This window comes from Scleropages formosus, chromosome 1 (genome assembly GCF_900964775.1).
Source record: "Scleropages formosus chromosome 1, fSclFor1.1, whole genome shotgun sequence".
In the NCBI taxonomy this organism is placed as follows: domain Eukaryota; kingdom Metazoa; phylum Chordata; class Actinopteri; order Osteoglossiformes; family Osteoglossidae; genus Scleropages; species Scleropages formosus.
In genome coordinates this window covers 32,359,162-32,484,536 of record NC_041806.1, presented here as the reverse complement: position 1 = coordinate 32,484,536, position 125,375 = coordinate 32,359,162, and the positions used below count along the sequence as shown (strand labels likewise).

At 42.4% G+C, this 125,375-nt stretch overlaps 5 protein-coding genes across 12 annotated transcripts; 3 read left to right on the top strand and 2 right to left on the bottom strand.

Annotated features, from left to right (window-relative positions):
• Window positions 1-63,602: 63,602 nt before the first annotated feature.
• On the top strand, window positions 63,603-69,551 carry stmn4 (stathmin-like 4). The gene is made up of 6 exons (XM_018735053.2): window positions 63,603-63,681; window positions 66,956-67,024; window positions 67,187-67,282; window positions 67,887-68,092; window positions 68,965-69,156; window positions 69,315-69,551. The coding sequence occupies exons 2-6, from the start codon at window positions 67,012-67,014 to the stop codon at window positions 69,372-69,374; spliced, it is 567 nt and encodes a 188-aa protein (XP_018590569.1). The 5' UTR covers window positions 63,603-63,681; window positions 66,956-67,011; the 3' UTR covers window positions 69,375-69,551.
• Window positions 69,552-79,377: 9,826 nt separating this feature from the next.
• On the bottom strand, window positions 79,378-81,868 carry il17a/f3 (interleukin 17a/f3). The gene is made up of 3 exons (XM_018735189.1): window positions 81,812-81,868; window positions 80,345-80,574; window positions 79,378-79,810 (listed from the first exon to the last, which is right to left on the bottom strand). The coding sequence occupies exons 1-3, from the start codon at window positions 81,854-81,856 to the stop codon at window positions 79,567-79,569; spliced, it is 519 nt and encodes a 172-aa protein (XP_018590705.1). The 5' UTR covers window positions 81,857-81,868; the 3' UTR covers window positions 79,378-79,566.
• Window positions 81,869-100,201: 18,333 nt separating this feature from the next.
• Window positions 100,202-107,747, bottom strand: mcm3 (minichromosome maintenance complex component 3). 2 transcript variants are annotated; one of them, XM_018735072.2, is made up of 17 exons: window positions 107,427-107,747; window positions 107,184-107,296; window positions 106,366-106,574; window positions 106,071-106,201; window positions 105,530-105,768; window positions 105,211-105,319; window positions 104,706-104,859; window positions 104,479-104,610; window positions 104,122-104,330; window positions 103,722-103,896; window positions 103,481-103,607; window positions 102,811-102,961; window positions 101,844-101,984; window positions 101,574-101,668; window positions 101,048-101,127; window positions 100,862-100,943; window positions 100,202-100,759 (listed from the first exon to the last, which is right to left on the bottom strand). In XM_018735072.2, exons 1-17 carry the CDS (start codon window positions 107,499-107,501, stop codon window positions 100,561-100,563), a joined length of 2,421 nt encoding a protein of 806 aa, XP_018590588.2. In that variant the 5' UTR covers window positions 107,502-107,747; the 3' UTR covers window positions 100,202-100,560. The 2 variants fall into 2 exon arrangements, with proteins under 2 accessions (XP_018590588.2, XP_018590589.2); XM_018735073.2 differs by having other exon boundaries at window positions 104,706-104,844.
• A 1,064-nt stretch (window positions 107,748-108,811) lies between these two features.
• On the top strand, window positions 108,812-111,455 carry paqr8 (progestin and adipoQ receptor family member VIII). Its single transcript, XM_029256686.1, has 2 exons — window positions 108,812-108,912; window positions 110,139-111,455. Exon 2 carries the CDS (start codon window positions 110,157-110,159, stop codon window positions 111,216-111,218), a length of 1,062 nt encoding a protein of 353 aa, XP_029112519.1. The 5' UTR covers window positions 108,812-108,912; window positions 110,139-110,156; the 3' UTR covers window positions 111,219-111,455.
• A 2,722-nt stretch (window positions 111,456-114,177) lies between these two features.
• On the top strand, window positions 114,178-124,793 carry LOC108924043 (uncharacterized). Of its 7 annotated transcripts, none has more exons than XM_018735152.2 (9): window positions 114,178-114,226; window positions 114,400-114,486; window positions 114,602-114,740; window positions 118,155-118,301; window positions 118,715-118,860; window positions 121,033-121,093; window positions 122,396-122,465; window positions 123,167-123,271; window positions 124,012-124,793. In XM_018735152.2, exons 5-9 carry the CDS (start codon window positions 118,730-118,732, stop codon window positions 124,707-124,709), a joined length of 1,065 nt encoding a protein of 354 aa, XP_018590668.2. In that variant the 5' UTR covers window positions 114,178-114,226; window positions 114,400-114,486; window positions 114,602-114,740; window positions 118,155-118,301; window positions 118,715-118,729; the 3' UTR covers window positions 124,710-124,793. The 7 variants fall into 7 exon arrangements, with proteins under 7 accessions (XP_018590668.2, XP_018590669.2, XP_018590667.2 ...); XM_018735153.2 differs by having other exon boundaries at window positions 114,181-114,226; window positions 114,351-114,486; window positions 114,614-114,740; XM_018735151.2 differs by having other exon boundaries at window positions 114,181-114,226; window positions 114,351-114,486.
• Window positions 124,794-125,375: the final 582 nt, after the last annotated feature.

Sequence of the window (125,375 nt, the reverse complement as noted above, 5' to 3'; positions counted from 1 at the left end):
GGAGAAATGCATCAGCTATATTTAAATTAATTTTATAAAGTCTACATGCTTAGCGAACTGAAATGATGTTCCACATCATGACAAATAAGAATGTCTTAAACTGATTGTATAGTCTTAATGTAATGATAAATAATCCATCTTGCCAGTTTTTTTTCCACTAAGCTAGAACACATTTGATGGCCATAACAATAATGACCAAGTGCATCTGAATTAACCATAAAATGTAAAAAGCGAGGTCTTCCTTTAGACACGTTATCCTTTGTCTAGGCGGAGTCTCTATTCCCTGGTCAACACCTTGCTATTTCTCTGTTCTTTTTTTGCAATTGCTACTATCTGCAGTCCTGTCTGAATCAAAAATTAAGAAAGAAAACTGAAAAAAGTTTCAGTTCGGTGCTGTTTGTTGTTGATTTTGCAAAAGCACTGGGACCACACACACTGCATTTATAGTAACTGTTGGTTTACAGGCCGCTCTTAAAAAGTTACGTGGTTCACAGTAGGTGCCGTTTCCACATGTAGTGAGCTGTGGGACATTGCGTGCATGCAACTCATAGAAAAGCCCAGAAGTCAGGGGTGGTTTGCTAGGGGTGATTCATTTAAGAAGGGATGCCTTGTGAAATCACAATCATCAGGCTGACTAACACAATAAAAATAATTCCTAAACTCAAACAGATATTTCTGTTTATACTAAACTGTTTACACACTGAACCTATGTCAGTATACAAGCATTTCCTTTGATATTTGGGATGTGTAGTATCACAAGATCTAGTTTTTCCAGTCTTTTTCCGGTAAGCTGTGCCTAATTGGAGGGACAGGTCATTTGTTTCGATTGTTGTAAGTGAAATGTGCAGCATTTGTAATTTTCTCACTGTTGCGAACTCTCCAAGAGATGTATTCCAACTCACCTTGTGTTTAAGCACAGTGCTCTGCAACTGCAGTGAGGTTCAGTCAGCACCTTGGACCCAAGGAACTTAATGTCTACAAGGGACACTCATTTTTAACTCTTGAAAAAAATGGCATTCCTCTTTGTCCTGAAAATTTGAAAATGAAAATCATGTCACAATATTGGACGTCATGAACACAGTCACTCACTGTTGATGACTGCTAGTCAATTTGAGGGTTGTGGTGGTTCAGAGCCTATCACAAAAGCATAGGGCACTATGCTAGATAGTGTACTCTGCTCCAGTACTTCATACTCAGTTCTCTGAAAAGCTTAGAATATTTTTCAGAAGATTTTGCACATTAGATTAATTTACCGTGCAAAAGAACCAACAGTTCTGTTTTTTTTTTTTTTTTTTTGAGTTTTCATTCATTAATGGTAAAAAGTGAATTTTTTCCTTGTTCTCTTCTGTTGTGCAGGTGCTGTATTCATGAAAATTGCTTTCCCTAAGCATATTAAACCTGTTCAAGGAATTACTGAGGATTACTTATTAACAGGGGGTGCGGTAGCGCAGTGGGTTGGACTGGGTCCTGCTCTTCAGTGGGTCTGGGGTTCAAGTCCTGCTTGGGGTGCCTTGTGATGGACAGGTGTCCTGTCCTGGGTGTGCCCCTCCAGCCTTACACCCTGTGTTGCCAGGTAGGCTCTGTAACCCTGTATGGCACAAGTGGTTCTGAAAGTGTGTGTGTGTGTGTGTGTGTGTGTGTGTGTATGTGTACTTATTAACAATAATAGCATGGAGTATAGTGCTGTATGATGGCTAAGATTATCAATTGTTCAAAGAATTTCTGCTGCATCCTATGACACTGTCATTCATCATTTCCCAGATGTAAGCAGCAAAAATACCATTACTTGACAAGAAATTTGATGTATGCCTGGAGTAGTCTGATGAAGAACAGATTATTCATTAAAACAGCACGTGCTTCATTTTTTTTTTTTTTTTTGATTGATGCTGCAGCTTCATGAATTGGCCTGGAATGCTGAGGCAGGCAAATGACTTCTGTTTTTGTGATGCTTGTAGCTCCCTTCATTTTTAGACCTAAAAAACATAAAGACAGCATGTGTCTGCAGAGTGCTTTTCTAAGACATGGTGCGAGACAAACGTAAACAAGTTTCTAGCAGAAACCGATGGCAGCTCTCTTGTATGGTCCCATAGCCCTTCATACTGGCTGGCTGGACATTAAGGGCAACATTCAATTCTGAACTATAAATGTATTACTGTATCTAAAGACGTTGCTACATGTTTTTGTTTTAAGATCAAGACGGGTCACTCGCATTCCAACAACTAAAATAAATATATTTAATCAAACCAATATGACAGTTGAAAAGTATAATCAAAACATAGCTGCATTATCTATGGTTTATGGGACTGAGGTCAAAATTTGTCTGGCCTGTATTTATGAAGTCGACTGTTGTACTGTGCAGGACTATAAAAGGGCTATTAAGCATAGTTATGGTACCATTAATGTTAATCCCCTGATGCTTTCTACGTAATGTGTTGAAAAATTACACTGGCCAATTTTTTCTTATTTGGGATCTGGCATGTTTCCACAGAACATCGCTGCTTATACTGTATATTTACAGTTACTGCACTTTTTTGTGAAAAATTAAGGAATAATTTCTTGTGTGTTCATGTATCACATTTGAAAGTGTATAATGCAAAAATACCCTTGCAAATAATACTTCTGAACATGTGTCTTAATCTTCAAAGTCAAAGTCAGCTTTCTTGTTATTCCACAATATGTCTAGGAAATGGATAGGTGTGAAATAGCATTTTGGAACATAGAGAACAACATACATGGAGGAAAATGTAGAGGATAAGATATATATATATATATATAAACTGCAGTTTAGTCTAATAAATAAATAAATAAATAAATAGATTAATTAATTAATTAATAACTAAATAATAAAAGGAGGTAGTGCAAAAAAAAGTAATTTTTTTTAAGAATATAGAATATAGATAATATTAAATAAGCTTTCAACAGGACAGTCAGTGGCATAAAAAAAGGCATTCTGTACAGTCCATATTAAAGTGGCTGGTGTCATTCTGGATGGGAGTTGTGGGGGCTGGGGTCAGAGTTCAAAGTCAGGTATGTTAGAGATGGCAGAGAGAATTCAGAATCCTCACAGCTTGAGGGAAAAAGCTGTTGCACAGTCTGGTGAAGTTGTCTCGTAAACTCCTGTATCTCTTCCCAGACGGTAGAAGGGTGAAAAGGCTGTGGGAGGGGTACTGGAGGCTTTGCGGGCTCAACAGGCATGGTAGATGTCCTGTAGGGAGAGGAGTGGGGTACCAATGATCTTCCCAGCTGTAGTCACTTTACGTTGTAGGGTTTTTCGGTCGGACACATCGTAATTCCCATACCATGCAGTGATACAGCTGATCAGGATGCTCTGAGTAGTGCCCCTGTAGAAGGGGTGCATGATGTGCGCTGGCACACTTGCCTTACTCAGATTCCACGGGAAGTAAAAGCGCCGTTGGGCTTTCATTGCCAATGATGCAGTGTTGGGTGTCCAGGAGAAGTCATCAGTGAGGTGTTCCCCCAGGAATTTGGTGAACCGTTGATGGTCAGTAGGGGGTAATAAGCATAGGCTCTACTCAAGTCATTGACAATGTCTTTTGTTTTCCTCGTATTGAAGATGAGATTGTTGTTCCTGCACCACACAACCAGCTGGTCTACCTCCTCTGGATGATGTTTTATCATTGTTGCTTTTGAGACCCACTACAGTTGTGTTGTCAGCGAGCATAATGATGTGGTTGGAGCTGGATCATGCAGTACAGTCATGAATCAGAAGGGTGAAGAGCCCTGTGTTCAGTATGGTGGTGCTTGGGGTCCTGCTGCCAATCCAAACTGACTGAGGTCTTCCAGTGAGGAAATCCAAAATCCAGTTACAGAGGGAGGTGTTCAGGCCGCGCCGGTCTAGTTTGCCCACGAATTGCTGAGGGATGATGGTATTGAATGCTGAGGTGAAGTCAAAGAGCAGCATTCTGACGTAGCTGTTCTTGTTGTCTAGCTGCGACAGGGCCAGGCGGATGTCAGAGGATACAGCATCATTCGTGCACTGGATGGCCCAATATGCAAATTGCAGTGGGTCAAGAGTGGAAGAAGGATGGATTTTATGTGTTGCATGACTAACCTTTCGAAGTACTTCATGGTGATGGTGTTAGTGTGATGAGACGACAGTCAATCAGACATGATGCAGATGATTTCTTTGGCACTGGTGTTATGGTGGTCAGTTTGAAGCATGTGAGAACAACAGCCTGACCCAGTGAAATGCTGAAGATGCTTATGAAGACATCTTTGAGCCATACTGACCTTTACAACACAGCCAGGGATGTTGTCTGGGCCAACAGCCTTGCAGGAGTTGATCGTGATTAGAGATCTTCTCACGCTGGCTGAAGATAGACATAGAACCTGGTCAACGGCTGTTGGTGGTGTTTTTAGTGCAGGCGTATTGTGCAGTGTTTCAAAGTGTGCATAAAAGTCATTGAGTTGATCGGGCAGAGAGGTGTTGTTGTCATAGTCCTATGGTGGGGGTTGTAATTCCTAATGGTCTGGATTCCCTGCCATAGACTCCGCTGTTTTTCGTGTGTTCAGAAACATAGATTCATGCAGGCCCCACAAATACAAGAATTTAAATAAAAACTGAAATCTAGTATTTATTACATATGAAAAGTAATCTTCCTGCACTCCTTTCATGTGTGATGTTAAGTATTTTTACTAAATTTAATACGGCATCATGAGGACCACTTTAACACAAAAAAATCTTTCAATCAAGTTTTAAAAAATGTTTTTAATGGTCTTGTTATTGTCACTTTCTTTGCTTGTGATGTCCGTTGTCTTGAAGACCATCAAAAAAGAATTACAGTTAAAAAAGGCAATAATGCACATCATATGAGGACAGTATGAGAAGGTTTAATTTTGAAGTCATAAAAAGAAGCATTTTGCCCTACAATTCCAAACTGTAGTAGCAGTTTGGCCTCCATGCTTTAGCCGCCGTAAGCACATGGACTGTAATCCTCCAAGCCGGAAAACAAGGCTCCACTCAGAACAAAGATCAATGTATTTATTCATTGGCTAAATATAGCTTTAGATTAATATCTCTGTTTAGGAAAATAGATGTAGTGATGTAGATTAGTGTGGAGGCCCTCTCTCAGATCAGTTTTCAGGTCTTAGTCAAGAAATTTTGAGGGGACATCATTGTGGTGGTGCAGGTGGGTGATTATGGCGTTGGCCGCTGTTTTAACCGTTACACATTGCAGGGGTAACAGCTTGTATGACTGGCTACAGAGTGCAATTTTTTTTAAAACAGAAAACATCAACAATAACATTACATGAGTAGAACCATCTAGAATTGATGGGTAATACAAAGGTAATTTTGAGAGAATATGTAATGCAAATTTATGGAGTAGATAGGCGATTGGGAGAGAAGTGAACAAGATGTGTTTTGAGATTGGAGGAGGGAACCATCCAGAGGGGTTAGGCATACAAAAAATATATACACTATTTTCATAGCATTTTTTTCCCTACAGGACTGTGCTATTTGAATCCTGAATTTAAATCACATCTAGTTTTGTCATCTATTCTATTTCCTTTATTCCTTTATCATTCCTAGAATTTACCTGTCCAAGCCACACACTTCCTGTACCTGACTTGTAATAAACTGTCATTGTGACACAGTGTAAGGCAAAAATACATCTCACTCACACACACACACACACACACACGCACACCATCATCTGAAACCACTTGTCCCATACAGGGTCACAGGGAGCCAGAGCCTAACCCAGCAATACAGGGCAACAGGCTGGAGGGGGAGGGGACATACCCAGGACAGGACACCAGTCCATCACAAAGCACCCCAAGCAGGACTCAAACCCCAGACCCACTGGAGAGCAGGACCCAGGCCAACCCACCGTGCCACTGCACCCCCCAAGGCAAAAATAGCAGTGTGTTAAATGGTATAAAAGTGCAGTTTAAGTTTATAATGATAGAATATCACACTTCAGGCACACTTATCTAAACTGAAATAAACCACATTTGATATTAACATTGATGCAACTTTTATATGAAATATTACATCATAAACCCCAATGAGGGTTTATTTCAATTGGCACAGGCTTCAACTGGTGTTATCAAAAGTATATGTAAGTTTTTTAAGTTTTCATATGACACTTCTGTAGATGTTATGTTGGATGCATGAACACCATTACAAATAAACTGTTACCATGTTCTCAAGGATTAAATGCAGCTGTCTTCAGCATCAGTTTTACAGCCCACATAGAACTAAGTGGTCCATGGCTTTAAATTCTGGTTTGTGAAAATCCCTTGTGGTGAAACATTTCCAGCCACAGACAACAAAATAAATTACTCCCACAAGTAAACAAGTAATAACCAGCTGACCAGGAAGATAATAACACAGAATACCTGTAATTATCAACTCCTCAAAAATGCAACATATTCATAGGAAAAAATAAAACTCATTATACAGACTCATTCAAATAATTTTGTTTTGAGAGTAAAAGTATATCAAAATAAATAAGTTAAATCAAAGTATATACATATTACATACACACTACAGTTTATAGTACAGTCAAATAAACTTGAAAAATCCGTCTCTAGTGTTGCGTTTACAGTATTATTAATGTGCGTGGGAGACAACAGCTGAACTAAATCAAATCTTAATTATTTGCTTATTTAATTATTCATTCTAATTTCAGGAGGGAATGACATATGATCTGTGTGATGACATTTATCTATACCTATGGCTGCAGGACATTATGTCTGAAAACAGGCATCCTCTTAGCTCCCCAGGCAGAAAACGCCAGGGAGACACACACGGGATGGAGATACAAGACAAACAAAGAGAAGCGGTGACCGCTCACATGGCCTTGCCCTGTCAGACCGGGGTTGCTTCCTGCCACGTGTGTGGTTTCTGAAACGGACTTGCAGTCATGCTGTCAGGTCAAAGGAACAAGCCCGTTTCTGGAAGAAATGATATAGAATGGTTCTGACAGAGAATGTGTGGACATCAGGCACATCTCAACCACATGGCAGCCTCTCAGAACCAAAGCAAGACTCAACTCTTTTCATCCATGTATTTTTTATGCACAGGTTGCCTTGGAGTCAGCAAAACTAGTGCATAGTTAAACAGTACTGCTGTCATACATTTCACAATATAGATAGAAGTTTCAGATGAATCGTCAAGCTGGGCAAAGTCCCTTTATTTACATGCATTCCTTGAAAACTAAGATTTATTTTAAGAAGACAAAATACCCCTCTTTGCTTCTTGTTCCATTGTTGTTACTGTTACATAAAATAAAATAAAATAAAATAAAAAACTGTCATTACTGTTCTTTTAAAACCAGTAGAACACCGTGGACATGTTCGAATCTGGCATAAATTCTTGTTTCCTGAGATAAACATGTAAAAACTATCAAGAGATCTGGCAAGACTGAGCTGGGTGGAGAATGTCTCTTGTTGCCGTCATTATCAATATTATAGCCTTTATCTGTTCTTCACTTCAAAGATGTTTACTTACAAATGCATTCACTGAAGGTTTCAGTTTTTGGCCGATTCATTTTGCTTGCAGAACCAGCTGGTAAATCTATATGTCTCAGCTGCAACCACTTCTCTCTTGTAACACTGACACTTATCCACTCCTTTCAAACTTGGTTCATGAAGCTGTTAAATGCAGTGCTACTCTCATTTTCCCCGTTCACTCGAGTGTAATCAAACGGTATATCAGTCTGCAACATCTTAATTTCCAAACAGTGAGATTAATGAGATTAGGACGGAAGAAAATCAAGGAAAAGGAAGCAACATTTTCTCTCCTAAACCACCTGAGTAGTGCCCTCAAGCTCCCCACCCCTATTTCACCCCCAGCAGGACTGCTCTTGATCACAGTGTCCACTGTGAAGAAAGTATTTATCTGTTTTTGTTGCAACCCAATTGCCACTTCTACCCGCCATCTCAAACAGGTCCCTTCTGGTCAATGTGCTTTGTGCACCTAAATCTGTCTATGATTAATACATTTCTTAAAGAAATGAGCCCCAATTGGTCTTATGAGAGTGACAATCTAGTCACCCACACAAAACTGTCTGAAACCACCTGTCTCAAGCAGAGTTGCAGCAAGCCAGAGCCTAACCCAGCAACACAGGGCACAAAGCTGGAGGGTGAGAGATACACCAAAGACAGCACGCCAGTCCATTGCAAGGCACCCCAAGCAGGACTTGAACCCCAGATCAATCAGAGAGCAAGCACAGGCCAAACCTGCTGCCCCACCACACCCCCTGAGAGCTAGTCTTTATTATTATTTTTTTATTTTACCAAAATTATTTTTTTTCCAGAACAATTTAGAAGCGCTACAATTTAGAAGCTGTGCAACTTTTACTAGAACAATTCAGGGTGGGTACCTTCCACAGAAGCAGGGATTTGAACCTGAGCCCTTAAAGTGCCATGCCGCCTCCCCCCCACCGATATTTCTATCCCAGCAGAAACAAATGACTTGCGTAAGGCAAATGAAGAAGCAGGCAACTGTTTTTTCACTAACCACTTCATCCGTGCTGCCCCACATCTTGCAGGGAGGGGTTCCAAAAACAGAACTACCCCAGGGTTTCTCCCGCTTCCACCCTGATGAGAAGCTCAGTGAGCTGCAGCAGGCATGCTGTAGGAACAATGTCCAGCATTCATGCTCCCTCTGCAGCTCCTGTGACGTGTGGAAATTCCATGGGAGGAGACATGAGCACCTTCCTTACTCTTAAAGAAAAGGTCACTGCAACAGCTCCTGTTTACATTATATTATATAATTAGTGTATATTATTACATCACATAACAAAGATAAAGTCACGTACAGTGAGAAGCAGGATGGCATGGAGTCACTTTTTCTCTGTGTAAGAGTATCAACAGTCGTTTCTTGTTGACATTTGTCTTTATACTCTTATGAATCTGGTAAGACATTAGCACATTAAGATCAATACATAACACACTGTTGCACATAAGATCAAACATGTCTACCATGAATAAATAAGGAAAATGAGACATATAATTGCAAACATCTGTGAAAGAGGGATGTTCATGTCCATGGTTGTGTCAAGGTTCAGCCCAGCTCTACAACATCACCAAAGTATGCCTCTGTATGGATATAATCAGTTAAGAATTGAATGTCGCGTTTTAAGAAACCATTTTTCAAGGTGCTGTAATCCTATTTTAACAGACAGTGAAAATCACTTTCCTTCATAGTACTACTTACATTTACATTTATTCATTTAGCAGATGATTTTCTCCAAAACGACATACATCTCAGAGGATACAATGTGTGAATTACATTAGCAGAAAGAGAGACATAGTATCAGACGTGTGATTCTTAAGTGCAGTTATTTTGTTTCTTTCCACCACACACACCGATGTTCATCATCACAAGAGTAGCTACCTAAAACTCAAACATAAAGAAAGAATATCGACGACTCCCGATCACTTTCCGACTAATTTTTTTTTTTTTTTTGAGATACACAAACATTTACATACACTACTGGAATAGCTGTGCAAAGGCTTATCTGGGCATGATCTTAAAGTTATAGTGCATGAATGTTTACACCATACATGAACTTAAGAAATCATGGGCGAAGTGAGTCCAGAAGAGATGAGTTTTAAGACCCTTTTTAAATGTGGACAAAGATTCAGCAGTTCTGAGTGAGAGGGGGAGGTCGTTCCACAAAAGAGACAGAACCGAGAACCTCCGTGCTTTACCTTTCGTGCGTGGGAGCACCAGGCGGGCGGATGTGGAAGAGCGTAGCAGTCTGGTTGTGGTGATGCGGTTGATCAAGTCTTGTAGATAGTTGGGAACAGTTCTATTGATGCATGTGTATTGTATTCACACTTTTAATAAAAAAACTGTTAAAATTCACATTCCAGTATGTAACTTATGACAGCCATAGACAGATCATTTTAATGCACATGTTTAATACTGTGGTGTGCAGTGCCGTGGGTTTGGATGGGGCAAAGAAGGACGCAGAGGCAGCGTTCATTACGAACGATTTATTAGAACACCGGCACTAGGGAAATAATGCTCTCGGTCCGAGGACCCCGTTTCCTCCAGAACCTGTGCCTGCAGTCAGCCTTCCCAGCCTGCTTAGCGCCCCCAGGCTCTCTCCCCTTTCACCTCAGGCAGACGCAAACACCCCCTTATATTCCCCGTGCGTCACCGAACGCTAATCAATAAACAATTAACACATTTCCCGCTAAAACTCAGTAACGCGGGTCGCTACAATACATAGGATCAGCAACATAGAAACTTGCCTTATTTTTGGGAGATTAAAAAACTATTAGCAATAATATTCACACACACACACACACACACACACACACACACACACACACACACACACACACACACACACACATTTTCAGAACCGCTTGTCCCTTACGGGGTCACGGGGAACCGGAGCCTACCCGGCAACACAGGGCGTAAGGCCGGAGGGGGAAGGGGACACACCCAGGACGGGACGCCAGTCCGCCGCAAGGCACCCCAAGCGGGACTTGAACCCCAGACCCACCGGAGAGCAGGACTGCGGTCCAACCCACTGCGCCACCGCATCCCCATCAATAATATTCAATACACAAATATTTCCCAGGACATTTTAGGCTTGCATGAATGGTGGAGGGACAAAGTTACCTCATGCTATGTGCATGCATAGGATCATACAGTACAGTCACATGCCATCTGATCTCACTGGTCACACACTGGAATCAGACTTTATTCCAAGACTTGTTTGTGTGTCTCTCTGATTTGCGGCCACTTTGTGGTAATAATCATACATTCTATGCAATAGTGACATTCCCTTTCTCAAACCCAAATGTTAGGTTTATGCACTTGAGTATATTATTAAAATCATGTGAATTTGAGATAATTATGTTCCTCCTCTGACTGGAGTCTCTGACAGTGAAAAGTTGCTGAAGGTCTTCAGTGTGGAGAGACTAGTGAGTGCCTGTCTCAAAGTGACAAAGCACACCACAGATGTGGTTGGAATCAAGATTATACTGAGCATCAGGGGTTTATGGCTAAATACTGCAGGCTTCTGAAACAATTCAAAAAAGCTTCAATAAAAATATAAGCAGACTGTAAGAGTTGTCATTAAAAACAAAAGCTAAGTCAAAGTTGGCAGACTATCCACCTTCAGTGTTGGTCTGTTCACTTTTAAACTGGAGTTAATAAGTGTCTCAAGACAAATAAAGGACCTCCTCACATACATACTGGAGTGCAGTTTAGGCTGATTCCAAACCCATAGTCCTGGTTTTGGCATTTGCAAGACAGAAAGTTCACCATGAAAGCATTTCCTGGTTGAATGGCCAGTTATATTGCCTGTTGTTCAAGCAAAATCATAAATGAAAACAACTAAAGGAAGGTGATGGAGGAAAAGATGGAGGATGAAGGTGTGACTTTTCCAAGCTAATGGACATGGGCTTATGGATCTCAGTCTAAGGTTTTGTTAATGGTGAACTCCTCTAACTGTCACAATGAGTAATCTCAGTAGAGGAATCATTAATCTTCAAAAAACCTAATAATATCCCACCCTCCAGCCTCAAAAACTGAGTTAAATAAACATGGACGGACAGATATTTAGATCAATTAAAACTATACTAGAGTTACAGAGGTTTGTTCATCAACAGCATGAGCCCCAACTTTCCAAACACAAGGGCTGCTGGTTCAAAAAGCAACCTTGCTGTTATAGGCCTGAGAAACATGCTTAACTGAAAAACCTGTAAAGGTCTAAAGCTTTTGATATAAAGGCTGTATTAAAGTGTTAAAAGTTGCAGAGGTTGCTGAGAGCTGAATTTAACATGAACCCATTACCGATACTGCATTCTTTTTATACATTGTGTCTTCCATGATGTAATGCTGGAGAGTAAATTTGCCACAAGAAGCATCCTCCTTAGAAGATATGCACTGAAAATTTCTTTTTTCCATTTCTACTGTATATTTTTCTTCAATGGTCAGCACTGTATCAGGTGTCTGCAAGTTCCGCATGGAAACACACAATCCATGTGTAAGGATTCAGTTATGCCAAAAGAAAAAAAAACTTCAATGGAACTCCTTGAAAACATTCTTGGAGTATAAGTGTTGAAGTCTCCAATTTGTGGACTCTGAATTGCCAAGTTTCCCCCACGCCCTGTCATTTAGTACATTAAGTCACTGAATCTTAAACGGAAATTTACAGTCGGCTTTAATGCTGGATGGTTTTCTTGGGAAAGCCCAAAATGTCAAAGCAGGAGCTCAGTAGGAGACGGCAACAGGAGTGTGTGTCTGGAGAAGGCAGGGAAACCTACAAATGTTTGCTACATCTTAACTGTTTAAATCAAGTTTTGTTTCTAAAGCATCAGAATATCAAAAAAGCACAAGTGAAATAACAATCCAGTATGTGAACAAAACTGTACTGAGGAATTTTAGATAAAGAAAATCAATATTGAACATAGATCACCTGTATAAACAAACCTTTAACATATACTGTATGTCCTGTGGTACAATACTGAAGGCATACTGTGAATTGCTATCTAGTCCATTACAGTCAGGCATTCTGGTAAATTTTAGACAAGAACATTTTTGCAAATAACTTTTAAAAATTTACTGAAATATTCTATGCATAGTAATATGAGTATTTATTATTCTAATAGTCCCAAAATGCCACTGTGGGAAGTGCGTTGGTATAGAAAATGTTAGCTTAGACTATTGGGTATTCTCAGCTGTTGAGAAACTTTAAATTTGCACATCCTGCCCCTTCATAACTTTGAAATATTTGAATTGACTGTTTTTTAATTATTCTGTTACACACTCAGACCTTTTCAGAGAATATGTGTATCTGTTCCACATGAATACAGTGTTATTTATAAACACTTATTATTGCTTAGCTGAATATATCTGAAATACTCAAAGCAGTTTTAAGCGTTCTTACCATGAGAAAGCATTCTGTTGAACTGTGAAATTTTATTATTTATGGCAAATAAAAGGCAACAGCTAGTAACAAATCAGTTGTGGCTGAACCCAACCAAACTATCTGCAGAAGTATGTGTGGACAGTAAAAGACAATGAACAGGACAATAGTAAAAATGGGGGTTTGGGGGGGTACCGTATGAGTAAATGGTACTCAGTCTCCATTAACTTGACAGATAATCTTGTTACGAATGTCAATATCATGAAAAGGAGAAACCTGCAAGGAAAACATACAGGAGTTGAAGTTTTCTAGAGTTTGTCCCTCTGTCTGTCTGTCTTTGGCAACATTGAAAGCAACCAAGTAAATACTGGAAGAAAACACACAGACGCAATTATTGAAATTTGTCTAAAGCAAGATCAATTAAGGAACAAAGACTGCAGATCAAATGAATAAAAAATACAAATAATACACATAAATCTCCCAGTATCACTAGATAAGACTAAACCAGTCCATTGACCTACACGCCATGGTGACAATCTATTTTTTGTACTGTAGATCTCTGTCAATATTTTTAAAAGGCTTAATTAAAGTCCTAATACTGGCTATTGCTAAGAGAATGCCAGAGAATTTCATACAATGGTAGCCAAAAGTCCTGCTAAATATCTACACTGAGATATTTCCAATTCTGAGGGATTATAAAATGAAAGAAATCCATGAAAATTTTAATATATAAGTAAGACGATTATGATGGCTAACCGTTTCATCTTACTAACAATAAAGAAACTATTTTTTTTTTTAAATTCAGTACATGTTTGCTTGACATTGCCTTTTGTCTCTTTGCTGTGCAATGCTGTCTGACACATGGGTCTGTACTTATTGCCACAGTAATATTGAGTGTGATTTAGAACAATGAAAAGTGCATGGGTGCTGGATTTCAGGATGGAGAAGAAAGGCCAGGGGTGCAGAAGGTCATGGGCTGTGCTGAGGATCCGTCGCCTGTAATTCACTCCAAACCACATCCATCTGGTAAGTAAACACTGCGCACAGCAGCTGGACCAAGGAAAATAAACGGCTCCTCTCCAGGCATAATGAAAGTGATGAGGCTCGCCAGTCAGGAGGGGGCCATGCAGTCTACATTACTGGACATCCACACTTCAGGTGGCACTCATGTTCCCCCGGAGTAATAACAAAATATAGGGATTAGCTCACTCTCTCTTCCCGTGTGCAAAACATATGCCCTACCTGAACAGTAATGCAACAGACCAAATGAAAAGCAAACAAAAACAAAATGCCACTCGTCTGGCTATGTGTAGCAAGGATGTAGAAACTAGGGCTTGGAAGTTTTCTGCAGGCACCATGTCTCCATAATCACTTCTTCCATTTGAAAAAACCTCCACTGACTGATCTCAGGCCAGATGTTTTTGATCCGTCTCTCATAACAGCCCCGCAAATATTTTATTGTACCATGATAAGGAGCTGGCGGTGTCTTTCAGACATTTCGTTGCAAGACATCAGCTAGAGACACAGCCTTTGTCAGGTTTATTTAAATTTTAAAGAAATTTTGCACAATGCCAGAGAATTCTTTGCATGCAGATGATCATTGTCAGTAGTTATTATTTTTATAATAAATACTTTCCGACAGAAAATGTTTATCATATTGAAGATTGGTCTGTTTTTTGGTGCAAATCACTATTTAGTCTTTGTCTTCTGATTATAAAGCAAAATTTGCCTCATAATATCATTCCCAGAGTATTTTCATTTACAGCACACAAATATTTATCCAGGTGCTAATATGCATTGACAGATCAACAACAAAACAAAAGAAAAACCGGAGGAAGGGGGGTTTGCTTTTCTTGGAGAGGGTCTTCTCAGAACCCTGTAATGATGCTCAGTGTGTGGAGCTTTCTTCTTGCTTTTCCACTTGTCTCATTTCACGTTTGTATAAAAACTCAGATTTATTGGGTTTGGCAAGGATTAAAAGTTCACCTGAAGTTGGGCATGATCAAGAGAGGACAGCCTTGGCTGAGCTTCTTCAGCAAATCCCAGGTCTCCATGGTTCATCCCCATCTCTGTAGCAAATCATGCCATTAAATCTTTACGTGTTTTCAATTTTTTTCAGGCAGTGCTTGCATCTGCTCTGTTTTAATGCATTATTTCTGACTTACTAGAGACAGCGGGACTAGGTCATCCCCGCAGTTTAGACTCAGGTGTGCTCCTGTTGTGGGTGAACTCAGCCAGGGTCTGGGGCCCTGGACCCCACCTTGCCAGGCTGCCAAACTTCTGCTGGCACTTTCCCCCAACACAAATTCATGATGGTTCCAGGTGCTTTATGGCCTTCTCAGATCTCACGTTTACCCGCTACAGACTTTTAACCAGACGCCCGTGTCAAGAATGCTATTACAGTCTACAGGGCAATCTGCCCTAAGCCATTATGATAACATGAAGCCGTACTGAGCCTTAAAATAAAGCCGGTTTGACTGGGCAGGCTTTTAATAGAGAGATGTAAGCCAGAGCCAAAACAAACACCTTCAGTTATGTTGCTTTTCTGGTGGTTAACGGGAGTGGTGAGATCCAAGGCAAGAGAACTAAAGTACCCTGTGTTCTCTAAGTAGTTGCTTGTAACTCTGAGTGAAACTCACCAAACCAGAGAGACAGAGAACATACAGAAATGTGTTCATCCTGAAATCTTTAAACATTTTTAGTAAAAATGGCAAATAACACTCATGAAGTCCTCTTATTTTTCGCCAATCTCTTACTATAAAAATGTGATCCCAAGAAAATCTCAGTATATTTCACATAGCTATATCAAATCCAGCTGTCTGAACTTGCCTAAAAGTTAACATAAATGTAAAAATGATTTATAGTGTATTATCTTATTATTGATTATATGAATAATAAAGATGAAGGTCCACAAAATGAAGAACTTTGTACAGGCTTATGAAATGAATCTGTTAAACAGTCAAGAATGAATTGGGCCTTGTGGAGATATTTGTCTACAGTCATTTTAAATTAGATTGAATTTCAACGCTGTTGAAAGTTTTTTTTTTTAATTATTTATTTATTTATTATATAAAGTATTAGAAAGCTTATCTTACTAACAGGGGGTGTGGTGGTGCAGTGGGTTTAGCCGGGTCCTGCTCTCTGGTGGGTCTAGGGTTCGAGTCCCGCTTGGGGTGCCTCGCGACGGACTGGCTTCCCGTCCCCCTCCAGCCTTGAACTCTGCGGTCATTGGAACACCGGCACACAGCGAGAGGCCACTCCCACGACGACCACTGTCGCAACTAGCGCGACGACTACTGTGGCGGCTATTGCGCAATTGTTGCGACTATCGCGATAGCCGCGACGAAAGTTTAATGATTAACTTGTGTCAGTATTGACAGTGAAGCAACTGAAGTAATCTAGCTATGGACAGGGTAGGTGTAGCTGTACACAATGGAAGCTCTTGTGCTCATTACTGACAGAGATTATGTGGAAACGTGCGGTGCAATTATAAATGAGCTGTTTTACCCATATCATTACCTACATTGTTCCTATAATAAAATGTTAAACCTTGCTGGTTTGGTAGCGCATAGCACAGGCCAACAAAAAAAAGAGAAAAGTTTTATGAAGGGAAGTGCCACTTGAAGTGGTCTTCATTCATATATATCAAGAGCTTCTGACATTTTCACCAGAACATGATCTTAATACCGCTCTCATAAATTTTTAGATTCGCTTTGAATATTTTAATAAACCACGACTCGTACAATGTAATGTTTATCTCAGTAATATTCCCGCGTTCGCAATAGGTATTACATAACAAGCTAGCCTAGATAGATAAGTCAGGCGACAACACTCGCCCCGAAACTAGTCTATAGGCCTGTTAACAGCTGTCGACATGATTTTTAAAAAAAAAAAAAAAAAAAGTGTAGGGTTTTCTTAAAACACAATTTCTTGTATTTAACGTTAGGTGGACAGCTGTTATCAGAATGCTATAAAATTTTTCTTGCAATTCTTACATTCTACTGAATTTCCAGGTCCCCTCAGGTGTCGCTCTCCAAACCAACGGTCGTGCTTTACAAAGCGCACGCGCGCTCGCTCACTTCGAAGTTGCTCCCGCGCAAATCGGGGGGAAAAAAAAAACTCGCAGAAGGCAGAGACAAAAATATGTGAAGAATAAACTTGATATTTCTTGAATACAAGCTAAATACACGGGCAGCGTTTTAACAGAAGTCCATCTAAATTTTTTCCCCAAATGAAGCTGTGATAAACCTTAGTGGAAACACACATTCGCAAACAGTTCAGACTCGGAGCATACTGAAGCCAACGTTTTCTGTCCTGTTTTTTCATCTCGAAAAGAAGCTTGAGGTTTTCTCCTTTTTTCGAGAAAACAAGACGGAAAAAAAACATGTATCCCAATGTCATCTGCATATCATTATTAATTATATTTATCATTAGTTACGTGTCATTTATACATATGTAATGAAGTGATAGAATCTTAAACTATAAATTAAAACTATATATAATACAATATACTATATATATATATATTTCTTTTTCAGCTCAGTTTCAGCAATACACTGAGTGACGCAACAAATATTATTCACATATTCCCAGCACAACTGGATTAAGTAAACGCATATGCATTGTACACAGTGAAATTATGTTGAGACAAAATGCGAAAGAATTCTGTTGCATTAACTAATTTTAATTAAGTAAATTGAACAAGCAGTAAAAATCATGTTGAGCGAACACCGCCTGTTAGTCTAAATAGATTGGAACATTTTATTGCAGCGTCATCATGTCACTTTTTGATGACTGTGTTGAATTTCACTTGGACTGTATGCAATATAATTATGTTCTCATCTCAAACATACATGTATTAAGTTGATTGTAAATGTATTGTTTTAGTATTTTCAGTAGAGCTACTTTCCATTTTTTGCAGTGTGTGTTGCCGGGTTTGGCTCCGGTTCGCCATGACCCCACTTGGGACAAGCGGATTCAGGCAACGTGTGTGTGTGTGTCTGTATGTGTGTGTGTGTATACATACTACAGCTTTAGTTGAGGTTTTCACAGAACCTAAGTTGTGAATGAATACACACACATATTGTCTACAAGCGCTTGTCCCGAACTGGCTTGCGGCAAACCAAAGCCTTACCCAGAAACACAGGGGGGGAGCAAGACTGAAGGGGGAGGGGACACACACTGAACGGGTGTGAATGAACAGGACATCATTATTATTAAACTATTATTGACAGGCATAATGACATAATGGTGAATGTGATTTACTCTGGATTTATTACACTAGTTTTACAACAAAAATATGATGATGGAGATTTTTATACATTTTTCTATTTATAAAATATGAGAAAAATTAAGTTGAAGTCCGCCACAAGGCACCCCAAGCAGAACTCGAACCCCAGACCTGCCAGAGAGCAAACCCAGGCCAAAGTTAAGATTTATAAAAAAAATTCAACTAATGGAGTCAAGCAGACCAGTATTTTGCACTCATTTGACAAAAATGCACCTGAACCTGTCAGCAATCAAAACTGAACTGGAGTTTATGGAGACAAAGGCATATTTAATTTCATTTGTATTAATTTATTTTTAATGTATCTTAGACACACACACACACACACACACACACACACACAGTCTGAAAGCGCTTGTCCCAAGCGGGATCGCGGAGAACTGGAGTCTAACCCAGCAACACAGGGCACAAGTTTATGAAAATATTAAAATAAAAAGTCTTACAAACTATTTTTTTTAATTATAGCTATATCAAAGATTTTTGATAACCAGCGAATAAAAAGAGAAATTGTCATTATTCAGTCACCCAATTTGGTTAACACTTTGTCCTCGTCAAGGTCTTGGTAGTCCTAATCTTATCCGAGAAACACTGGGCGCAAGGCTTAGAGGACAGTTCACCCTGGATGGAACAGCAGTCTGTTGTATGGTAGCTGTATATACACACATTCAAGCACAAAGACACACAGTACAGGAAATGTAGAGTCACAGTTTCACTTGAACTGTGCGTCTTTGGACTTTGGGAAGAAACCAGAGCACCTAGAGAAAACCAATGTAGGCACGGGGCGAACACAAACCCAGCACACATAGAGCTGGATATGAACCAATGCCCAAACAATCCAGATGCTGTGAGGTGGCTGTGCTACCAGCTGTGCCACCGTACCACCCAAATTCTGAATTATTTATCTTTGATAATGACAAAGTGACTATGGAATTACGTACAAATCGAGTTAGAAACAGACTACCAGTTCCAGTTGTGGCTCCAAGGTGAAAAGCCAGTGTACAAATATCCAGCTGGATTCTGCTTACTCCAAGCAACAGTATAATTTAGCTGATCATTTTTTCAGAGAATTTAGCTGTCACTGTTAAGGCAAAGGTTAATTGTAGCTGTACTGTTTTTACTTGCAACTGAGAAAAATAAACCCAATACCCTTGTTTTTTTTTTAAAAAAAAATCATCTTAAAAATTAAGAAATGTGATACGTTAAAGTGAAAGGCAAATAATTCTTATTTTAAATGCTCAAATCAAAAAACATGCTGTCCATCATTACAAACATGAAAGATAAAGTGAAATCAAATTCAAAACACAAGCAAATGCTTGTTGATTAAATCATATTTATCTAGCTATTGCAAAATTAGGTTGAAAGTGTTTGGTCCATAAAATATGTGCTGAGGAATCATGGTAAAAATGGAACAAATGAATAATGTTCGCTATAAATCAGGTGTAGAAAACATTTGAATTGATTGAGTGCTTTGGATAAAATCAGCTCTGGCATTATTGCTGCATAACCATGCACTATGTGATTTTTAACTGCAAAGCTAAACATTGGATGCAGTGAATTTATTTCACACCCAAGGTCTCAAAGGTTGCTTCTCCACCCTCATCGTGCTACTGGCAGACGAGTACCAGATTGTTTGTGCAGGAGACCGCAGGCCAACTCCAACAATCCCATTCATGTACTTAATGTTCAGCTCTAAAAATTTCAGGATTACGTTCAGGTTCATCACGTATATATTCAAACAACTTACTGAAAATGGACAGTTTTTCAAGATTTTACTGTACAGAGAATGTTCAGAAGATGTTTTTCTTTGTTTTGTTTTGGTTGTTTCTGCTGTAGCTGTCATCAGAGTTCACAGAAACATTTTCACTTTCTTTCTGACAAGACATTCTTGGCAGCTCGGAAGGTTTTTTCCTCCTTCAACAGTCTGGGCTTCAAATGGTTGTGCAGAACAAGCTGTCTTCAGCCATTTTTTTCTAATCATTCTAGGCTACATGTAATATGCTTTTTTGTATTATATCACATCTGTGTTTAACCAGGAGTTGGATGTCCTGTGTGAATCGTGAATCTTGAATAAATGAAAAAACAAAGATCAAAGAGGTGAACTAGCTAATTTTATATATTTGAATTTTACAACTTCAGAGCTTAGAACAGATGAGTTTGAATTCATTTGATTTGTTATCCACAAATAGCAAGGAATGACACTGGCAACAAAGTGGAAGAGTTAAAAATAAAAACAACACACCAAAATAAGGTTAATACCAGAAAATGTACTGGTAATGTAAACAGGAATGATATTATGGGAATACAGTGAAACAGTTGCAAGATGTTTTAACAAGTTTTGTGCGCGCACTAGGAAAACTTACAGGACCTTTTTCAAGATCAGTCCCAGAATTTGACTAAATTTTACTTTGGTCCCCATCAGATTCAATATCTTAAAGAAAAGCCACTTTGGTTAGCTATTTATTTTGTTTAGCTATTCATTCATTTATTAGATTTATCCATTTAGTGACTCATTCATTGCCTAGGTGTATCGGTTTAGTTACTCATTTATTGGCTTGGTGTTTCGGTTTAGTTACTTATTCTACTCATGGGGCAGCACAGTGGCACAGTGAGTACCGCTGTTGTCTCACAGTGCCTGGGTGGTGCGGAAGGACGTGGGTTCCATCCGCACTCTGTCTGCGTGGAGTTTGCATCTTCTCCCCGTGTCTGCATGGGTTTCCTTCAGGTACTCTGGTTTCCTCCCACAGTCCAAAAATGTACTGTTCAGGTTGACCCATTATAAGTAGTGTATCTAGCAGTGTAAGTGACCTTGGTGAATAAGGTGTGTGGGGTGATAACATAGTATCTATTAGAAGTCGCTTTGGAGAAAAGCGTCTGCTAAATAAGTAAATGTAAACATTCATTGGGTAAGTGTATCTTCTTTGAACTCCCTTGATAGTTTCACCTTCATTGCAGTTGAAGACACAGCAGCTTGGGAAAGATAGAGAATTGTAAATGTCAGGTTTTGGCACAGAAACATTGATTTTAAATGAACATTTATTCATTTATCTGACATGTTTTTCCAAACTGACTTACAATGTTATGTGTAATGATGTTTTATGTATCATGAATATAACAATTTTATGTAAATTTCTTTTTCGGCCTGAGAGGGGCGTGGTGGCGCAGCCGGTTTGGCCTTTGCCCACTCTTTGGCAGGTCTGGGGTTCGAGCCCTGCTTGGGGTGCCTTGCGATGGAGTAGCATCCCGTCCAGAGTGTATCCCCTCCCACCTCAGCCTTGCACCCTGTGTTGTCGGGTCAGGCTCCGGCTTGCCGCGACCCCACTTGGAACAAGTGGTTGTTGCAAATGACATGACTACTGCCTGACAGAACAGTTGCTAAAGAATTTCTGCTTGCAAATCATTCAGCTATTATCTCTTTTCAATTACTATAATCTTCAGAGTGGAATATTACTATGAAAACGACACATTCTGCAAATATTGCGAAATCTAATTTGATATTTGTATGGGCCCAGGTGAGGCGACACAGTAAACAAGTTTCTCCTTAAATGGTTCTCTCTTTTAAAATTAGTTCAAATTCATTAATAGTGACGCAAGAAACTAGACGTTTTACACTCCACTATACATTTTGAAATTTTGCAGTTACTCTACCCAGTTTAGCTTTGTTTACTCCATTATTTTGCTTCTCTAAGAGCCTCCAGAAATGCTACCCTTGGCAATGGTGTCTCCCCTCATTCAGCATCCAAGGATGTGAGTAATTGCAGGAGAATGAAAAGTACAGGGCTGTCATTTGCACCTGCAGACTAGTTGGAATCTGTCTCTGACAAAGGACTGACAAAATGACAGCCAGGAATGTAAATAAAAGAATAAATTGCCACAGTATGACTGCATGTAAACTATAAGCAGTTTGTTACCAGGTATTCCATATAGTGGTGAAGGTAAACAAGAATTTCCCCAAGCTTTCATAGATTTGTTGCTAAGTTGACCAAAAATGAGACATACAACTGTACTGAAATATGTGTTTCTTAGCTGAGGCCCTGTTCCTGTAATTACATTTAATTATTTAGCTGACACTTTTCTCCAAAGCAACTTACAATGATTTACCCGTTTATACAGCTGTGCAGGTTTGCTGGAGCAATTTAAGGTAAGTACCACACTCAAGGGTACCACAGCTGGAGGTGGGATTTGAAAGTGCACCCTTTGGGTCCAAAGGCAGCAACACTAACCACTTCTATTAAATGACAGGACAGTAAAGTAAAATACCTCTTATAACAAGTAGAAGGTGTAAAGGGTGACCAGATCAATAAGTCTATGATTCTCAGCACTATTTGATGAAGATTTTTGAAAGGATATTAAATGCTATCAATAGCTTTATACTGAATGTTACAGTTGGCTTTTTGAAAGGATCACTGGTTTTACTTCTTTTGAAATGCTCACCACTTAGGCAGTCATTTTAGTGGCAGATGTGGCAGTGGTGATACTTTACAACCTGTCAGTGGGCATGTTACAGAGATAACAGTGGGAGAATATAGGATGGGAGGTTTCCACGGAGTGAAACATTGGTTGTGTATGCACTTGCAGCAACTGTGATAATTATAACCTTCTTGACCAATATTTGAGCTACAGCCAGTAAAATGCATGTTGATTAAATTAATCAATAAAGAATCCCACATGTACAGTGGAAATAAAAGAAAATGAGAGGGTTGGACTGTGTAGCCAACCTCCCATTGGATGCACTCCTTCAGAATGTTTAATATTTACTTAATTCTAGAAAAAGAAATGAGGAACAACCTTACTGAGCTTTAACATCTTATAATGAATTTTTGGACTTGTATCACAGGAAACTAGATCTGGTATAGAGTGCAATGCACTGATATGATAGGGACAAAAGACTAGTGATGGTGTAAAGGATATCCTTGAAGAGGTGTTATATTTTATTCTTCATGTTATCCTATTCATTTCTGGGACAGTGTTCCATTTTTTTTAAAAAAAAGCCAATAAATGTAAAAGTAGAGTCAAGATAAAAAGATGTGGTGCTGGGGAGGGGAGCAGTCAGGATGAATAGGAAATAATGAATTTATGGTGTATTCCTGGGCAGTATTCCCACTGACTGGGAATGGGAGTGACTCATTGTAAGGCTCATGTTTGTGGAGAAACAATTTACATTTATGTACTCTTGTTTTAAACTTGCCATACAGCCACACCAGTGGTTGGATGGCTTTTAATAGGATTCCTATTTTAACTGTGTTCATGTGGAAGCAGTAGTTTGTTTCATTGGCCTTTAGTGAAAGTGGTGGAGAATCCAAAGTCCTTACTAGTCTAAAATGCTTGGAAATATATCTTGCTTCTTCAGCCTGGCAGGAGAAGAGACCTAGTAAAATAAATGTTTCAGCTTCTGTGTTTTGATTTTCATTTTTTACTTTCTATATATGCACATCTAAGTGGCATAGTTTCAACCAGTCACTGACCTCGCTGATGTGATTATTTTCTCCAGTATGGGAACCAAGAGAGACTCTGTTAGTGTGAGATAGGCACAACAGAAGAAATCACGCAAACAGTTTGGGGGTTACAGCACAGTTTGATGTCAAGACCTCTTCTTTTTACTCCATACCAGCTACATTCCAGAAGTTTCCAGGAAAGCTTCTTCTCCATTCCGCATATTTCCTATGTGCTGGCAATATGAAAAAACACAAGGTTCTGTTTTCCTACCCCATTTTGATACCTCATTCCAGGTAAGACATTCACTTCATGACTTTCAATGTACAAACTCAAGAAGAGGCATTTCAATGTCCAAAGTCAAGAACTCATTTCACACAGAACTTAACTCAATTTCAGTACACCCATACTTTAACACAAAAATTCAACGTGAAAAACTAAATAATCAAAAAGGTACAATTTCATGAAGGTATATTTGCTGCTCTTTACTGCTACAGTTTTCACAAATGAAGTCCAGATTGTGGTTCCTGGGTAGTACACCTAAAACAACTTCTCTGGTTCACTACACCAGAAGTGCCAACTGCCAGAAGAGTTCAGTTAAAGACACGAGATACTATGCAGTCATTCCTCACACAAACAGAGAGCGCTCAGCCCTTTCATACTGAAAAACATGGTTCTTGTAGCATTGCTATAGAGCAACCATTGCTTTTTCTGTAATGGACCCCATTTAAGGCATTAAGGTAGAGATTTTACAGAAACTCTCTGAACAGGAAGTTTTAAGTTAGCTTTTGACACTTGTTCTTACACTGACATTATTCCACATGCTCAAACATAAATATTATGTTTGTTTTTTGTAGTGACTCTAATGATGTTTTTTTACATAACCAAACATTTATATGTTATGGCATCACTGCAAGTACTCCACCAAACATGCCCTAAAACATATTTAAAATGTGCCACCCCTTATAGATTTGCATTTGATTAGTTTTTACCCATTAGTTACACACAAATGAATCTGTGCATGCTGGAGCACAAGTATGACTGTTAAAAGATAATGTCGTCCATTTCAATTTTCAGATAAATAGCTAACAATATGAATGCAAAAATGTGCATTTGGGGACAGAGGTGGATTATTTTCTTTAGGAACCCAGTAAGTACAATTATCAAGGCAAGAAAATATTAAACAGAATCTTACGAATAGAAGTATGAAAAAATGGCAGAAACCCCAGCCAGAAAAATAATATAAGTCTCAGTTGACCAGTGCCTAAATTACTCTGGCATCCATCCAGGACTTCACTTGAAGGAGGCGAAAAGAGGACAAAGAGCAAATACGAATGAGATCGCCTGGGGGATGAACATTGACCAAGCTTCCTCCTGGGTTCTATTAGGTTCTTAGGAAAGACGTGTTAACTGGGGGCTGGTTAATGAGCCTCAGAAGGGAAAAAACAGACATACTGTCCCTCTGAAATCACAGAGCATGCAATGACTGGCACCACAATAACACTTCCTAAGTTTGACCAGCAGGATGTTTTATGTTTCCCAGTTGCTTGCAGGAGTTTTCCAATATGGACAAGAGCAGGTCATGCAGAGGAACACAGATCTGCAAGAGGTATTACGGAGTGCAGAGGAGGCCTCTTGCAGAAGCTCGGAGCAAAGAAACATTCCAGAACAAACTGGGTCATTTTCAGGTCATCTCTTGTCCTCCTCAAGCTGTCTTAAATCACCCAGTTACACTCCCCCCCTGTTCTGTCCTTTCCTACACACCAGAGCACAACCTAAATTTAATTTATGAGTACAGTGAACCTGACTTGTTTCCTAATTGGTTGGGCTTTCTGAAGGGTACTGTAGGCCACACAGTCCCTAGCACACACATCCCTACACACATACACTCATATCTACACTCGTTCAAAATGGCATACTCTGAAATCAATTTTCATTTTACTGTGCAGCACTGGAAATCTACACCACCCAGTCAAAAGCATATTGTGGCATACAGCACCGTGGGTTTGGATGGGGCAAAGAAGGACCCAGAGGCAGCGTTCATAACGAATGATTTTATTGGAACACCAGCACAAGGGAAATAATGCTCTCAGTCCAAGGACCCCTTTTCCTCCAGGACCAGCACTTACAGCCAGCCTTCCTACCCTGCCTTAGTACTCCTAGGCTCTCCCTCTACACAGTGGCAGACACAGTCAACCCACCATTTCCCTCCGAAGGTGCCCCAGCGGTTACAGACATTATTTACAGATTTCCCATAATGCAACTATTTACATTAAATCAGTAACGTGGGTCGTTACAATATTTTTCCACAAATTATATTACAGCAAGAATGAGGTCTTCATTCAATAAATTCCAATAGCCCAGTTCTCAACTCGCCATGATCACATTTAATGTTTAAAACTACAATCTATTTTTCTTTCTGCTGTACATAACATATTTAAAAATGCATTTATATTTAAGTTTGATATTAATAGATACTGCCACTTATTGTTCCCCACTTGAATACTTTTTGAATCCCTCGGCAACTGGATTGTTCTTTACAAATTGTTTTTGTTTTCATGTACATTGACACTTTTTTTTCTTACAAATGCTAAAAGTTTATTTAAAATGAATACATTGTCAACAATGTGGTGCTTGCAGCCAAAAGCATTGCTCAAGCAGCAGGCAATTTTTCAAAACTTTACTGGCCACTGTTCAGTTCCTGCAAACAACCTACTTCAATAATTGCTCTTGGAAATACTTTAAAATCCTTAAAACGTGGACACAACTAAACCCTCTGATGTTTGTGTTTTGTACTTTCCCCCAGAGACCAAGAGGCACAGCAATTAATAAATGATCTGAAGGACAAACTTTCAGTAACTCTGACTTGGATTTTATATTTAGGAAAGAAAACATAAGAACTTACCCATACATTGTTCATTTGCTCTCTAAAGTTCTTTAAAACGCAGTTCACTACTAAATTCAGGATGTATATTGCTGCAGTAATGATTAAAATTTTGACATGCTTTAACATTCATCATTCTGGAAAATCTCAGTGAAAAAAGATACCTATCTATAATGTGTATTGCACAAAGACAAAAAAGTAAAGTACATTTATACAGTACAATAAGTAATAAATAGATATTCGTATTCAAGACAACAATAACAGTTACCAAAGATTTATATTTAGCACTGTACACACACCATAAGGCATGATGTCATGGACTCAAAGTTTACCTTCTGACAAAGTTTCCTAGTACATGTCTCATGTTTACGTTTGATCGGATGGCCAGAAAAGCAAATCGTAAGCTTGGGGAGAAGCATCTGAACAACATCCCTTGAGCGCTGGATGGGGGTGGGTTTGAACGTCATCACCATGGGATGGTTTCCTTTCAGATCCACTTTGACTGGAGGTTGCTTCAGCTCATAGCCCTCCGCAGCGACTGCGCAAACAATAGCTGCATTGTCTCTTAATACCAGGGTAAATGGTGGAAAGTTTCCCAGTGTCCCAGACTCAATGATGCTCCTTACTGCAAGGCTGTTGTGAAAGTGGGGGAAAGAGGATGAGCTCATTGAAATCTTCTGCTGTTTCTAGTACACCTGGGTCCACATGTGGTTCTTCCACAACTGAAACCTAAAAAAGGAGAGACTAGTCCACTGGGAATTGCACTCCCTTGTTTCTGACAACCATTTTGACAATAACCAGGTCTTGCTCTGCCTCCACCTCCTCCACTGTGTACTCCTGAGGCTCCCTCTGCAATTGCGGTTAATCATGCCCAAATAAAACACAACATGGAACCAAAGAGCAGCACCAGGGAGAAGCGGGTTGACCTCAGGAAAGCTATAGCTATTAAATGTTCTTGGATGGAGGAAAGGAAACAGGAAAAAAGCATTTGTAGGGGCAAAGAGTGCCTGTTGTAGACTTCACAAAAGGAGGTTTGAAACCACATTCTTGGAAATCATCTTTGATTGCTGATTTCACCTTTTCACTTAAAGTAGATTATTTTACCCTTTTTAAACCAGCCCCACTCCAAGGAATATACACACAGTTAAGCCGGCACTTTAAACCTGTATATTGTCCCTCAATTTGACATTACTCTCACTTTATGATAGTGACTGAGAATGGGTTATTTTATGATGTTGGTAAGGTATTATTTTACTGAGCAAAAGTTAGAACAGCACTCAATGTGACAAACAAGTGGGTTACTGATTCTAACACCAGGAGGGGTCTTGGTGTTGTGCCAGGCAATAAGTACTTCAGATGAGTTGCTGCAGCAAAATAGCTGGTTGTATAACTGTAACAAATGGTTGAATGCTCTGGATGACATCAGTGCCTAAATAACAAAGTACACACACACACACACACACACACACACACACACACACACACACACACTATCCAAAGATGCTTGTCTCAAGCAAGGTTGCGGCAAGCTGGAGCCTCACCCGGCAACACAGGGTGCAGGGCTGGAGGGGACACACCCAGGACAGGATGCCAGTCTGTCACAAGGCACCCCAAGCAGGACGCGAACCCCAGACCCACCAAAGAGCAGCTCCCAGCCAAACCCACTGTGCCACTGCACCCCCTGATAATAACAAAGTAGCAACTGAGTTTTCCACCCTAAAGGGTAAACTATTTATTCATCCACCCTAACAAACACCAGGACCAGACATTTACCCTAACCCTAACAGCTATACTGACTACATGTCCACCTATACTTCAGACATTCTGTTATCCTTATTTTCCAAACAATGTCTTGCTCAGTGTGTATAAAATCCGTGGTGCAAATGCTTACCTCCTGCGATATTACCATTGAGCAAAGCACACTCCCTGACTTGCTCCAGTAAAAATTTCCCGGCTATACAAATGGGTAAATAATTGTTAGTAGCTTAACATTGTAAGTTGCTTTGGAGGAAAGTGTCAGTTAAATGAATAAACAATAATAATTCCACATTCACTTTAAAAAATGCTACAGGAAGTTGCACCTCCTGTTGTGTAGCTAGCTTGCTAACCCTTCACTAGTAAATTAAGTTCCTTGTGGTGTAATTTATTTGAAAGTAATGCAGAAATATATTTTTCCATTAGACAAAACTATTTTTAAAACTGCTAGAATTGTTACTGGTTCAGCAAAATTTAAAACAAAGTAACTTAATATTGTAGTATAGTTTTTGTCAAGATACTTTTGTCATTTTACTCAAGCATTTTTGAACAAGTACTTTTACCTGAGTATTTGACTACAATACTAAACTCTGCTTAAAAAAATCATAGCTACATGTGTTAAAAGGCGACTGTGTAGCTGTTAGAGCTGCTGCGTTTGGATCCAAATGTTGCCAGTTTGAGTCTCACCTACTGCTGTAGTACCCTTGATCAAGGTACTTACTCTGAATTGCTACATTAAAAAATTATCTGGACAAATAATTGTAGGTATCTTAACACTGTAAGCTGCTTTGAAGAAAAATGTCAGCTAAATTAGTAAATGGAATATTTCATTAGAGAATGCCTCCACTGGCTTTTAATACTTCTTCATATCTTCTGTTTCCTCATTTCCCACAGCAGTGATCTTTACATTTTACATTTACATTTATTCACTTCGCAGACGCTTTTCTCCAAAGCAACTTACAATGGATACTACAATATGTAGGGTTACTAGCCCAAACACCTTATTCACCAAGGTGACTTACACTGCTAGAGACACTGCTTACAATGGGTCACTCATTCATACATCAGTGAAACACACTCACTCTGTGTCATTCACACACTTTGGGGTAACCTGAACAGCATGTCTTTGGACTGATTGATCTTATTTTCTTCCTACAGAGATCATGGGCTGTCAGTAATTGTACTCAACAAACCTTAGTAAATCATCAGAGTTTTTTTTCAGTGGATTTGGTTGCCCATCATTTCTAAAATTCAGCTATTGCTGACAGATGCACCAAAAGTGATGGTGACAAAGTAAATTATTCCACATAAATGAACTCTAAGCCTTTCATAAAAGTTAAATCAGTCAAGAATCTTACTAGCATGCTTTATAAACTAAGTATAAGAAACACAAAATAGGAAATTGGTTAATGCACCAATATATGCATTAATATGGATATCCAAATTAGTTGTAGCAGCATTGTTAATAGAGTTGAACATACCATCAGTTGTAATAGCTGCACAGAATATCTTGCGTGATGCAAAAGTAAACAATTTCTTAGAGTGTACCAATATTCCAACCAGTGATTCAAGCAAAAAGATGTGTGTTGTAGTTGTGTAGCCTCTTAATATGTAAGTTAACATTCACACAGTATTGCACTGACTGAACTAAGACAGAAGTTCATTAAATGATAGCAAGAAGAAGAACTGTCTATGAATAAGACAAAAGGCAGCAGTCATGAACAACTTTATATAGAATTTTTAGGACATGGACAGTTAAATCAATTTAAGATGCACCTACAACAATGTAATGTAAACTCAACCCAATAATAGAATTGCTTAAACTCTTAGGTGAAGATAGCCTCCACTCTCTCTTGTTCTTCCTCAGGGACTGAGATGTGAAACATCTGTAAACTTGACCCTCAGTAAAGTTGCATGAGCTAAGCATCCAGATGGGTAGAAATATAATAATGCTTTATTTATTTAATAACAACATAAGGTATTGTTTTCTGACAAAACAAATGATTTTTTGCCAGATCCTTTACTGATAATGTAGTATCTTCTTAGAGATACATTCTGTTAAACTTCTGGACTGGTCACGTTTCAAAATATCCTGAATTACCCATTGGCTCAGGCACTGCATTGTTAAAGGGTTCTGTACAGCTCAACATCACCCATGGCCAGGAAAATAAAAGGACATCTCCAGTGCTGAGGTCTGTCTCACAGGTCTTGCTTATGAATTCTTCTTTGGCAGAAGAAGAGGGGAATCTTTTTCAGAGAAGACAAAAGCGAGCAGCAAAAAAAAGCAGCAAGAGCAGAGAGAAAGGAGGATGGGCTGTATGGAAGAGAACAAGCTATTGCATCATATCATAAAAACTGCAAAAGAACCAAATAGGTTACAATGCAGCTTCTGGTATGACCTCAGAAAAAATTCAGGCTTAAGCAGTGAAGAAAGAAGGCCGCTGACTAAAACAAGTCCAGAATTCAAGAAACTCAGAAAACAAAGCAAAATTTTAAATTGACAGTAAATGCACAAGTGTTGTGGACAAGGAGATGTTTAACAGCGATGTATGCCCAGCTGGAAAGCGTATCTGGCTTAGAGAAAAAGAAGATTCAAAAGAGATCTCAAATCCCAAGACTCAGACAAACCCATTTCCTCTCTTCCTCTGCAGTCAGGCTGTCTTCAGCTGTTTCTCTCACTGACATCCACATTCCTGATTGACATCTACCCTCAATGGCCATGTTTTTTAGATATGTCAATGTACAGGGATTAATCAGAAAGTATCAGTCTGTATTCAAATGAATGTAGATTATTGCAGATACTTTATCACTTACCGTTGTAGTGCTCAGTAGCCCCCCCTTTAACCTCCTGAACCAGCTGATTGCTTTGAGGCATAGATTCAACTAAACATTTCTCATGGATTTTGGCTTATGCTGATTTGAATGTAATGAAGCAGTTCCTGGAAATTTTACAGCCCCAAATTTGCTGCAAACCTCCTGTGCCACCTCACCTCAAAGGTGCTCGACTGGGCTGGGATCTGGGGACTGTGTGAGCCTCTGGCGTAAACTGAAATAATCCTCATGTTCCTGGAACCACCTTGAGACGACGCATCCTTTGTGATGTAGTGCATTATCCTGCTATGAGTATTCATTTAAAAAAGACTCACCATGAAAGATGTACCTTTTCCATAATGTTTAAATGCACTGTGGCATTCAAATAATACTCACTTTATAATAAAGGGTCTAATGTGTGTCAAGAAAGCATTCCCACCTTTAATACCACCACCAGCAGACACCTTAAACCCAAGTCAGAATGAATCTAGCCAGATTAATTCATTTACTAGGTCCCTTTCTCTAAGGCAAATACAACTGAAAGTAAATCTATCACTCATTTTTATTAACTGCTTGTCCTGATCAGGGTCACAGTGGTCGAGAGCCTATCCTGGCTCTGGGCACAGGGCTGCGGGGGTACACCTTGGATGGGAAACCAGTCCATCACATGACAGTTCAGAGTAAACAAAAGTGCATTTCATCAGAGGATGGAGAGATACAAATGCAGGCATGATCCTCAAAGTACAGTCTAATGTCATAATTTAAACCAGTATACATTAGATGTGTATCTGCATACAGAAGCACATAGCAAACACTTTGTGGATATTAGTCTCTGGTGTCACGCCCCCAGGAACGAGCCAGGCAGTCGCACCTGCGCCCACTCAAGACGATCGGGCATAAAAGGGCTCCGCGTCCACACTCGGGTGCGGATTCTTCTAATTGCCGCTTGCTTTGCAGTCTCAGCGTTCTTGCCATTAGTGCCTTGCCTGTTTTCTGTTCCTGACCTTTGCCTGTTCTCCTCGACCACGACTTGGATTAACCGGTTTATGACGTTCACGCCTCTCAGACCTTCGCCTGTCCCTGACCTTGATTTCACCTTGTCCCTGGAACCTGGTTGTTTCAATAAAGCTCACCCGCACTTGAGTCCTCCGTTTACCTGTCTCCAGTATTCGTCCCTGACAACCGGAATGTATTTTCAGCTACAGTATGGTAGTAGTTTCAGTTTTCCTTGGGTGTGCATTTATTCATATTTGATATTTATCAGAATGATGACATATTTGCTACGATTTTGGGTGTACAGGACGTAGCGAAAGGCTCAAATTAAACTAGTGCTTCTGTAATATGGGACCTCTTATGTGAAACAAGAGAGCTAATGCATCCTGGAATCCCATTAAAGATATAAAAAGTATCCCAGCAAATTATGATGAGTTGTCTCATGTTACCAAGGTAACTATGTGTGATTCTGATTCAAAGAGAGAAGAAGAGAACATCTTTTTAAAAAACATATGTATAGGAGACATCAGTTGATCAGATGGGCAACAATGAGAAAAAGTGCACAGGGTTCTATGTCATAGTTCGAATTTTAACTATATTCATCAACAAAAGTTAAAAATAATAGCTTTTATGAAATATTACACAGCAAGAAGTCATACCAAAGAAGACATGGAATCGGGCAGGAGGAGGAGAGGGGTCAGGAACAGGAACAGTAGCAGGTAAGGACTGCAAAACAGGACTGGAGAGCATTGAAGGGCCTGTTGTTTCAGATAAGATTCCACAAGTGGAAAGTGGTATAGTGGTCCTCTTTATACCTGGTGCTCTAGTTACAGCCAGGTGCTTCTGGTTGAGATGTGGGTGTGGTCATGACAGCATGAATATTATGAAGTTAGCAAAAATGGAAGATGGGACATTGGCACAGAAGTGACTTGTACGCACCAGAAACAGCTAGCTTCCATAGAAATTCTATGAATATTTTTTTATACAATAAAGCTTGTACAATGAAACAAATTTTCCAAGTGGATTCCTTTTTCCTGCAATGCTGAGAAAGAGAGGACATTTGTCTTCCTAATTATATGCTCTCGGTGTATTTTTAGACAGATCCAAAGAAACACCAAAAACGGAGGCCAAACTGAGTATATGTCATCTGAGGACGTGGAAAGAAATTTGGTTTTGTGGTCCAATCTGTGGACCTCAGTCGTCTGCCCCATTTCCAAGTTGGTATGTAAATTGCTGTTTCTCATTCTCTATTTGTTGTTTTGAACCCGTGTCCCTCCCGCAGCTCTCTTGGATTGCATCCCTCAGAGGTTCCAACCATGTTGTCCCCATGGCCACATGAAAGATTCCTCTTCAAAAATGTTGTTCCAGCTTACGCACAAACAATCCGCTGACTGCTCATACAGCTGAATATTGTTCAGGTTTCATTAAAGGCAGTGGAATGTTCATGCAATATGACATGCCATATTCCTCCCATGAGGATGCCATCATTTCCTAAAAATGGTATCTTAAGGGCAATGTTATGAGGTCTCTGGAGTCCACAGATTGCTGGTACAAGTGGTAATTCACAGGCTTCTCAGTGAGAAAATCTGGAGACCACAGTCATTTGCTCACTTGTGTGTTTTGTTGTTTTGTACGTAGAGCAATTTCACAGTCAATATACCTTTGTTGCTGTTCCTGTGTATATAAATATAAAACTGCACTTTTGCAGGTTGTTTCTCTGGAGGTGTTAGGAGTGTGTAATAGATTGTGTTAATAGATTTCCACACAGCTTCAGATGAAGGTTGACTGGAAGTGCACTGGGTAGCTTTGAGGTTTACAGCAATAACAAACTCTTTCAACATCAGTCACTTCTTAGGGATATTCACAAATGTTCATGCTCATCTGGTACTCATATCATTTGAACAAACTAACTGTCTTACTACTCAGTCTTTACACACATAGTTAAGGTTACTTATCTTTCATGACCCTGACACAACCCAGAAAAAGCTGTTGTGTCTGTAAGTAATGTGAGGGTAACATGATTACAGCAACATGATTTAGACACCCCTTCCTGATTCGGGACCTTGTCGTGGCAGAAGGGCTTGCGTGATCTAGGGATCTCCAGAGCTATATTGTCGGGTGCAGTATGCTTCTGGTAGAGCCTCCCATGGTGACTAGGTCTAGAGTGAAAATCCAGACTAACACGATCTGAAAAACCCCTATGGCAAACGTAAACAAGTCAACACTTACCTTGCCCGGAATAGGGATACCGGGACCTACCCCTGAAGCCAGGCCTGGGTGTAGTGTTCCTAGGCAAATGACTGGTGACCAGGCAGCCCACATAATCCACTCAGCTTGAAAAGGCAACATGGGGGGCCACGTGGGCCCACCACCCACAAGATACAGCATGGGGGTCGGGTGCAATGCCTTTCAGGCAGCAGGAGGGAGCAGGGTGGCGCATTGCATCATGGACCCTCATGGCAGAAACTGTCTCTTGTCATATAGAATGTAATTTCACTGGAGGGTAAAGGAGCTGGAACTAGTACAGGACTTTGAGGGATACCAAATACACATAGTTGGGCTCACCTCCACTCACAGTGTTGGTTCTGGAACCAAACTCCTCAATAGGGGGTGGTCCCTCTCCTACTCAGGAGTTGCACAGGGTGAGAGGTGCCAGGCGGGTGTGGGGATACTTACAAGCCCCGGGCTGGCTGCCACACAGTTGGAGTTTCTCCCAGTAGACGAGAGGGTCGCCTCAATGCAACTTTAGGTCACAGAGAGGAAAATTCTGACTTTTGTGTGCCCTTATGCACCAAACAGCAGTTCAGAATATCCAACCTTCTTGGAGAGAGTGGGTGGGGTTCTGGACAAGGTCCCACCTACAGACTCCAAAGTCCTGCTGGGGGACTTCAATGCTCACATTGGCAATGACTGGGAAATCTGGAGTGGGGTGATTGGGAGAAATGACTTGCCCGATCTAAACCTGAATAGTGAAATGTTATTGGACTTCTGTGCTAGTCATAGTTTGTCCATATCAAACACCATATTCGAGCACAAGGATGCTCATAAGTGTATTTGGTACCAGAGCTCCTTGGGCCAAAGGTCAATGATTGACTTTGTATTCGTTTCATCTGACTTAAGGCCACATGTTCTGGACACTCGGGTGAAGACAGGTGCTGAGCTGTCAACCAATCATCATCTGGTGGTGAACTGGATCAGATGGCAGGGAAAACTGACAGACAGACCCGGTGGACCTAAGCACATAGTGAGGAGATGCTGGGAACGACTGTTGGAGGACCCTGTCCAGAATGATTTTAACTCCCACCTCCGTGAGAACTTCTCCTATGTCCTGGAGGAGGACGGGAACATGGAGTCTGAATGGACCCTGTTTAAAACCTTCATTATGGAAGCAGCCAGGCACAGCTGTGGCCAAAACCTTGTTGGTGCCAGTCACAGCGGCAACCTAAGAACCTGCTGGTGGACACCGGTGGTGAGGTAAGCCATCAAGCTGAAGAAGAAGGCCTTTAGGATCTGGTTGGCTCTTGAGACTTCTGACTCAGCAGATAGGTACTGGCAGGCGAAAAAGAAAGCAGCAGCTGTGGTTGCAGAAGCAAAAACCCGGGCCATGGCAGGAGTTTGGAGAGGCTATGGAACATGAGTTTCGGTCAGCCTCAAAGAGGTTCTGGAGAACCATCCGGCAGCTCAGGAGGGGTCGGAGGAGCTTCGCCTAAGCTGTGCTCAGTAAAGGTGGAGAAACTCTGACCTCAAATGAGGACATTGTTGGGGGGTGGAAGGAGCAATTTGAGGAACTCCTAAACCCGAGAGATATGACTCCCTTACAGAAGTCAGGGCCAGAGGCTTCCGGGGAATCAGAGTCCATTTCCCTGGTGGAAGTCACTGAGGTTGTTGGAAAGCTCCACAGTGGCAAAGCACCGGGGGCAGATGAGATTTGCCTGGAACTGCTTAAGGCCCTGGATGCTGTAGGGCTGTCATGGCTGACACACCTCTGCAATGTTGCATGGACCTCAGGGACGGTGCCTTTGGATTGGCAAACTGGGGTGGTGGTTCCTATCTTTAAGAAATGGGACTGGAGAGCATGTACCAACTATCGGGGTATCACACTTCTCAGCATCCCTGGGAAAGTCTATGTCAGGGTTGCTGGAAAGGAGGCTCCAGCTGATAGTTGAACCTCGAATTGAAGAGGAACAATTCAGATTCCATCCTGGCCATGAAACAGTGGACCAGCTTTTTACCCTCTCACAGATCATTGAGGGGGCATGGGAGTTCACTAATCCAGTCTACATGTGTTTTGTGGACTTGGAGAAGGCCTACAACCATGTTCCCTGAGAAATTTTGTGGGAAGTGCTTTGGGAGTTTGGGGCGCTAGGATCACCACGGGGGGCCATTCAGTCTCTGTACACATGGAGCAAGAGCTGTGTCTGCACACTCGGCATTAAGTCAAGCCCGATCAGTGTAGATGTTGGACTCCGTCAAGGCTGTGCTTTGTCCCCACTCCTGTTTGTGGTCTTCATGGACAGGATATCAAGGCACAGCCGAAGTCAGGAGGGCCGGAATGTGATGTTTCTGCTTTTTGTGGATGATTTTGTCCTTTTTGGCTCCGTCACATGGTTGCCTCCAGCACGCACTGGAACGGCTTTCAGCCAAGTGTGAAGCGGTTGGTATGAGGATCAGCACTTCCAAGTCTGAGTCTATGGTGCTCTCACGGAAATCGGTGGCATGTCCCCTTCAGGTAAGGGAAGAGAATTTGCCCTAGGTGGAGGAGTTTAAGTATCTTGGGGTCTTTTTCACAAGTGAGGGGAGAAGGGAACTTGAGATCGGCTGCAGACTGGGAGCAGGGGCAGCAGTAATGGGATCGCTGTACCGGACTGTAGTCGTGAAGGGGGAGCTGAGCCATAAGGCAAAGCTCTCTATTTACTGGCCGGTCTACATCCGTAGCCTAAAATATTAAAGCTTTGCAAATTATTTTTAATTTATTACAGCTATGTGAGATTTATATGGAGCCAAAGTTGTAAATAAATTGCAACATCTGTATTCCCCGCGACCCCGTATGGGACAAGCGGTTCTGAAAATGTGTGTGTGTATTATAAATCTGTTTTATTGATTGTGACTTTGTAATCAAACTGACTTTGAAGAAGTGAAATTTGTTGGAAAATAAACAAATTACAAACAATATTGTGGTTGTAACTTCAGTTTCAATATGTCAAAAGTCACAGGTTTCTATCCCACCTTCTCTTGCACTGTAATGCCCTCCAGCAAGGTAGCTGTCCTTAAAAGATGTTCCAGAGGAAATTCCTCAGTTGTGTAAACGGGTGAGTCACTGCAAGCTGCTATGCAAAAAAAGCATCAGTTAAATGAATGAATGCAAACAAGGGCATCTTGTAGCATCACCACACTTCAGCAGAGTGAAAACAGACAAGAATGAACTATGAAATATAAACAGAGACTGTATCTTTCTTCTGCCATCAAAACTGAAAATATTGTGCTCTATCCATGTCCATAGATTAAAGCATATTGTAACAAACAGAATTCAGTCAGCTTTCATGAAGAATCAGACATTCTAAACAGAGTTCTGCTATTGTGCACGGGCTCCTGACTGTACTATAACAAATGTTTTCGCCTTTGCACTGGACCTTTGCATAATTTGGAGCATGAGTTTTAAAGCAAATAATTTTGAAGCAGATGTGCTTTATAACATTACCATTTGCTTGCTGATGGTGGATGGGCTCTAAACCATTTCTCAAGGTAAACCAGGTTCAAAACAGGTGTTTTAACATGATTTGATGCTGACTGGCTCAATTACAACTTGTATTTGACTTGTATTTTTTTGCTTCTCCATTTTGGGCATCTTTAATTTCCACTATGAAATGGTGGATGGTGGAGAGCAAGGATTATGATTACTCATCTGGGAAGCTACACGCAACAGTACAGTTTCGATAAAACAGTTTGTAAAATGCAAATTATGTGTGTTTTTTTTATTGCTGTCTCAAATTAATTTTAGTGAATTTTACTTTTCCTTTTTCAATAACTGGAGAATTTCTCTCATTATGCACATTTCTAAAAGCGCAAAATCCACTTATGGCGTAGATGAACGTCATGGCTGGCTCCGGAAGGAAGTGGTGGACCCAAGTGCAGAGCGGAATTCGTGGTTTGTTTCAAGGAAATCCAAGAGCGGAGGTCAAGGGACAGGCAATCGGTCTTCGAGGCGCGAATGTCGTTGAAGGGACAATCTAAAAGGCAAGGTTGGTACACAGGCAAGAGTTTGATGATCATAGAAAGGTACAGGATCGAGGGAACAAGCGATGGGATCGGGGAAGGCGTCAGGGAACAGGAGGGAGTAAAGCAGGAGATATAGGAGATTGCTGACAACAAGGCTGAACAAGGTTTCGCATCAGCTGCTGATTTACCGCAACCTTTTATGTCCCAGTCTGCACCGCGTCCCAGGTGTTCTACATCGGCTTGATGGTGTGGGCGTGGCAGAACATCCCCTAGCATCCCCGATGGTTTTACAGAGCTTCATAAAGCATGGCCCATTGTTACGTGATGAATAATTGTGTTTACTCTCATAACGACAAACAAGTCTATAACCCAAATGCAGGAAGGCCCACTTCATGTTAAGTGATGTTTTTTCCCAAACCCTTGTTTATGTAAAAACACTGCAGGGGAGGACCAATGCAATAACCTGGCTACAGCCAGTGCCGGCTTCTCCGGGAGTGGAGCCTTAGTTGACTTCACCCCCTTCTGCAGAATTTCTAGACAGAAGCCCAGTTTGGGAGTGCTGGGGGTCAGGAAGAGAAAACAGGCTCCTTGGTCCAAAGGCTGAGCTCATGCACATTCAGGATCCTGCTTCATGAGCATAAAAGGAGTGAGTGACCGCAGCTGGATTTGAACAGTGCTGCTGGCTGAACCCTCTGAATTGTGCAGCAGACCTTGCTGTTACACTAGAGACCTGGGGAGCATCAAGGCACACTGCACAGTCTGTTGGGATAGCTTAAAGATAAACCATTTTAAATTCAGTAAACGCAGGATAACATGTAAAGTGCTACTTCACTGTACCTTTCAGACAGTTTACATTCTTTCTTCTACATCACTGAACCTTCTTTCTTCAGGTGAATTCAATAACAAGTGACTTTTCAACATTTCAGATACCTGTCTGTTCCTACAGGCAGGATATTAAATAGTTTGAATATCTGTAGGTATGTACTGTCTGTGATATATAGATATAACTTCATCTGTTGCATCGATTAATAAACAAATTGTGAAAAAATATTATGATTAATTATTATTGAAAATTTGTCATTCTAGAAACTTTAGGCAAAGCAGTGCTGAACAAAAGTCTCTAGTCTGCTAAACACAGACTCTTGAAGTAAGTTCCCAGATTTTTATCATGTACAGTTTCAAATCCGTAAGAACTATGATCATACCTGTGATAAATTGTAACCTTTTTACCTTGAGCACTCACTTTATGTATGTGTACATATTTGCTTTTTCTTGGTATACTGTCCATCTGTATGATATTTTAACAATGTGTCGTGCATAAAACCAATTTAAAAAAAAAAACTTTAATAACCTTAAAACCCTCGAGGCAAGGATATGTTATAGGATATCTCTTAAACATTCCCAGAAATGCACAAAAGAGATGTCAAGGAGCACTTTGCGAAGCATGGTGTGGTTTCTGTTTTCTCACTGATTTGTACTGGCTTTGATTTGACATGGGGCTTTTTCACACCCAGCTTTTTGAAAAATGGAATTTTGTGAGAGCACTATCACACACAAGACTGCAAAAGCCACCACTCTTCACCTCTCTAATCCAGCGGACTGTTATCAGCACAATTTGCAGATTATTGAGGACCAGGAATTGCTCAATGACCAGACCTCCACAGGGTACTGGGTCATCCATAATGTACAAAACCCACATGCCTGGATGGCTTTTATTAATGTGCACTTTACTATGCATCCTGGGTGTGTCCCCTCCCCTTCCAGCCTTACACCCTGTGTTGCCAGGTTAGGCTCTGGTTCTCCGCAACCTCGGTTGGGATGAGTGCTTTCAATGTGTGTGTGTGTGTGTGTGTGTGTGTGTGTGAACTTCATTAAAGAAAGCATTTGCTCGCAGTGCAGGACAGCTCATGCTGTATAAGGTGGCTGAATATGAGAAGAAGTTTAACTTCATTTTGTAGCATGAAAATACTTGTGCTGTGACTAAAGAAGCATCGCCATAAATGTGTGGATTATGACACTGTCAGTAGAATGGATAAAAAAGCAAACATGTAAAAACATCTTACCGCACATCTACAGTATGTTCAACACATTATTCATCAGGAAAATAACATGTATTCAGTAAGGAGTTGCACAAAAACAGTGACTCACCGATCTGCACCAGTCAAAATGACTGCTTCAAGTAAGCAAATGCTGCACACTATACAGTATATGGCAATTTGTTTTTGTCAGCTATTGATGGATGCAGCATATAACTGAAAAATTTCACTGTATAATTTTATTTAGTTGTGTATGTGCTTTGGTCCAGATGTAGGACAAAGCAGATTAAATTTCCATGTTTCAGAAAACTTGCAGACAGTTATGTCTAGGAAATTGGGAAAACACATGTTTCACACTGGAAACCTTAAATGTAAGCAACTTTAGGCACAAAGCCAAAGTACAGAAACACGTGTGTGTTTTACGGGTGCATCTTCTTATTAGTTTCATCACTTGCCTGTGAAAAACCAGAAATTGTGTGTACCAAGTTGTTTTTTTTTTCCAGAGTATTTACAGTATTTCCCCTCAAACAGATGCACAGCTGAACCCTAGAGCTATTTGCTAAGTGGTTAACTGAATGCCTGTCTCAACAACGAAGGTACTAATCTTGATTTTGGTTTGGCCTTGGTTGACAGAGGGACTGCTGGCTCATCAGATGGGTCTGAGGGGTCACTGGGTTTCCCGGGCAAAATAAAATTAAAATCAAGAACCCTTTTTGTGTGTCTCGCTATTTGCTTCTCTGACTTTGCTGTTTCCAACACTGTCTTGGATGGCCAAACCAGAACGGCTGCTGTCATTTTTCATCTCTTCTCCACTTTGCTTTTTGGTCAGGGGTAACATACATCAGTGCTCAAGAGTCTGATGGGTGCACATACATTACAGACATATTACTTCTGAACACAGCACCTGTGAATAAATGTAAAGCCTGTGAATGTGGCTTTACCTGAGAGGGCAATAAAATCATGTGAGCTTAAAAATGTGAAGACAGTGAAAATCTTTTTATAATATACACATAATTTCACTGGAAACCTCGAGAAATTGTAACTATTACCATCTGCCGCACCATACAAGGAGGCGACATACCATGGTTTCAGTCTTCCAGTCTGTTCAAAATTTGTGTGCATGACAGGAGAAAATGTAAGGCTGTAGTGCATGTCAGGTGAAATTGCCTAACGGTCAGTTGTCTGTGCTATCACATCAGCCCAGTGGGAGCTGCCGTCATTCTCCTGCCAGATGAATCTGAGTTCAATCCATCTTAATATATAGCAACCTTTTGAGAGCCCACATAAAAAATAGGTGCATTAAAATCAGGATTCAATCAAAATTTTATAGTTCTATGTATAAAGCATCTACAAATAAAAGAAAGAAATAAAATGCCACATCTAGTACACATACTGACAATGTTTACAATAACAATCAAGTATCATCTGGATTTACACATCAGACTGAATTTTCAAAGCACAGCATTGTTTCCTACTGTAAAAAAAATGTTAATTTCATTAAAAAGAGTTTTTACTCCAGTAGACTACAAATTGCTCTATGTGTTGAAGCCATGGTATTAAATGCACGCTCTTATTCAGTATCTCTGAGGAAATTCTCCATGAACATCTGGTTGGAAAAATGCCTGGCAATTAAACAATTTCCGTCATGTTTTACAGTCTTGTATTTGCGTGCTTACTTTCCCACATGAAGGCTAAACATGTCTGTCCTACAAACTTCTGAGCAGTTTGGAAATGCCGAAGGGCTTTGTTGAATTAACCCTGGTTAAAAATAGTCTTCTGCTTGCTCAACAGTGTTTAATACTGTGTAGACTACAAACTGGATGGCGAGAAATGTGAGAAGGTTAAATTGTATGGTGTAAATGACCTCCTAGGAAATTTTTCCTGAAAACCAGCTGTTATCCAAGGGAACCTCATTCAGATGACCTTGACACCCAGTCATTCTCACTGGATACATAAAATGCAATAACTTTTACAATGTGATGACTTTGCAAGAAAGAGACACTACATGTCAGAATTGCTGATTGCTGGAGAGGGTGTGTTTTGCAGAGATGACCTGTTATCTTCTGGGAAGGAGCTGAAGTGGAGGTTAGGTTTGCCATGACTTCCTCATCAGGCTATGGAAGATTCTGCAGACAAAATTTGAGGTTACCAGATGCCTGAACCACCTCAACTGGCTCCTCTCAATGCTGAGGAGTAGCGGCTCTATTCTAAGTTCCTCCCAAATGGCCGAACTCCTCACCCTATCACGGACAGTGAGTCGCACCACCCTGTGGAGAAAACTCATTTCGGCAACTTGTATCCGCAATTTTATTCGTTCAGTCATTACCCAAAGTTCATGACCATAGGTGAAGGTAGGGGCGTAGACCGACCGGTAAATAGAGAGCTTTGCCTTATGGCTCAGCTCCCCCTTCACCACTATAGTCCGGTACAGCAATTGCATTGCTGCTGCCTCTGCTCCCAGTCTGCAGCCGATCTCATGCTCCCTTCTCCCCTCACTTGTGAAGAAGACCCTGAGATAATTAAACTCCTCCACCTGGGGCAAATTCTCTCCCTTTACCTGGAGGGGGCATGCCATCCTTTTCCGTGAGAGCACCATACACTCAGACTTGGAGGTGGTGATCCTCATTGCAGCCGAGTGTGAAGCGGTTGGTATCTGTTCCAGTGTATGTTGGAGGCATCCATGTGATGGTGCCAAGAGAACGACATCATCCACACAAAGCAGAGACATCACCTTCCGGCCCCCACATGGAATGCTCTCCTGACCTCGGCTCTGACTTGATATCTGTCATGGCTGGTTCTGGAAGGAAGTGGCGGACCCAAGTGCGGAAGTCCGGTAAACTTCGTTAAAGAACAAGTAATAGGTCTCCGAGGCTCAAACACCGTTCGAGAGGCAATCCAAAAGGCAAGGTCAGTATTCAGGCAAGAGGTCGATAATGATAAAGAGGCATGAGGACTAAGGAGTAGGGTTACTGACTGGGAAAGGACTAAGGGAGCTGGAAGGAGTGGCGGTACAACAAGGAGATCGCGAGTCACAAGGCTGAACAAGGTTCCGCATCAGCTCCTGCTCTAATGCTGCCTTATATGCATCTGTCCCTGCCGCGCCCCAGGTGTTGTGCGTTGGCTGGGCAGTGTGGACGTGGAAATATCCTGTCCATTATAACCACAAACAGGAGTGGGGACGAAGCACAGCCTTGGCGGAGTCCAACATCTACACTGATCGGGCTTGACTTAATGCCAAGTATGCAGACACAGCTCTTGCTCCGTGTGTACAGAGACTGAATGGCCCCCAGTAGTGACCCTGGCACCCCAAACTCCCAAAGCACCTCCTACAGAATTTCATGGGGAAGCTGGTCATAAGCCTTCTCCAAGTCCACAAAACACATGTAGACTGGATTAGCGAACTCCCATGCCACCTCAATTATCTGTGAAAGGGTAAAAAGCTGGTGCAATGTTCCATGGCCAGGATGGAATCTGCATTGTTCCTCTTCAGTCTGAGGTTCAACTATCAGCCGGAGCCTCCTTTCCAGCATCCTGGCACAGACTTTCCCAGGGAGCCTGAGAAGTGTGACACCACGAGTGTTAGCACAGACTCTTCAATCCCCTTTCTTAAAGATAGGGACCACCACCCCATTTTGCCAGGAGTACCAAGTACACTTATGAGCATCCTTGTGTTCAAACATGGTGTTTGTCATGGACAAGCCATGGCTAGCACAGAAGTCAAATAACATTTCACCATTCAAGTTTAGATCTTGCAAGCCATTCTTCCCAATCACCCCACTTGAGATTTCCCAGTCATCGCCATCGTGAGTGTTGAAGTCCCCCAGCAGGACTTTGGAGTCTGTAGGTGGGGCCCTATCCAGAACCCCACCCACTCTCTCTAAGAAGGTTTAATATTCTGAACTGCTGTTTGGTGCATAAGCACACACAACAGCTAGCGTTTTCCTCTCTGCGACCCTAAGTCGCATTGAGGCGATCCTCTCATCTACCGGGATAAACTCCAGCTGTGTGGCAGCCAGCAAGGAGCTTGTGAGTATCCCCACACCCGCCCGACGCTTCTCACCCTGTGCAACTCCTGAGCAGAAGAGAGACCACCCCGTTTTGAGGAGTTTGGTTCCAGAGCCAACACTGTGAGTGGAGGTGAGCCTAATTGTATCTAGTTGGTATCTTTCAACCTCCTGCCCCAGTTATGGCTCCTTTCCCCCTAGTGAGGTTACATTCCACGTGCTAAGATCCAGTTTCTGCCACAAGGGTCCATGATGCCATGCACTACCCTGCCTCCTCCTGCTGCCTGAAATGCATTGCACCCAACCCCCATGCTGGATCTTGTGGGTGGTGGGCCCACATGGCCTCCACGGCTTCCAGACGTTGCCTTTTCAGGCTGAGACAGGCCGGATTACGTGGGCTACCCGACCACCAGGCGTTCACCTAGGAACACTGCCCTCAGGCCTGGCTCCAGGGGTAGGTCCCAGTGACCGTATTCTGGACAAGGTAAACGTTAACTTGTTTACGTTCGGCATAGGGGTTCTTCGGCTCGTGTTAGTCTGGATCTTCACTCTAGACCTGGTCGCCATGGGAGACCCTACCAGGAGCATACTGTTCAATATGTTCAATATGTTCTGACAATATAGCTCTGGAAATCCCTAGATAACGCAAGCCCTTCCGCCACGACAAGGCCCCAATCCAGCAAGGGTCGTTCTTTCATCTTAGGCTATATTTACACTGCCTGCGAAATACATGGACATTGATTGTTTTTTTTCCGTTTCAGTGCGGTGTTAATATGTGGCTTGAGGCCATAAATGTAGCATCCGGACAGGAGTCCGACACAGACGAGCATTGCTGCTACGAATACAGACAAAAAGTAAAATGACCCCACGTGCAGAGTGATATTAGAAGTGTACTGTGCAAACTGTAAAGCACTCGGCGGAGGTGAAAGAAGAAACACGGGACAAAGAAACACACAGTGTGTTCGCACAAAGGTGAACAGTGAGAAGTGAATCTGTGAGTATGACTTGAACCCAGAGATGTGACGAAATACCGGACTGGAACACTGGACCAGGATTGGAGAACAAGAGGCAGGAGCTGACAGGACAGGCACTCGGAACTGGAACATAAACACCTATGAAACAAACTGAGGAACCAGGAGACTATTAATCGCAAGGAGAGCACAATGAAAATGCTGATCAAGAATCCACAACCCACTGTCCGCTACTTGCTCCCTTTATACCCCAGCAAGTATCTAATTCCAAACAGGTGCTTGGTTCTGGGTCAACGGCAGGAAGTGGCGGCCCCTCTGGCCTGTAGGGGTATTACCCCTGGGGGTCATGACAATAAACTAGGAGAAACCAATTTCTAAATTTCTTCAAGGAGTGGGCATTGATCATTCTTCCCTCTGCATCTTCATTTATTGATTTAACTTGAGCATTTCTCCATAGTGACTTATAATGGCAAGCTATTTACAATAATTCACCCTTTTTTACAAGTGGATGATATCTACTGGAGCATTACAGGGTTAATACCTTGCTGAAGCTGGATTTAAACAGAGGTTCTTTAAATCGAAGGCAGCAGCTCCAACCACTGCACTGCCTGTCCATCCATCCATCCATCCATTGTCAGCAACCGCTTGTCCCGAGCAAGGTCACGGCGAGCCGGAGCCTTACCCAGGCACAAGGCTGAAGACGGAGGGGACACATCCAGGACGGGATGCCAGTCTGTCGCAAAGCACCCCAGCCTACTGCCCCATAAATAAGGTGCATAATGGTTGTATCTTTTAAAGTTTGTAGTTCAACTATGATATGAGGAGCCTATATATATATTCTACCACTGAAAGCCTGGGGGTGCTCCTGTGAGACCTTTTCAGGGTCCTCCTCTCCAAGAGGGAACCATTCTGCCTTCTTCCACCCTCATGGTTTTGGGGTGGCAAACTGCAAGAGAATGGAGAGAGCCTCCCTGCACTAGACTCCAGACTGTAATGATATTGTGTTTATACAAGTGCTGAGAGATGTATGTGGGTGGCGTGGGGGGCGCGGGGGGCGCAGCAGGTTTAGCTGGGGCCTGCTCTCTGGTGGGTCTGGGGTTTGGGTCATGCTTGGGGTGCCCTATGACAGACTGGCATCCTGTCCGAGGTGTGTTCCCTCCCTCTCCAGCCTTGCGCCGGCGAGATAGGCTCCAGTTTGCTGCAACCCTGCTTGGGACAAGTGGTTTCAGACAGCGTGTGCGTGCGTGGTAGTGTAGTTGGACCCAAAAGCCGCAGGTTTGATCCTGACCTGTGGGAGGTAGTACCCCTGAGCAAGGTACCTACCCTAAATCGCTCCAGTAAACTTACACAGCTGTATAAATGGGTAAATGATTGTAAGTATGTAATAATTGTGACCTTAACATTGTAAGTCGCTTTGGAGAGAAGTGTCAGCTACATGAATAAATGTGTGAGAGAGATGTAGGATATATTCTGTTCTCTTCTAATGCCATTACTGAATTTTGAAGAGGTGATTTATGAAGGAAGATGTGCATCACAAAATTTACTCTCAGTCCACCTCCAGCATAACTTGTGTCCATTTCACCCCCACTCACAAAATACCTTTGTGTCCTTGCAGAGCAACACCCGTCTGAGAAGTGAAATGTTATTCCCAGATGTTCTTCTGCTTGAGGACAAAGGCAGCCTTCATAAGAAAGAATCTATTTGTTTTAGTTTGCATGTCTCTAATGTTATGTAATATTTATATTATTGGAAAGAAATTATATTATTATATTACAGTCACAAAGTTGGATGTTGAATAAGTTTTATGTCTGCAGTTTCCTCATGAAGAAACAAATACAATATGACCTAATGTCATGAACATATTATATTTCTTGACAATATGACATTCTAAAATTTCAGTATTTATTGTAAAGCTTTATGTTTTGGACATAATTTTCCGGATACCAGTTTTGAAAAAGAAAAAAAATTTGAGAATGTTTTTGAAAATGCCGATGTAAAGATGAAGAGTCACTATGAAGGGTTCTGAAGTTTTGCCCCACTCCACTTCTATTGCTATACCCAGCAATCTATTCACAAAACGTGAATTTGCTTAACATACATTTAGCAGTTACCAGAACTTGTACTTTTGCTCTGAAAATTTTCAGTGAAGATTATCAATCATTTTCTAACTAATGCTAATGGCAAGAACTGTAATGGTTGAAGATGTTGCCTACCAACTGAATGGCCTAGGTTCAAATCCTCCTCTTGTCAAGGTACTCTTGAGCAAGGTACTGACCCTGAATTGCTTGCATATAAATTACCCAGCTGTGTAAATGGGTGAATAATTGTCAGAAGCTTAGTATAAAAACCTAACCCTGTGTCACGCCCCCGTGAACAAGTGAAGCAGTGACACCTGCGACCAATTAAGAAGACCTGGGATAAAAGAAGCTCCGAGTCCACATCTGGATGTGGTTTTTTTTTTGCAATTGCCCTAGTGGTCTTGCAGCTTCAGCCTTGCTTCCTTGCTTCCTTGCTTGGTGGGGCCTGGCTGTTCTATTGTTCCCGGTTCTGGCCATTGCCTGTTCTTTTGACCACCGAATTTGGATTGCCTGCTTTGTCACGTTCGCGCCTGGAAAGACCTATGCTTGCTCCTGACTCTGATTGTGCCTTACCCCTTGAACCTGATTTACAAGAATAAAGACCAACCCACAACTGCGTCCACAACTCACCTGCCTTCGGTCCTCGTGCTTGACACCCTGTAAGTTGTGCTAGAGAGGTTTCAGCTAAATGAGTAAATAATATGCTTTAACCTCTTATGAAATGTATAATTGCATTTACATACAGTATATAGCAGATGCTTTTCTCCAAAGAAACTTCCAACGAACTCTGTGTTATCAGCCCACACACCTTAGTCAGCGTGGTGACTGACACTGCTAGATACACGACTCACAATGGGTCATTCATCCATACATCAGTGGAACACACTCTTTGTCACTCACTCACTATGGGGGAACCTGAAGTGCATGTCTTTGGACTGTGGGAGAAAACCAGAGGAAACCCATGCAGACACAGGGAGAACATGCAAACTCCACACAGACTGAGTAAGGATCAAACCCATGCCTTCTCACACCACCCAAGCATTGTTAGACAGCAGCGCTACTCACTGTGCTACTATGTTGCCATCATTAACCAAGAACACTTATGAAGTATGACTTGTGTTTCTATGCAAGATTTTTCAGCATTCTCAAATTTTTCAATGTACTCTAAGACCATAAATGATTTGTTTTTAATTTTCTTTCTCAGTCACAATTTTGGGTTTTGTTTTTGGTTTTTGTTGTTATTTTGGTTGTCTGTTGCAAAGGGCTGAACTGTCAATGCATATAGTGGTGTGTGAAAGCATGTGAACGCCTTGCGTTCCTTAGTCTTTCCACAAAACGGTTATTTATTGAGAACCAGTTTTTCTCATCTGACATAACAGGTGTGTAATGATCAATTCCATATGTTGCTTTAATGGAAATCATTTGTGTAGTAGAAACACAGTGCAGGTGCAAAAATAAGTGAACCTCAAGTTGCATTGTTTAAGTAGATAAGTAGAATCAGATGTGTAAACTGTAATCATTTAATAATTTTATAAGTTTACATTTACATTTATTCATTTAGCAGATGCTTTTGTCCAAAGCGACGTACATCTCAGCAAAGTACAATTTCTGCATTACATTGAGAGAAGGCGACGTAGTTGCAGACATGAAAGTCTCAAGCAAACCTAGTTTGTTCCCTACCACTTGCTGCACTGAGGATCATCGTTCGAGTAGGTGCATAAGACACAGGATAGACAAATCCCGATACCCTCCCACCAATTTATTTATTTATTTATTTAAATATTCTAAGATACACAAATGAGCAAGTACAATGCCAGAGTAATGGCTGAATAAAGGTTGTATCTGGGGATGCTTATGGAGTTACGATGCATGAACAGTTACACCATAAATGAGCCGGAGAGATCTTGGGCGAAGCGGATCTGGAAAAGGTGGGTTTTCAGACCCTTCTTGAAAATAGGCAGAGTTTCCGCAGTTCTGAGTGACAGGGGAAGGTCATTCCACCACAGCGGACCCAGAACCAAGAACCTCCGAGCTTTGCCTTTCGTGCGCGGGACCACCAAGCGAGCAGAAGTAGATGAGCGAAGGGGCCTGGCTGGGGTGTACCGGTTGATTAAGTCTTGTAAATAGCTGGGAGCAGTTCTATTGATGCATTTGTACACAGTAACCAGGGTTTTGAATTTGATTTGGGCAGCTATAGGAAGCCAGTGCAGAGAAATAAGTTTATTGTAAAGTTTAACACTTGGATTTTATAAATTTATTTCAATATTTTACACAAGAACAGTGACCATCCTTGTAGGGTTCATATACTTTCAAGCAGCGTTGTATGCATCCGTATAAAAATGGGAGGACTGTGAGTTCAGTAGCCACAGGTATCCACCTCCAGATCCTGTAAAAAAATCAGAGTTTGAACCAGAGTAAAAAGCATGTAATATAAAATGAGCCTCAATGGCAGAGTACCCAATGGAAAATACAGAGTGGGCAGCAGGAAAGGAAAACCAGTGGAGCCGGAGGACAGACTGGCAGTGAATGAGGGAGGGTCCCAGTAACACACACATACACTGTCTGAAGCCACTAGTCCGAAGTGGGGTTGCGGCAAGCCGGAGCCTAACCCAGCAACAGGGGGGCAGGAGACTCACCCAGGACGGGACACCAGTCTGTCGCAAGGCACCCCAAACGGGACTCGAATCCCAGACCCAACAGAGATCAGGCCCCGGCCAAGCCCGCTGTACCACCGCACCTCGGCACCTCCCAGGGGTCCTGGTAACCCAGCAGTAAATAGGCACTTTATTAGCGCACTAGTAACTGTCACCTTCATCTATCAATGTGCAAAGAAAAAGATCATTACTGAAGCTCTGCAGCCACAAAGGCAGCCCTTGTAATCATATATTGTATACCAAAGTCATCCACAACCCCATACAGAAGCCTGAAGAGGCCTTTGGATGTGGTGCTTGATTGTTTACTGCTCTGCAAAGAGCACTCAGCAGGGTGGAGGGCGGACTTGACCATGCAGCAGCTGCAGCTCTATTCAAAGACGGCAGGAGGGACGGTTGCATCGCACACAAGAGTAACTGTACGTAGACAAGAGGAGGACGAGGTCAGCATTGCATTCGGACTGCAAGGAGAAGAAAAAGCACACAATGTTTTGTGTGGAAAACACTTCTTGCCCTAATGAAGAAACAGGAATGAACATCACTGTTTCCTGGACAGGGAACAACCCAACCATGGGTCTGTAAGTAACACACACCATCTGAAACCACTTGACCCAAGCAGGGTTGCAGCAAGCTGGAGCCTAACCCAGTAACACAGGGTGCAAGGCTCGAGGGGGAAGGGACACACCCAGTCAAACCCCCTGTGCCACCACACCACGGCCCCCCTCTGTATTAATTAAGTAATAATTATGAAAAAATATGCGGTGGCACAGTGGGTTGGACCGGGTCTTCCTGTCTGGTGGGTCTGGGGTTCAAGCCTCGCTTGGGGTGCCTTGCGGCGGACTGGCGTCCAGTCCTGGGTGTGTCCCCTCCCCCCTTCGGCCTTATGCCCTGAGCTGCCGGGTAGGCTCCGGCTCCCCGCGACCCCGTATGGGACAAGCGGTTCAGAAAGTGTGTGTGTGTGTATGTATGAAAAAATAAAATTACAGCACCTTCATCTTATTATATCTTCGAATAGGTGCAGGATCATTCTAGGGGGTTAAATGGTAATAAAATGTGTCACACACACTGAGAACGTTCCGAAAAAACAGCTTTGTAAACGCTGCAAGCCCGAACTGTATCCTCTTGCGCACTTGCCACGCTCGACTCAAAGCTAGGAGGAGAGATTCTGTACTTTCCCACCGCAAACATAAACACCACTGTCATCCTCGATTTAGCCATCTGTACACTGCATTCAACAACCAGTTCACACGAAACATGAGTAGGGGCATTTTTTGGGCAAGGTTATTTTTAACAGATTATTTTGGAAGGCACTGGCAATGAAGATTAATTCGAAATCGAGTGAGCCTGTCCAGGGGGTGCGGTGGTGCAGTGGGTTGGACCGGGTCCTGCTCTCTGGTGGGTCTGGGGTTTGAGTCCTGCTTGGGGTGCCTTGTAACAGACTGGTGTCCTGTCCTGGGCGTGTCCCCTCCCACTCCGGCCTTATGCCCTGTGTTGCTGGGTTAGGCTCCAGCTCCCCTTGACCCCGTATGGGACAAGCGGTTCAGACAGTGTGTGTGTGTGTGAGAGACTGTCCCAGTGCTTCTTGCCTTCATCGCTCCACATTGGAACACTTCTGCTGATTTCATCGATGCTCCACAAGTACTTGCTGTCTATGTCTGCACAAAGCTCAAGAGCAAGGCATCACTGACTGACTTCATATTTTCCGGTAAATTCTTTGGGCCACAAAAAACATTTTATATAACAGACAGGTTGGCTTTCCCACTGAATAACTCTTTTGACTCCGTATGTCAGTTTCCACATGATTTGTAGTCAGCTTGGGCAGAATACACACAATTCCTTCACCTGACCTGAGTGTCATTCTTCTCTGTCTGTACATGAAATTAATACAGCTGGCAGACTAAAGACAAATTTATAATCTTTCTGCCTGGTCATGACTCATGTTTAATTCTATCTGCAGTGCTTCCAAGCATTGCATTCCAACCCTTCCTTTTTAAAGCCACCCATGGTACCAGTGAGGATGCTCATTATTTTAATGCTTGGTTTGCAATAGGCTGCCCTTTCCCTGAAGCATAACTCACAGTTCCCTAAAGAAAGCACAAATGGACCAGCATGCCAACAATCTTAAGCTCTGTGTTCCTCTCAAGCGACACTAAATCTCACCCTTGAAGCATCTTGGCTCCAAGTGCAATTTACTGACAAAATGACTTAGCCCAGCTGACTTAATTTCTCCAAAAGTGCAGCGAAATAAATACATATACAGTGATGGACAGTCGCCATAATGCAATTTGTGGGGTTTCAAAAAATTCAGCTACATTAAATGTACAATTGCGTTATTGCAAGATTAATGAAAAACAATATTTTTTCTCTTGGTCTTCCAGTTACTGTGTGACAAAATGAAAAAAATTCTCATTTATCAGACTTGTAGAAAATAGATTAACAATCTACTTTCTGCATAGATTCTAATAGATTGTTATTATAATAGTAATAATGCTAATAGCACAAATCAAATATTGCTGGGGCAAGGGCAACAGGTAGCAGAAGGGCTAGAGCTGCTACCTTTAGGTCCAAAGGTTGCAGATTTAAATCCCAACTCCAGCTGTAGTACCCTTGAGCAAGGTACTTAGTCTACATAGTTTCAGTAAAAACTACCCAGCTGAACAAATGAGTAAGTACTTGTAGGCAGTTTAATTTTACAAGTTCTTTGGAGAAATGCATCAGCTCAATAAGTAAATGAAATGAAACCATCTCTTCCTTTTATTAACCACATGTCCTGATCAGGGTCACAGGGGTTTGGAGCGTATCCTGGAATCATGAGCCAGAAGGAGGTACACCCTGAATAGATGTTGATAAAATATTAATAGTAAGACAACCTTTTGAGGATGGAAGCCAATTGCCAGTCGCATTACAGGTAGTCCCCAACTTACGATGGGGTTACATTCTGCGAAACCCATCCTAAGTCGAAAATATCATGTCAAAAACGCATTTAATACACCTAACCTATCGAACATCATAGCCTAGCATACGCGCGATAGACATTACGGGCTTGCAGCCATCATGCCGGGCAATTATCTTGAGTTTTGACTCAAGAGTATTTTCCCTCCTCTTCTTCTTCGTACCAGTAGTTGGAGACACAGATGGGCGTTTCTGTGACATTATGGATGCACAAAACAGAACCGCATGGCAGACTGGGAGATGTAGATCGCTGCCGCTGCTCAGCACCACGAGAGAGTATCGCACTGCATATCGCTTGCCCAGAAAAAAATCAAAATTCAAAATTCAAAGTACGGTTTCTACTGAATGTCTGTTGCCAGCTCACCACCATAAAGTTGAAAAATCGCAAGTTGAACCATCTTAAGTCAAGGAGCATCTGTTTATCCAAATTTGCATTATCCCAAGACACACTATCATGGAATTTCACTGTGTTTACATAGAGTTACCGGGGTGCGTCACATGGCAAAGTGTCATGCTGAAATTGCGGAAGGAGCAGTCTGCACACCGCCGTTTCGGACACCCTGCTCGATGGCTGCGGCTGAACGGTACGCGTGGGCCTTGCCAGTAAGTGGGTTTACTGAAGGCTGACAGAGGACCGTAAACATCTGCCGTCCCACCTTGCCGTCAACTGCGTGGGCGCAGTTTAGCGCCGTCTAAACGGCCAGTGTCGTCATTTGCAGGAAAGCCAGGAGCAGTGTTATACGGCTGAAAGTACACCGCTTCCTGTCCGGTACCACCCCCGTTGGGGATATCCTTCTCAGCGTTGCCAAGACCAAAACAACGAGACACAAATAAAACCACCGTCTTCTGTCCTCTGGGCCAAATAGCACTTGAGCATTTGACTGGTTTCAGTTGTGCTTCTGCAGAGATTTGTTCTGAGGCTTGGCTTCTGGTTTCACATCAGCGCTCTCAGCTGTTTTGTTCCCGTAGCAGAGATCTAATCAGAAGATGAAGTTCCACTCGGGCGGCCCTGCGCTACTAAATACGAGTTACAACTTCGGCACCTACCACGACTCACTGCACTTCGCTTTCAGCTAAATCAGGCTACAGCATGCCTTTGAAAGACAAAACCGTCCCAGATTTCTCACAGCCCCTTATACCGTAAACATCTTCAGCACCTCTTGCATGTTCCAAGTCCTTGTGTGTGTTGTGCACTCATAGCACTACAGATCATCGCCACTATGGAAATATACTGCACAAGGCTGTCAGTTAATGGATTGGGATGAAAAAAGAGGGAGTGAGAGGAACGTGATCGCAACCGTGGAACTGGTCGTGTGAGATCAAAAAGCGAACGCTCGGATTACTTCAAAAATAGTTAAGGGTCACACTTTGAAGTTGCAGGTAACCGGGATGAATAGCGGCGGACGAAAACTGAAAATGAAGTTAGTTTCACTCTAAAAATGGCGTAGTGGAGTTTCGCAAGGCAAAACAATTTTTTTGTTTCGCTAGGAATGCGGTGCGCTCTTCGTGACGTCTAGAGATCTTCATCAAAACTTGGATGCTGTAAGACCCAGAAGAGCTGACTTCGCATGAGCTGTGGCGGCACTCGAGAGGCCTGAGCTCCCAAAAATGGTGTGGGAAACCCCAGCACAGAGCCACAGACCTGGCTTTGCCCTTGTTCCTCAGGCTCGCTGCTGAAGCAAGCAGACTACATCAGTAAAGATGGTGGATGGGATCCATCTTATGCGTGAACTTCTTAGTGGTTATGGCTTTGAACACATCTATGAGCTTTTTCAGAGTCAACTGTAAATCATGCCCATTTTTTTTAAATGAAAGCCATCGGCAAACTGCAGACCGTAGGCTTCATGTCACTGCCAGACGCTGTCAGATAATATCACTGCTCAGTGGCTTCTGCATTGTATTACTGCAAACCCCAAATTGACAAATTGATAGAAACTTGAGGTCTGATTGCGAAACTTAACGTTGTCGTCACTTGGAAAATTTTAGAGGCCACAAAACTTAATTTTCAAAATATGTGTCACTTCAGTATGACAAAGGTCTGTTCATGATATATTATGTCAATATACAGTACATGATGCAATATGTTTAAATATGCCCTATCGAACTAAGTGCCTTGGGCAGCGGGGGCTGTTGATAGTGATTAGAGCTGCTACTTTCGGATCCAAAGGTTCCAGGTTCAACTCCCATCTGCAACTGTAGTATCGTTGAGCAAGGTACTTACCCTAAGATTGCTAAGATTCTCACTGTGTGAGAAGAGCCCTCTATGAAAAATAATAATAATAATAATAGGGGGTGCGGTGGCGCAGTGGGTTGGGCCACAGTCCTGCTCTCCGGTGGGTCTGGGGTTCGAGTCCCCCTTGGGGTGCCTTGCGACGGACTGGCATCCCGTCCTGGGTGTCCCCCCTCCCCCTCCGGCCCTACGCCCTGTGTTGCCAGGTAGGCTCCGGTTCCCCGCGACCCCGTATGGGACAAGCGGTTCCGAAAATGTGTGTGTGTGTGTGTGTGTGTATAATAATAATAATAATAATAAAGATTGCTCCAGTAACGCAAAAACAAATACCCAGCTGTGAAAATAGGAAAATCATTAGAGAGAAGCCCTTTTGGAGGAAAGTGTGAACATGTTTATCTTACCAGGTTTCTGATCTCCTCACCAATTTGCATTCCTGCCCCTCGCCACTAGATGTCAGTCTTGCTAAAATCCACAAAATGTTGTTGAATTACATTGTAATCACTGTCCCCATTCGACCTCACAGCCAGCAAAGGCACACTGCATGTTATATTTCATATTAATAAACTTCAAATTAATATGAGTGGTAGGACAGCATGGTCATGCCAGTGACTCACAGCTCCTTGGCTCTGGCTTTATATGCAAATTTGTCTCCAAACCAGTCTGTGTGGGGGCTGCATGTCAATGTGGGTTTCCTCTGAGTGCTCTGGTTACCTTGCACATGAAACAGAGAATGTTTTTTCTGGTATGCTGGTAACTCTAAATTGCCCTCATTTCGTGTATGATTTCCTGTGGTAGGCTGACACCACATCCAGAGTGTACCAAACCTCACACCCTGTGCTCCCAGCTCCAGAACACCACAACCCTGAACTGAACAAGCAGCCATCAACAAGGAATGGATGAATGAATAACATCTTCTGTATTGTGGAGACTTTCAGCTTGAAAAATATGTGTACTGACTGAAAACAGCACCTGTCTTGCTCTCTCACAATAATTCGAATGTACGTTTTAAACACGCTTGTGGGAGTTTGTGTTTTCAGGACCAGCCGCATGCAGCAAGTTGAAAGTAAAAATTAAAGAACGGTTCTTTCTCCTCGCAAATGACATAATGGAACCGGGAGCAACTGGCATGCGACAGCTGCAGCATACAGCTTTACACTTACACACCAGAAATTTCACCCTGCCATCTCCTGAGTGGGTTTTCATGGACACAAATAAGGTGGAGCACCTCAGGACACTGTTGTCATGGCAACACAAAGAGACTCGACGTGCTGAGTCTTGACATCCGTGGACCGCGTTAAAGAAGAGATTCTTTCTGGTGGCACCTGAGATTGTGACATTATTTCTGAGGTTCCCATCTACAAAGTAGGTCGTAGGTTTCAGTGGCGTCACATTGAGCTACACAGCGGGACGTGTTGGTGGTTCTCAGACATCAGGCAGCAAACAGGGCAGGTCTCCTGGGGGGGGGGTGGCTGAACAGGGAGTGAAAGAATGTCTGGTAAGGTGGTGGGTGGAGATGGAGCAGTAGTCATCTCAATCTTATCATTCTTACCGTAAAAACCATGACAGAAATAGTAACTTCCTGTTAATTTTTACCATGCATATAATAATGTTTTAAAATTTCATTTGGACTTCATCGTTTTTGGCGCTTACCTGAATTGGGAAGAGAAGAGTGAACGTTTACTGAAATGGCCTCCTTCGAATAACTGCTCAATGTCAGACACAAACTGCAGCCTCACCAGTTTAGCAGCAATTGATTGTTTGTTAAGCCCTGTATAACTATGCCATAATAAATATAAATGTTTCCTTTTGCATTTTTAACCCTCATAGGGCCCGTACAACCATGCGAAGCCCAGAACTTCATGACTCGCTTCTGCAAAGCTGTGTGCGACACCACCTGCTGCAAAGTCTTCGGCAGCCCAAACAAAACTTTCCTATCCACAGGTTCATGCGCAGCACAGCGACACGTCAGCAGTCTATCGGTAAATGGTCTGTAATGACTTGTCAAGACGCTACAGAGATGCACACACACTATGCTTTCCACACCGCCAATCGGTTCCAAAAGTGCTTCCAGCAGACCCCCAGTCGTGATTTGTTTGGTTCACGGGGCTGTTTTAGGAACATTCTTTGATGTGTGGTTAACAAACGAGATGTGGATATCCCTGTTCGCCTCAACAGGTCGAGAAGCTTCACCACAGACGCGTATTTGTAGCCGTATCATGATGTCAGGCCATGAGATGGCACACGTAGAACCGCGCAAGCCCTATAGCTCATCGTTATTTTTCTTTCTATATTTGTTTGCTCCCTCCGTTGACACTTTTGTTAAAAACAGCTCACTCAGCTTTCAACAGCAGCGTATATTTTCTTGTTCTTAAATATGACTTCCAAACATAATAAGGCATCTGCTGCACTTGTGAAGAATATTGTTTAAAAGACATTTGTTAAGCAGATGTTCCAATAGAAATCAGTGGGGAGTGTAGTGCTTAGGGTCATTCCCTTGCCCGCAAAGGATCCAAGTTCAGATCCCCCCATACGAGCCTTGGGAAAGGTACTTATCCTGATTTGTTCCTCAAAAATTGTGTAAATGGGTATAGAGTAGTAGTAGGTTATTTAGTGTACAAATCTAACATTGTAAGTCACTTGTGGACAAAGGTATCAGCAAAATAATGTTAAATAAAGACGATAATGATAGTTGTGAAGATTTAATCACAGCTGTTTAATCACATTTTATTACTTTGTTCAGCTTAAAATTGGGTACTCAATTCAAGGGTACAACGGAAGCACATATTGTGATCCATGTGTTCTCGACCCCTGAGCACTGCACCACAAGCTGCGAAGTCAGCAGCTTTCACAACGCGCCACGCTGCAAGAAAATGAAAGAACACAACTTTTATTTCATCCTTTCTTTCTGCAGTGCATCCGGTTCCTGCAACTCCTGCTGTTAAATATACGCCATCGGCATTCAGCGGAGACCGACAAGCCTGAAAGCCCTGAAACTTCTTTGCTTGGACAGTCCAAAGGCCCCAGTCACTGGGCCCGGAGGCACAGTTAGCAGTCCTATGTGGGGAAGTGGTAAGATGTAGTTGAGCCATGATGTAAGACTAAAGTGGAGTTTAACTGTAATGACATTATGGCTGGCAGTCCATTAAGGTGATCTCATCCAAACATCCTCTACAGAATCTTTTCACGAACCAAAATATTCAAACTGATGCTTATAAATCTGTGGAGATTAAACTTAAATAGTTTAAAATGTACTTTAAAAGTTTTGAATAGTTAAAGCAAATATGTCAAGCTATCCTCTTCAGATTTAACAGACCGTAAAATGAGCTTAAATCTAGTGCTATACACACTAAATAATGCATCGGCATTAACGGTCCCAGGTTTAAAGAAAGCCATATCAGTAAAAGAATAACTTTGGAAAGCAAAGTTAAAATGTTGTTATTTATTATTGTTTTTATATAGTATGATGGGGGATAGCACCAATGTTATAATATTGAGATGCATTAACGTATGCGGACACCAGAGTCAGTGAGCTTGTCGTTAACCTGCACACATTTGTTAACATTACCATTATGATATTGTCATATATGTTTGTTAATAATGTTATTTATGCATGCAACATATGAATAAGAGAGGTAATATGTCCACTCCTACATAAACAATAGCGAAAGGGTATGTGAGTAAAAGTGCAGATACCGCTGGTAGCCCCACAGGAGGCGCAAGAAAGACCCCTAACGGGGGGGAGGTGTGGATTTGTATTATTTATTCTGCACAGCGCTTTCAGAAGATCAATAGCAGTGGGTGAGGTCATTGTAAAGCACATGCGGGATGATGTCAGACTTCAGAGGTATGCCTGCTTTTCTGAAGGTGGTCTCACACCATGCTCAGACTGCATTCGTATCAGCAAGATCATTTCAGTATACAGTTCAGTAGAGATGGGACCGTTGAGGCCATGTGATCTCTTTATTATGTGATCCTTAACTACTGAAATGAATCACAGATGATACAACTAATGTCTGAATCACCCTGCCGATGTTATATAGGAGCCAGAGGCTGCGGGAAATTCGCAGGGCGACATTGTGCAGCACTCCAGCAGCCACACAGGACCTGGAGATGCAGCCCTCCCTGGATTGGCTGGAGATGACATCATGTAAGAGAACAACTCGGCACCTTTTCCGAAATACCTGTTCGTTGTTGCTCCTTTTTTTTACATCTTCCTTTAGATGATTGCATTAGGCAGGATAACCGTGTCCTGATCCCCGAGTGGTTCCAGTAAAGGCTGTGCACTGTGTCTGAGTCACGGCCGTGCGGGTGCGGGTGTGGGGGAGGGGGGGAGCAACAATGACAAAGAGCCGACGCAGCCAACACCCTGTTTCATGCCCCCTCCTCATCCCTGTTCTCCCCCTTCCTTTTCACCCACATGTCCCTACCCCCCATCCCTCTGTTTCTAGGAGCGGGGGGGAGCGTGTGCAGCTGGGTGACATCATCAGGACTCATACAAGCACAACGGCAAATGGCAATTCGTCTGTGTGTGTGTGTGCGTGTGTGTGCGTGTGTGTGTGTGTGTGTGTGTGTGTGTGTGTGTGTGTGGCTCACTCCTACCTTTCAGACCCCTCTCTGCAGATCCCCTTTATCACTAATATTAGGAGAGTCGGCGTGTTCCACGTGGTTCTGTTTTTAGCTGTCGTCTCCATCATTCCAAGACCAGCGTGCATTTGTGTCTAGTACTGTCATGTCAGTTCTACAAATACCATACTTTAGCACAACATCAGAACTTACTGTAATTAGCGGCACCAGCTGTTAATGGCATTTTCTGCAGCTGCTAAGCAGCAGTGAAAATTCAGAAATGATGTGCATCACTGGACGTTACTACATCAGGTTCATTTGGGATGCTCACAGCTGTGTAAGACAAATCCTGTTGCACCGAAGCCAGGGTGCTTAGAGAAGATAGCATGGCTGAAGTAGAGCTCCCTGGTGCTATTACTACACAATCCAGAGTTTATTACTCGGTTCTGGAGGCCCCGCCTCTGCGTGATGTCATCGAAGCCTGTGCGTTCCAGTTAAAAAATCAGTGTTCTGCTCTGGTCGACAGCGGGGGACGACACTCCCATCAAACTGCATTTCCTCACTGAGCACTGAGTGGATTAAACTCAGAGAAATGCGTGAAGCATGCAGTGAGTAATGCTTACAGTTAAGAATCCTAGTCCTGGGATATGTCACCTCGTATCCGTAACTGTCCCCACAATCTCTAACGGGACGTATTCCTCCATCGTTCATTTGTCACACGCAGCCACATTCCTTCAACATCTGCAGGCGAATCGCTCCGCGGGGACAATTAACTCATGATGTATAACACATGCGCGTAACAAAACGTTTCAAAAGCATAGTTCTGCTCCAGGACCGCAGATGTGCACCAGGGAATAAAAACCAAAATTAAGAGCCGTAATTATACATACCACATTCTGCAGTATAACTTTTCTTCCAGTATTTTGGGGCAGCAAGGGGAACGATGAGAGTGAATCATAAAAATTACAGCAAATTTCAGTGTAACAGTAAGTGCTTTTCTTGGGATGACATTCCTCCCAACACCCATGAGAGCTCCCAAAAAGACGATAAGTCTTTGCATTAATTGAGGTCTTTGGCACTATCAGATACAGGAAGTGGTAGTTTACAGCATCCCCAGAGAGTACAGCATAGAGGAGGATGATCGCTTCCAAACCTTGACAGCAACAGGGTCCCACAGCAACTGGGGACACTGAGATGAAGGCACTAAGCCAGTACTTGTATCCTTGGCTATGCACGCTTTGCAATCAGACCCCTGTGGACAGGTGAAACTGGTTGCCATGGTTACTTACAAGGTAAGATTAGGTGGTTCGGGATGGTAAAAGGAAGCAAATACATAAGAATGCCCTATTACAACGTTGGCTTTGACTTTCAGAAAAGCTTGTCAGTAAGTCACTATTTTTGATTTGACCAGGCTAAAGAAACAAATGTGATTGACTTGTACAACTATAAATTCAAACGTCTTGTATTTTAGAAACCAAATGTGCCCTGTTGAATTATTATTTAATTTACTTACCGTGAGCTTTTTCCATTCTGCAGATGCTGTAGTGTTTCTATAAGGCTTATATGCTAACTCTAAAACCAATAAATATCACTGGTATATAAAGGGAGAATGGTTATGCTACAGGGGGTGCAGTGGTGCAGTGGCTTGGACCAGGTTCTGCTCTCCAGTGGGTCTGGGGTTCGAGTCCTGCTTGGGGTGCCTTGCGACGGACTGGTGTCCTCTCCTGGGTGTGTCCCCTGAGTTGCCGGGTTAGGCTCTGGTTCCCTGTGACCCTGTATGGGACGAGTGGTTACGAAAGTGTGTGTGTGGTTATGCTACTTATGTTAATTGATTTAGCTGATGGAACTTGTTCTGTTTAGCTACTTACAATTATTTAACCATTGGTACAGTTGGGTAGTTTTACTGCAGCAATGGAGGTTAAGTAACTTGATACAAGGTACAAAACAGGAGGTGGGATTCAAACCTGGGTTCCTTGGGTCCTTATAGAAATACGCTTTATACTGTACATGTAACTTAACTTAGTTACTTAACTCATGATGGGAGTGTGTTCTTACAGAGAGCAGCACAGACTGGAGGGGCAGGTAAAACTTGAGCTTTTACTTGTCCTATTTATAGAAACAGTGACAGGTGAGAAATAACTGAGGGATTGGACCCCCCTCCTAGCGTCATGCTGTCACAAGACGAGCACTCAGCCATGGACACGGGCACCACAGTCATATAAACAGCTTTAATAACATGGATATCATTACACACGTGTGAATAAGTCTTTAATCTCGTAGTGAAATGAAGGTCAATGAGCATCAAATATTTGTTAGTAATGTCACACGGCGCCTCTAACACCACATTGTCCACATACTTTGTAGAGTGACACATACTAAGTGTTCCTGAGGACATTTATTTCTTTATATCATAAACATCTGTAATCAAATTTATCAAATAGGCCCAGTCCAGCGTCCACAATAATACATCGGACAAGAAGCTATTGATAAGTGAACAAATCAAATTATAACACTAAATCACACGGTAGAAACTGTACTTTTTCTTACAAATATTGTAAAATGCATTGGTGTTGTCATGCATAAAAAGCACACTTTACTTTTTTCAGTTAATTTTAGACAGCACAACCTTTGTCTAGGAGCTTATTTACATGTATTAATTCAGCTGACATTTCTTAGTCCCAGCATAAGTATCATGTTCAAAGCTGCTTTAGCAGGAGGTTGGGTTTGAACCTGTGGCCCTTGAGTCTGAAAGCAGTACCTTTAAGCACTACACTGTCGACTGAGCTGCAGTTGCATTGTTTATTCCCAGCAAGAAATTATGTTATTATAATCCCCTTGCATTCTTAATTTGCCGAACGAGGTGATTTCATGGATCAAATTAATCCCATTAAGCAAGGGATGGGTATATAGTGCAATATCAAGGCAGACAAATGATAAGAAGTCTGACTTTGTTTCTGCACCCTTGTGTTCGCATGTGGACACACTCTTTATCAAGGACATTTATACAGGTTGTTAAAAGGCTTTTTGAATTGAAATGTGCAACAAAAAACTTGATGCTGTCAAAAAAGAGTATCCTAAGAAATATGCTTTTGTCTTAGGAGTCCTGTGGCAGGTCAGATTTAACAAAGTGTAAAAAATCCAGATGCTGCACAATGCATGCATTCATTCTTTTCGCTGCAAACAACGTCTGCACATCACTTGTGCATTTCAGCAATACTATGTGTATAGCAAAGTCATTCAAGCTGGAGACGCTGGAAAAGGCCCAGGAGAGCAGATGGACAGCTATAAAGAGCTATTCAGAGAATGCTGAAATATAACAGGCGTGCAATCAAATCGCCCTCACAAGGACCTTGGCTGGACCATATCAGGCACACAAGGTAGCTGTGAACATTTTCGCAACGAAGAATCTCTGCAAAAATGTAAATTATGCCGACAGCAAATTGGTGACAGTGATTGCAGGTATCCTAGTAAATGCTGCAAATGCATTTCATACATTAACAGGCTTTTATGTAAATGGTGAATACATTTTATAGTGTACTATAAGTTTGGAGGGGCACCTCTTATTGTTTTACCTATTACATATTCTTCCTTTTATATATGTTGCAGAAAAATATCATTTCTGGACCTGTACTTATGTCCAGTCTGATGAACCTTGGAAGAAACGGTTTATGTGTGAGGTGCCACAAGTTAAACTCTTTACCATTCCCTGGCCATTCATGGAAGCTCCCTGCAGGGTACAGCGAAGAGTTAAAAGGCAAACCCCTTTCAACTCACTTTCTGAAAGATGATGGTGGCTCATCAGGAGTCGGCATCCTTCTTGTCCAATGGCAGCCCTCAGCGATGATGTCATGCCGCCAGACTGGTGCTGATGCTGCTGAGCTCTGTATCTGAGCAGCAACAGACAGAGAGGGAGAGCTAGAGAGAAGAGCTAAGGACCACGAGTGACACATAGGAGGGGTAAGTCAGAATCCAAACAGAAGAACGAGGAAGGAAAATGGCTTCTTATATTTTTCTTCATTAATATTGTTATGTTACATATTCTCACTTTCTGCACTGAAAGGCACAAAGGAGTCTTGCCATTAGGGGCTCTCAATTTTAATGTTATTGGATGCTTTTGGGGCTATTTTTTTCCTGCACTTTGTTGCATTCATAAATAATGCATTTCATGCAGCTGTTTTGTTTCAGGCTGTTGCTCTGTGTGAGACTCTCAGTGTAACGATCCAGTGTTGTCGTGCTTTGCTGCATTTAGTCAACTATATTACAAAAAGCACTTTGTAAAAAGAAAAGAAAGAAAAAAGCAGTGGTCTGCACTCTCGTGCCTAGACCATAATGTGCATGGTACAAGTTAATGAAGGACATGTACAACATAGCCTTCTTGCATTTCTTACATAACTGTGTTATGAAACTGTGCTGTGCATAACTGCATTTCAAAGTGGTAGGAAGAATGACAGCAGGAGAATGTAGTGAGAGGTTTATTAGCGGGTTGGAATCGTCCATATGAAGGGCAACACTTAGTACTGTGTAATATGTTGGCCAACATGAAGCTTTTTCTTGTATTAAGAAAGCCATCAAAATGTGGTAACAGCAGAGATGCTGAGATGGACTGATGGAAAATCACCGGGCCCACATACAAGCACTTCAGGAAATGGTCCTTGTGTTGAGGCGGTAGGAAACAGACGAAGGGCTGGTGTTTCAAAATCTGTATTGATCTGAATCGTGGGCGGCTCTCAAGGGTGGGGCAGACAAGCAGGGCAAGTGGGGTGAGGGGTGGCAGCGGGTTCATGGCGGTTCACCATGATCTCGCTCAGGACTGTGTGCTGCACAGAGAGATCATTCTTTCTAACAGCTTTTGGCTGGAGTCGTAGGATGACATTCTAGACGCTGCTGTCAAGGTGTGTTATCTCAGCGCAGTGGTTTACTGCACTGATGTCTTAACCGCACCGCAATGACACCTCGCTGATAACACAGTGATATCACACTTTGTACGTGCAAACACATCACTGTCAGAATTCATTGGTTCCAAAGTAATCAGTTACTCTCCAGCTTCAGAAAGCTCTGCTGTTTGGGATCTGATTAAGCAATGAAGATAGAAGAGTCTGTGAAACTATAACATGCTGGGGACAAGATGGTGACTCACAGGCAGGTTGCTGGTAAACACTTTGGGGGGAGGGTGACGTGATGTCTAAAGCTTTGGGATACAGGTTGTCTGTGAAATATTAACAGCTATAATAGAGCCCCCAGCACCACAGTTTTTGGGTTGAGTAATGCTTTGCTTGGTGCCTTTCTGGCTCGTAGGCTTCAACTTGTATGGTTTGTTAAATTTGTACGGTTCTTCATTATGTTGTGAACGATGCTGTAATGGTACTCACATGTTAGCAATCACAGCAGTCAAACTGTTCAGTCACATGGCAAGTGGTTGTCGTGCACCAGACTAAATCTGATATTCCTTCATGTACACACCACTCATGTAACATACATTACCTCCCTCAGCGAGACTATAACGTGATAACGTCCCACTTTAATCTCGTAATTAATCCTTTCACTTAATCCTGGAGATTCTGCACAGTTCCAGTTCGGTACCAGATGTTCTAAGACGTTAAATTTACTAAAAAAAATAGTGCAAATGTTTTGGTTTAATATGCAATGAATTGACACTGATAAATGAGAAGCAATGCGTGTTTATCGATGCATATTAAAAATATTTATGAGCATTATGCATCAATGGGTAAGCAGTGGCAGAAAGCAGGGGATCTGAGCGGTGGGTTGAGGTGGAGAAGGACAACAGCCTGTGTGGCTCCTCCTTTGAACTCCTAAATCACTTGGATGCACAACATCTTACAACTTCTCACATTTTGACTCTGACAAGAAATAAATCCAGACCTTATGGTATACGGTTAAAACCCTAAAATAGACGGTCTCTTCATTTTTTAAACTTATATGACCAGGATATGGTGTTTTGTTCAGTTATATAATTGGTTAAAGATTCAATGAAAAGGGCTTATTTGTACGAGTTCATAGGGATGTTTCCTTGCTTATTCAAAAATGTGCTGTATTAGCAGCAAAGAAACAAAAACAACTCCATGTGTATGCACTGTTAAACATCAATGCACTGCAAATAAGGGCGTAGACTGCGTATCCAAGGCCACCCAGTACACTCTTCAGTGTTCTGTCGCCTCATTCTCCGTGTGGCAAAGCTGTGATTTATCACAATGCAGAGAGTGGGTGGTAGGGCGGGGCGCAGCTACGGGGGTCTTTTTCATGAGATAGCCATAATTCCCCACCTATTTGTGCTCACTTCACCTGCAGCCAGTGCTACAATGTGAAACGCATCCACAAGTACTGCATACTTATTCGCAAGCTAATACTGATGTGGTTTTCTTTTATTTCCATCGAAAATAATAAAGATATAATTTCATGCAGCTGCGATACTTTATTGAACAATTAACCCTGTCAATCATATAAGAGAGAACAGAGCCACTACATTTAAGGCAAACTCAATTTCTAAAGCTCGAACACAGTTCAGACATGTGAGCAGCAGAATCTAAAGCCCATGAAAAGATTGTCCACCTCCTGCTCTACACCTTATTTGGGGTTTTTAATTTACTAGATAAGAAATGTGATAGATGACTGAACTGCAGGAAGATCCAGCACTTTTTCTCTTTTGTCTCTAAATCAATTACAGCTTATGCCCTTTGTCCCTGCAGGGACAAAGACTCCGAATCTCATTTTCCAAAACGGCCTGAGAAATCAATATGGTAAAAAGAAGGTATAATAATGTCCTCTAGAAAGGGTCAGAATGTTAATCACGGTATTAGCAGTAGCAGTAAAAACAAAAGCTTGTAACAACCACCTGAATGTTGGTGCCAATTGCTCTGGTACTTCTAAGTGATGCAGGACAACACTTTTCAGCCTTAATTCTCAAAATCCACAGTTTTTAATCAGAATTCCTTGTCTGGATCAAGAATTTTGGTTGCCCATCCTTGCTACTGATAATTAGTCTCTTTAATTGTTTACTAGAGCTAGAAAATGCCATCAGTGACCTATCAGAAAACAGGTAACAGGCTCTTTTAGAACACTTGAATGCATGCAATATTCTCCTTTAAAGGAGTCTGGTCTTGTTTGTTTTGCAGTTTATTATAATTTATCAGGTATTATTTAAATCATATGGACTGTTGAATATGTCAGATATGTATATTGCATTTTGGCACAATAGCATCTCACTGTCTCTTAGGTCTAAGCGGCACATCAGAAGATTTTCCGTACCATACGTGTGAAGAGAGTGTCAGAATGACCCTTACAGGTTGGTACAGAGCTCCGGAAGAGCCACGTCTCCTTCTTCACGGCAATACGTATGGCCCTTAATCCTGACAAAACAATTTGCAGAACAACATCCCTTGATTTTTCGTGATTGTTGGCACATCACTTAAGAGACCTATGATGCCCTCCCTGTGTTCCCCAAAAGCGTACAAGCAAAAGATGAAGGAGCTCCCCCTGATGTCCATCCTTTGCTCCTGCCTGCGCTCAGAGGCCCTGGACAAGCCCACATACAAGGCTGAAGGTAAACATCGACCATAGTGCCAACAGTACTAGGGGGAGTTAAATGTATAACCGCTCCAGTTTTTGCTCAAAGAATTTGTAAACTCAGAGGCTAATACTTTATAAGTATTATAGTTGAGTATCCCTTGATTAACCCTGAACACTGGGACATGGAATGTGAGAAGAAGTATGAATCAAGTTTTTGTCAAGTCTTAGCCCGTTGACGAAAGACCAAGACGCTTTTCAGGACAACTATCCATAGAGTCACCATGAGCCAACATCGACTTGACGGCACCCAACTTCAACAACATCCCTTGATTTTTTTGTGATTGTTAGCAGGGTGAGTAACTAGTAGTGTAGTGGGTATAGCTGCTGCCTTTGGACCCACAGGTTCAAATCCCAGCTCCAGCTGTAGTACCCTTGAACAAGGTACGTGGTCAGCTGTATCTAGCAGCTAAATAACTGTAAATTGCTTTAGAGAAAAGTGTGAGCAAAAAAAAAATCTATGTCTGCTAGTTTCATTTTATTATTAATGCATTTCCTGGCAACACTGTTTGTCACTTTCTTGAAAAGCAGTATTACTGAATCCGCACGTGGAGTGCCTGTACCGTCCTCTTCTCCTGCAGATGCTGTAGACCTCAGCTGGTGCGTTATTAAGGACGTGGAAGTCATCGAGTTGAATAAGCGAGCATCTGGTCAGGCCTTTGAGGTTATTCTCAAGCCCCCTTCCTTTGACGGTATCCCTGAGTTCAACACCTCCATGCCTCATCGCAGGGACCCTTCCCTAGAGGAGATCCAAAAAAAGCTGGAGGCTGCAGAGGAGAGGAGAAAGGTGAGGGCAGAGGAAAAAAGAAGAAGAAACCCAGCGTAGGTGTGAAAAATACATGGAAAAAAAGAAACGATATCTGTATTGGTTATTTCCACAGTATAAATTCAAACAGCTAGAAAGACGCATTCATAATATTTTAGAAATTTTTATAGGAGAGAGTTCAAGTGAATTGATTAAATGTTTAACAGCAATTTCATCTCCTGGGATTTTAATCTGTCATATATGATTTATTAATGGGTCTCATTTTCTTAATAATGTATCCAGTTTTTATTAAGGAACCACACAGTTTGAATAGTACTGCGGCATTAAATTGGATTGAACGCAAAAAAACTGCAAGAAAAGGTTCTTCATACAGTTGCGTAAGACTGGAAGTATGAAAATGATATAATACTCACCCAATATCAATAACTCCTAGTCCAGTCCAGGGTAAGGGTGATTCAGAGCCTATCCCGAGGCACGAGGCGTAAGGCAGAAGATGCACTGAGTGAGATGCCATGTCTACTGCAGGCAATTACACATTCTCATTCATTCACATGTACACACACCACAGCGGTTACAAGGTATAATTTTGCAAACTCTGCAAATACTGAGGCACGTCTGAACCCACATCTGAGCCCACAGCAAGGGAGGTTTGAGGCACCAGCGCTATCTGCCATTTTGCCCCGTGGTATATTCAAAACACTTCCCTTGCCAACCGTGAAGGCTGTACAACTGGGGGGGGGGGGGGGGGGGGGGAAATGATCGCAGCAGCTTAGTTCTGTAATTAGCAACAAATATTTTGAAGTTGCTCACGTCACTGTGTCATATTTACACAGTTGCGGTAGCAGCGATCTGGTTCCGTTGAACCCGCATAAAGTGTGCCTGTCGCCCTCTAGTGCCAGGAGGCTGAACTGCTGAAGCACCTTGCTGAGAAGAGGGAGCATGAGCGCGAGGTCATACAAAAAGCCATCGAGGAGAACAACAACTTCATCAAGATGGCTAAGGTGAAGCTGGAGCAAAAGATGGAGGCCAACAAAGAGAATCGAGAGGCCCTCCTGGCAGCCATGTTAGAACGCCTCCAGGAGAAGGTACTCCTCTGTTTAAGTGCAGCAACTTCCATCTCTGCCCCTGCTCCCGTGGCCTGTTCTCCTTTTCATTCCACGTCGTCTTTGACAGTTGGTGTGCCTCTTTGTTGAATATCGCATTTGCGGTAAAATAAAGACGTTTCTCTTGTCCCTTTGCACAGGATAAGCATGCAGAGGAAGTGAGGAAAAACAAGGAGCTGAAGGAGGAAGCCTGTCGGTAGAGAGCGAACAGCATGGAACTGGTTTTCGCTAGCTCAGGAAGGGCAATGACAAGGGGGAAAAACCAGAGTGAAGAGGAGAAAAATCAACCCATGGGGTTATCGGGGGAGGGTTTCTTTGACAACGATTTAAAATAAACTCTTGAGCGATTCATACCGAAAAACATTGTATTGAAAAAATAAGAGCTGTCGATTCTCGTCTGGATGACAATGCAAGGTGCACTGGAGTGAGATGGTTATTGTTTCAGTTTCACCACGGCGACAGAGCACACCCTCAGGTGGCGCATGAAGAATGGGTTTCTCGATGCGATATGGTCCGCAGACATGGTTTAATGTAAAGTACCGGATGACATTGAAAGCAATGTTGTAGAACACATCTTCCATCGCTGGCTATATTCAGTATGTCTTCAAATAGGACACCACCAAGTGAAAGGTACTTTTGCAGCATTAACTGTACTTTAGTATCTCTCAGAAGTCATTCATCACAGCAACCAGTTAAAGAGTGTAAACCTATGTAATTATGAAAATAAGCCATACTTCACTGCCTTTAAGGATATGCATTATGGAGTTGTTCATACACTTAGAAGGCTTTGTTGACTTAAACAAACAATGCTTCTGTAATAGTTTGAAATAGAAATATTTAGTTAAATAGCTGCAGATTTTTTTCTGGTGTATAGCTTTTCTGAACAGCAGAAAAAACACCAAAGCTCTAATGCAATAAAAAAAAAATCAGCTGAACAAAATTTAGGTAAATTTCTTTAAGGCAGGTCTAATATTTCATTATTTAATCTTGAAAGCATACTTTTCAACCTCTTGTTACATGCTACTGATTATTTTTAAAGCCAGAGACTAAATGGGCTATATAGTACAGAGAACACATATGCACAAGACTCCGTTATGTCTGAAATAATGTAGGCACAATTCGAAAGCACATACGCAGGATTTTTAAAACTATACTGTACATAGAACTTGTGTTCAAAGAAAGGAACTTTGAGAAATATCTGTAAATGACATGAAGGCAGGACCATCTTGAGAGGGAAGATAAAATGGTATGGTTAAGCTGGGTAATGGTCTGGCCCTTATGACCATCTGTGGTGCACTTTGCTTTGGCATGCCATCATCCTTTCTATTCTTTATGTAATATTGTTCATTGTTTCCCAGAGCTGATGGAAGAACTGCGCCTTGGAGGCCTAAGGCAGAGTGGAAAGTTCATTAATATTCAAAAAAGGACTTTAAAGCATTTGCATTAAAAAGCTTCTGTTGATACATTTGGGGAAATATGGAACCTCTACTTGCTACTTGTGTCTGTAATGTCTGAGGCTAAACTGTTTCTCTTTGGCATGGTCAGTAAACGCTTTTCATGACAGAAATGAGCAAAGTGTGCTCTGCTCTTCTTCTTCAGAATTGTGCTCTGCTGTGTGTGTCTATGTGAATATGAGCGTATGTGTAAAAAACAGAGACATCCTGGGGTGGAAAAACTAAATTTAACTGACTGGCATTTCATTAGGAAATAAATATGTATTTTTGTAATAATAAAAGAAGGGGAAATTCAAACTACAAGTATGTTTGCGGCATCCCCTAGCTATGCATTACACTGGTACCTTGTGTTGCAAACACTCAAGTTCCAAATTTTCCAAGATATAAATATTTGCCAGCTTATTTATTTATTTTCTAAACTGTTCTGTTTTCCAAAATTTCTCTGTGGGGGAGTAAAAATGACCTGCGTTTCTGCTTACCGTCATTAGTTGGCAGAAAAATCTACTCTGCAAGGGTGGAAGCACAATGGTGCTGTTTGTCAGGAGGCTGCTTCACAGAGCTATGCATGACTGATTTTATTCCAAGAGCTTTTGCAGTGTTTACTGTGATTACTGCTCCTGCCTAGTGTTTGTGATGAGGAGAAAATGAAGAAGCTGCAACAACAGTTGCTACTGAAGAAGAGTTTGTCGAAAGGATGTACTTCTATTTTCAGTCAAGTTACTCTTAATGGAGCTCAAAGTTAATACTAATTTACACACACACATTGTCTGAAGCCGCTTGTCCTAAACGGGGTCGTGGTGAACCGGAGCCTAACCCGGCAGCACAGGGGGCAGGGCTGGAGGAGGAGGGGACACAACCAGGATGGGATGCCAGTCTGTCGCAAGGCACCCCAAGCAGGACTCGAACCCCAGACCCACCCAAGAGCAGGACCTATCCGAGCTCGTTGCACCACCACGCACCCTGCCCATTGACGTTTACATTTATTTATTTAGCAGACGCTTTTTTCCAAAGCGAATTACAATGGGTACTATGTAGTGTTATCAGCCCACAATCAGTGGAACACACTCTCTGTCATTCACACACAGAGAGTGTGTACAAAGCAGTACGCTGCTGTCTTCAACATTGTTCCGGCAACTCCTGCATCAACAGGGGGTGCCAAGTTGTTCTGGCTCTTGCCTTTCCCTTGGATCTGCCCAACAGTGTAGAGAGGGGAGACCTGCTGTGTGGGCTAGAGCTGGTCTTCCATACATCCCGGGTCAGGCTTGCACGCTGGAGAAGTTACTCCAGCATCACCTCACTGCAATGACACAACATGGGGAGCACCAGCCTACCAGTGATAAGTCATGCTCGACTGGCGTGAAGTGAGGCACCAGGGGCTGCTTCCGACAGTAGGAGACATCATCGCATTTCACTGGATAACTACCCCCCATAAGCTTGGCAGTCCCTAGCTAGTTAGGTGCTGTCTCGCCATAGTCTGCTTGCTTCACTGGATGCATGAAGCGTAACATTTTCCCTGACAGGCAGACAGAAACCCTAGACCAGACAAAACAAGAAACAAAGAAAGAGGCCAGAACCCCAGCTAGGTTGCTGGAACGTTCAAGCCATGACTACTGGTCTATCCGGTAACGTTCGGGAAATAGACAACACACGCAAGACAGCAGTTATTGATACTGAAATGTTCACATTGAACGTGGACATCGCTGCACTCCAAGAAACTTGTCTGGATGATCAGGCACGCCGCACAAAAAGAACTTCATCTTTTTCTGGCAGGGAAAGGGTGCAGACGAAACAAGGAAGCGTGGTGTCGGCTTTGTCGTCAGGAACTCTCTGCTGAAGATGATAGTCTGGTGTGAGTGGAACAGAGAGAATTCTCTGCCTGAGATTGCACACAACTGATGGGCCTGTCAACCTCATCAGCGTTTATGCTCCAACCTTGTATCCCCTCAAAAAAACAAAGATGAGTTCTACTGCCAGCTGCAGAGAGTCATTCAGAGCATCCCCAGTCAGGAGCAGTTGCTGCTTCTAGGCGATTTTAATACCAGAGTGGGCACTGATTACGAATTGTGGCTGTGTTGCCTCCGTGCATTTGGAGTTGGAAGCATGAACGAAAACGGGCAATGCTTGGTTGGAGCTTTACACTCTCAATGACATGTGCATCACCAACACTTTCTTCCAGACAAAGTCTCAACACAAGGTCTCTTGGAGACACCCACACTCCAACCACTGGCACCAACTAAGTGTCATAATCACTAGGCGGTGTCACCTCAGAAATGTGCTCATGACGTGTTCTTTCCAGAGCGCTGATTGTGACACAGATCACTCCTTAGTGTGCAGTAGGATCTGGCTTCAGTTCAAGAAAATTCACCACCCCAGGCCACCAGGAAAAGTGCGCATTAACGTCAGCAAAACAAGGCACCCTGATAAAGCAGGGAAGTTCATAATGGTAGATAAGCCTTTCACCGCAAAGCAGCCAGAAGGAGATACTCACCAAAGGCGGACCTATCTGAGGGACACTTTTCACAGCACAGTACTCCTGGTTTGAAAGAAAGCAGGGTCCGTCTCAAGACTGGTTTGAGGCATACTCAAGTGAACTTACTGCTGTGATGGAAGAAAAACGTGCAGCACTACTCCAACACAAATAGAGTCCCACCCAAGCCATGCTGCAGGCTCTACGAACAGCCAGAAGCAAAGCCCAGAAAGTAGCCAGATGCTTCGCAAATGACTACTGGCTGCATTTCTGTGAGGGCATTGAAATTGCAGCCAACACAGGAAACATCCGCAGCATCAACGATAGTATCAAGAAAGCCACCGGTCCCAGGCACCAGAAGATAGCACCACTACAGTCCAGCACAGGCGAGGTCATTGGAGACAAAGGGAAACAGATGGAGAGATGGGTGGAGCATTACTCCAACCTTTATTCCAGGGAGTGCCCCATCTCTGATGCAGCAGTGGAGGCCATTGAGAGCCTGCCACTCATGGAAGAGCTGGATGAAATGCCCACCTTGCAAGAGCTGAGCACAGCAATCGACAACCTACCTTCTGGTTAGGCCCCAGGTCTGGATGGGATCTCACTCAAAGTCGTCAAGTGTGCAAAAGGGCCTATGCTGCAACACCAGTATGAATTTCTCTGACAGTGCTGGGAGGAGGAAACAGTACCACAAGACATGCAAGACTGCAATATTGTCACGCTGTATAAGAACAAAGGGGACAAGAGTGACTGTAACAACTACAGGGGGATCACTGTACTGATCATTGTGGGCAAGGTCTTTGCCCAAGTAATTCTGAGCAGGTTTCAGAAACTAGCAGAGAGAGTGTACCCTGAGTCACAATGCGGCTTCCAGTCTGAATGCTCCACGATCGACATGATATTCTCTCTATAACAGCTGCGAGAGAAGTGCAGAGAACAGAGGATGCCACTGTATGTCACCTTCATTGACCTGACCAAGGCCTTTGACTTTTTCAGTCGCGATGGTCTGTTCCTGTGAATCCTGTGTAAAACTGGATGCCCTCCCAAGCTCCTTAACCTGATCAAATCCTTTCATATGTATATGAAGGCGTTCTCCAGTTCAATGAAGCTTCTTCAGACCTATTCCACTTTTGAAATGGTATGAAACAGGCTGTGCCCTTGCCCCCACCCTCTTCAACTCCTTCTTTGCTGTCATGCTGAGACATGTTTTTGACAGTCGACCGAAAGGGTGTGCCTCCATACAAGATCAGGCGGTAGAGTGTTCAGTCTCTCATGACTGAAAGTAAAGACCAAAGTTTTGACCAGGTTTTCATAAGGGATTTGATGTTTGCTGACAATGCTGCACTGGCCACTCACTCACAGGAGCAGCTGCAGAGGGTAATGGACCAGGTCTCCAAAGCTTACTCAGTCTTCAGCCTCAAAATCATCCTGAAAAAGACCAACATGATGGGACAAGGCAGTCAGAGTCCCCCTTCAATCACAATCTCTGACTACGAGCTAGAAGCAGTGCACCAGTTTACCCACCTCGGCTCCACAATCACTGAAAATCTGTCTCTGGACTCTGAGATCGACTGAAGGATCGGCCGAGCTGCATCAACCTTCATCAGGCTGACAATGAGAGTACACACCAAGACAGCTGTTTACAGTGCTTGTGTTTTCAGCGGTCTGCAGTATGGAAGTGAGTCCTGGACTCTGTACTTCAGAAAAAAAATGATACCTCAACACCTTCCACATGGGCAATCACAGGCGAATCCTTGATGTTTGGTATGCAGGACCAAGTGACCAAAGAAGAGGCCCTAAACCTAGCCCAGATGCTGAGCATCTACAGTCCGCTGCAACAGTGCCGTCTCTGATGGCTCGGTGACATCCATCGCATAGGTAGAATGATAGTAGAATCCGGAACAGCCTGCTTCATGGCAAACTTGCCATTGGCACCAGGGCGCTGGGCTGCCTCCACCTTTGGTTCAAAGATGTCTGCAAGCGAGACATGAAGGCCATGGGCATCAGAATAGAAGACTGGGAGGAGTGCGCTAGTGACCGTGCTTGCTGGAAGCAGAATGTTCAGGAAAATGTCAATAGGAGGGAGGCTGTGCTGAACCAAGCAGCAGTAGAGAGGAGAGTGGCGCAAGAATTATCTCAGTCCACAACACCAGGCAATGGAATTTTCAGATTGTTCCAGTTACCAGAGAAACTGCTTTTCCCATGTGGGACTTTACAGCCACACCAAGTGCTGCTCTGTTAGTGCTCCCTGATCCTGTGCATATGTGCCATAATCTCTCGAGAGTGATGGTTGCCATCACTCACATTAGTGGTTCTTGCTGATGATATCCAAAGGATGGAAAACAGCCCAGAGGCTGTGGTTCAGGGTAGTGTGAGTGGTATAAGTGACAATCAAAGATTAAGGAGGGATCCAAAACATCGCTGGTTGAAACTCATTAAACTTCCCCCGGGCCATAGCCCTCCCAGTCTGCAAGTTAAATCAAATAAACCCTTCAGTGCTCAGAGTCCACTAGAGCCTTGATGGCAAATGCTAGAGATACATTCACGTTGATGGGAGGAGGACGATCAGGCTTTGGGTTTGTAGAACAGAGACGCTACAGGCTTGTGCAGTAGTACTTGGAATGCAGGGCAGGTTCAGTGCTGTGGAGGCATTTTTAGTCAATGTGACACCGGGGAGATTTTCATGGTCTAATATACCTCACACTCATTTCCCAGGAAGGTGTTTTTAATTTTATGCTTCATGTGGACAGCCACGCAATCTTCTGCAGTTGTAAAAATGCCAGACATATAGAAAACACTATCTGCCTGGTAAACTACAATGGAATGTAATGCAATCCAAGTTATTGAATGAATGAGTGAATTTTGTTTAAATTCCACCCAGAGAAGATGGCAACTCCTATGTGGTTGCTTTCTACTACAGTAGCTGTGGAGATAGTTCCCCAGTCCTCATTTCAGCTGCTCCATTGGTGGATGGTATAAGTGAAGTCAGGCAGACCAACATCCTAACCTCAACAAAAGATTTTCCGGTCTCAGAAAATTAATTGTTGGTCTGACACAATGCAAAGCAAATTTTTACTTACCTCTGTGTGCCTGGAGCACAGAGGATCATGTACCCAGTGCAGCACGGCAGTTCTCAGTTCCTTGTTCTCAGGACCTAGTTCTTGAGCCTGAGAAGCTGTCACTCGACAGGGGCACAAAGAAGAATGCAGGTAGAGTGGTCTCTTGGGTGGCGTTCCCTCAGGTGATCCCAAAGATCGGTGAGTGCCCCTCCTCGAATGCCAGTTCATTTTCCAGTAGTTCTTTGTTACCAACATCATAGTTTGTTCCATTGGTAACAATTTGTGACAAAAGCATACAGAGGTATAAATGAGGTGGTGTTCTATAGTGTTATGTGAATATCTCCCACCACTACCTTCAATGCATCAGCCTCCACTATAAATGGCAAAGAAGAGTCTAGATGCTTCACTATGGGAGCTGAGGTGAAACAATTCTTCATCCCCAGGAGTGTCGTAAGGGACTCGGGTAAGCAAGTAACTCTGTCAGAGCCTCTTGTGTCAGAAGAGTGTCATGAGCCACTTACCACCTAGCTAAAACCCCTTACTATCTGCAGTAGAAACTGGCAAAACCTAGGAAGCATTACAGCTCCTTCAGTGTTTGCGTTTGTGCAATATGGCAATGCCCTTTCTTTTATCAAGGTCCATAGTTACTCCCTGTGGGCTCAGAATGTAACCCAAATAAATATGTGTGGACTGATGAAATTTCTTGTCTTTTCCAAACAACTTGTGGTCATGCATGAGAATTCTGAAGCACTTGGTAAATTAGTCCAGCTTCCACTCACCATTCCTGCATGCCAGATCAGACTATAGACAAGCATTCAGACCTCTGTAAGAGCTAGACATGAGGGCCTCATTATTCCAGCCTGAGTGTTACAAGTGCTAGAAACTGAATGTCATACCACACCATCTTCTAGTTTCCCTGCCAGATCACCCTGTGGCAGTACCCTGCTGTGTGTCCTGCTGCTGAGTGATAAGCTTTAAACCTGGCAATGAACTGTGCATTGGTGGCTGAAGTGGGATTCATGGGCAGTCCATCTGTCGGCGAGGAGATGTTGCAAGTAATCCGAGCCGCACCAGTGTTGTATGCCACTGGAGGTCTGAGAAGAACAAGCCTGCACTGCAGTACAAAGCCTTTGCATTTCTCAGGTGAGCCATCATAGCATGCGGGGGTGGCCATGCAAGGATCTTAGGGTGTACTTGGTTATGAATAACTGCTGTGTTTAGTTACTGTATAACTAGTTAGTGATATTAAAGATATGTGAAGACTTGCCTGCTTGCCTCTGAGGTTCTGCTAAAGCTGCCTTAAATAAAGAAATACCACGCAAGAAGCCAGTGAAGGAAAGAGGGTCTGCAGTGTTGCTGTGTGCACCGTTGGCGGGTGTGACATGCAGTCGTTTCATGGCTGGTACAAACGCTTCTATATCCTGTTTATGATGAGAACTAATGCTGGTAACTACTGCAGCATGCATTTTTCAACACGTACTCTGTTTTGTGTTGGATGTGGCAACACTAAACTAAAAGATTACATGATTATAAATAATTCCGACCCAGAAGAATCTCCGTGCTTTTTTTTTTCCATTTAACTCTTTTTTTTTTTTTCCTGCACTTGTCCGCTTCCTCTCGAGTCATAGTTGAAACACTGAATTCTTTTGCAAGTGGAAACAGTTTTGTAACAGGATTTTTTTTTTTTCTGTCTATCAAGCTGTTCTATCAAGCGACAGACTGGCATCCCGTCTTGGGTGTGTCCCTTCCCCCTCCACCCTTGTGCCCTATGTTGCCAGGTTAGGCCCCGGTTTGCTGCGACCCCGCTCGAGACAAGCAGTTTCAAACAGTATGTGTGTGTCTGTGTGTGTGTTCTATTAAGCATTAAAACTGACATTGGACACAGACTGGAATATGTTCAGAAATTATTATAGCTAAAACATGATTTCTGGAGGTTCTGTATCTTAACTAAAGTGATGCTGTACAGTTCAGAAAGATCAACAGCAGACCAAAGTCATCTTGTTGTAAGTTGTCATGCAATGAGGTTGTGGAAACCCAAATCTTTTAAATGCAAATCTTTTACCACTAGCTCCATAAATCCTGTTTCATCTTAAATTCCCTTTTAACTTATGCCATCCTTACCATTCCACAATGTTAGCTGTGCCAGTAACTGGATTGTCTGCTACCTAAATGTCATGTACCAGTTCCTTTGGACATTTTACTATGTCAGCTTTGCTTAAAAGAATAGATCACTGTTCTTTATCGGTGTACATCATAAGTAACTGGTGTCACTTCAAATAGAAGAACAACAATAATACACAAACTTTCTGAAACCGTTTGTCCCATGCGGGGTGCCGGAGCCTAACCCGGCAACACAGGGCGTAAGGCCGGAGGGGGAGGGGACACACTCAGGATGGGACACCAGTGGATAAGGCACCCCAAGCAGGACTCAAACCCCAGACCCACCAGAGAGCAGAACCTGGCCAATCCCACTGCGCCACCACGCTCCCTCAACAATAACAGAGCATTGTACTTTTACATTAATTTAGTGAAGCTTTCCTCCAAAGTAATGTATAGTGTTAAAGTACTTACAACAATTTACCTACATATAGAGCTGGGGAGTTGTCTCTTTCAGTATCTTTCTAAAGGCTTCTACAGCAACATTTTAACCTGGATCCACCGAGTTTAAGGCAGCCCTACTCGCTGCAACCCCCCAGTAGGTTCCCTGAAGACAAAAGACCAATTCAAAGTAATACAAATGTTGACGTCCAGCTAGTGGGGCATATGACACTATTACAGGGTTGATGTGGGTTTGAGGTCAAAGACGGCTTGGTGAAGTCTTCCATTCCAGTGGTTTACCCAAGTAAGTACTTATCACCATGCGTTACACTTAGAAGTCATATGTTTCTAGAAGTCAGTGGCGATGTGGCCTGTACATATTCATTTGGTACTTAAATTTGTATTTGATGTAGTTTTTTTTTATTTGCCATTATGTTTTTTTTTCCCCTGAGTACCTGTAGCACTGATAATTCTGGAAATACACTACATTGTTTTGTTCTTATATAACTAGTAAGCATTTCATAATTTTAGATGTCCCTGATATGATTTAATATATTGCAAATCAAATAGAACACCAAACAATGACAGCAAAATATGGCTATGTCACAATACCAGTAGCTGCAAAACAACTTTAATTCCGAAAATAATCAATAAAAAAACAGACTCAATTCAATTTTCTGTTACAATAAATATATTTATGTCTTATGTGCAATAGAACATTTTCCTATGACAGTTAATAACATTAAATTAATATAAGTTAAGATCTGAGAGGTCTATTTAAACAAGACTAACAAGTGTTCCACAGGAAGGCACCACGAAAGGTTCAGTGGAACTCCAGGATTTGCTCCAGTGAGCTGTCCCACTTCCAGCAGTACTACTTCTGAGACAGGACAATGGGGCGAACACAAGTGCAGCCCACTTTGATAGTCTTAGTCTCCAGTCGAAAGTTCAGCTGCTTCTTGGGATTCCCCATCACTCTCCGCAGGACTAATATTTGGTGGTAGATGGGTCTGGACTCCACACTCATGTCCTCATTTCCATCAGAGTCCAAGCAACCTTTTTTCAGGCACTCCGCCTGGACGATGTAGTCAGGAAACAGGTTGTTGTCATGGATATGGCTGCAGGCACAAAGTATGGGAGGCCAACAGTTACCACTTGCTTTATTTTGCACTGAAATCCTATTTTCTGTTTAGTGTCAACTTATTTGGACTGGAAAATCATTATACTATTATCATTATCTATTTTTGTACATATTCTATTTGTTTAATAATTTACAGGCTTATTATTAAACTTATTTAAAAATCTATCAGATAAAGAACTGAATTTGATTCAAATCTTCCTAAAAAATGCATTTTTAATTATTAAAAAATTTATTAATTACCATAAAAAAGATCATGTATGACAAAAAAAATTATTTGTAATGACAGGAAATGACTCCTAACTCCATGCATCAGTTGCATTTAAAGTGTATCAGAGGTACTCTTCAAATATCAAACATTAGAGAAAAATTTTGCAGTATATTTGTTGACACAGTACAGTACCACGAATGTGCTATACTTAATTGTGCAACAACATTGCCCAACTAGGAATGACACTTTGATAACTATATTAAACACAGACATTACTACCCTAGGTTTACGGCATTCTCTCACCGGTATTCCCATGGTGACAAGGAGTTGTTGAATGGATTGCTGGGTGGGGGAGATTCAGACAGGACTTGAGGGTTAAGGATCAGTTTTGCAGTCTCTATGTTATGTTTTGAGCTTGTGCTTCTCCTGGTAAACCGCCCCTGTGTTCGGTTCCCTCGCTGTCGTTGTTCTGCGGCTGCATCTGCGCCCAGCAGGACGACCAGTATTCCCAGCACAAAAAAAGCCTTCATGATCTAAAGAGGAAAATGCATTGAAAAATTATTCAACTTTGATTGTTCTGAAAATGTCTCTGATAGGCTACTTTAACCAAATTTTCATAACGTAACACAAATTAGTTTTTCCACACTTAACAATGCACAAACATGGCAAAGAAGTAGGAATATTTTTTTTGGTCCCGTAAGCACTCGTGTTTGGAGAACAACACTAAAACAGCAAACACTTTGTCACGTTTGAAAAAGTATGGTTTCTGCTCTTTTCTGATCGAAGCTCTTTACATTAAGCTGGTTAATATTTTGTCAGTGGTTATCCTCTGAAGAGCCAGTGATCTGGTTGTGTCTTTAGGATCTGATTTCCCTGTCATGGGACACTATTTTCAATTCACGGTTTTCCAATATTTTTAAAAGATCTTTTTACAAAAGTCATATTCAGCATTTTCAACTTTAAATTTTATGGGAAATTGACCTAAAAGAACTATTAACTAACCATTACGCTTCACTGAGATGTGAAAGTTGCAAATGTTTAATATATTATAGTGATTATGCATTATAAGTGTTAATATTTTGCTTTTAAAGATATTTTTAAAAGTCTGAAATCCTGTCAGATCCTTATTAAGTTATGATGTCATTTATTATGTTTTACTGCCAATAAACTATAATGGAATATGTTATTAGTTCACGGTCTAAGATAAAAGATAATAAGCTAAACAGAAAATAAGAAGATATCAGCAGAAGAAGGCAGAATGCAACCATTTTGTATTGCATCGAAGGACGACTGAACTTGAAGAATTTTTTCAAGTTTTTCTTACGTAATAACAATAAATATTCAGAAGTCAGAAATTCAGATTCTGAAATTTCTGTGGATGGGTGTCAATTTTTCTTAACATTTTATAATCAAGATTGAGTCATGATTACACCCTACTGGAAAAAGTTCAGTTTGTGACCCTGTCTATTAAGATCCTATTTTTTTAAATTATCATTATTCAGTAATAAAACGACAATCCAACGGTCAGCAGGACGACCGAATATTTACATCACTTTTACATATATATTGTTCAGTTACTTTCAGCTAGCAATCTTTGCCTGTTCACTCAGAAAGAAACCTGAATATAGCTTTTCACTTTCTTCAACATCAAAGAAAATAAAATAAAATCCCACATGTCTAGCACATGTCTTTTAACTGAGTAGACTTCATTCACACCCTACTTTAGATAAAAGTATCATGACAAATCCGTTTCAAGTATTGAGAACTCACCGTCACACATGGGGCATTCGGTACAGGAGCCATTTTCGCCGTCATGTTTGTCTGCTGCTTCTTTTGTTCAGTAGTCGACGTAGTGATCATCACTGGTTTATATAGCTGCTGATACGTGTTGGCAGTGGTAAATGCATTTCCTCTAAACCTGACCTATTTTTTCATGTCAAGGAAACTAATCAGATCATGTTGTGTTATTGCAGTCCTGTAACCTTAAGTGATTTTTGATTACCTCACAATCGTTACATTAAGTCCCTATGATCAGGAAAGGAATTTAAGTAACTTAAAGAAAATGGACCGCAGCACAATTTGCGAGTGCAATGTATTTAAAAAAATGCTTTTTTATTCTATGTGTGAGTTTTTGAAATTCATGCAAAAGGCTTTTGATTAATTTAGTTTCAAACTACTGGGGACTACTGAAATATAACCAGTCTCGAAAAACCCACAAAATCAAAAACAGAGAACTAGGGACACAAAAAAATTTACCCTGAAACATAAAATCGTACATGGATGAACTGCTTCTGTGCAAAAGTACTAGGATTATGGTTAGTGCTAGTCTTAATGTTAGTACCGTTTTTACTGGTTATTCGGAGTTTTGCTATGGCACAATATACTTGTGAACAGACTCTCCTTCACATTTTCTGTTGAGTCATACTGATAAATTACCTTGTTTTTACATATTTGGAAACTAACTATGAAGCTGGACAGTTCATACACCTTTTATCATTAGTTAGAGGGCCAGAACTCTAAAATGAAAGGTCACAAGTAAGGTAGTGTTTTGTGCTGGCCCTTTGCCTGTTGTGAAATACGCATTTATTTACTCTGGGTTATACAGAGCTATTACATAGTTTTGGAGAGAAGGATCTACTAAATGAATAATTGTAATTTACTTGTGATCAAACATGGCTGACAAATCAAGGAACGGGTGGCTTTTGTACACCCTAGAAAGGCATAATCTCAGTTTGCTTAAAATCACATTTTCTCATTCAGCTGGCGCTTTTCTCCAAAGCAACTTATAACACTGAGATACTTTCAATTATTTACCTATTTTTACAGCTGGGTAATTTTACTGGAGAAATTTAGGGTAACTGCCTTCCTCAAGAGCACTACAGTTGAAGGTGGGATTGAAACACATGACCTTTGAGTTCAAAGGCAATAGCTCCAACCACTGCAATACCAGCTGTGCAGTGTAAATGAAACAATAAAAGATAAAATTAAAAAAAACCCATGTGAATTATGTTTTATTTTGTGCCATTTTTTTTAATATGGCTGAATGACATGCTTTAATGAATATAGTGACCTGGGCAAAGAAATAACAAAACTGGTATGCAAAATTATATTCTATTTCATTTCCCTAATACAAAAGTGAATAATCTTGTGAAATTACGCTGACAATGCAGTTAAAAAAAACAAATCAGAAATCTAAAAGTAAATGCTTAATGAAAACTCAAAATGCAGAAACATGCCCATCTTTAAAATTCATAATGTCACAGTTTTGGTAGTTCACAGATTAAAGTGGGTGAAGTACATTTAAATATTTAAGTATTTAATCAAATAGCATGTATTTGCAACTAATTAGCTCTCAGTGATTTTTCTCGATTTAGAGCATGGACCTGGGAAAAGAGGGGTAAAACCTTATTCAGTACACTGTCTCACATTAATTTTATCTTCTGTTTTCACTTAAGAGTCCTGCTTTAGGGATGAGCCATTCTTGAGTTTGACTGACAGCTTTGTTAGATTGCAAAATTGCTACCTGTACCCATATTGTAATGGCAGGACCGCATGGAAATTAATACCGGAATCATTTTCCTTAGTGGTTTCGGTGTGGTTTATGAAGAAGCTGTGGCTGTGTTTTTTGCTCATACGTAATTGCCCACTCAAAATAGTCTACAGACCTCTGTTTTTTCGTTTTTGTGGTGGGGGATTATGACTGCCTGACTCCCACTCCTACAACATACTTGTTTACGTGGATGCATATGAATCACTCTTTGACCTTATTTTACTTGATAAAGTTAGTTCATCCGATTTGAAAAAAAGCAAAGTTTTAACAGCTACTTAATTTTTTTCTCTTATTTCTCCTTTATGTCATACTCCGACATCATCATGATAAAAATGTCCCATATAAGCTTTCATTTTTTTTATGACACACTCTACTGCACATGTACTTAAACTGACAAACTGACAATACCCCACCCCATCCCACCTTTTCTGGAAAACACATGTTTGATGATGACTACCCAAATTCCTTTTAATATAATTTGGAATAAAAAAAGTGATATGTGTCTCATAAGGGGCAGCTACTGTCTTTAGATCAAAAGGTTACAGGTTTAAAGCCCACCTCCAGTTATAACACCCTTGAGCAAGGTACTTACCCTAAATCGCCATGGTAAAATTACCCACCTATGTGAATGGGTAAATGATTTCAAGAATTCCAACATTCTAAGTGAATATGGAAAAAAGCATCAGCTGCGTTAATAAATGTAAGTAGTATCAGATTTGTCATCCCTTTTATTACATCACCCCTTCAAAACAGTTAACTTTGCATAAATGCAAAATTAGCAAGAGGGGCAAAGCAGGGGGACTGAGTACTGCTTCAAAGATCTGATAATGGGTAGCGTGAGGTTTTAACTCAAACTTCTCCTGTCTTAACTTTGGTAACAAGAGGAAATCACTTTGTACTGGTCTGACATATGTGAAAGTGAAAACTGAATATTTCTATGCTTTCTGAGTGAAGCAAGTGTGGGAAGGGCACAAAATGTGTCGTGCCAGTTTGATTTGATACAAAACATTAGAAGTGAAAATCAATCTCAGTGAGTTATCATTTTAAAGTATATTAATTCCTGTAAATCCAATATGTGTGAAGAAAGAGGACAGTCACATAGTAGTTAGAACTATTGCTATAAGGACAGCTGGAAGCGTAGTGGTTAGAGGTGCTGCCTTTGGACCCAAAGGCTGTAGGTTTGAGTCTCATGTTCCAGCTGTAGTACCCCTGAGCGTGGTGCTTATCCTGAAATTGTTCCAGTAAAAAAATTACCCAACTGTATAAATGGGTAAATAATTGTAAGTACCTTTACATTTAAGTTGCTTTTGAGAAAAGTGTCCGCTAAATGAATAACTGCAAAGGCTTTGCATTCAGAGAGAGCCTGGTTTCAGTCCCCGGTGTTGTTGTTGCACCCTTGAGCAAGGAAATGGCCATGAACTCATTGAAATCACCTTGCTGTTGAAATGAGGACATCATTGTAAGTAGCTTAGTATGCAAACCTTGCACTGTCACTTTGCTGAAACGCATGAGCTAAATGTTCATGATGATTAATTTGGGCTCCAGACCACCACAACCCTGCATTAAGACAGGCAGTTACTGATAGTGAGTGAGTATTATTGATTCACTGAGCCATTATCTTGATCCATTTGATTTGTGCAGCCAGACATCACCCTCATTCACAAACTACGGGTAATTTAGAAACACATGCCTTGCAACCGTAGAGGAAGCCGAAGGATGCCCACACAAACATGGCGAGGAGATGCAGACCCTCACAGTGAGCCTGATTTGAGCCTACAGCCAAACAGCCCAAGCACTGTGAGCAAATAAGCACTATCCACTTCACCACCATGTCTACAACGTATAAATATTAGTTCAATTTAATTTTTTATCTTATCATAAAAACTATGATGTAAATGTTGAATAAGCATTGGACGTTCTTTTCGAGGAAAATATCGGTTACGAAATGGAACGAGCGGAACTTGTGCTATGCTTTGAGGAAAATGTATTTCAATTCTCACCAAAGATAGGGGAAAAAAATTAATAACTGGCCTAAAGGATGAACCCTGAAAACTGGAAATTTCTGGATTGTCTGCTCAACGTAAAAAAATGACGGCGAGGCGGAACCCACATTTTCCCCTATGCAGACTACTTCCGCTGTCTTTGAAGAAGGTCTTTTGAGTTACATTTCATTACTCAGTGATAACCACGACAAAGTTGCGTACCTGACTCCAAAGCCCCTACACTAGAAAATTCAAAGTTACTAAAGAAAGTCCATCCTAAAAGGTGTCAGTGAGCAAAATGGCAAATATTCCTATGAGTAGTTTATTGGAGCACTTGGGTTTTTTCTAGAGTTAGGCTAGCTTTGATGTGGTTGCAACTTTCTAGTATTTTTTTCTACTTCTTCCTTTGTCAGTGACACACAGATCTTAAAGGGATTCTTGTAAAGCTGCAGTGAAAACAGCCTTAGTAAAATTTTGCAGTGCAGCCTGTAAATTTGTAAGGTTTTGAAAGAATTTTGTTTCTGAAGTCAAAACAAATTGTCCTCTGCCTCTGCATGTTAAAGATCGCTTTTATAGACTGAAATCTTGGCTGTTAATTGCAGGTCGCTAACTTGATCTAATGGCCTTCTTCAAATCTCAACCTCGACATTAACTTGACATTAACAACACTTAACATTTTTTATCCCATTGGTCAAAGAAAGGTCAAACCAGTTAAGTACACACAAACATTCTCTGAACGGCACGCCCCATATGGGGTCGTGGGGAGCCGGAGCCTAACCCGGAAACACAGGGCAAAAGGCCAGAGGGGGAGGGGACACCAGTCCATCGCAAGGCACCCCAAGCAGGACTTGAACCCCTGACCCAGCAGAGAGGAGGACCCAGTCCAACCCACTGCACCACCACATCCCCCTTAGTTAAGTACACTAACAATCACAACACTACTGATGCTGTTTCTTTGTTATCCATATTTCAACTTTTGTCTACAGGACAGCCTTTGTCTACTTTTTGCCTCCAAGTTAAAAGTCCATGTCTTTAACCTTCAAGCCACCCGTAGCTATAAATCCATTGGACCATTTGCACTTAGTAGAACAGTATTTCATCACTGTGCCCACGTAAACCAAGCTATAAGCCAGTGAATGAAATGTTCCTTCAGCAAAGACCAGACTGGCTGGTGACGTGTAATGCCAATAGGAGAAGTGTTAACGAAAGACCTCATTGAATAACCATACACCAAAATTGGGTCACAGAAATGCTGAGAGGTTTCCTGAAACAAACTAGCTTTGAGCTCATACAGTAAAGAGAGCAAACTGAAACAGAGGCAACCAAAAGAGAGCTTCTCAAAGGTGCCTCCAGGCAGGGTGAGCAGTACTCAGAGCAGCCCTTCCAAGGCTGAGGGGTAAAGCCGTCATCTTTTGAAGGAGAAAACATTCACACTCCACAAGTAGCAGCACAAAAACAATGTTTCTCTCTTATTCAATATTGTCATGAATGTGTTTTTATCTATTTATGTTTGTTATATGTACGTGTTTATCTGCTTCTGTAGTTGACAGTGCCAATTTTGCAGCTAAATGTTTGAAAATTAGAACTTCTAAGTATCTGGTTATGCTTCCAGTTCCACGCATCACTGCTTGTTGCACAGAACAGGGTTGCAGAAACACCAGTAGAATGACAGTATTCCTTTCTATGTCACACGTGTTGCCCCAGAACTGTAAAGTACACACTTTGCTTGAATCGCTGCAGTTCCTCCTGGAGGGCCGCCATGCAACGCTGACCTGTCACTCTCTTCGACTATCTGATGCGTAGATAAGGCTCCAAAAGCAGTGCTGTTGGTGTCGGATGCATTGCCCCTTTCTGAACGATACTGAAATGATTCATCCAGAGGTCATAAGCAGCCGACACCGCCGTCACTTTATCACAAGTCCAGATCAGCACAGCGGCGTAACACACACTTGCTTTGTCACCTTACCACTGTAGGGTAATGTAGTTCAACCTCATTTTCACACGCCCTTCAAAGGCTGTTCTACTTTAAACATTCATTTGAGAGCTTTTTGTCCAATCACTCTGCCTTGTCAGCTTAAGCTTTGTTTGTATAATCAAACAATTGTCTACTTGTGCAACATCACTTAACGCTGCACCCTGAAGGAGTCCAAAATTCCTGATCCAGCACACATCTCCCGTTGAAGGTAATTTTCTCTGAACGTGAGAAAAAGACAAGCATTTTTCTTTCACATTTATATGCCACATATTTATGTAAATATTTATGAATATTAAAAATTTTGGCCGTACGAATAATTCCTCAGAGGACAGCCATCAAAAATCCGGTCATGCGCAGTTTTAGAGGAACAGTAGGTTCTCTGCAGCACTTCTGCCAAGTAAAAATCAACAAACGACAGGGTATGAATGGAATCAGGTGCCGCAGAGAATTATGCAGTAATAGGTTGACAGCAATGTATGTTCATGGTATTCAGCCACAGGGGAATACAATCCAAAATAATGAAAAGAGAAAACGGAAAACTAAAACACTGAGGGCACAGGGATAATTAACTTTATTCATTGCATAAAGTGGTGCTACATATGCTTTCTGCTGCTCTGAAGACAAAAAAATTCAATAATTAATTTAGAGTCAGAGTAATTTATTTGTCATTTGCACATTACTCTGGGTACACTGGGCACTGAAACTGTTGTGACAAGGCTCAGATTCAGACATTGACATTACAAGCATGTATCAGACATGAACAAACACATATTTGAACAAACACATATTTAGACAAGAATGGTTGAGATGATGCTGCAATGGAGTAGATAAATGAAAATGAAAACAGTGGTGGGTAAATGTTGTAGTAAGAGTGACATGTATTAATAAATAAGGCAGAACAATAAATACAAGTACAATAAAGTAACATTTAGTGATTATGTCCTGGAGGAAGATGGTGAAACTATACTGGGCCTTAACGTGGCATCAACCAAAATTAACAACAGGCTCATTAACAGGGATGGTCATTTCACTAAACTGAGTGGGAATATTATAACAGGTTTAAATAATGTCAACTCTAATAAAAGGAACCAATAAATCGTTTGCCGTCATTTAAGTGAGACTGAATTTTTTTTTTTTTTCTTTTCTGAACTGGGGGGACCCCTTATAGTTGCTCATCTCTTTTTTACATTAACATTTACATTTATTTAGCAGATGCTTTCCTCCGAAGTGACTTCCAATGAACTCTATGTAGTGTTATCAGCCCACACACCTTATTCACCAAGATGACTTACACTGCTAGATACACTACTTACAATGGGTCACTCATTCTTTTTTGAAATAAACCCATTAATAAATTTTTTTTTCCAGTGTTGGAAATAAATTCTGTTTTAAATTACTAATGATTGTTTAATTTCCATCAAATATATAAAACAATGAACTAACAAGTCTGTCTACATGAGATCCTGTCAGGAAGACTCCTCTTACTCATTGACTGATAGCTGAGGAAATGGATAAACAGCTTTTAAAACCGCATTGATCAAGCAGTATCTTAGTGTATCAGAATATGTCAGTTATAAATTCATAAGTAAATGCAATGTAACTGACAGATAAGTTGCCTTATGTCTAGAACACACGTAATGGACAACCTGGCAAAGACTGATCTCGGGAAGGTCTTCACATCTCTGCTTATATGTGAAAATATTTTGCTGTAAATATGATTTGTGCTGAGTTCACACACACGTCAGCTGGAGCCTAACCCAACAACACAGGGGAGGGGGAGGGGACACACCCTGGACAGGACGCCAGTCCATCACAAGGCACCCCAAGCGGGACTCAAACCCCAAACCCATCAAAGAGTAGGACCCAACCAAACCCACTGCACCACCACACCCTCTGTGTATTTCCTGAGCTCCATCCATCCATCCATCCATCAATCTTCTGTCCTGCTTGTCCTAAAAGGGTCGCGGTGGCAGCAGGAAGAGCAAAGAGGCCCAGCCACCCCTGTCCCCCGCAACTTCCTCCAGCTCAACCTGGGGGATCCCCAGCCGTTCCCAGGCCAACTGTGAGATATAATCCCTCCAGCAGGTCCTAGGCTGACCTCGGGGCCTCATCCCAATTGGCCATGCCTGGTATACCTCCAAAGGAGGCGTCCAGGGGGCATCCTTATCAGATGCCCAAACCACCTCAACTGGCTCCTCTCAATGTGAAGGAGTAGCGGCTCTAGTCTGAGTTCCTCCCGGATGTCCGAACTCCTCACCCTGTCACGGAGAGTGAGTCCCAGCACCCTGAGGAGAAAACTCATTTCGGCCTCTTGTATTCGCGATCTTATTCTTTCGGTCATCACCCAGAGTTGATGACCATAGGTGAGGGTAGGGACGTAGATCGACCGGTAAATGGAGAGCTTCACCTTATGGCTCAGCTCCCCCTTCACCACTACAGTCCGGTACAGCCACCGCATTACTGCTGCCACTGCTCCCAGTCTGTGGCCGATCTCACGCTCCCTTCTTCCCTCACTCGTGAACAGGACCCCAAGATACTTGAACTCCTCCACCTGGGGCAAAAACTCTCTCCTTACCTGGAGGGGGCATACCATCCTTTTCCATGAGAGAACCATGTACTCAGACTTTGAGGTGCTGATCCTCATCCCCACCACTTCACACTCTGCTGCAAACCGTTCCAGTGCGTCCTGGAGGCAGCCATGTGACGGAGCCAAAAGGACAACATCATCCGCAAAAAGCAGAGACTTCACCTTCCAACTCCCACACAGAATGCCCTCCTGACCTCGACTGCGCTTTGATATCCTGTCCATGAAAACTACAAACAGGAGTGGAGACAAGGCACAACCTTGGCAGAGTCCAACACCCATACTCAGCAGGCCTGACTTAATGCCTAGTATGCGGACACAGCTTTCGCTCCGTATCTACAAGGACCGAATGGCCTGCAGTTGTGGCCCCGGTACCCCATACTCCTGAAGAACCTCCCACAGAATTTCCCAGGGAACATGGTCATAGGCCTTCTCCAAGACCACAAAACACATGTAGACTGGATTAGCAAATTCCGATGCCCCTTCAATGATCTGTGAGAGGGTAAAAAGCTGGTGGACTCTTCCACAGCCAGGGCGGAATCTGCATTGTTCCTCTTCAATCTGAGGTTCAACTATCGGCCGGAGCCTCCTCTCCAGCATCCCGGCATAGACTTTCCCAGGGAGGCTGAGAAGTGTGATGCCCCGAAAGTTGGCACTCACTCTCCAGTCCCCTTTCTTAAAGATAGGAACCACCACCCCAGTTTGCTAATCCAAAGGCACTGTCCCCGAGGTCCATGCAACATCGCAGAGGCGTGTCGACCATGACAGCCCTGCAACATCCAGGGCCTTAAGCATTTCCGGGCGGATCTCATCCGCCCCTGGTGCTTTGCCACTGTGGAGCTTACCAACTACCTCAGTGACTTCCACCAGGGAAATGGACTCTGACAGCCCGAAAGCCTCTGGCCCTGACTCCTGTAAGGGAGGCATATCACTCGGGTTTAAGAGTTCTTTAAAGTGCTCCTTCCACCTCCCAACAATGTCCTCATCAGAGGTCAGAATTTCTCCACGCCTGCTAAGCACAGCCTGAGCGAAACTCCTCTGACCCCTTCTGAGCTGCCGGATGGTTCTCCAGAACCTCCTTGAAGCCGACCGATAGTCGTTTTCCATGGCCTCTCCAAACTCCTCCCATGCCCGGGATTTTGCTTCTGCAACCACAGCCGCTGCTGCCTTTTTCACCTGCCGGTACCTGTCTGCTGAGTCAGGAGTCCCCAGAGCCAACCAGGCCCTAAAGGCCTCCTTCTTCAGCTTGATGGCTTCCCTCACCACCGGTGTCCACCACCGAGTTCTCGGGTTGCCGCCCTGGCTGGCACCAACAAGCTTTTGGCCACAGCTGTGCCTGGCTCCTTCCACAATGGAGGTTTTGAACAGGGTCTATTCAGACTCCATGTCCCCTACCTCCTCCAGGACATGGGAGAAGCTCTCCCGGAGGTGTGAGTTAAAATCATTCTGGACAAGGTCCCCTGACAGTCATTCCCAGCACATCCTCATTAAACGTCTGGGCCTACCAGGTCTGTCCATCAGTTTTCCCAGCCATCTGATCCAACTCACCACCAGATGATGATCAGTTGACAGCTCAGCACCTCTCTTCACCTGAGTGTCCAGAACATGTGGCCTCAAGTCAGAAGAAACGACTACAAAGTCGATCATTGACCTTTAGCCCAAGGAGCTCTGGTACCAAGTACACTTATGAGCATCCTTGTGTTTAAACATGGTGTTTGTTATGGACAAACCATGACTAGCACAGAAGTCCAATAACATTTCACCATTCGGATTCAGATGGGGCAGGGCGTTCTTCCCAATCACCCCCCGCCAGATTTTCCAGTCATTGCCAACGTGAGCATTGAAGTCCCCCAGCAGGACTATGGAGTCTGTAGGTGGGGCCCTGTCCAGAACCCCTCCCACCTTCTCTAAGAAGGCCAAATACTCTGAAATGCTGTTTGGTGCATAAGCACACACAACAGTCAAAGTTTTCCTCTCTGCGACCCTAAGTTGCATTGAGGCGACCCTGTCATCCACCGGGGCAAACTCCAACTGTATGGCAGCCAGCCGGGGGCTTGTGAGTATACCTACACCCGCCCAGCGCCTCTCACCTCGTGCAACTCCTGAGTAGGAGAGGGACCACCCCCTATTGAGGAGTTTGGTTCCAGAGCCAACACTGTGAGTGAAGGTGAGCCCAACTATATCTAGTTGGTATTTCTCAACCTCCCGTACCAGTTCCAGCTCCTTCCCCGCAAGTGAGGTGACATTCCACAAACCAAGAGGCAGTTTTCGTTGCGATGGGCCACGACGCCATGCGCCACCCCGCCCCCTCCTGCTGCCAGGTATACATAGAACCCACCCTCCATGCTGGACCTTCCAGGTGGTGGGCCCACATGGCCCCCCCACGATGTCTTTTCAGGCTGAGCCCAGCCAGGCTACATGGGCTGCCCGGCCACCAGGCGCTCACCTAGGAACACTACCCCACGCCTGGCTCCAGGGGTAGGCCCCGGTGACCCTATTCCAGGCAGGGTGAACATTCTCTTGTTTACTTTTTTCATGGAGGTTTTTGGATCATGTTAGTCTGGATCTTCACTCCAGACCTGTTCACCTTGGGAGATCCTACTAGCAGCATTATGCTCCCAACGACATAGCTCTGGCGATCCCTAGATCACACAAGCCCTTCCGCCACGCCAAGGCCCCGATCCAGGAAGGGGTGTGCTGAACTATGCTGTCTAAATCCTATACAAAATAGCTTGAACTTGTCTGCGGCATGAGAATTGTCCTGACCGTTACCATTTCGTCTGACTAAATACTGTGCCGAAGCAAGCTCCTTGTCATCTTTCTGACTCTCATGACACCAACTATGAGTCCTTCAAGAAAAATGTGTAATGTGCATATGGATTTTACATACTATGTTTTTGTATGGGTCTCGTTTGTGGGAACAGCATTAAACAACCTTTAACACCTCAACTGTTGTTTTATGGAGGCCGTGAAAAAATGCAAATAAAATTATTAAAATTATCTAGTGCTACTCCTGAAGAAAATTTGTGACAAAGAAATATAAGAATAATCTAGATTTCTGTTAGTGTTAAACAGACGCTTCATCTTTCATTAAAATCACGTTAGCATATGAACACAGAGGATGCCCTAATATCAGGCTTGGGCTGAGAATGATTGTATTAATCAGGATGTAGTTACATTTATTCATTTCGCAGACACTTTTCTCCAAAGCAACTTCCAATGAACTCTCTGTAGTGTTATCAGCCGACAGACCTTATTCCCCAAGGTGACTTACACAGCTAGATACACTACTTACACTGGGCCACTCATCCATACATCAGTGGAACACGCTCACTCTGTCACTCACACACTATGGGTGAACCTGCACAGCATGTCTCTGGACTGTGGGAGGAAACCAGAGTACCCAAAGGAAACACACACAGCCAAAGAGAAAACATGCAAACTCCACACAGATTGATGATCAAACCCACATCCTCTGGTACCACCAAGGTACTGGGAGACAGCAGTGCTACTAACTGTGCTACAAGGCCCCCGGCCCCTAGCTACCAATCTAGGTATATACCACTACATTATAAACGTCTATGAAACCACAACCATCAGATGAAACCCTACACTGCTTTCTCGAGATGCTCTTGCATACACCAGGTAAACAGAGGCACTGCACTGGCCCACACACTACAGTCAGTCCATTTGTCCAACGCACTGAGATGCAGAGACTGAGATGCAGAGACAAAGAGGGGGCGGACAAATGGCAAGGTGCAAAGCACTGTGGAGCAATGCAGGCAAGAAGCTTGCAGAGTCAGCAGCTGGGTTTGAAACCTTGTGTGGGCAGTCAGGAGGTCACTTTGTTTTCAGTCTCAAAATTAGCTGTGTCACATTCAGTTCACATGTCATTGGCCTCTGCTGCTTCACATAATTACAATGATAATACAATCTCCTCCTTAACATATCTCAACAGCATAATTTTGTTCTTCATAAATATTAAGAATATGCCAGAAAATATTGCTGGTTGACCTAAAATGAATACTGTATGTTTTTAGTCCAAAACTGGGCTTTCTGGATCGATTAATGCTGGTAAATTTAGATTTATATTTTTTCATTCACTCAACAGGCATGTTTTCTCCAAAGTACACTGCTTTAAACTCCCTATGATCATTCACCCATCAGTACGCCAGAGCAATGCAACACACACAACTTACAGTCACCAGTTTTTTTTGGGGGGGGGGTTGTTATACAGTGGGTTTGGCCTGTACCTGCTCTCTGGAGGGTCTAGGGTTCGAGTCTCGCTTCGGATGCCTTGCGATAGACTGGCATCCCGTCCTGGGTGTGTCCCCTCCCCGTCCAGCCTTGTGTCCCGTGTTGCCAGGTTAGGTTCCGGCTCGCCACAACCCTGCTCGGGACAAGAGGTTTCAGTCAGTGTGTGTGTGTGTAGTTTTAGGGTCACCAGCTCACCTAAAACAAATATCTCTGGACTGTGGGAGGCAACCAGAGCACCTGGAGGAAACCCACACAAATATCATGCTTGACATTCCTTTGGTACTAGTGAAGAAATAAATTTTGACTTCAGAACTGGAGATGTGCAAATCCGGAGCAGTAGGATTCATTCTGCTAGATTTTCATTGATAGTTTGTAACCAAAAACACATCAGACCATAAAATCAGTATTAATTAGTATCTCTTGTTTTTTTTTTTAAAGTTTCATTCTAATGAAAACAATCACAGTGAACAATAAGCAACCATGTTCTTTTGAAGACTTGGTTTTTATTAACTCAGCTTATTTTTGATTGACATATTTATTCTATTAACACTAATCATTTTAGCTGGGTAACATGCAGTAATAACATTTTTCTCACATGTACAAAGCTTAAACTTTAAAACTATTTACCCAAGTTTACCTTGCAGAAAATATTATGATATTTATTGATGATTATCAATAGAACTGTTATTTGCAGGTGCTAATGTGGAGCACCCTTAGCTTTATTTTATTCTGAAACGATGAAGTGCACCAAAAGTAAATTATGAGTGTCTGGGTGGGTTACAAAGCAATTCTGAAGAATTTTCCATCAAATCGTTCCATAGTATGACAGATTGCATGCAGATGTACATAAGGGAATCTTCCAGGAGCAGGACATCCCACCAAATTCAAGGCATACGCTGAAAATGCTTGAAAAAGTCTCCAAGAATCCTGTGTTACTGTCAAAGATTTACAGAAACCTCGAGCCGCAGCCAGTGCTAAAGTTCATGAGTTAATCGTCAAAGAAGATCAAACAAACGTCTACATGTGAGGTCAAGGAAGGAAGAAACGACTTCTCATAAAGCATACATGTATAACGGAAGGTTTCTAGAGATCACCCGGGCATAAATTAAGCCTTTGCTTTGGAAAGATGGGACAAAAATTGTGTTCTTAGAATACAAGCCCAGATGTTATGTTTGGTACAAACCATATTTGCATTTTTACAGACGAACATGATTCCAACTCTGAAAGTTCTTGGTTGGAATATTATGGTATAAAGAGGTGGAGTATAAATACACTGACTCATTTAGCTGATGCTTTTCTCCAAAGAAATTTACAATATTAATCTACCACCAGTTATTTTTTCCATTTACACAGCCAGTTAATTTCACTGGAGCAATTTAGGGTTAGTACATTGCTCAAGGGTACTATAGCTAGACAGTGACCAAACCTACAACCTTTGGGTCTAAAGGCAGGAGCTCTAACCACTATACTACCAACTCTCCCTAAAGGAGCAGGAAATATTTATTAAAACTGTTGTTTTTTATTACATTTGTTAAATTATTAATTATCTGGTATGCATACTAAACAACATTATGTACCAACTTACAGCTAATAAATTTTCATTGGAACAATTCAGTGTAAGCACCTTGCTCCAGAGTAAAACAGAAGGAGAAGGGATTCAAACTCAGCATTTTCTGTGTGTTCTGCTAAGCTGCCTGTTTAAGCACAAGGTGAGGCCACCTGTCAGAGGGCTAATGCCAACCTGAAAAAAGAATGGCTCATAAAGGAGAAATAGTTTTGTAATGCCAACCCACCTCCAGCTGTACTACCCTTGAGCAAGTTACTTACCCTAAATAGCACCAGTAAAAAGTTACCCAGCTGTATAATGGGTAAATAACTGTAGGTAGATTAACCCTGTAAGTTGCTTTGGAGAAAAGCAACAGCTAAATGAATAAATGTAAATGTAAATATAATGTTCATGTTGAAGCCCCCAGGTTCAGTAATGCTCTCGAAAGCCTCACAGTGGAAACAGTTTTCTTTGAAGCACTGGGGTAAATTTCCTACCATTTGATGTTAGAGACTGAAAGACGGTTCCAAGAAACGCTCGCGTGAAGGTGATGCTGCCAAAGGGCCAGCACTGCAACTAAAAGTGCACTTTTTCCAACCCAGGAAAACAAATATTTGCCACATATCCCAAATATGTGTGTTTAAAACTGACAAACATCTTCAGGGGGGTGTATATACCTACTTTCTCAAGACTGTATTATTGAAAAGATTACTAACCTTGTTACAGTTAATTAACGGGTAAAACAAAAAAATTTTAAGAGGATAACATTTGAATCATTCCCTTCAAAAAGAAGTACATGAGGAAATCCTGTGTTGTTTTCCACTGAGTAAAAGAAATCACAGTCCTGCTTTAAGCGCTATGAATTCTTGTTACCTGCCTGATCTTTAAAAATCAGAGCTGACACAGAGTCATAGTTCAGTTCACCTTCTGTTTGTAGCTGAGTGAGGACTCGTATTAGGTGCACAAAGCATTTCTTGAGAAAGGGCGCCCCTCGCTGTTAGCGCAGTCTTGTGTCCTATAGCCGCAGGAACAGACATACATGGGTTCCTCAACTTACATACACAGCTGGGACTGTTTGTAACTCAATTTGTTTGTAAATCCAACCACTAAGTCACAATACAGTTATTCATTTAGCTGACACTTTTCACCAAAGCAACTTACAATTATTTACCCATTTATACAGTTGGGTAATTTTACTGGAGCAATTTAGGTTAAATACATGACATTGCTCAAGGATACTACAGCAAGAGACAGGGATCAAACCTGCAAACTTTAGAGCTAAGGGTAGCAGCTTTTGCTACCAGCTGGACTCTATAGGAAAGCTTAATGACAGATACATCCCTCAGTATATCCACAGGTTATGTTCGGAAAAAAACCGCATATAAAACTATAATTAATAAAAATGTAATGAGACTTCATACAATTTTCAACCACTTGACAGTTGCAGGGTCACTGTGTTCCAGAACCCATCCCGAAAACATATGGTGTGAAACAGGGAACACCACTGACAGGTCACCAGTCCACCACAGGACACAACTTTATTATCTTTCATCATCTTGAATCAACACGTGCAGAATTTGTCAGCATCTGCCCGCTTTTGCTTTCCTTACATTTTTATCTATATTTTATAATGTAATGATAGAGATATACATTGATTTATTCACTGCCTAGGTTCTGTAAAAGTACATATACTTATATCCATATAAAAAAAATTAACTGACTTTTACTAATGTCACTAACTTTGAGCAACCCTCAAAATTATTGAAAAAGAACATGTCTTCACAAATTCCTATTTACATTTATTTAGCAGACACTTTTCTCCAAAGAAACTTTCACTGAACTCTATGTAGTGTTATCAGCCCACACACCTTATTCATCAAGGTGACTTACACTGCTAGATACACTACTTACAAGGGGTCACTCATCCATATATTCAGTGAAACACACTCTCTGTCACTCACACACTGTGGGTGAACCTGAACAGCATGTCTTTGGACTGTGAGAGGAAACCAGAGCACCCGGAGGAAACCTACACAGACAGAACATGCAAGCTCCACACAGACCGAGCGGGGATCAACCCATGCCCTCTCACTCCCCCCAGGCACCGAGATATAGCCGTTATTTGCGGTGTCACCATGCCACCCCATATATATTTATGTATTCCCATCTGATGAACGTTGATGGAAATATAAATGAGATGACATCTGAGGTGCAATATTCCACATCTTTTTATTGACTTGCAAATTTGCCCCCCCATCTCGCAAACCCTGGACATGAATTGTGAACACTGTGGAAGGGAGTTGAACTAATATAGTCCCTCTCTCCTGTTCTGCTTGGGAGCATTTTACTGCTGGCTAATGGCTGGATGTGGAAACTCAGGTTTCACTCCAGAACAAATTTTGTGGAGAAACGTGAAGAAAATACAATTTTAATAAAATAACTGGAAAACATTGGAACCTTTGAAAATTCACAACTCGGACGTTGTGTTACAAGTCACACAATGAAACAGTGATTCCTTTTCACACAGGAGATCTGTCAGTTAAAAAGCACAGGGGTTGCAGACTTGAGACAGTTCAAGCAATGAGTAACATATGCGTTTTATATTTTTACAGCAGAGCTTGGCAAATCTGAGAATGGAGCGGAGCCCTAACAGCCCATAGGCTTGGTCAGTTCGACCACAAACACCGTCTTTCTGAATTACAGATTCCAGGATTGGTTTCAATCAGATGTGCTCAAGGAGGAACGGAACAAATACATGGAACTGCTAGGGAAGCACTGCTTTGGCGAACTGCCTTTGGACACTTAATTTCACTCATTTAACCAACATCTAAGTCCAAAGCAACTTACAACATTAGGTTTGTATACAAAGCTGCTTGCAGTTATTGACCCATTTATGCAAAACCAGCCAAAAATCCAGTCTGGAGAAGAGGAACCACATGGGAGCTCACCCTCTCTGCGCCTCCTAAATATCCAGTAGTTGGACCCCAACATTGCAAATTTTTACACAGCACCAGCTTCTACTCCTCGAACATCCACTTTCATTTTGCTGGCCCAGGGAAGTGTGGTTGTAAGCAGGTGTACTCAAACTTTTGATTGGCACTGTAGCTCTAGGAAGTCCGGCAGTTACAAAACTTGCTCAAGGATGCGGCAGCAGAAGGGCTAGAAATACAAGTCCTCCAATGCACAACAAGGGCTCCAACCACCCTGGTCCCCAGCAACTCAGTGTTTTTAATTATTATTTTCATGGGTTTTATGAACAGTACAGGGGAGACAACAGAATAAAGGTTAAGACTGTACATTGAGGGACTAAAACTATGTCCACATACATAGAGTGAGGGCTCAGGGTCAAAAGGTTACAGTTTATCACAGGTGTATCACGTAGTACTTTCTAATAACTTCCAAAAGGTTTTCCAAATACCCGAGACAATTCAGACAATTCATTTGAGTTGTCATACATGTTCAGAGGGAACTTCAACCACAACATTAAAATACATCTTCGCAAAATAGGGGAGTGGATGGTCTATGCACCATAACATCAAGAAAGGAGTTCGGGTTGAGATTTAACAAGAGTTAAGAAGTTAGGGAAAAATCCAATTTTTTTTGTTAAAGGTTTCTTAAATAGTTGTGTGAACTTCCCGTCCAACCACATTCCAAGAATTAATGTATCAAAGAGCCAATTGTCTTTAGATTTAAAATACAGCTGAGATGTCCCTAGGAACATCTTGTGAAGGGCTAAGCAACTGATTTTGGGGAGGACAGCATCAAACCTATGCGCTAAAGTTTTGACTACAATTTTAGGATTTACATCCAGTGGCTCTTGAAGATCTGAATGGTATTTCTGGTGCCTCGATAAACAGTAGGATAGATACACTCGCGCGTAGAGCCCTCGTTCATGTCTGCTGGATGAGCATGACATACTTTGAACTTTGAGTCGAGCAACTGTTGGTTAGTAGGAAACAACCTGTTACTGTTAAAAAAAAAAAAAAAAAAAACCCAGGTGAAAGGGTACATGTCCCCAATTCCCAGTACTCAGTGCAAGCTTCAAGAAGCTTCAAGCTACAACATGACTTCCCAAAGCTTTTTTAATCACACACCACCAAGTCAATCAGCATCCAGAATGGTCACCTAATATGAGCATTTTTATGGCCCTGGTCACAGAAGCTTACACTGGATAAGTGCAACCAAAACACAAAAACGTCACAACAAATTTTGACTTTATCACAGAATTAGGCTGGAATAAAGTTTGGAGGAAAAAAAAAAAAAAAAAAAAATTAAGGGCAGAAAGGCTTTACCTTCACATCAGTTATATACAAAATTTTTGTAGATTTACAAAAAAAAAAAAAAGCTTAAACCATAAAAATTGAAGCTTCTACACAGTAAATATGGAATATTCCATAATAAAAGTTCGGAATATGTGCATGAAACTGCATACAACATGCAAGAGCACTTTGAACAATGAAGCAAAGCAACTGAAACAGAAATTTTTAATCATGAACTTATCTGCTTTCAGTGCAGATTTTTCCAAAACAAACCCTTTGCCTACATCAGTCAGCCAGTCACACCTGAGGGCCAGACAGACTGGAGCCAAGATCAGTTCCAACTCCTTTCCCATCCCCTGGTGTCCTTCAGATAAGGAACACTATGTCGCTGGACAGCATGACCTGGTTATCATCCTGCATGCGGCTCAGGGCGGCCTGGACCTCGGTGGCACTGAAGGGCTCCTTGTTGTCCTTGTTGATAGCATCCTTCAGTGCCGCCAGGGTGATGGACTGCGCATGCGCCGCGCGGAATGCTTCCAGAAGTGCTGCTTTAAATGTCTTCAGTCTGGAGTGGGGCCGAGACAGAGCACACACAAATAAGAGTTAGGGGGAAGGTTCATTTCAGGTAGCACCATGGCAACTGCACTCAAGTCAAAGAATCACTCACCTGCTGGCAGATAGCTCTGCCTCTCCATCCTGCTCCGGAGTCTCCATGGGCTGCTCCTGGGCCTTTGGGGTTCCAGCTTGAACTGTGGTAGAAAGATGATGCAAGAAAGGTCAGATGTACTGGCCATCTGAGCACAACGCAACGCAACACAACGATCTTGAAAACACCTTAAACGGCAGTGCTCACTTTCTGGAACATCCTGCTCCCCGTCAAAATCGTATGGGTCACCATCTTGAGATGGGCGGTGTTCAGCTGAACGGCGCCCCCTGTTGGCAGAGAAAGCTACTTGTAAGTACATTCGGATGACCGAACTGAGAAAGTTCTACTGTTACATGTGAGGTATATTCCTATAAAAGACCGCACTATACCAAGCTGTATAATTATTTGTTGTTTCAATGGGGTGTGTGAAGAGCACAAGCTTTTATAGCTTCCACTTGACCACCAAAATGATTCTATACACCTTTATCACTTTGGCAAACCCTGTTTAACTGTAACATGGTAAGTCAAATTTTAATACAAAATTAAAAAACCCTTGAATTTTCATACAGGATCACATTATTCCCAAATGATCCATGCAACATGTAAAGAAATCGCTGTCCTTTATTCAGTCACCTTGTTAAATCCACACCACTTCACTAACACATGTTACAACAGAAGTGACAGTATCCCAGAGGTATGGTAGGGAAAGGAAAGGAGGAAGCAGAGGAGTGACCTTTTCCTCCGCGGAGTCTGTTGTTCATCATCTTCCTCCTCTGACGCAGTGTCCTGTTCCTCCCTCCTTGACCTCTTTTTCTCTCTCTCAAGAACCTGGAGACAGATTTAAACCAAAGTTAAATATTAACATTCCCACCAGCAATGGTGAATATCAAGACACAGTAACTAACTACTATAATTAGTTGTGCAACCAAACATTACAGAACAATTAATTTTGGAAAGTGAAGGCATGAACTAAATGTTACTTCCCGAGAGAGCAGCAACAGACCTTTTTGAAGTAGGCAAACTGCACGAGCTCAACGGCCACTTCCGTGTCTTCCATCTCAACCACCTTGCTCATGCGGGCCTTGGCGTGGGCTGTGGACAGGCGGATCAGAGTCTCCAGGGACCGCGCAGTCACAGGCGAGGTCTGCCGGGAGAGCAGTTGATGGTTAGAAATGGACTTAACAGCTCAGCATATCTACAGATTGAGTCCAACAGAACTAGGCAGTATGAGACTTTTTATATCCCCTGCTAAACAAACACATTGCTTCACCTCCAATACACCGTTTTACTCTATTTAACACAGTAATATCCACCCATAACCAATAACTTTTGCAGTGCAGGGTTGCGGTGGCGCAGAGTCTATCCTGGAAGCACAGAGCATGAGGCAGAGTACACCCTGGATGTGAAGCCAGTCTATCGCAGTAACACACATTACGGGCGTTCCTGAATCACCAATTCAGTGGAAACAAGTGGCTTTGGACTGTGGGAAGAAACTAGAGCAAACATTTATTCATTCAGCTGACGGTTTACTCCAAAGCAACTTACAACGTGAAGGTTACAATCATTAGTTACAAGCTTACATTTACACAGTTGGGTAATTTTTTTTTTTTTTTTTTCTCTCACTGGAGCAATTTTAGGGAAAGTACCTTCATTGCTCAAGGGTACTACGGCGGGAATCGAACCGAACCTGCGACCTTTGGATCCAAAGGAAGCGGCTCTAACCACGATGCTACCGGCTGTCCTCGTAGAAAACCCACAAAAAACATGGGGAGAAATACAAAGTGACCTAGATCTGAACCCACAACCACACGACGACACCCTGAAACAATAATATGTATCGGAAAACGTCTCATACCTTTCTGTGCCACAGGAGAAAGCAGCACAACCTGGACAAGCAATTCCCACCACATAAAGGTGTGAAACATCCATCATAAATAGAAGTGCTCCCACACCGGTAGCACGACCCTCACCCTTGCAACGTCGGATGCCAGCTGCTCCTGGCTGCGTAGCCTTGAATACTCCTCGGCGATGTGATTGGCCGCCTCCTGCGTCAGCACCGGTGTGATGGACTTGGCCACGTGGATGTATTTCCTCATGAACTCCTTGCTCACCACCTTGTCCCTGGAACCACAACAGCTTGCTCTCAGGGAGCTCCCCATCTAATTTCTAAATCCAGCACAGCTGGAACAAACTCTTCACGAGTAGAAAAGGGCATGCTGATCTACATATGCTCTTTAGTGGACAATAACAAAATGTGACTAAACTACAACTAGTCTACAACTAGACTAAAACTGGGAAAAGAAACTGACAGAATATACATATTAAGGCAGATCAACAGATGGCAAAGTAAGTTAGAGGCAGCACTTTCCAATCAAAGGACCTGGGCTCAAATCCCTGATCGGGGTAGATGCCATGAATTGTTACAGTTCAATTACCAGACTCTATTAATGGGTAAATCACTAAATAGCTCAGTTTACCAACCTAACATTGTAAGTTGCCTTGGAGGAAACTGTCACAACTGGAACTGGACAAGCAGCCAGGGTAAAAATGTCAAAACTGCAAAGTACAACTGATCTCACAGGTCCATAACTCTACAGGACCTTGAGAAACAGAGGCGGCAGCATATCAGCCTTGCAGTACCTGCGCTTCCGGCTCCCGTGTAGGAGGCTGTTGTGCTTCTCGTACACCTGCAGCAACTCCTGGTCATCCTGAGCAGCATCGGGATCCTCCGTGGCCAGTATATCGACGGAGCCGCCTAAAGGCATGGCTGCGACACACACAAAGAGTCAATCAAGCCGCTCTTCACACAGCTAACTACATGTGGACGTTGTCTCAATCCTGAGGACAAAGAGGGCGTTGCTCACAGCCCACCAACACTCACCAGTGCCATCCTTCTCGCCTGGGTTGCGGTAGCGGTGCATACGCAACACGTGGTCCGAAATCTCACGGTCCTGCTCTGGGTCCATCTGATCTAGCACAATGAAGAGCAGGTCGAAACGGGACAGCAGCGAATCCTGGAGGCCGATGTTCTCCATGGGTGTCTTGTACTGGTCGTACTGGAGGGGGAGGGCAATCAGTCAATGAGACATTTGATGCAACCGCAAGTGCTGCTAACACGGGTGCAGAATCCCATCACAGAATTGAACAAACAGAGAACTATGAACTTGTCTGAAACGGACCATGGTTTCCACTGTGGTCAAAAATAACAGAACAGCTGCATGACACCGGTCTTTAAAAGACATAAAGAGCAATGACGGCAAGGAAGTATAAGGGAAGCGTACCCTGCCGTACACGGGGTTGGCAGCAGCAAGGACGCTGCAGCGGGCATTGAGTCTGGCGTGGATGCCTGCTTTGGCCACGGTCACACGGCCCTGCTCCATCACCTCGTGGATGGCTGTGCGGTCCATGTCGGACATCTTGTCAAACTCGTCGATGCACACCACGCCTCTGTCTCCCAGCACCATAGCCCCAGCTTCCAGGCGCCGCTCACCTGAAGGACAAGAGGCATTACACACAACTCACAATTACATATAATGTACAGTCCACAATGATAACAGAATGACAAAAACAAAAAACACCATCATAGGACAGCAGAGTCACATTTCTCCATATTTGACCGAAACCTAGATCAAAAGTACCTGTCTCCTGGTCAGTGGTGACCGCAGCTGTAAGACCCACACCAGAGGACCCACGGCCCGTGGTAGGAATGGCACGGGGGGCCGTGTGCAGCACATATCGCAGCAGCTGGGATTTGGCCACTGAGGGGTCACCTGCAGAAGGGGCGGGGAACAGAACCCACTAAGCTTACAAGTCCTGCGAACAGCGGGGATGGGAATGTGGGTCTGCATCATTCCAGTGATGTTACCTATGAGCAGCACGTTGATGTCCCCACGGATGCGGGAGCCGTTCTCCAAGACCTTCTCCACACCACCCAACAGCATGCAGAGGATGGCCTTCTTGATGTACTCGTGACCGTGGATGCTGGGTGCCAACGAGCGTGCCAGCTGGTCAAACACATCCTGGCCACCAGGGAGTAAAACAGTCAGCAGGAGGCAGGAAGAGTCTCCACAGAAAGGCAGAAGAAAAGAATGTACTGGAAAACACCCAATGATGGGGCAAAAACCCCCTTTTACATGCTGTGTACTTCTAAAGTCATTTTAACTTACAGCCTGAGGTATAGATACAAAAACACTATTTGAAACCAACCTGACAGGAGAAGTTGAAATGATTCACATTATTTCAGCATGAAAGAGGCTTCACACACAAGGCAACCCACATTTTATAACCACATCTACATTAGCAATTTGCATTGAGCACATTATTCAACAGCTCAACAGCAGGTGGCGCTGTCTGCCACTCTTCACTCTCACCTTGGAGTGAGACTGGCTGAAACGTTTAATTTTGGCCACATCGTCAGCAGAGAAGGTAGGTGACACCTCCTTGCTCATCTGCTTCACATGGCAGGCAATCATGATGGTCCTGGAATCACGAAATAAACAATCACAATGACAGCCATCACTTTGCTCCCCTTTTCAAATGCTTCGGCCAGGAGAGGGTCATGTAATGTCCAGAATAAAATTAAGGATAGCACGTCATCCTCATTTCCACCTGTAAGTAACCCTCCTAAGTTCAGAAGAACTGTCACACTTGAGACACAGACAGATGACACTTGCTGGAAAACACATTTACCTAAAGGTTCCAGAGGTGAAACCGCCCTTCTTCCCAGGCAGGCAGCGGTACGTGCCGATGACCTGCACTCGATCGCCGGGCTTGACCGCGTCGACCAGGTCATTGTCAAGTATGATGTCCACAGAACGTGGGAGTTGCCCAGCAGGGGCTTTCTCAGGCATCTCCTGGACTGTGATGGTCTGGTGGTCCTTGTAGACAGACAACCCAAACTCTGTCTCCAGAGGGTTGTTCTCCTCATCCTGGAAGCAAGCAAGGGGAACACAATCTTTTCCAGCCTTCCTAACCATTTGATAAGCATGCATTTATCAAAAAAGTGTGTTTATTTTGCTGAACCTCTAAATTCAAGAAAATTATTTAAATATAATTTAAGTTAATGTTGAAGAGGAAAGACAACCTACTTGTTACTGACATAAGTACACAGCCGTTAGTTAATGTCTCTCATGCATGTTATGTTTTCCTTTAAGTTACAGAGCATGTTTAACAAATGAACTAGTAAAGTGAGAGTTCTAGGAGTAAGGGGCCAGAAGAGAGAATGACAGACCTTGGTGGGGTAGATGGCGCTGGAGGGGAAAGCATCTAGGGAGGTCAGATCAGTGTATCTGCGCTCTATTGTCTTCTTGGTTGTTGGACAGTAGTGGACACTGCGAACCACCTTGGGGCGCACTAGCGAGCCTGAGCGTGCGCACGCGAGCACACGCACACACACACACAAACACAAACATCACATACAGAAGTTTTAGCTCAGCATCATTCACCTACTCCCAGGGATGAAGGTTAAACAAGAACAGTGAGGTCCCACCCGTTTCCCTCCATCCTACACATCCCAAGAGGCTCACATTTGGTGATGATTCCCTCCACGCAGACAATGCTGCTCAGCAACCGCGAAGACAGCGTGCGGGGTGTGACATGCTTGCTTCCAAAGCTGCCCTCCAGGCCCACAAAGAACTCCTCGTGCTGCTTGGCATAAGTGGCATCCACAGAGCCCACCATGTCCTTTAGGGCCCGCTGGAAGGCCAGCAGCTCCTCAAATGCATTGCTCATCAGCCTGCAGGCAAAAACCGGGAAACAGAAGTATTAGTGGAGGGGGCAGCAGTTAGAGCGGTTAGGATTTTAATGATTCAGTCAGTGTGCTGGTTCTCATCTCACCTCCTGCTGCAGCACCGTGGATCAGGATACATACCCTGAACTGATACAGTAAGAATACCCTGCTCTAACATAGAGGCATATTATTATTTTTCTCATCGATGCAAATAACATGACAAATTTAGGATTGTGGATTAAGCGACATAATGATTTACCCATTTACAGAACAGGGGAAATTTACTATATCAACTGAAAGTAATGCCCCAATCATGTGCACTTCAGTGGGAGTAGGGAACTGAACCCAGAACCTTCTCAGGCGAGGTGACAAGTGGCCTTGGTCCAAGGGATCGGCCAAATACACAACACACAGACAAGGTAATCGGCCCTTTGTTCCAAAACATATTGACTGAACATGATTATATTCACCACCACCACCCCCCTGCCCCACAGTCTAACGATCACCACCGATGATACCCTTTACGTTTGATAGAACATCATAATAAAAGGGAACGCAGAAAGTGTTAATGATGAGTCACCAAAATGATGAAAAAAAAAATGAAGTGAAGCCCACCTGGCCGCGCGGGCCTCGTTGCGCCGTCGCAGGTCGTTGATGTTCACAATGAGTCGGAACTTGTTCTCGCTGATCATGTCCCGCACTTTGCTTTGATAGATACCCTGGTCTTGCTGAGATGTTCATATGCATAATTTTTAATAATATGTTAGTCTCACCATTAAGTCTTTCTGATCACACCAGGTAAAAATTTGGCCTAGCTACTGGCTAACAATTCGAAAAAATTATTTTTTTGTTACTTACATCATCATCAAGAAAATCCAGATAATCTCTTTGCGCCTCCCTCATCGCCTGGTCGTCCACCACTTCAGCAGCCATTCTGAAATTTAACTATATTTTAGCAAATCCTAAAATAATCTACAAACAACTCCTCTGCTCCCGCTCCGAAAAGAAAATGTGGTATTTTCGCGCCACAGAGAACCGCGTGACACAACACTCCAGCATATGATTGGACGGAATGCTCGGCCTTATTAGCATTCTCTGCGTGTCTCCAGTACTTTGACCAATCCGCGCTCAAGTTTGAGTGAAACGTAAAAATAAAGGTTCCCCTCCCTCAGAAGAGTTCGCGCGAAAAGTTTATAAACCGGAAGTTTCCCGGACGGACGGGAAGTTAGAATGTGTGTTATGTGTTTTGTCACATAGTAGCGATTGTCTGTGTTCTCGCTTTTCTTTAAAGAAAAGCTTCATGTTGTTTTTTGAAATGAGTTTTGCTTATGAATGTGGTTCGGAAAAAATATTGTGAAAAGTATAGTAGTCAAAAAAGAAGCCACCTTTAAACGCCTAAAGAAACAAGAAGACGAGCTTCCCTGCTGACTCGCTGCTGGTTTCAGCCACTAACGCTTCATTTAGACCCGAACAAAACGAAGAGTGCCCACTTGTGAACTTAACTCTGTATTGAACTTTTATTGTTGTTTGTTTTACGTTAGCAGAATAAACCGGAAAATCCTGTAAATCGCATAAATGTTTGTGTTTATTGGGAAAGTCTTGGAACTGCTGCTCAGAATGGAATGTCAGCAGCAGGTTCCACGAGTTTTTCTGCCACTGTGTGTTTCATTTAGTGAATAAATCACCTGACACATCCTGTGCTCTCAATTTACATTTCCATTGATTTATTTGGCGCACGCTTTTTCTCCAAAGAAAGCAGACCAAATGCAGACCAGTTTCGAAGCAATTGAATTTGTCCGACACCACCGGCGTAAATTCACATTTTTATACCGTAGCTTTCCAAAGAACGGAGAATTTTTTTCGTGTTCAGATACCAGTTATGTATCATTTCCCAAGTACAGTACCCAGATCAAAGACAATGATGGCGGATTGGGATCTGAACCAAGATCCTTCTGGTAAAGGGAACAGGCAGCTCAGAACAGCACACTACCTGCTGATTAACAACAACAGCAGCAATAATAAAAATAATAATAATAATAATAATAATAATAAAAATAATAATAGCAACTTTATTTTTGAGAGTAACGCTCGTTCGTTATGTCCATGATATGAACGGGAGGCTAGTTGGTGGGGGCTTTATTTATTGAAGACTGCTGACCTGCTCTGCTGCTGTTAAGCAATGTGTGAGCAGGTTTGAAGAGAGGGTGGTGGCAGAGGCAGCTTGTCACTCACTGACACGGAGAGCGTACGAGCTGCGGGCTCCGCTCTGCCAGTGCGACAGGGCCGGCCGGCTCCACAGGACCACGCGCCATCGGCGCAGCTGCTCCGCAACCACAGCCCTCAGGTAAAAAAAAAAAAAAAAAAAAAAAAAAGAAATAAAAGGGAACTCAATTCCGCAAATGTGGAACTTTAGTTCTCTGCTTTCCGCTGATATTCACATACATAGCCAAATAAACTGCATGGAATTCTTATTCATTTACGAATGAGCAATTAAGAATAACTAAATCATGTAGTGAACACTCGTGTAGTTAAGTCGTTGAGGGTCACTTGGACTTGTTTCTAAACTGCGCTGTTTCCCAACGAATTCTGTGTGGAAATAGAATTTAACTCTTCAATTTAGATGTGGTAACACGTTATTATAAAAGCTTATTTTTTAACCTCATTTCTCTTTTGTGTGTTGAAGTTTGAAGGGAAATGACTGACTAAGAATTTCTAAGACTGTCAGTCTGTTGGGATAAGAAGGTCCCGAATCGAATGCCCCCCTTGTTCCCTGTGGTAGTGTGTGTGTGTGTGTGTGTGTGTGTGTGTGAGAGAGAGACTGAGAACGACCAAAAAGAGACAGTGAGAGAGCGAGTCAGCCCCTCCTTATTAGAAGTTAACCCTAAAGTACTTTCTTTTCTTACAAAGTCAATGAATTTCAGTGCTGCTTCACACGAAGGAGAACTACAGCAGCCCTGGATTCTCCAGAAATGTTCAGAAATGGAAATCACAGCATTGTCCCAAGTGTTTGTCTCTTGGGCGTGTGGCTGTCTGAAAACACACACACTGAACACACACTGCATTAGTGCGTTAGCATGACTCGGGCCATAAACTGCTCTCGTACCGCTGCATTTTTACAGGCCGCCTGTGGCCGTGACTCACCTCTGTGCTATGCGTGTGGGTTCCGCTGCGGGACTATGGGCTCCGCAGCCACCCTCCACATCCCAGCACAGAGGAGCCGTACCTCAGACAGGTGGTGACAAAAGCTTAAGGCTTTCGGTAGACCCAACAGCACACGTGACGCTTGTTCAGCCTAACCGTATCGGCACAGCGGGTAGCCCATACGGGTTTCAGTGGGCGTTGGGTCCCGTGCCCCGCCATCACAAGCCGCAGATTTACACTTGAAGCAGGAGCTGCAGAGAAGTGTGAGCTATGGATGGAAGCCAAGGTCATTCAGGATTACCCCCACACACACACACACACACACACACACACACACACACACACACACACACACACACACACACACACCACACATGCTCGTATTGGTACAAATCCCGACGACATTTCTCCCTCTCTCCCCTTTTCAAGCCGGTGTTCCGTGGTACCATGTCCAGCACAGTACCGCGGTGGTTCAGCACCCTGTCCCTGAGCATGAAGCAGCTGGGCCGCCTGCCCTGGCTTCTGGACGCCCTCCCTTCCCTGCCGGCTCCGCGAGGAACCGTCGGGGCATCAGAGGTCCCCAGCCTGTTCCGCGAACCTTACATCCTCTCAGGATACCGGCCAGTGGGGCAGGACTGGCGCTGCTACATCCTGAGCCTTTTCCAGAGGCATAACGAGTTGCTCAACGTTTGGACCCACTTGCTGACCGTGCCAGTTGTGCTGCTGCGCTGCGGGGCCTTTGTGGGGGCCCAGGGCCTGACTCTGGAGGCCCCCAGCCTGCCGCTGCTGCTCTACATGCTGTCTGCTCTAACCTACCTGAGCTTCAGCACGGCCGCCCACCTGCTGCAGTCACACTCGGAGTTGGCGCACTACTCGCTCTTCTTCCTGGACTACGTGGGTGTCGGCGTCTACCAGTACGGCTGCGCCCTGGCGCACTATTTTTACGGCTCGGAGGCAGCGTGGCGGGAGAGCACGGTGGGGACATTGTACCTACCCGGGGCTGCCCTCCTTGCCTGGCTGTCATGCGCTGGCTGCTGTTTCGCCAAGGTTCGCTACCGCCGGCCGTACCCGCTTCTGCGGAAGGTCTACCAGCTGGTCCCCACCGGCCTGGCCTACGTGCTGGTCATCAGCCCCATAGCGCATCGGCTTGTGGTCGGTTCCTGGCACGACTCGACACTGACCCGCCACGCTCTGCAGGTGCTTTTCTTCCTGACGGCCGCTATCTTCTTTTCCTGCCCCCTGCCGGAGCGTCTTTTCCCAGGCTGTTGTGACATTGTGGGCCATGCCCACCAGATCTTCCACATCTTCCTGGCACTCTGCACACTCTGCCAGCTGGAGGCTCTGCTGGAGGATTTCCTGGCTCAGCGGCACAGCATGCTACAAGTGCACAGGGAGGGCCATCTCCTCCTGGCCTGCGCCTCCTTCCCCATCCTGGTTTTCTGTTGTGCGGTGACCGCAGGTGCCATGTGCAGCAGCGTGCAAAAGCAGCTGAGACTGAAACATGAATGAGGTACACAGCGATATAAGGCTGATGTCATTCAGACACAACAAAACATACATTTTAGTATCAAAATCCTTCCTTACATATATGTATTTAACATGAAATGACACACTGAGATTATGTAAATAATGTTTTCTTTTGTGCAAAAATCATGTAGGGGACTATGGTTTACCATCTGCAATTGATTATTTTTGAACATGTCAGCCATGGAGTGGTTGTCCTGAAAGATTTAGGTCCAGAGGAAAGCATCGATTCTTACGAATGGGGTTCACAGCATGTTTCTGGACAGCTGAATGATTGTGGCTGTTCTTTATTACATGTGCCTTTTTGTAAAGAGAACTAACTGATTGTTTCAGACTATTGTAACTTTTGCGGTGCGACTTTTGCCACATAAATATTCAGGAAAAGATATTAGCAAAAGGTCTCTAAAGTGTATTCTTTGACTGAAAAGGTATTATGTCCTTCCCAGGTGGAGGGAATGTGTCATAGAGAATAGTTTGGCTTAAATACTGGCTAAAACAAAAATGCACAGACTCCTGTACACTGTGTTTAGAACATGACTGTGCTGTGTTTCTGTGGGCAGTAACAAACTGTTTTCCTTTTTTAAATAAATGAATGTAAGTTCTTAAGATGTAATGATGTCTCATTTCTTTTACTTAATTGTTTTAAGTTAAAGCCATTATTACATTTGTGAATTGGATTAAAATAAGGTATGAGATTATGCGTGAAATTATTCTACATTTGGAGTGTTACAGTTGTTTAAATCTGTAGCTTCACTTGGAAATCTTTGTGTGTTTATTTTCTCTAAAAAACAGAGAAAAGATAGATTCAGGAAGTTGAATACAGAATTGTACTATACTGTATACTTACTGTATACTTACTGGCCTATTATGCATACATATTCACCTACATATTTTTTTAATTATATTCTTCCTACTGTAGTAGTGTACAGTTTTTTTTCTGTGTGAAACTGTTAAGAGATATTGATATTGCGATATCTACTTGGATTGTTGGACAAGTGGATATTACATTTAGAATTTCTTTTAAAATAAATTGTTGATTAAGATGATTGAAAATTTGCATTGTAGTATTTCCCTAGGGTTAAAGAGAGCCTTAAACTAAGACAGTATGTTACCACAAAAACGTACAGTAGTAAGAAACTAAGGAATTTGACCATTATAATGAATAACTTTCTGGTGAGAGCTACTGAACATTCTAATCCCAATCATCCTCAGTCTTGGTTGAGGTTCAAGCCTTATTTTGCAGTAGAACAAAAGTAGTGTTGTGACTTGTTTGAGTAATACTTTCCTTGTGAGAAGCGATCTTATGGGTTCAGCCAATAGATGCTAAGAAAAAAGATTTTGGCAGACTGAACATGACGTTATAGAATTTCTTGTAACAGAAAGATATTCTGTGTTGCTCTTCACACCTAAATGAAGTCTTTTAAGTGTTGCAAATAAGTAAAGAAAAAGATGAGTTCATTAGAAATAAAGGCGGAATAGAGACTCAACAATGCCATCTAAAATGATATGAAAAATTAGCGTGTTGTATTAGTGCCGTACTCCACCCCAAGACTCAAGTTGCATTTTGTGAAGGCACTTTAACCCTGAAACATGACATGTTTGCAATTTTACTGGCTAATTAATTAATAGATATTAATTAACATTCATTATATTAATTAATAATTAATTATATAATTATATATGCAGCTACTTGCGTGATGAACGTCGGTGCATATGGTGAAGGAAACTAACTGTCCTTAAGAGTAACACACCTGCAGCTACTGTATGTCTCTTTCTTCTAAGGTAATGCACAAATTGTATTTCCTATGACATGTACGTCGCTCTGGAGAAAAGCATCTGCTAAATTAATAAATGTAAATATATATATAAATTTTATATAATATAATTTTATAATTTTCCCCCTTAAAATCCCCATGAATCATACATGGTATTATTATTTTTTTAATTATGTGCTGTAATATAGAGATGTTACATTAAATTTACTATTATTCAAACAGGTGCAGTTTAGCTGCTCTTCAAACACAATAAATGAAGAATGCCAGCTCTCTGCAGCATGAGTGCTCGAGCCCTAGAGAGCAGTGTTTCTGCACTTCTGGCCAAAGAAACCTAGAGGATAAAACATTTGCTGAGCTGTTACTTAAAAACTTCACACTCCTCTAAAAATCTAAATAGCAACTGTTCTACTGTTTCTTTAACAAAGATAATTCTCTATTTAAAATCAGCAGAAAGTGTTGGTTGTTTCTTTTTATTTGTCATTAATCCTAAATAATTCCCTTAAATAAATTAATTAATTTCTTTCATTAATTTATTTATAATAATTTGAATTTATTAATTCATGGGATGCTTCAGACACAAAATTAAATGTGAATACAACGAGCGCTGCAATTTCTAAGTATGTGAGGATGATTAAATGCACAAGATTATAAGATACAAAAAAAAATTACTAGGAAGGTGATTAGGAATTGTTGATATTCGGATAAAGTTTTATGCAGCTACTTGTGTGATGAACATTGGTTCATATGGTGAAGGAAACAAACTGTACTTAAGAATTATATGTCTGAAACTATGCCTCTCTTTCTATTAATGTAATGAACACATTGTAATGTCTATGAGATGTGCATCGCTTTGGTGAAAAGCGTCTGCTAAATGAATAAATGGAAATGTATGTAAATGTTAGATTATATGCACATTGTGACAAATCTTGACAGTTGTGATGGTTCATAGGTTCTGTTGCATTAGTGATAAATAAGAACTCTCAGCAAAGCGGTGCTCTAATGGGAAGAAATAATTGAATAAATGTAAATGTAGAATGTAAATGTATTTGATAATGCCTACTAAGGCACGGTGAGGCGATGATCATGGAATGTACCCTTGCAAGTTGTCTCCGGTCGAGTTTAACTAACCTTTTGGTTTAGATGAGGACACGGAACTCTGAGCCTCACTACAAGGCGAGGAGCCACAGCTAATTGAGCGGAGACAACGTCTGCGGTTGGGTAAGAAGGGGGTGAAACGGTGTGGCAAACAAACACTTGTCGGTGCTTCGTGCATAACGTGTCATGTGTTCCATTCTTTGATGTTTCCTCTTTGGCTGCTTTTTTGGGCTGCGTGGGCTTTAAGGATTGACTTTCTCCACCGTGACACTACTCGTGGCATTCTGCTGAAACAGGTGTTCACAAAACAGACAACTCTTCGCTGAAGCTCCTCAGGGGAAGAAAAAAAAAAAAAAAAAAACATCTCACTGCAGACCAGTCAGGTGAGCGGCAACAGACTAACTGTAACATACAAAACACGAGACATATTTGTGTGTGTAGAGGGAATGAGGAAGTGCATCAGGCCACAGGTTTCTCATTTTTTGGTGACACTCCAAGGCTACTCTTCAGGCAAAAGCAAAGCAGGAGCAAACAAGGACTAAAGGAGGGAAACGGGGCAACAGGACCACGCTAACATCACCTCTGTGAGGGCAGAGATCAGCGACGGGCAGCCAGATCCCCCCCCCCAGGACACACAGTGAGTACAGATGTTTCGAACATGTCACTTGCAAGGGCCCAGAGCACTTCTGAAGTAGTCTCTGCCTCTTCTAAGAAAAAAAACTGTATTTAAATGACTTTTTCTATTACTATTATAGGGGTGCGGTGGCGCAGTGGGTTGGACCGCAGTCCTGCTCTCCGGTGGGTCTGGGGTTCAAGTCCCGCTTGGGGTGCCTTGCGGCGGACTGGCGTCCTGTCCTGGGTGTGTCCCCTTCCCCCTCTGGCCTTACGCCCTGTGTTGCCGGGTTAGGCTCCGGTTCCCCGTGACCCCGTAAGGGACAAGCAGTTCTGAAAATGTGTGTGTGTGTATTAATATTATAAATAGGTTGATTATTCCCATGTATTTGTATTGTTGTCCGCATGTTGTCATAAATGTCACTCTGCATGTCACTGTTAAATAATTAAATGATGTAAAAATATTTAAACGCAAGCACTCAGTTGTTCAGTATTCATAGCAATCACTGGTACAGATTAGTAGATTTATAACAGCAAAAAATATGCTATTTCAGAGTAAATGATGACGATATAGCTGAGTGTTGTAATACTACTTATAGTAATGGAAAAAAATTTAAGTCCCCCTTAAATTTTACTTTATTTTGTTTTTGGTGGTACCCAACAGTCCTGCCATGTCACACTGGGTAAATCTTTTTTCTTGTAGCTTAATAAAATAATAACAACAATGTATTCCCTCTGGGCACAGTGGTGCAGTGGGTTGGACCAGGGTCCTGCTCTCTGGTGGGTCTGGGGTTCAAGTCCCGCTTGGGGTGCCTTGTGGTGGACTGGTGTCCTGTCCAGGGTGTGTCCCCTCCCCCTCCATCCTAATGCCCTGAGTTGCTGGGTTAGGCTCCGGCTCCCCGCAACCCCATATGGGACAATCGGTTCGGAAAGTGTGTGTGTATTCCTTCTGTTACGTTGTTTAGACATTGTGTTATTTAGACAAACACCTTTGTTTATGTTCATGTACATGCAATGTTACATAATAGAAATTACAGCAATTTAAACCCTTATGTACAGTAGGGACAGGGGTGCGGTGGCGCAGTGGGTTGGACCACAGTCCTGTTCTCCGGTGGGTCTGGGGTTCAAGTCCCGCTTGGGGTGCCTTGCGGCGGACTGGCGTCCCGTCCTGGGTGTGTCCCCTTCCCCCTCTGGCCTTACGCCCTGTGTTGCCGGGTAGGCTCCGGTTCCCCGTGACCCCGTATGGGACAAGCGGTTCTGAAAATGTGTGTGTGTGTGTGTGTGTGTGTACAGTAGGGTATCACTGTATCATTCAGCGTAAGTGTCTTGATCCAGTGTTCCACAGCAGGAGTGGGGAATCAAATGCTGGACTTTCAGTGTGGAAAGAAGCAAACTAGGTTTACTTAAGAATCACATGTCCGCAACTATGTCTCTCTTTCTGCTAATGTAATGCACAAATTGTATTTTCTCTGAGATGTTCGTTGCTTTGGAGAATAAATAAATAAATAAATAAATAAATAAATAAATAAATGTAAACGTAAAACAACGGCCCAAAACGTTACGTTACCTATTTCCTCTACCTACCGCTACCAACAATAACATAGCGGAGCCTACGTAACCAACAGAGAAATAAAATCTGAGGCAACAGCTGAACTCAGACATTCAATTCTATCAACATAAAATACAAACACATGCCGTAACGCTACATTCACATTCGTTGTCAGTTTATGTATGAATCCGAACCATAAAGTTTCCTTCTACTGTATTCTGCCTGTGACAAAGGATTTTGTCTGGGAGTCAGCTGTGAAAGTCATGCCATATTCCATAAATGCAATGCTGCTTATTGCCAATGTCAGCTATATGGCTTCTATTAATCTTGTACATTTGTTTTCATTCGCAGCCAGCTCTTCTTTTAGCTGCAGTCTTTCCTGTTAGAAAATTTGCATGTCATTGCCTGAGGGCACCTCAACCTCGCAGAACACCAGGAATGAAAGGCTGTTGGAGCTACAAGTTACTGACACCCGAACCCATACATCAAACAACCGTTCAATTCGTGTGTGCCCGAATTGTGTTTATGTTTTGAAAAATCTCAGTGTACTGAATATTGGCTCAACGAAGAGTGTGCGAAAGTTGATGTAATGAAGGTACTTCACAATATGAACATTCAGTGAGGTTTCAAGGGGAAAGTGAAAGTACAAGCCACTACCATCGCAAGCATTTGAGATTTATTAAAGCTGCTAGAGGTTTAAACTAGATTGTTTCAGTTTTTGTATATTGCACCAAACTGGAATTCACACGTGCAGGTGTTCAAGATGACCCTTAAAGGACTGCTCCTAAGTTCTTCTGCAATCTTGGCCCCTTCTGTGTCGTGTTCAAAATAACCACAAGTGGACACTTAACTACATCTCCGAATGAAGGGTCAGTGAAATTTTTAAATAACAAACATAGAAATAGGATATCTATTTGCTATATACAAGGGGGAGTGGTGGTGCAGTGGGTTGGACCGGGTCCTGCTCTCTGGTGGGTCTGGGGTTCAAGTCCCGCTTGGGGTGCCTTGCGATGGACTGGCGTCCCGTCCTGGGTGTGTCCCCTCCCCCTCCAGCCTTGCGCCCTGAGTTGCCGGGTTAGGCTCTGGCTCCCCATGACCCCGTATGGGACAAGCGGTTCAGAAAGTGTGTGTGTGTGTGTGTGTGTGTGTGTGTGTGTGTGTATTTGCTATATACTACCACTGGAAGTTTCCACTTCTTCTGCTGAGTCTTCAGGCAAAACTATGTGCAGGTGGGAAAGCTACAGCTAAACCCCTGGGGGAATTCTGGAGGGTTGCTAATGGAGATTTAGGTAAATGCAAGGATTTCATTGAGTCTCTTTAGGTGAGGCACAGTAGACCATTTCCCCTCTGGAATACGAACACATAATCACACACACACACACAGTCTGAAACCGCATGTCCCGAGCAGGGTCATGGCGAACCGGAGCCTAACCCAGCAACACAGTAGACAAGGTTGGAGGGGGAGGGGACACAACCCAGGACAGGAAGCCAGTCCGTCGCAAGGCACCCCAAGCGGGACTCGAACCACAGACCCGCCAGACAGCGGGACCTGGCCAAACCTGTTGCGCTACCGCACCCCCATAAACATAACAATTAAGTCACAAATCTGGTTTTTCAATAAGCGCAACACCAGCTACTGTAAAGTGTGTGCCCTCTGTAGCTTTTCTTGTGGTTGCAACAGGTTTCACCAATAAGATCTTTGATAACATCAAAAACGCTGTCAGCCTAAAACATCTGCTCAAGCCACCTTACTGGTATATACATAAGCTGTGCGCTCCTCATTGAAACAAAAGACTGCTGTCATGTCCAGCAAGCCATGATGCCGCCCACAAGGGAGTAGCTTCACCACTGTTGCGGTTGAAAAGATGTTTTTTCCCCCCTCTGACGTAGCCCCTTTCTGCCTTGATGCCCACAAAAAGACACACCTTCTCTGCAACGGGAAGTTAGCTGTTACAACTAGGCCAAGTGAGACACAGCTGGCCTTTTGCCCTGTCTCTGCTGAGGAGCAGCTTCAGTGAGCCCCAGGGTGAAAGGAAGGTGAGTACTAGACAGGAACCATTTCCCTGGCTTTACATGGAAACGTGGGGACAGCAAGAATTGGCCTGTCCTCTGTTTCACGTGAGCCATGAACTCGGCACCTCGTCTACACGTTAAAGAGGGTTTCCGACTTGCCGTGGGCAACAATCAAAGTCTCTGTTTATTTACTTGCGTGTACATGTGTGTTTGTAGGTTCACAATGTTTCTCAGCAATTGTAACGAATGAGTACTAATCTGCATTAAACCCCTATCTGAAGTGGAAAAATATACTGTTGTATCTGTACAGCTGTGTTATAGTTTCAGCACATGGCTTAAAATGCATCTCATTCTATCTGGTATTGTGGATGTAAGAGGCCAGGACTGATTCTCTAACCCTGTATTACAGTTTCGGAACCTTCTGTTGTTACCTGCAGGGTGAGCAGGTTGCCATGGCTCCCTTGGCAGCTGGGATTTTAGGCTCGGCACCCGAGGCCCTCCTTCCAGGGGTCACGCTGATGACCGTGCTTTTCATCCTTGTCCTCTTCATCATGCTCCTCGCTCTCTGCTCCAGCTGCAAGAGGTTTGTCACCAGTTTCCGTCAAGGGCTTCGGGTGTAAAAGGCGACACCGGCTTCAGGCGCTGCAGGCGACCCAGTCGATCTCAGACTGACAGAAACGCTGCAGTATCACTTTGCAAATAGACAGTGCATGCAATGTCTGGTTATGGAAAGTAGGTAGTCAATTTCCCAATTCGTATTGTGGTAAAAGTAGAGTGAAAACACTGTTAAGGGCACTTTAGTTTGCGTTTAGTAGACTATAAGGTCACTTTAGAAGTTTATAGGCAACACACCATTGTCCAAGATTTCAATTTCAACATGCAGTTACAGAGCTCTTGAACACAGGCACAGGGCAGAGGAACAAATACATCAGACAAGGAAACAAAGAAGACAGTTGACTACACACTGGCGTAATACATTATCAATGCCTTTATAAAGCTATGAGTATATCTTCTGGCCACGGAAGAAAGGAACAAAAAACACCCAACTGAAAGTCGAAGGAGAAAAAAAACCTCTGGGGGTCCAAGTGCCACTGGCCACCCACCCCTCCTGGACATTCTAGATTAAATAGGACTACTAAGTCAGTTTATAGGTAACAATGGCATTGTTGCTGTATGGTAGCTTGATTTCCCAGTTCGGCAAGGTACGTCTCGTAGATCAGCAGTAACACTGAGATAGAGATACCTGTGAGCAGGTAAAGCATAGGTGCTCTGTGCCTCATGCCCCCCGGCCTATTTTACGCACAGGATGCCTGTGCCAGATACCTGTCACGCATTCCAGGAAAGAGTGGAACGAGTTTATCAGCTTCAGAGCATGTTTAGGAATGAGGTGCAGTCAAAACCAAGCCAATTTACAGACAGGATTAATTTAAGAAATGCAAGCAGTTTTTTTCACCCGATATTAAACGTGAAACTCGCTTGTTTGTCTGTATCTCAACCAGTTACTCATTACAGTTGGTCCCTGATTTACAACGGTTCAACTTGCGGTTTTTTCGACTTTACGATGGTGAGCTGGCAATAGACATTCAGTAGAAACCATACTTCAAATTTTGGATTTTGATTTTTTTTCTCTGGGCAAGCGATATGCGGAGCGTCACTCTCTTGCGATGCTGGGCAGCAATCCGCATCTCCCATTCTATTACGCAGAGGTGTGTATTAGGTATATTAAATGCATTTTTGACTTAGGACATTTTCGACTTATGATGGGTTTCAGGGAATGTAAACCCATCGTAAATCAGGGCCCCTTATATCATAATGAAAGCTTAATAATACAAATCTCCAATGAAGTAATTTTAAAAACTGTTGTAATGCTCTTTTTTATTTAATTTTCAAAAAGCACTGCTCTTATCTTATGAAATACATAGCTTGAAACATTGAACATCATGGACAACATATACAACAGATCATCACCATTTTGGCCACTTCAGTTTGCGATCCTGTTGCTATCCAAACAATCAACAAAAGCATAATGATACATACCATGGTTTATCGGAGTATGTTCTGTAAAAGTCTTGGATGTAGCTGTAAGAAGTGTTATATTTATATTAACTTCAAGCCATATTAAAATTTAAAATAATTTTAAATGAAAAATTAATTAAAAATTTCAAAAATTCCTTTTTAATGCCAAGTGTTGATCAATTAATTCCACGAAAGCATGTTCCTCATCTTGTTATTGATGGCCTATAACCATAAACACCAAATACAAGCAGTAAACACAATGGAACGGAATGACTCTAGTCTCGCACTCGTGCTCTGTTTCGGAGCGACTGACTGCTAACTAATGTCTAAATGCAGAAACCCTAGTGAAATAAGCTCTGTAACAAATGTCTGAAAATAGACAAGGGAAGAGGATACAGTTCAAAAATAAATGAATAAACTGAAACGTGTACATAAAACGTCACCTCTACAGTGTATCCTGCCTCACACACAATGTTTTGACTACATAGGACATTTTGAGACCCTGCATTAGATGAGTTGATGATGAAAACAGAATAAAGAAACTCTTACAGAAAATGTTTAATTCGTTATAGCTTCATCTTAAGATAGATATGACCATGCTGTCACCTTGTGCAATTTCCTTTGGAGTTAATATTGTATGAATTAACAGTCTGCATCTTCCTAATTTAAGGTTAAAGAGTAAAGGGACAGTTATCTTTTTTTAAGTGAGAACGTTTCTGTTTCTCCCTTGCTTTTCCAGAAATTCCTTTGATCTTGAGGACAGCAAACCAGAAAACAACCCATCCTCCTTGCTTCACGTGGTAAATAAGATGTTAACCTAGTTAAACTCTCTAGCACACAATGCTTACTCATTCTGGGCAGAAATTGCACGAAAATACCAAAACAGGCAAGTTTTCGCCATCACCGAAAATCCAGCCATTATTGCAGGCATAGTCATGTAGGTCCTGTCGTACTGAATCATCTGTTTTCTACAAGTGGACCATTGTTTGCAAGAATGGGAACGACAACCAATATTCTATTGAGGTTAACGCTGAATTGAAACATACATCAGCAAACCAAGGCTACAAATCTCCGTTACTTCACTCCAAATGATGCATACGTACCCTCAATATACGTCTTTATTAGGTTACTTCAGTTTTCCCAAATGACAAAACCAACACCTTCTCTGTTCTCTCTTTTTGGTAAGCCTGAGGCATAACGGTGCATTTTACTTTGCATTTCCTAATTTAGCATCTCCTATTGTCTAATTCAACTTAAGACTGATTGTCTAAATGTAGCGTGAGTGTACACACAGTGGTGCCTCAACTTAAGAACAGGCCTGGGACTGGTATGTTGTTATTGAGTTTGTTCATCACTTTTACCACCAAGTTATAATCAATAGCTGGTAAATAATACAGATATCCTTCAGTTTCATTTCAGGTTAGGTTCTGTAAAAATCTTGGACAAAACTTGCCAACAAAAAATTGGTTTCAAGGCATTTTGTTTTTGTTAAATTCTGAGTTATTATATTAAAATGAAAACTAATTTTAAATGACTGGAAATAACAGTATCTTGTCTCCAAAAACTCCTGCTCGACAGGGGTTTGTGAACCAATTAATCCCACAATCATGTGCAACATTCATCATTTTCATTTGCTGTCACCGACATTCACAAGCTGTTAACACTGTTGAAATGTTAAATCACAGTAGTCCTATAGTCCTATTCTGTTGGGATGCTTTTTACTGACATATACTGCCTAACAACATAAATATACTGTAGGTCATGTTCATTACACCCTACACAGAAATCTTAGAGAAAATAGATAAGTAAAATCAATACAACTAAGAATAAACAGGTAAACTGGAAAGTGTTTGCATCTCCGAATATTCGTAACTTTAACATCCATGACATGAACAGAAGCCAGTGTATTACATTAGAGCTTTTCGTATATATTTTATTTCATAACACTACCAAGGCAGAGCATTTCAGAAGTCTGACTTTTCATTCATCTATTTAAAAGCTGAACAACAAAAAACAAGTTCAAAAGTCAAAGACAAAGAGGAACTAAATGTTAACGATACCGCTATCTCCACCGCCAGTTTTGCTCTGCTTGTGTCCTACAGATGAAGTTGGATAAAACCAAGGAAGGCAGAGACAACCCCAGTCATAGCTGGGTCACAATGGATGAAATAGGTAGGTAACACTGTTTGTTTATCACACATTAGCAAATATACAATGCTTTTACAATTTTTTTGCCAGGAACAAACCACAAAAATAAAACAAAAAAATACAGGAACATAAAGAACTAAGTGTATAATGTTATTGCTATTCATTCTGTTTTAATGTGTTACACAGCTTTTTCCTCATGATATTAGGCATGATGTACAGTGACTTTAGGTGAAATTGGGCAAGGTTTGGAACAAACTGAAATTTTTGCCCAGAAAAATACATGGAAAAAGTAATTTTATTATCTGGTTTTTTAACCTTTTTTCCATTTTCAAAAATTAATTACAGCTAGTCAACAAGGGATAAAAGAAAAGTTTGATACCTGATAAAAGCTGGGCAGACCTGAGTGGAACAGTTTCAGTGTACATTTATCCTATAAAATAGGAACAACCAACCAGCGTCAGCAACTGCTTGTCCTGAGCGGGTTCACAGCCAGCTGGAGCCTATCACAAAACACAGGGCGCAAGGCTGAAAGGGGAGGGGACACACCCAGGATGGGACGCCAGTCCATCACAAGGCACCCCAAGCAGGACTCAAACCCTGCACCCGCCACACAGCGGGAAGCTGCCAAACTCATCGCACCACCACACCCCCCTAAAATAAGACAATGAAAACGTCATATTTTTAATGCCTTCTCATCAATGCTTTGTTTCCTTCCATCTTTTCAGATGCCTTTCCTGCACCAGAAAACAGTATTGTACAAATGAACACCAACTCAGCACATGAACCATACCAACCATGGAGGAATCATACTGGCATTCTGAGACCTCAAGGCAAGGCTCCTCCTCTCACATCTAGAAAAAAATTGTGCATTATAAACCATGAAGATTTCTCAAACATGCTTCCAAGACAACGCTTGAGCTGCCATTTCTAAAAAAAAAGGATGCCTATGTGGTGTACTTAAAGTACAGAAATCTACAGGTTTCTTTGGCCACTGAGCAGTATTTCTGGCAAATTATCATTACCTCACTAAAACAAAGCTCACGGTTACAAAATAAGCATTTCAGTGTTATCATTTAAAACACTTGATAAGTATGAAAAGTGGGGCTCATAGATGGAGTTATGATTATGCATATAGATTCTTCTTTATATGGCTTAAGCGACATGAAGAATCAAACATATTTTTAAGAAAATGCTGCCATCTCCTGGGCAATAAACATTCCTTTCACAGGACAAGCAGTTCCTCCAGAATTTTATGGGCATCAAAGTTTGAATTCAGATATATACAGTTACATGTGTTTAGTTTTGGGCTAGTGATAGACATTTAACTTAGGTTTCAGCATCCAATCTTCTGTGCTCCTGCACAACTGTTAATGGCACCTTTAGAGATAAACATGTAGCGCTATTCCAAGAAGGAAAAACTCTAGGAATATTTCCAAATGCTATTGCCCGATTTGATGATTTTTCTTTTGTCCTCCAAGATTTGATGAGTTATTCTGCCCTCCATTACAGTGTATTCTTTTTAACATCTGCATTCTTTCTTACATTCTCACATTCCTCTACTTTGCTTCAGGTGAGACTCATGCTGGCATTCAGGAATTGTCGAACCCTAACACTCCAAGAGAATCCTCGGGTCCATTCATTGGAAACCTCAGGGTACAAAGAATCCCAATTGACCCAGTGGCCAGTATCCAACAGGTCCCAGCATCGGTGGTCAGTCCATTGAGGGATATGGATTCCATGCAGGAGTCAGGTCTTTCTCTGATGGCACTTGGCCATTCAGTTGCCTCTGCAGATAAATTCCAACTGAGTCAAGGCAGTGACAGTCTTCAAAACCCTACTGCCTCTTTGCAGCACTCACAAAGCGAGAACATCTACGAGGTTGCCACAGGAGACAGAGGACCAATCTCCATGATTTTGCCCTACGCTCACATGACCCAAGAGGATTTTGTGAACCCGGCATATCATACAGCAGAAGAACTGATGCAGCTTCAGAGCGACGTGACCCCTCCTAGTCACGTGTCCGACTCGCAAAATGGGAACGCTGTACCGCCCACTTTGCAGGAAGAGGAAGGCCACGAGTCAAGTGCCAAGCGGCTGAACGATGTATACGCAAAGGTCAGCAAGAAGAGCAGGAACCAGGAGCTGCCCCCTCCACCCTCTGTACCACCACCAGTGAATGAGGATCATGGTGAAGAATGGGAAGAAATCCCCATTCCACCATTACCACAGCAATACATCAGTCATAATGACTGTACCACTGCAGTGTAGCAGGTACACGATACGGGAAATTAGAGAAAAAATAAAAATATAAACACACACTGTCTGAAGCCACTTTTCCTGAAGTGAGCCGGAGCCTAGCCCGGTGGCGTGGGACCGGACGCACCCAGGACGGGACGCCAGCCTGCCGCAGGGTACACCAAGCAGGACTTGAACCCCAGACCCACCACAGAGCAGACCCCAGCCAAGTCCGCTGCACCACTGCACACCCCCTGACCAAAGAAATATAAAAGAGATATATCTAATTCATGTAAATGGTTGTACATTCTCGAATGTCCTTATGTATGTTATTTGTGTCGACATTACTTGTGAATTCCGGTTCATTTAAAATAACCCCATGATGTTGAACTTGGACCTTTCAGTTTGGTCTAGAGACATATTGTATGAAAAAAGAGCATTTTGTGTTTTGTTTACAGTTAGAAGAGGCATTCTGGGTAGAAACTAATTCATCGATATTTTGCTGTTTTTAACTTTAGAAACTTTAATTTGTATACTTTTTATTTGATAACTGAAAGATTGCTTAGATTCATGCCATTCAAAAGAGTATTAATGTTTATCATTGAAACCATCATATGATGTGTACATTTATACAGATAAGAAAATATTTTCAGCTCAGTGGCCATTAAAATGAATTTAAAAACTAAGAAAGGCTGGTGC

Coding starts and splice junctions, on each gene's coding strand:
- paqr8 (XM_029256686.1), top strand. CDS start 110,157: ATGTCCAGCACAGTACCGCGGTGGTTCAGCACCCTGTCCCTGAGCATG.
- il17a/f3 (XM_018735189.1), bottom strand. CDS start 81,856: ATGACGGCGAAAATGGCTCCTGTACCGAATGCCCCATGTGTGACG. Junction 80,575..81,811: donor CGAATGCCCCATGTGTGACG/GTGAGTTCTCAA, acceptor TTTCCTCTTTAG/ATCATGAAGGCTTTTTTTGT. Junction 79,811..80,344: donor TTGTCACCATGGGAATACCG/GTGAGAGAATGC, acceptor TTGTGCCTGCAG/CCATATCCATGACAACAACC.
- stmn4 (XM_018735053.2), top strand. Junction 67,283..67,886: donor GCCCACATACAAGGCTGAAG/GTAAACATCGAC, acceptor CTTCTCCTGCAG/ATGCTGTAGACCTCAGCTGG. Junction 68,093..68,964: donor CTGCAGAGGAGAGGAGAAAG/GTGAGGGCAGAG, acceptor GTCGCCCTCTAG/TGCCAGGAGGCTGAACTGCT.
- LOC108924043 (XM_018735152.2), top strand. CDS start 118,730: ATGGCTCCCTTGGCAGCTGGGATTTTAGGCTCGGCACCCGAGGCCCTC. Junction 122,466..123,166: donor GGTCACAATGGATGAAATAG/GTAGGTAACACT, acceptor CCATCTTTTCAG/ATGCCTTTCCTGCACCAGAA. Junction 123,272..124,011: donor TGGCATTCTGAGACCTCAAG/GCAAGGCTCCTC, acceptor ACTTTGCTTCAG/GTGAGACTCATGCTGGCATT.
- mcm3 (XM_018735072.2), bottom strand. CDS start 107,501: ATGGCTGCTGAAGTGGTGGACGACCAGGCGATGAGGGAGGCGCAAAGA. Junction 106,575..107,183: donor AACGAGGCCCGCGCGGCCAG/GTGGGCTTCACT, acceptor TTTTGCCTGCAG/GCTGATGAGCAATGCATTTG. Junction 101,128..101,573: donor CAGACTCCGCGGAGGAAAAG/GTCACTCCTCTG, acceptor CTCTGCCAACAG/GGGGCGCCGTTCAGCTGAAC.